The 144,179-nt window shown below is 39.9% G+C and overlaps 3 protein-coding genes across 25 annotated transcripts; 1 reads left to right on the plus strand and 2 right to left on the minus strand.

The window, feature by feature from the left end:
* Positions 1 to 1,212: 1,212 nt before the first annotated feature.
* MSANTD4 (Myb/SANT DNA binding domain containing 4 with coiled-coils) lies at positions 1,213 to 11,038 on the minus strand. Of its 10 annotated transcripts, none has more exons than XM_054185150.1 (5): positions 10,566 to 10,659; positions 9,123 to 9,236; positions 7,312 to 7,372; positions 5,250 to 5,868; positions 1,213 to 3,179 (listed from the first exon to the last, which is right to left on the minus strand). In XM_054185150.1, the coding sequence occupies exons 4-5, from the start codon at positions 5,751 to 5,753 to the stop codon at positions 2,610 to 2,612; spliced, it is 1,074 nt and encodes a 357-aa protein (XP_054041125.1). In that variant the 5' UTR covers positions 5,754 to 5,868; positions 7,312 to 7,372; positions 9,123 to 9,236; positions 10,566 to 10,659; the 3' UTR covers positions 1,213 to 2,609. The 10 variants fall into 10 exon arrangements, with proteins under 10 accessions (XP_054041125.1, XP_054041136.1, XP_054041184.1 ...); XM_054185161.1 differs by having other exon boundaries at positions 9,123 to 9,170; positions 10,566 to 10,582; XM_054185209.1 differs by lacking the exons at positions 9,123 to 9,236; positions 10,566 to 10,659 and adding an exon at positions 10,869 to 11,038 and having other exon boundaries at positions 5,250 to 5,395.
* Positions 11,039 to 13,487: 2,449 nt separating this feature from the next.
* KBTBD3 (kelch repeat and BTB domain containing 3) lies at positions 13,488 to 30,886 on the minus strand. Of its 10 annotated transcripts, XR_008468541.1 has the most exons (6): positions 30,584 to 30,886; positions 24,348 to 24,598; positions 23,534 to 23,665; positions 21,913 to 22,160; positions 15,032 to 19,112; positions 13,488 to 13,727 (listed from the first exon to the last, which is right to left on the minus strand). XR_008468541.1 is itself a non-coding variant. In XM_054214830.1 (5 exons), exons 3-5 carry the CDS (start codon positions 23,615 to 23,617, stop codon positions 17,492 to 17,494), a joined length of 1,953 nt encoding a protein of 650 aa, XP_054070805.1. In that variant the 5' UTR covers positions 23,618 to 23,665; positions 24,348 to 24,598; positions 30,584 to 30,886; the 3' UTR covers positions 13,488 to 17,491. The 10 variants fall into 10 exon arrangements, 9 of the variants coding, with proteins under 9 accessions (XP_054070805.1, XP_054071276.1, XP_054071192.1 ...); XM_054214830.1 differs by having other exon boundaries at positions 13,488 to 19,112; XM_054215301.1 differs by having other exon boundaries at positions 13,488 to 19,112; positions 23,320 to 23,665.
* Positions 30,887 to 30,890: 4 nt separating this feature from the next.
* Positions 30,891 to 65,840, plus strand: AASDHPPT (aminoadipate-semialdehyde dehydrogenase-phosphopantetheinyl transferase). Of its 5 annotated transcripts, XM_054215690.1 has the most exons (8): positions 30,891 to 31,104; positions 32,290 to 32,515; positions 36,948 to 36,992; positions 50,230 to 50,351; positions 50,844 to 51,005; positions 56,324 to 56,372; positions 56,697 to 56,776; positions 59,834 to 65,840. In XM_054215690.1, the coding sequence occupies exons 1-8, from the start codon at positions 30,961 to 30,963 to the stop codon at positions 59,990 to 59,992; spliced, it is 987 nt and encodes a 328-aa protein (XP_054071665.1). In that variant the 5' UTR covers positions 30,891 to 30,960; the 3' UTR covers positions 59,993 to 65,840. The 5 variants fall into 5 exon arrangements, with proteins under 5 accessions (XP_054071665.1, XP_054071976.1, XP_054071799.1 ...); XM_054215824.1 differs by lacking the exon at positions 56,324 to 56,372 and having other exon boundaries at positions 30,894 to 31,104; positions 56,699 to 56,776; XM_054215730.1 differs by lacking the exon at positions 36,948 to 36,992 and having other exon boundaries at positions 30,894 to 31,104.
* The last annotated feature ends 78,339 nt before the right edge of the window (positions 65,841 to 144,179 follow it).

Below are 144,179 nucleotides of genomic sequence, written 5' to 3' on the forward strand. Positions count from 1 at the left end.
GCCAATGCCAGATGGCTCCAAGAAGGACCCACTGCCGGCCATCAGAAATGGTGGCAGTGCCTCTGGGATAACATAGTTAAGAAGGGGAAAATGTTGCTGCACAGCTGGGCAACTGCAGCTGGAGAGACGAGTATATGTGAAAGAAACAGCCCTGCAGACACCAAGGTCAGTGAAGAAGAACCAGGAGGAGGTGCTCCAGGCGCTGGAGCAGACATTCCCCTGCAGCCCATGATGAAGACCATGGTGAGGCAGGCTGTCCCCCTGCAGCCCATGAAGGTCCATGGTGGAGCAGAGATCCACCTGCAGCCCGTGGAGGACCCCACGCTGGAGCAGGTGGATGTGCAGGAGCCTGTGACCCCATGGAGAGCCCACACTGGAGCAGGTTTGCTGGCGGGACTTGTGACTCCATGGAAGTGACCCACGCTGGAGTAGTCTGTTCCTTAAGGACTGCAGCCCACGGAAAGGACCCACGCTGGAGTGGTTCATGAACTGCAGCCTGTGGGAAGGACTCATGTTGGAGAAGTTTGTGGACAACTGTCCCCAATGGGAGGGGCCCCATGCTGGAGCAGGGGAAGAGTGTGAGGAGGAAGGAACGACAGAAACAACTTGTGATGAACTGGCCACAACCCCGATTCCCCATCCCCCTGTGCCGCTCGGGGGGAGGAGGTAGAGAAAATTGGAGTGAAGTTGAGCCTGGAAAGAAGGGAGGGGTGAGGGGAACATGTTTTAACATTTGGTTTTATTTCTTATCATCCTACTCTGATTCCTATTGCCAATAAATTAAATTAATTTTCCCAAGTTGACTCTGTTTTGCCCATGACAGTAACTGGTAAGCGATCTCTCCCTGTCCTTATCTCAACCCACCAGCCTTTTTGTTATATTCTCTCCTCCCTGCCCAGCTGACGAGTGAAGTGATAGAGCAGCATGGTGGGCACCTGGTGGCCAGCCAGGGTCAACCCACCACGTTCATGCAGAATCTCAGATAGGCTTTGCCCTGGGGCACTTCTATCCAGCTGGTTTATCTCCTTTCTTTTTCTGTTCTCAAGTAAGTACTGCTTGGTTTAAGTCCTACTCTGAGGCGCCTCATCTCTCTGATTTACTACACAGGGAACACAGGCACCAGCAACTTTGGGGTGCTACAGTGTTAAGTATCCAGATTTCTCTTCATATACAACTCTGCTTCTCTGTGAAGAAACACAGCCTCAAGAGCAATTTCAGATTGTAGTAGTCATATCTATTTCCACTGTAGAAGCACACTTATTTCAGTAATTAAAAAAAAATAACATTTTCCTTGCAGAATAAAAGTAATCGTGTAGTGGTAAAAATATATTTACTTGCACAAGAATTCACGTAAGTCACTCAACATACATTCAGACTTAGTATTCTCATAGTCCTAAATTTCAAATGGAGTCAACAAAAGATGGTCACTTGCAGAAAGACGAGAAATGTAAAGTCTGGCTCAGTAGAGATTTAAACATATATGAAATAATAGAAAGCTTCCTTGATGTGGTTTTTTTTTATTTTAAATGAATACATCGCTTATGAAAAATATGGACAGCCTTCAGCACTGACCATTTCTGTTTGTCTAATGAAAACATACTATATGGTGTCAGCCACAGAAGCCCCTTCTGGCTGCCTCACAGACCTGACCTCAGTGCTGGCCAGGCAGAACTAACATGAAGAGCGCTGGTGTTCGAGCTCAGTGCTCCTCAGGCTGTACTCAGCCTCTGTAGCTCCACTCCCAAGACTCCCAGCACCAGCTACTGTCTTTCAAGGAACAAACCAGGTCAACCAATTTACTTCAGGTCACCACAGACTCACAAGACAGCACACCTGATCAATCAGTGTATCCCTATGCCATACTAAGAGAGGTGCCAGATTCCAGATAGCATTATTAATGACCTGGTGCAACCAACAGTCCAGCTTATAGTAGGTATGGTTGATGTGTAACTTTATCTCCTATGAATACTTCATGCAAGAGTAATAATACTATTTTCTGCACTCCCATTCAGTTCAAGCCATGGAACAACAGTAAACACAACTGTAGTGAATTTAGCTTGTACTTTCACTTTTAGGTAATTCTTGAACTCTTTTTCCAATTGTGGGGGTGGAAAAGAAACCAAGAAGGGGAAATTAAGTTTAATGAATCAATCGCATCATGACTCTGTGCTATTGTGTTCTGTCTAACTTATTTACTGTGTGGGCTATCGTCAGCACCAGGCCCTCACAACATATGTTGATTTATTCTGATGCTTCCTTACTGTTAGTACAGTGAAAAAAGCACAAGGCTCAGCCTCGATTCTTCTCAATGTGCCTATGAGAGGAGGACAGCAAACTAATACAACATGATACTGAAGACAAGAGAACATAACACTTAGTTCTGATACACTGAAAACCAATTTCACACATAAGCTCATTTATGTAGGCACACTGACATATTGAGCACCATTCTATTTTCTTTTTTTTTTTTTTTCCTTTTTCAGTTTAACATCAGCATTCAACTCTGAACATAAGAACGTTAAGCCTCTAGGACAGTTTCAGTAATAAGAAAGAACTACCTCTATTTTACAAACATCAAAACACTAACATTGACACTTCAGTCAAAAGGTTCACTGCAAGTGACCCTCTCTCTGAATTCGAAGGCGCTCCTTCTCCACTTGCAAGCGTTCCTTCTCAATCTGCAGCTTCTCCGACTCAAACTTTAGGAACTGCAGCCTCTCTAACTGCAAACGTTCTTTCTCAAGTTTTAACTTTTCAGTTTCTAGATCCAGAGGCTGCACGATGGGTTTTTCTGTCTGGGTGAGGTCATTCTCCAGGGCAGGCTTTTCAGCATGCAGAGTCTCTAGCCTGAGTTTCTCCCATTCAATCTGAAGTCGCTCCTTCTCAATCTGAAGTCTCTCACGCTCCAAGTCAACGTGCCGCAACCGTTCTTTTTCAATTTGCAGGCGCTCCTTCTCCACTTGCAACCTTTCGGCTTCAATGTCTAGTCGCTGCTTCTCCAGCTCCACCTTCTGCTTCTCCAGATTTATAAGCAAGTGAGAATCTTCATAGGCTAGCCTAGCTTGAACGGAGCTTAGATTTCCAAACTCTTCAATGTGGGGGAAGTCCGGTAAGTCATTCTCCTTTCTTGAATCTGGCAAAACTGACGACAAAATTTCTTCTTCTTCCTCAATAGGAAACTGCAGAGGGGAACGTGATAGACAAGAATTACATTCCAGTCTTTATGCCAGAATAAATCTGTTACACACCACTTGACTGAAAAGAACATATCGGGGTTTTTCATCTTAGGAGCTACACAGAACTGTTTAACTCACATGCTGTGAAATAACCATGTTAAATCAAAAGACTGTTTTCTACCATTATACAGGTAGAGAAACACGTTTTACCTGCAAGTTAATATCTGGTAATGAAAAATGGAAAATAAGCTTGCCAGTGGACATGCAAGAACACACAGAAAATATTGTACAATAGATATTACAGAGCATTCAGAACCACTGATAGAAAACAGGATCTAAAAAAGCATATGCTGTTCTTACTTTTCATATAGCTAAGTGACATTTATGTAAGCCACTAAGAATTTGTTGTGACTAATTATTTATCAGAGCAGCTGGACCCACAGGCTATGTAGTATGTAAGGTAACCCAGCCTTCACTAACTTGAGGATTCCGTGTCTAAAAAACATTTAACAGTGACTTTTTCACATGCTCCTAACCACTCACACTATATTAAATGGGTTAATAAACAGGACTTGTTGAACTAATTTTGTATTATCACATTTGCTGTAAAGCTATTTATGACACAGATAACTGGGTGGTTAGGATCATTGCTCTTGGTGGACTGTAACAACTCATGAAGAATTATGGCCATTATGTGCTACAGATTCATAGTACATAAGGGATAACTGTCTCCCACTAAACATGCTACAAGAGAAAGGCAAACTGACAAAGACCTGGCTTCAGAAAATCTTAAGACAATGAGAGCCATTGCCAGTCCCCTAGCATTAGAGTAGACGGATACTGTTCTTCAGCAGTTCTCAGACAGTAGTCTCATACCATTTAACGGCTTATGCTGATTTTTTTTCCCCAGCGCACACCTCAACTGAGCTAAGACAGGAGTTCATAGAACTCCACAGAATGGATTGGAAGGGAACTCTACAGGTCGTTTAGTACAATCCCCCTGCAGTAAGCAGGGACATCTTTAACTAGATCAGGTTGCTCAGAGCCTCATCAAGCCTGGCCTTGAATGTCTCCAGGGATGGGGCCTCCACCACCTCTCTGGGCAACCTGTTCCAGTGTCTCACCACCTCATTGTAAAGAACTTCTTCCTAATGTCTAATCTAAACCTACCCTGCTGGAGTTTAAAACCATTCCCCCTCGTCCTATCGCTCCATGCCCTTGCAAACAGCCCCTCCCCAGCTTTCTTGTAGGCCCCTTCAGGTACTGGAAGGCTGCTATAACATCTCCCTGGAGCCTTCTCTTCTGCAGGCTGAGAGTTCCTTCCTTCCCCTCCCCACCTCCCCCCCCCCCCCCCCCCAAAAAAAAAACAAACCCAAACTAAAACTGTTTTGAGTACCCCTTCTTGAAAGGAGAACTATACATTTGTACAGGCTCAACTAAACTATCCAAACATTGGACTTCACTCCAGCTGGCTGCCTACCCCAGGGCAGCCACAAGACTACTAGGAGTAACCACCTGTCTACAGCATCCACAGCTACTTGTGAAATTTACCCAAGAATTGTGACAGAGAGCAATGGCTGACAGACTTATTCAGGTAATATTCTAATCTCCTGGGTTTGTTTTAAGAAATGCAAGAAGTATTCTATTTCTTTCTCTATGCTGTTTCTTTCTGTACCTGCAAGTAACATATACTTTCATTTGTTTGAGGTGCTTTTCTCCATTCATCCACCCAGACAGCCTAAGTATTAAAGTTTCGTTCAACAGCGTATTTTCATTCTACAGATTGAACTAATTCTTAGCTATGGCACATACAAATGGAAAAATATATGTGCAAATACATATTCAAAGTTGAGGGATGTAAATTCAACAATCAACATCCAAGACCTTACACACAATTGCAAGCTGCTAGATTTGAATACCATCTCTCTGAAACATATTTGTTTCTACAGTTTCTTTCATTCACACATTCAGAAAAAACAGAAACAGATGCCATAGAGAAACACAGCAAAAAGCCTCATGCTGAAATGAAATGAAGGCCATATTGCACATAGCTAATGTATGTCAGTCACTCACTTCAAAATTCTGTGGATCCTCCTCTTCTACTTTGATTTCTGTTAAAGATCCACCAGCTTCTCTGAAGTCAGTGATATTCTGCCATTCAAAACTAGATTCAATTGCAAATCCCATTTTCTCATCCATGTCTTCATTGAGAGAGTCATCTAAATTGGATGAAGGAAGGTGAAAGCCAGCACCTACTACTTTGATGTTTGCATTCAGACGTTTTCTCTTCATGAGTGCTCTCCAGTCAAGGTATCGCCTTTTCACTTCTGTCCCTGTTCTTTGCTCTCCTTCACCTACAGCATTTACACACTCTGCTATTTCCTCCCAAGCTTTCCTTTTCATCTCATTAATTGTGGTATTAAGTTGCTTTGAAAAGAGTACTTCTCTCCTTTTTCTGATTTCCTTAAGGAGAGTTTGAGTTTCCTGAACGCTAAAATTGCTTTTTCTTTTTCTTTTTAATTGTTTCATTTTTTCCAGCTTTAACCTAGTAATTTCACCACAGGAGACTACAGACATGATCTGAAACTGATCAGTTATTAATACAAATAAAATTTAGAAGCCAATGAAAGCCGAGTTCTTGTGAAGTGAATTTTCTCTTCACTTTGTAGTATTTTCCTATTTGTCAGGCTTCCTAAGAGAAAAAGAGCAAACAACATAAATCTCCAAGGTATACACTGTATATTTTCATATAACGAACTTGATTCCTAAGTCATCATTTAAGGAATGCATATTTTGAACCAATCGTTCATTTGAAAGAAGAAAATAATTTTGTTATACCCTGAATATAAAGCAGCTATAGATAACTTCTCTAATCTCATTGAATTATAAATCTGTTAATATATCCACGTCACGAACCGTTGTGTTGATATTTCCATTACAAAAATACATCTATTTTCCTTCAACTCATAGAGTTTTGCCAGTCGGGATTTGCTTAAGGCTAAAATGTGATGGACACGTTTAAGTTGGAATGCTAAATTATTTCCGAAACAAACTTGAATTGTTGTATCATTACAGATATTATACAACATTATACAGATACAACAGATTATACAGACGTTGTATCATTCACGGAAAGAGTGGTCAGACACTGGAATAGGCTGCCCAGGGAGGTGGTGGAGTCACCATCCCTGGATGTGTTTAAGACTCGTTTAGATGTGGTGTTAAGGGATCTGGTGTAAGGGGAGAACTTTGTAGAGTGGGGTTGACGGTTGGACTCGATGATCCCAAGGGTCTTTTCCAACCTGAATGATTCTATGATTCTAATCCATTTGCTTCCCATGGTTACTATCTACCAAATATCCAACACAGAGTCCCAAGAAAAAAATCACTTGTTTAAAGCATGAGTTTGTATCAGCATGGACCACTCTACTGTGCTCCCATGCAGTTACCCAGAACTTTTGACTCCTCAGACTCAAGTTGGAAGCTGCATGTTGCTGTTTAAGATGCATGAAAATTCCTACCCTTCTGAAAATTAAAATACTAATTGGTTTTGAGAAAAGGGAGTTATATAAAAAAAACAAACATGATGTTGCAGTTTAAAAATTCAGAGTTGTACCACAACACAGCTCTGTACCTGCTAGAATTACATAAATTTTTTCAGAGACTTTTTATCTGATATTTAAGCATCTCCCTTAACCTTCATTATTATAACTTTACCACAAAAAGATACTTGGGCTTTCAAGGAAGCAGCATCGTATTTACTTGTCTGGCAGTAAAACAATTTGTTTGGCACTTGCTGTGCTTTTCAAACACAAGTTACAGTGTTAGTGCTTTTCTATTATTACAGCAACTGAATTTCTGGACCTATGTATCAAATTGTAAGTTTATCTTGTGTAAGTTGCAGGTTTTTTTTTTTTTTTTTAAACTTTCAAAAAGTCACTGAGCAGGTAAATTCCTCAGAAGAGTTACCTGCACACAGAACAAACCAAGAGCATTTTTAGAAGTTTCACTGTTAATAAGGCAATTATTCTGGACTGACAAATACATAGATTAATATGTGATTCCTGGTTACTGGGGAATGACCAAGCACTCTTGTCTTCATGCTGGCTTTAGAAACACACACATTTGCACTTACCTGTTTTCGGGGTGGGGAGCGTGTGTGAAAGATTCAGAGGTATCCATTTTGAGGTGATCTTCTAGGTAAAAAGAATTATAGAGTTCTTACTTAAAACGTAAGCTGCACAAGAATTATAGTATTTCTGACTTCTCACTACCTGGACACTGAACCTCTGTTCATAAGGTCACACTTGTTTTTACTGAAATCAGCAGAATTTCACGTTTGACTTTAAGCACCTACCTAAGCGAACATTCAGGTACTTTGCTAACTATGGAAAATGGGTCAGACTTTCCAAAGTACTTGCCAGCTGGATAGGTCAAACTCTTGAAAGTACTAGTAGATCCTCAGTTGTCTCTTAAGGTACCTAAATATCAGACTTTTACTGAATCACAGCCATTTTCATCTCAAGATATACACTGACTAAGTCCTTTACTTAGCCCCAGCTGGGATGAACAAGGTTCTGTCATTCCCCAATAATGGCGAACCAGAGGATTTTAGAGACTCTTATCTCTATTTACCCTGGCCTTCCCTAAATTTTTCAGTCCTAATAGAGCAGGATAAAGTGGGTACAATCACAGAAAAAAAAAAAACAACAAAAAAAAAACTTGGGTTTTCAAATCAAATTTTCGTCAGCGTTATTTTCTAAATATAATTCCATGCAGCTGCAGAAGACACAGGCAGCCAAGCTTTCACCTTAGCTCCAGAGAAGCCTGAGAGTTAAAACATGCAAATGTCAGGTTACACTGTGGGCCAGTCTCACTGCTCCTCACACAGGTGCTGGGCATCACCTGTCTGATCTCCCCAAACACTCTTCGTGAGGTGCCTCATCTTGGGTTTGGCTCTTCTGCCATAAGCCAAGCACATAACCTTTAAGAGTTATAATACTAACTTGGAAACTACTGGTACCCAATTCCTTTATTAGGTAAGGCTTTCTTTTAGACTTTTTTTTTTTTTGCTAGAACATGTCTGATATAAGCCCCTGAACTCCCCAGTAAGACAGCAGCAGTAGCAAAGCCTACCTATTTTAAAACTCATAATTACTAACTTCCAATTGGCAAGGACATCTTACCTCTTCCAACTCTTTCATTTTTGAAAGTATATTGCCTCATTAAAGACAATTCCTTTCTTATTAATCTAAATTGGTGTTAATGAATTGTCTTAATAGTATATAGACTCCCAGAGTTACATCAACTCCATGTGGGACTGTTTACCTTTCTGATACATTAACTAAAAAGCACTTTTATCTAATTAAAGCTGAGGTTTGGAATATTCTGTCTTCTGGCATTGCTAGATGGTCTCCAGGATATTACTCTTTAACGCAGAAAAGTAGGCTGTTACATGCTCAAAGTATATAAGGGACCAGAATGGTAATAAGCTAGGATTTGTACACATTCTAGATAGGAAAACAAAAACACCCTATCACCATTTTGAAACATGTGAGTTACAAAAACATGTCATATGGCATGTTTAAGTTTTACTTTGATATGAAGCCTAAAACATGAAATACATGCATTTGGAAAAAAAAAAAACAACCTATGGACATTACAGTTTTTCCAAAGTCAGACTGTAACTGCTCTACATTTTCTTGTCTTTAGCAGAGGATTCCATAGCAAGTAATATTTGCTGAGTGCACCATTTGGGAAAATGGGCAGTTCACTCAGAAAAAAGGTATGTGGAGATAAGAGCAGTGGTGAAAAAAAATCTTTTGGTCAGATCAAGCCACTTACACCACTATGAAGGTAAGAGAAGACATCTGCAAGAAAAAAAAAATTTCTCCTCAACTATATGACCAAAAGTACTTTCGGTACATGACCAAAGACGTCAGTTACCTGACAGGGAACAGCTGCAGTCTGGTCAGGCAAGTGACCAAGAAATTCCTGAGAAATAACAGAGGACGCAAAGAGCCCATTAGGTCATGCATCCATCACACAGCAAGGTGCTAGCTGCAAATGCAAAATGCGTATTTTTACAGTGTGGCTAGAAATGCAAAGTGCTGGCTAGAAAAAAAGAAACAATCCCGATCACACAATAACAGAAAGATTTCAAGGGTCTTCCAGGAAAGATGGCAACATGGAGCTATGAGTTGGATGCAGCCCTGTCAGGTCAGAAGCAACCTACGGTCAAGAGGATTTCATCACTGGACTAAAGAAACACAAACTATTTTTCAGGGTTGAAACGAAACAAGTATTGCAAAACTAAACTGAACACTCCACAGACACACAGAAAACACATACATTGAATAACTTTGATGTACTTAATGACAGAGGCATCCACATTCTGCCTCTGTGTCTTTGTGTCTCCTTTGCTCACACCGTATTGTGTGAGCAGCTGCTGGACCAACAAACAAACAAAAAAATCATGTATACACAAGGACTGAAGGATTGGTACTAACATTAAATCTTAATTATTCTCTAGAAAAAAGACTTTTTTTAAGTATGATGCCTTGGTGGTTTGCCTTTTTCTCTTTTTTTTTTTAAACTTTCAGAGCTTATGACTGAAAGAAAAAAAAACAAACTTCAAATCAGGAGGACCTGCTATTTACATTTTTTTTTAAATAGAAGTAGAGAGTCTGAGGATCTTTGCATGATACTAAAGCCTAGGGCTTTCAGGAAAGCTTCGTACGCGATTCGTAATGGATGGGTACACTGGCATGGAACCCCCCATGCCTCTGCACGGAGGGGCTCTAGCACCGGAGGACGCGGGTGCTGCTGAGCACAGGCCACCACACGGGCACCGCTCCCTCCACGGAGCTCGCGGTCTGGGCGCCTGAAAAAGGCAGGCGCTAAAGGGAACCAACACCACCTAAAAAGATAACTTATGGAAGCAGAGAGGAGGCAGCGGGGATGGGAAGCGGCTGTGGGGTCAGGCTGTTCCCCTTCCCCTACCACTGCAATGGCCACGGACCGGAGAACACCTTCCCCCCCTCCACCCCTCTCAGCAGGACGCGTTCTGGAGGCGGGGAAGGCGGTCGAGGCTCCCGGGCCGGAGGCGGCCTAGCCAGCGGGGCCGGCCCCCGCCCCCGAAGCCCCACGCAGACCCGCGGGGCGGCCGAGTAAGGCAACAAAGGCGGGCAAGGGCACGGCGGGCTGCCCCGGCCGGCACGCCCCCGAGCACCGCCGGGCGCACTCCACCAGGCCAGACGCCGGCAGCGGGAGGGCCCGCGGCCCCCACCCGCGCCGCGGGCCAGAGCCTCCTCTTCGACAGGCGACCCACGGGACCCCGCGCCTCTCCCGGGAGGAGGCGGGCCGCCCCGCGGCCACACCGGGACCCACCGCTCTGCCCCCACAGAGTGGCCGCCTGCACCCCGCACCAGGGGAGCGGCTGCCCCGGCAGCACCGCCGCCGGCTGGGCCCGCTTCCCGCCCCGCTGAGGTCCCCGGGGAGCCGCGCCAACTCCTCACCTGCGCCCGACTCGCCCCTCCGGGTCGCCGGCCCTTTAATAGCCGCCACCCTCCCATTGGGTGAGCTGCCTGCCTGTCAGTCCTTCCCGCACTCCTATTGGCGGTCCCTGTCCGCCGCTTCCCTCCTCCGCCCCGCCCCTCGCCGCCCTGACGCGCCAGGCGGGCGGAATCCCACCATGTACGCCGGGAGCGCGGCAACTCCTCTCCCAGCGGGGCCGCCGCCGAGCGCAGCCCCCAGGCAGCATTGGCTGCAGTCGCTGCTTGTCTTCCCGGTGCCTGCTGGTGATTGGCTAGAGGCTGTCAAGTCCCGCCTCTGCCCTCAGTGAGCTTCCGGCGGCGGGGGTCTCGCCGGCTCACGGAGGAGCCAGACGGGGCGGTCCCGGCGCCGTCTCGCCCGCTTTGTCTGAGGGGGCGACGCGGCGGGGCCTGGGGGCGGTGGGAGGGGGTGGGCCCCGCTCTGCAAGCAAGGGGGGAAGGTCGGATTGCTAGTGCTCCTCCTCCCGTCGCTGTGTGGCCACAGGCCCGGCTCGAGGGAATGGGTTGGGCGCGCGGGCCTTTCCTCCGTTGCGTAGGGGCAACCAGAAAACAGTAGCCGCAGCTAGCGTGGCCAGCGGGCTTATGGTGGCAGAGCTAACGCATAGCGGTTTGTGCTTCTGCCTAAACTGTGTGGCTTGACTGTATTGTGATTAAAATAGTGAAGTAACGTTTGTGGAGATACTGTAACAAATACTTGCCTTCTGGGAAGTGCCGCTTGTGTAAGCCACCGTGTCATTAATGTAAGTCAATATACACGTGAAACACTTCTTAGGCGCTTCCTTGTTGCCTCCTCAGCCGCACGGAAGCGTCTGGTACTTGCTCTTTGTATTACATCTTGTTGCCTTGGTAACGTAACCTTCGTGCCGGCTTAAGGCACTCCTTGCAGGTAGATAATGCAAAATATATTTGTTTTCTAAAGTTTGCTACCTCTATTCTGCCTAACCCAATGTATGCATGTATTCTTTTGCATATTTATTAACAATTGCTTGCTCGGTCCTTTTCAAATGCAAGTTCTAGGCTGTATTCAGTATTTGGACTTAAGCATTTCACTGGATGGAGAGGTTATTTGATTAATATAGCTTCTAGTGATCGTAATTCTGATGATGAAACTGCAAATCTCCTTTAAAGTGGCATTTTTCCAGTTTCAGTCAACATTTCTGGCAGTGAACTTCCTGAAAATATTTACAGAAACTAAACATGGAAAGGCTATGAATGTTACCAGCTTGTTTACAGGTAACGATAGTTTTGCTGCCATGCTTACCATTGTGTACTGAATATCAAACATTTAAAAAGGAAAATAGTAAAGAGTAGGGTGGCAAGACCATGCCATGTTGCTGGCAGTATATTATGCAGGGATATTTCTTACTAAGGCCTATGTATGAACTAGGCTTCAGTTTAGATTATTACCGGTATTTTGACAGTGCTCAGAAATAAGATGCACGTGTGCCCTAAAGGTCTTGCAAGCTAGTTCAAACTAGATTCAGGTGCAAGTAGGTGGAAAAATGATAGAGAGGGAAAGTCATTAACAGTCTGAACCTCTGCCAGTCTGCAAAAATAATTAGTGCTAATTGTACCTCATTGAGTATCCTTCTTTTATTGTGAAGCACAAAAATGCTAAATATGATTAGTGTCCATTAGAATAATTTGAATTAGGAAGCATATGATTTCCTAGGATAGCTGTGCACATAATTCTAAATAGCTCTACTTTTTCCCCTATTGTTAGTCCAGTATTACAGAGACTATTGATCACAGGTGAAAAATCTTGGTGTGTACCAGCTTCCTCCAACAAAAATCCTTGGACCTTCTTTTGTTCGTGTGAACTGTTTTGAATTTATGTGTAATTTATGTGTCTCTTATTCATTAAATCCAGACTCTGCTTCTTTGCCTTTGATGACAATGAGAAAAGCCCCACCATACGGTCTCCTTCAGACTAAGAACTGGGCAAGTCCATGGTGAATTCACTGGATGTGTAGAACATACCTATGCAATTTTATTCTGATTGCGCACAGGGCTGCACAACTACAGCTCTCAAATTTGGTCTGAGAATCCCTTCATTGTTCAGTATAAGCTTTTAACATTGTGAACGCTGCTGGAATGTTTCATGTCTCCAAATAGCTTTTGCTGGCTGTGGGCAAAGGCCTTGGACTGTTGGAACGTTAATTTTTATCGTTGTAACTCTGTAAACTATACAGAGGTTTGAAGGTCTCAGAATGTTAAGTTCTGGAAGAACACAAGCCAATACAGGGCTCCCTCACTTTATATTAATGCCATTTCTGCACCCTTTGCACAGAAATTTTAGACTAGCTTATATGTCCTTTTATTTAAAGCCACTTCTAAGTAGTATGGAAGCCCACTTCAGTCAAAATAAATACCTAATCATTTGCAATACTTAAACTGTTAAAAAAAAAAACCAAACAACAAACTATGTATCAATCTGAGCTAGATGGATCCAATTAAAAAATACGCCAATTTAAATGAGTAGTTTACAATGGTGAACATACAACTTTTCAGCAGGCTAAATCAAATTTAGCATGGGAGCAGCAAGTTGATATACAAATACAAGGTCCAAGGATAATTAAAAAACCGCTTCATTGCAGTTTTCATTCATGCTAACTGCATTCTTGTTTATAACCTAACATTTAAAATGTTCTCCTGTTGAAAAAAAAGAAAGAAAGAAAAAAGTAGTTAACCTCATTAGAAACACTGTAGATTTGCTGTATTTTGAAACCCACTGAAAAAAAATCAGACCTGAGAAGGATTCAGTTGCTTGGTGCTTTTATTTCACGAAAGAATGAACATCTTGGCAAACATGTAGTATCATACTTTCCACATATCAGCAGAGCCCAGGCAGCAGCAAAATGTTACTGATCTCTATTGGATGTTAGCAGGGAAAAAAAGTAAATTGAGCATAATGTTCAGCTATAAATCTTGTCAAATATATCCCTGGTTTCAGTCTGTTTTAATTAAAATAGATCTTATGCTGCCTCCTGTTGGTCACCTACAAACAGAAACATCTAAAATTAGATTCCACATTATGAACTGCAGACAGCACATTCTATAGGCTATACCTTATCTACTACTTACTACTAATCAGAGGAGGTATACAGCTTTCTTCATGGAATAATACCAGAAATAAATCCGACCCAGTAACTCTATTTCATTTTGTGAATATAATGAATTTTTAACAGCAGTAAACTGACTTACTACAAATGTATTTAGAATATAGAAAATAAATTCATTAGTACATAAATAATAGAGTAATCATCAGGTCTGTGCAAACGTAATCAATATAAACACCTGAATAATCGATATTTATTATAACAACTAAACCAGAATGATAACATTACCAAAGTGCCATAATGTTTTGATAGCATTCTTTAAAAATCAAGATTATCCAATATAATCATTACTGGATATTAAAATCCTACATACAATATATATTATTTTCAGGTATATTATACTGGTCATGCTTATAATGTGTTCTGTGACATAGAATACTATTAGAAATGTTTTGGTTACATCATTTAAGTGCAAATAGTAGATTATAACACATGCAATTTGTGTTTTAAACATCTTACTATATTTCAGTGAGAACATACGTAATCATTAATCTAGTCATCGACTATTTTTAGAGGAGGTACTTTTTCATAAAGTACTGTGAGCTTTGAAAAGTCAGAAAAAATGTAGAAAAACTCGCTTTGGACTAATTTTGTGATTTTTGTTTTAAATTGCGTAACGCCTGCGTAGACTGAAAAATCTGTTCGATCCAGACCTACATCAGATACTCATGCAAGTAATCATATTCTTCCGAGTAGTGGAGTTGACTTCACTGAGGTTTCTTACATCATTAGCGATTAATTACAGGATTTGGAACATAGGCCCCTAATGCTATCATAAAGCCTTGTTTTTAACCACAAGTTTCTAACACAGCCTCTTCTGCACTCAATTCTGCTATCAGATTTAACTCTCTGTATGCAGAATTGTGGCAAATGGCCTTTTTTTCCTCTATGAGAGCCATAATACAGGCTTACCTACATAACTGAAGAAAATTCGTACTGTTTCACAGTAACTTTTCTGTAAGCAATAGTATAAAGTAACTGATGCTACTACATTATTTTCTGATCACTGAGTAAGAGAGTTCAACTCCATTTGAAATCCGTGAATGATTTGTCAAACTGGGAACTGACATTAGTTCCTGTGCAAATGTAGCATAGAATATTAAAGAAGCATGTCTCTTTTCCAAATTAAGCTTTGTTCAGTTTTCACCATATATATACTAATAATGCTTAATTTACCACATACGTCATTGCTCTGTCTGATGTCATATGCCAGAGGCTTATACATATAACAAGTGGCTGGATGGAAGACTGCAAAAAAAATCTGCTTTAAGGAAAAACTTGGAGGCAAAAGCATCACCTGAATTACTGACTGACTCGCTAGCTGTTTATGTGACCCAGCAATTTGGTCACGACAGTGGCAATTAAAAAAACCTCGCAATTCTCTAGTCTCTTCCAGTTTGCATAGCTATTTATACCCATGTACTATGGGCATAATATGTTACTTTTCTCATTGCATAAATTGCATACTCATATTACTCGGGTATAAAAACAACACAAAAACACAAGCAGAGGAGAATTGGGCCTTGTATTTCTGATGAACTGACGAGTTGCAATAATTAATGATTAACGAAGTCTCTATGCTACCACGAGTAGCCTTATTAATGCTAAAACAACTGTTCTCCTATGTATCTATTTTTCTCCTACTCTTTCAGTAAGCAGGAATAGAAGTCTCCATCTCTCCTAAATTAGTCAATACATTTGCTTTGCACTAACAAAAAGTAGTTGTGTTCCAATATAAAAATGCTTGCATTTCAGTATGGTGATCGTAAAGGTTACCTGGCTAAGTGTAGCTATAGTATGATTTGGAGACTCACTATGAAAAGAGCAAAATAAACGTGGAAGTTGCCTGAAATGCTATAACAACAAGCTACTTACTTCTACAGAACTCACACGCATCTTAATACAAATAAATTATTGAGTGGGAGGGTTCCAGTCTATCAATATGTTCTCCAAATGTGCATAATTTTCATTTACATCCTTATGAAAATATTTATGATGCATGTTATCTAAATATAAAGGTATCTGATAACAAATTCTGGAGTCAATCACAGAACTGGAGCTTTCCATTTACCGTTTAAAACAGAAGTATGTTGCTAGGCAATATTAAGCTTTAAGCATTAATAACGAGCTTGACTTGCAAAAAGCACACACAGTAGTGATGTGATAATGAACTTACCACGGTCATCGCAAGCCATATGAAAGATGTTTTAGACACCTCACTAAATTTTGTTCATTTTTAAACTGCTTGCAAAAGATGTGCTTAGATGTTTAGAACCGTTCTGTCTGGCATAAGACAACCTTACTGCTTAAACGATACTTATATGGAACATAAGGGCTCCCAATATCTTATTCAAATAGCTGGAAAGAAAGAAAATTCTCAGGCTGTGGAAGATTACAAATGAATTTATGAAATCTAGCTATTTTCAGTGTCCTTATGTCAGACACTTTGTATTCATAAGATCAAATTTACTTCACAATGTATGCCTACACTAGTATTTATACTAAAAGTCCATTACAGTTTTAACATTATAATAATGATTACTGTAAGTTTATCAAGCAATATAGTGTTTATCATGTAATATTTTAACACTTAAAATTACCGTGAAGTACAAGATGAAAGTGTTTGAATTCATTTAAATCACTACAGAAGTTAAAAAAATGAATTCTTTCACTTCAGAAATACTATTTACTTTGATTTTAAATATGGGGGTTTGTTTTTGTAACTTTGATGTATGACAAGATACGAACTTTTCCCATAGTTAACCGAAGCAACAACTAAAATTTATTTTACAGCTTGCTGCTGTAAGCAGCCTAATGGCTGCTTAGTAGATAGCGCTGGAGACTTCAGAGATGGAAGACTTCTTGTAGAAAACATCCTGAAGTGTTTTTTCTTTACTTAACAGCATGACTGAAGCAAAGGTACCACATGAATCATCCACCCTGTAGAAATCTTCCCCAACCTGCACTGTGTATCACAGTTCGTCTTGCCACGGTTAATGGGATGAAAGCAGAAAGTACAGCTACTACTAAGGCACAAGGATGGAGAAAAACTGGTAAAACTGAAGAGCTGAAGTGAGATGATAGGAATTACCAGTCTCTTCAAGTTAGATACCTGGTTTTAATGCTGTGAAGGTCACTTTGGCTCTTGCCCTTGCTAAGGTCATTCTAAGAAGACAAAGCTAACAATGAATTCCTATTACAGGTTTAGAAATATTAAAAAAACCTAAATAAAACAACACTAATGTAGATTTCTTTTAAACTTCAGTTACATAGGGAAAACAGTATCACAGTCAGTTTTCTCACTCAGCAATTTGTCTACTAGGACAACTACGAATATTACAGAAATAATGGCACATATTACACAATGAATTCCTCATGACAATGCTTTTTTGAAATATAATATCATTTTGCAAAGTATTCAGATAATTACAGAGAAGACTTGCATATAAAATTAAGTAATACTTTCTATGTAATGATGAGCCTGAATGACAATTTAATGGACTCTTCCAAAAGCAATTCTATAGCATCCAATTTAAACTAAAGATTTAAACAAAACAGTACATATTTTTCTGTCTGTAAATTAATACCTAAAAATCTGTTCTAAAACTTGTGCATTTAAATAGATTCTTTTGACTCCGGAGTTTCAAAATTCTCCAGAGCAAATTGTCAGTACGGATGACCAGGGGTCCCTGTATTTATTAAACTGAATGACCTGACAGTAAAACTCAGTTAAGGCTCTTGGCATTGGTGAAACTTCTTCCCACTCAGACCTACTACTGTGGTAGACTTGAACTTCATCTGTGATTTCTTCTGGAGCATAATCACCACCTAATATATAAATTTTGTCTTCTGTCCCAACCGCCCCTGCATTGAAGCCAGCACATTCAAAAGATCCTTCCCCTTTCCAAACACAGGTTTCTGGGCAAAAACTGTAGACCTTGTAGGTGGAGAGATCACATATGTACAATGTACAGTTCACTGGAACAGCTTTGATTAGAGTTGCATGGAAAAACTGCCCAAACTCTGCTACAAGCTCAGACCACTGATCAGTCATAGCATTATACTTAAAGAAACAGTCAAGAGATGGATTGAAGGCATCAGTAATCTCTACTTCTGAGCCAAGGACATAAATTATATTCTGACATGCGCTTGCTTCTGGATAGTAGATACCTCTTGGTAATTGGCTTACAGATTTCCAGTCTTTGGAAAGAGGATTATAGGATTCTACATCCAAAAGACTTCGTGTTTCTTGAGCTCCTCTGGTCTTTCCCCCTATTACAAACAGCTGATTTAAGGTTACAACAGATGTGTGCATTGTCCTTGGTTTTTTCATAGCTGACACTATGGAGAATTCATTGCTGACTGGACAGTAACACCAGGTTTGGTCAGTAGCATCATGAAATGGTTCAGCAATATGAAGCCTGACAGTCCTATAACAATTCCCTTTACATCCTCCAGTTATAAATATTTTTTCTCCATAGCTAGATAAACTTGACCCTGGAAGATCAATCATGTGCGTATGTGGTAGTTCTTTCCATTTATCTGTTTTGATGTTGTAGCAGAATGTATGTCTGTTTTCTCCATCTTCATCAGTTTTATGAACAAATATATATTTTTCTGTTGTTGAAGGACGTGCATCTGGAAAGAGTCCGCTAAAGTTTTGCACACTTTTAACTGCATCATTGATTATTACTGAGCAATTAGCACTCTTAAGTAAGTGTTCTTCAGAGTGTAGAAAGTCCTGCAAAGTCTTTTCAGGTAACTGGTGTAGTCTTACTTTTTTAATCAAATTAGGTAGATATTTCTGTCGTGTTTCTACGTTATGCTTGGTCCATTGAAGGACAGCTTTCAACACTGATTCTTCCTCAGGAACATTTAGTTCATCAGCCTCAAGACATTTTTGTAATATCTCAAAATTCATCTCCAAAAAATCGCTTGATCTGAGTAGCAAAGAAAAGTGGTGCTGTACAAAGTCTAGCGCATGATCAAATAAGCGGACAGAACCGTAACTTTCTGATAGAGAAAGCAACTGTAAGCAATTCACAAGATCAATACTTTTTATTAGAAAGTCACTGCATGCTTTGGAAAGGAGAGAAACTTGAAGAAATGACGACAGTTGGAAGAGCATTTCCACGTTATCATTTGTTATCTCTGTTTTTCCTGTATAAGCGTAATCAAGAAAAGCTTTCACTGCCTTGGGTGATAGATTACTAATAGTAACATTGCCATCATCACGTTCTTTCATATTAACTTCAAACATGGCTCTGTGAATAAAATATAGAAGATACACACACAAATTAAAGATCTAGCAAACAGCAGAGAACACTGATGTGAGCGGAAGGAGAAAATGTGGCATATAATAAGGTGGGCAGGCTGCATAGATCTAAAATGTGGAGGTTCTCATAAGTAAGAACACTGCCTTTGCTTGATATGGTCAAAGAAAAAAGTAGTAGTGATTAAGTACTTATTAAAAGTGATGGCTCATAAAAATGGTAGCAGCACCTGTGTTTTGTATGGATTTTCACAGACAGTGATGAAGTCTCAGTTCTCAATGTGAAAGAAAATGTGAAATTTTTAGGGGCAGCATCAGTTTCAACAGCTTGAGAAATAAAGGCACATTTAAAAATATACATAATAAAAAAGCTCCATGATTTAGGTCATGCACTGTGGACGAATACAGAAAATTAAGCAAAAAAAGGCTTCCACATTGCAGGCTGAGCAAATGGCAGGATGGATGATAGGTGCATTCCTCAGTAATAAAAGTGAGGGGTGAAAGAGGAGAAAAAACATGAGGAAACTTAATTTTTGCCTTAGAGTTGACAGATGCATGGGTACAGGCAGATGTCAGAAAAAATGAGGTTTTGACATAGAACTTCGTGACACAATGAAACTTGTGCAGAAAGTGGATTGTGACTGAATACAAAGGTGATGGTTGAAATTGTGGAACAAATATTATTGATGAGTAGATTTGTGCAAATTTTATTACAACTTTGACTGATTTATTAGTAAATATGTAATAACATTTAACTATTTCACACAATCTAACATGGCAAGATAAAATAATTAAGGTTTTTCAAGCCGGTAAGTGCTGGCAACAGAATAGTCCTGCAACATCACTTGCCCTACCCTCCCAGAGCCTAAGCATCAGGCTGTGACAGCAATGGCTTCTGAATTTGACAAAAGATAATAGCGGAAAAAAAATTAGATAAATCAGCAAATACTAAGTATATAATCTGGATTATTAATATATCCTATTAAAAAAAAGTTTAATATCACGGTTCAGTTATACAATTAGTATCTGTATAGTATGTGATTTTTAAAATCCCACGCTTTTATGAAGGCAAAAAGGGAAAAAAAATAAAATCACGGGGTACAGAATGCTCTTTGGGAAGTGAACATCAGGTAAAGCAGGAACTTGTGTGACCTCTTGAACCAGAACATAAAATTACAATAAGACAGTTAGAGACTGTTTTTTTGCTTTTTTGCATACTAAGTGATGATCCTTAGAATCCTTTCCTCATTAACCCAAAAGCTGTGATACAAATCTCTAAATTACAGAGTAAAATAGCAACTGAACAATACTAGAAGGAGAGCAATCTAGGCAAAGGCTTTTATTCTGTAAGCTAACAAGTAGGGAGCAAAATGTTGCTGAATCTTGGGTTTAGCAAAACTAAGAGAAGTCAAAAGGTCAAGGAAGACAAAAGGCATTTAATTTTAAAATTTATCTAGTGGACCTAGGTACTTTTTATTCCCTGAAGGTCTTGCATTCCAAGACAACTTACGAATTTGATGACTGCTGTTATCAACTGTAACATGCAGGGAGAGGTCTCTCCCAGCAACTTTTATCCTGAAGAGCCTGTAGGTAGTGAAAGGGCCACATGTTTTACCATGTGCTTAACTTCAGTTCTAAAAATTACCACTGGAAGCTATTTCATCCTAATATTTGTTTCTACCAGAGCAACTCTGTGCTGTCAAGCAGTAAACACTTGAAATGCAAGTAGTTCTGTGTGTCAGGGAAAAAACAATCTGCTGCTACCTTATTTTATCTGCATTTCTTCTTCTTTCAGTAGTCCTAAGAATACATCTAGCCTATGTCCGGTGTCATATATAGCAGACTCCCACAGACCACAGGATGCGCCAGGCCATTTGAAAAAAACACCTGTCACCTATGTATGGGCAACTGAATCAAACTCATTAACTCATTTCCAGAAACCTATTTTTTCATTGTTAGGGCATCTTAGCTTTGTGTTTTACTAAAGAGTGTATTTGGAAACAGACTTTCAGCGTGGGATTGCAAGTGTGAGCCTTACTACTAAAAAGGTTAGCAGAGTTCTTCATAAATTAATATCCTGTATGTGAATGATCTGCCTCTCCCTTAAGAATGCATAGCTTTAAGCACCAAAAGCGCTTAAATTATCACAGATAATTCCATGTGGAAAGGCTGAAATCTGTACTTTAGAAAAAATATTAGGTTTCTGTTTAAATACCTCTGAAGACAAACTCTACTATACTGTCCACAAAACAAAATCCAGCCCCATTCCGAAACCATGTACAATTTATCCACAATTGCTCAGTGCAAGATGTATTTATAAATGACCTGTTATGTTGCACAATATTAATGTGTCAAAGTACATAGACTGTCCCATACAAAGTCAAACAACACCCCTGCAGACCTTCAAGTACAGCCGACAGATAACAGATAAGTCTTAAAAGCTACAGAACTTGTGTCAATTCTACCTAACCGCAAAACCATGCGCTTATGGTTTGACATTCGTATTTCGGAGTATCGACTGCTGTCTGAATCTCAAATTCATAGAGTCCTCATGTCACTTTGTAAATACAAACGGAGGTATTTGGGGTATGGTTAGGCAACTAACACTGGAGGTCTTTTGGTTCTTTTTTTTTTTCCTATCCTTAATATGATGTTTGAATGCTTTGCTCCAAACTCTGCAGACATGTAAGCTGTGGTGATTTATTTTTTAATTTTTGTAATTATATTCCTTCCCTCCCTCCCAGAGAACCTTCAATTCATTTCCTGCAAACTCATGCCAAAATTAGGTTTACCTGAAAAAATCACTGCACGCTGCCAGTACACAACGATGACAAGGAATTATTTCATCTTTCACAAGGATTTTAAAGTCAAAAAATATATTTTGTTCTCTGAATTTTTGTAGTACTTTTAGAATTTGTTGTCCATGACCTTCGGCCACTAAGGAATTGATTTTATTTTCAGGAACAGAAATTCCATTGCAAATAGGTCTGCTAATGTAATCCCGTTGATTGGCCATGGTTTCTTCAACGTATTCCTGAAACTGAAATGGAAAAGTAAGTACTTGATTCTACAGTCTTACTATTTAAAGAAAAATAAAATAAATCAATATACCATAAAACAAACAAAAAATATCCCAGCATTGAATTTGGTTTGTAAGTCCTATGCTCAGTTCTGAATTTTTGTTAGAAACTACTTTTACAATGAATTTAATTTGATAATACTACTTCTACTTTGCAAAATAAATACACATAGCATACTTTGAAAAGTAAAATATCTGACATGTTTCAAAGAACAACTCTAAAAATAGTACCCACCTGTAAGAATTTTTTCAATAAAGTCCAAAAGAAGCACAGCAAAGACTGTGTTAAAGTTTTTAATGGTCATTCAAGAGAAAGACTAGTCCTAGACTTACCCTCAAAACCCCCCAAATTCTTACAATTGGATGTAAAATGAAGATGGGAAAGCAAAACTTTGTTACATGTTTTTAGACTTGAGAAGGCTCTATTGTATATTACAAACCCCCAAACTCAAAGCAGACCAATGGTCTTTCTACAGCTTACAGTGGAAGGGAGATACAGGCTACTTAACTACTTTCCAAGTGGATTCCCATGAGGCACTCCGGACTAAAGTAACAGAACAAACACCAACAGCCTGGCCAAATCACAGGCTTGCTAGGGCTTACCAAGTGGGGTCATTTAAAAGCGTTTTGGTGCAACTTTGAGTATTTTGTCAATTGATACTGATTTTATCTTGTACCTCTAGTCTTGCTATGAAGCTGTATGTTTGCTTACAGCTTATGGTGCACACTGTGAGCTTCCTTTACAGTGGCGTAAATTAACTGTCTTCAGAACTGATTTAAATTCAAGACAATGCAATCTCGCTTTCAGCGGCCAAGTTTTTCTGGTGCAAATCGCTATACTGAAATGCATTGTTTGTATGGTAAGTTGGGCTTCACTATTTTTTACATTAAAAATATTTTACTCCACTTTGACAACATAAAGAAACTTTAAACATGAGTATATTTTATTTATACCTATTTAAAGAGCTATTTATACTGCTACAGATGCATAAACTGCCCTTACTGCAAATTTGAGAGAAGCTTGCCTATTTTAAATCTTAAGGAATCATTCCAAGGTTTTTCTATTGCAGGATTCTGCTTCCACAATTCCAATTAAAATTAGCAACAGATAACATCCCACCTGAATCGACAGAGAAGGGGATAAAAAATTCCAAGCCAAACCAGGAAACCAGAAAAATACTGGTTTGGGTTTCTAATTTCATGAAAAGGCTTATCTGATAAAGTGATACATTCAGAGCAAACTAAGCCACCAGGCAGTCTTCTTCATGGGAGGTACTTTCATAGCAGACTGATCTATGCTTTATCTAGTCAGGTAGCTCCAACCACAAATAGACCTCCATGTCTCCTGGAATAGAAGAGATCCATTGATCTTGCTGCCAGCACTGGCACCCTTGGAGCAGGCATCTTCTCCTTCCCATGGCCAGACAATCTCACGTATTCACTCTTTCCATTCTAAGCCTGAGGAACTAGGAAAATACAGAAGAACAAGACCACCATTTATTCTGATAATGTATGGCCTCATAAACCCCAACTTCCATAAACCATAAAGCTTTTTTGTACGTCAGGATTCTCTAGAATACCCTTTTCTTATGAAATTAAAGGCCTGTTCCTCAAAAGACTGAATGTTCAAAAGCAGAGTTGTTCCAGCAAAATTAGTTTCCCATATTTGAATTAAACTTAAAAAAAATGTAGGTGAATTTCAAGGTTTATCTGGCATCATGAAAAGTAACACTTCTTCTAAAGGAAATGTAAACCTTTTCACAAAATTTTCGAGTTGATAATAGATAGTAGACGTGTATCTCCTTTTACACGCAGTTTCTATAGCAAGCTCCAACCTACCACTTGCTCTCTGTAGGTAAAATTATCAATTTGAGCAATATTCATCTTTGTATAATGTACACAGAACCATCTGATGTCACCAAGTCCATCTCTGCTACTTTAGGCAAAGACATCATACAATCACTTTCATAAAAGCAATCTATGTTTCAGAAAGTTTTCTTTTACTACCACTATTTCTACAGAAAGACTATCCCAGTATATTGGTACCAAGACTGCAGATCTTCTTTTAATTACACAATCAATTTACTAATGTTCTTCTGTCAAAATTGTCATTTGACTTAATTTTTCTTTGTATATTTACTCACTCACAATTATCAAGAGTGTTGATATCCTCTCTCAGCTTTTATTATAATGAACAATTGTCAAACGTTCCAAGGTCCATTTATGAGACTGAATTTTTGTTTTCCTTGTTATTTCTTGTAGTTTTCTCTTCATCCACTCCAGTTTGAACTCATACTTCTTTTACTGATATCAGGTTTGTTGTACAGCATTATGGTTAAGATCTCATCAGTGTCTCACTTCTCCAATTTGCAGGTTATCCAGTGCATCCTAATCCTAATCTGTAATAGCAGATTTTTATTTTTTATTAAAAGCAAATTTCAGCAGCGTACCTCAAATGTATTTGTCCATCATTAAGGAAGATACTTATGAATACTGTGCTGTGGCTTAGCCTAGTTCACCATCGCCTCCACTCAATTAAAAAAAAAATATTAAAAAATTCAATTCTCACCTCCCTTGTAGCCAATTCCTGTTTTATTTGATAATTTTGGTACTAATTTACTACTTTACTGAATCTGTTGATGATTTTAGAGCCCTCAAAAATATCTTACCAATTCAGCTAAAACTTGGTACGTTAAATGAGGCCAACTAGCATTTATAATTATTTCATGCATTCTTCTACAAAGCCATATGAATTGATCAATATCTTTATAAATATTTGATCAAGTTACTGACAAAAGGGTAGAAAACATAGCAGGGTGCAGACATACATTACGTAGGTGCAGAGTTCAGGAAAGCTGGGCAATGAGCCTCCCTTATATTTGCTCCATTGACTCCCACAGGATTTCAATTACAAAGTCTGTTTTTATGTGGATTAACAAGAACCAAACTCCAATCATTAGGGTTGGGATTTCCTACTTTTGTTTATTAACATATGGTTGTGTGCCATACAGCTTCTTACCATGGCAGCCAAAGGCTGTATACTCTAGCCCTCTTCCATCACCTGACCCACTGGGCACTTGTCGCACCACCAGCCTTTCAGCATCTCCTGCAACATGATGCATCAAAGGCTGAGTACTGTGTCTGGGTACTGCCTGCAGTGAGATCAAATGTGTTCTCTGATGTGACCAAATTCAAGCTTGACAAAACTTCTCTGCTGGCATACTGAATGTTTACAAATCTTATACTGACAAGTACCTGGTTAGCTATTAGCCTGTTTTTCTTAAAAACAAAAAAAACAAAACCAAAACCCCTCCCAAACCAAACTCCTTTAAAGTTAATACATTTGCCCCGTTTTTCTGCTTGAAAGTGACATCAAACAAGTGCCCATTGGCCATTACAGTGAAATTTGATACAGACTTCAAAGTTACTAAGGTAAACGCCACATAATACATCCTTGGGGAGATAAACATACCTCTCAGAGCTATCTGTATAGATATCCAGTTGAGGGGGATGGCATTCTGCACACCTGACAGTTAAGTGGCAAGAAATGGCCAGTCTGTGTATGGCCACAAAGCAGATAGCAGTTGAACAGAAGCAGGCTTGGGATGGTAAGGTAATTTTTGTCATTACAGTGGATGAACTAAGGGACCATCTGGGAGGGTAAGAGCATTCTTATGGTCTGTCACAAAGTCCACTAATAAGGATACAGACCTAATTAATTCTGCTGTTCACAAGACTCCTGTTTTAACACTGTCCTTTTCCCAAGACCATAAAGGATGGAGCAGCCTAGACCATAATGAGCTTGTTGACCCACATGCCCTGTACCCTCACTGAGAAGTCTGATAAGCCCATAGTCGAAAATTTGATATATACACATGTTCCTATTAGAAGTATCTAATCTATTGATAAAAAGCTACAAGAAAATGTTTAACTGACCTTAATACTTGTATACCAAGCAACCAGCTGCCAAAAACACCCACTGAATTTCTATAGGAATTCTTTTACTTCACCAATGCTCATGTTCCCTTTCCAAAGATAGTTAAAAGACCTAACATGGTTATAAAGATTTTCTTTTAGTTGGTGCCATCAACAATCCTTCTTAGATGTACTTATAATTCTGTATGTGGAAGAAGTTGAAATGTGTAATTTATTTGTTTATTCTTATATTTATCCTTCGGAAAGTCCAGCTGCCCTTTTGAGTATCAATTTCATACCCTGGGTATTTGTTGAATCCTACATATTACACTAAGAGACTGTAAACACAGCATATTGTTAAACTTATGTAGGAGTCCAAAAACAACCAGGACAGCCATTTTCAGAATATCTCAACAGGCATATGCTAAAATCAGAACTACTGCAATATGCCTCCTAGGAATGGTGTTCATATCCATTCCACCAGATTTGAAACAGCAGAGCAAACAGAAATGCCGAGTGAACTTTGGGCAGAGATGAATTTTTGTTTGTGCAGCGTCCACTGTAGTGCTCACCACAGCATCAATCAGAACACACTCATATAAAGAACATATCCAGAAACACCTTTGCTGAAAGTCAAAATAGCCTTAAATGCTGCAACTGACAGATAACATGGTTACAGAAGTTTAAATATGGTAATGAAGTTGAGAATGGTATAAGATGTGCAATTAATTCTGAGTGAATAACAGAGGAAAATTTATTAATCAAGGGAGGGCCTATGAATGGAGCATGAACACCCAGATGAGGACACAGGGTACAGACTGACACTGGGGAAGACTTACACCAAGCTGTTTTGATCACTTTATATTGTAAGATAAAAATATATATACAAATATATGAGACTTTGTAATAGCATAGGGGATATTGTTTTGTGAAAGTATTGAGCATACGTAAGTATCATGTACAGTTAAATTAGTACTTTGTCAAAAAAAGCATGTTTGGGCTATGTCTGCCTGACAATAAACATCATCAAACCTTTGCCATGGGACTGAAGCCTTGGACTCTTCCCAGCACAACAGACACCAATCTTACATCAGGCATGTCCGCATTCAGACAGTACAAATAACAATCTGTGTAGATGCTCTCCTCTACCAAAGCAGCTGACAAAAATAGTCTAAACTCAACCTTTATTTGATACTTTACTATTTACAATCAATTGTAAAACTATTTAGCTGCTTTATCTCAAAGCACAATTCAGCTATGCTACAGCACTCTCTGTACAGCACTCTCTCACCAATAAAAAAAAAAGAATATTAATTATTAATAGTTCTTAGCAGATATCTTATGAAAAATAATTTGTTCTTCAAGAGAACATTACCTTTGTCACTTAGCCTCCTCCCACCTTGGATACTATGTCTGACTAGATAGCAGGATTTTTAAAAAGAGACATCTTAAATGCTGGTATTTTACAGCATGCTTTTTGTACCGAGGAAGAAAGAATTAAGATAAATGCAGATAAAGAAACCATACGCATTTCTCTAGATAAGTTTTAGATTGTTTTTCATACAAATTTTAACTGAACAGTTAATGTAAGTTTTGTCAAGGTCAGCATTTTAAAATCTAATATTAAAAGTATTATATTATTAAGTCTACTATATACCCATCAAGATGATTTGCTATTTTCACTCCTTATCTACTCAAAGGGGGATAAATTAGTAATTTATTAACAATTTTTAAAGACACAACTCCCCACTACACATCTAATTTAACAGCACCTAATTTAATATTCAGCAAGATGAATATGAGTGTATCAGGTACCTAAAGGATCTTGTGATACTTCCAATTGCTGACTAAGAAGACAAGAGTAGACTGAAATGTAACTAAATTACAAATACTAAGCACAAAGTTCTATACTTTTACATTGTATTATTGTTTTTACAGTCATTGGCTGTCTAAGATTGAAAACAGACAGTAACAGAATTACAGGTTCCTGTCTGGAAATTTCAATGCAACTGAATCTCACAGCTTTTTCACAAATAACTGAACTTCAAAGAAAATTAATATTCAGTAAATCATTTTTAGACAATCAAAAAAGATGCATGTGACATTCTGAGACATTTAATCCACAAAAGTGGCATTTATCAATAATACATGCTGAGACAGTATTCTAAAAAGGAAAAGTGACACAGAGACTTTAAAGCTTTAGGTTCTTTAGAAGTGATTGAAAAAAACTGGCATGGAAAAAAACCCAGCATGGTAGCAGCAGGAAGCAGTGAAATCTCACTGATTCCTGGAGGCATTCCAAAAGTAGGAAGATTACCTCCCTGCAAGCAGTGATCTTTAATTGCATATCCTCTCACAAACACATGAATCCATTAAGATAAAGAAAATAATCATTTAGAAGAACTCAAGCTGACTGGATTTTATTATAAAGCTAGATTTCTTGAATTCATCAAGTTCCTTCAGAAATTCTTTTGTTGGCCAAAAAAGTTCAAGAACTCTAATTTTCATTTTCAGAAAAAAAAATGGAATTAAAATGCCAGGCTGTTCCTCTAATTGTGGCAAAAATAACTGCAAATTCTGGAAGAGGGAATTACTGTTTTTACTGTGTTCTGTAGTCTGTCATTTCTGTATGTGATTAAAATAATGGGTTTTTTTTCAAAACATACATGCAATATTGAGCATACTTGTAGAATAATTTAGCATAGCTTATTATTATAGCATGTTTTACTTATAATAACAATGTGGTTTTATATTGAATTTATATTGCATAGTATACACTGCATCTTGATCCTCAGTTTGCTTGTTGCTTATGCATGATGCTTATTTTTTAAAAAGATCAATAAATCCACTAGTGAAAAAAAAATGCTACGTGTTTACATCTCTTTAAGTAGAAAGCATGGACAAGTCAAACCTATTAATCAAACCTAATGGTTTTTTGGGAACTAGGTAAGATCCATATTCCATTAGTATTATCACATATCAGTAACTAAATGAAGATATGGCCGCATCTCTTCTTCAAAATGTGCAGAATACAATGCTTGAAACCTAAGCCTCAGCTACAATTTGATATTGGTGAATAGCATTTTCCTGGGTTTTTTTTTTTTTTTTGAATGTGCTACGTCTTCCTCTGCTCTCCGTTAATTTTGTCTGTCTCTTTGGATAATACATAAGGGAGCATGTACGACATCCCTTGACTAATTCATGAAGAAAAATGGGAATCATATTTAAAAATAAATGAATTACACTACTGATTACTTGCTGAAACATTTTTTTCCCCAAATGTTACTTCTGTGTTTAAAATATTTTGCAAAGACCAACCTATACTCAGTTATAACTGAGACTTATTTTAGGCAGAAAGACAGCAGTTGTTCTGGCATCTGTAAAGAAGGCACTTTTTCTACATTGATAGGGAGCTGGAAATGCTAAACAACAAAAAAAACCAATGAAAGATTCTAAGAAATACCTGAAATAATGTAATTTTCAATATTTTTGCATCATTCAATGGTGGTCAATATAGAATGGTTAAAGCATAAATATTTCTAAAGGCAACCAACAGAAATGAGGGTTGTAATTTTTCAAACGGACCCTAAAGTTTTAGCCATGGCCCAGCTTCAAATCCAAAGAGTAAACAAAGTGATTACCTTTTAATGATTTACAGATGGCCTGTAACTGAGGGCACACAGGAATCCCAGTTCTGACCACCACTACAGTTCTTAGCACAACAAAAAGCACAGGATATAAAAGGCTTTTTGTTTGGACATGTTCTTTAGAAGCCAGAATCAAACTAGGGCGATGCCGTGCTTTGCATCTGGTGCGGCAACAGTCGTCTCCTCTTTTCTGGTCAGCACCGACCGGCGAGTCCGGGGGGGGCTCAGAGGCCGCCCCGCCGCTGCAGCTCCGGGCCCCGCCAGCTCTGACGGGGCCAGGACGGCTCTCCGGATGCACGGAGGTACTGATGGCAACGAGGGGGCCAGAGACACCGGCGGGAATCACCTGCCGTTAACCGATAACGGTGCCAACGGTCCCAACAGACACTACCCCCAACGGCATAAACGCGGCCCTGCCTCGCACGAAGCCGGGGGCAGACAGAAGTTACAAGAAAACTACGTTCTTTCTCCCAGAGCCGGGGCTATCGGCCAACCCCATCAGTACACCGCCACCCCACTCCCTCCCGCTGCCACTCCCCGCGGAACCGGCCTCAGCGCCAGCCGCCACAGCCTCCTTCCCCCGCCCCGCCCGCCGCCACAGCGCCGCGACTGCGCATGCCCACATCGCCCGCGCATGCGCCCTGCGGGAGGCCTCATTCCGGCGGGATAAGCGGGATGCTGCAAAGGGGCTTTCCCTCTTCTCACGGCGCTGCCGCCGGGCCCGGCCGCCGGGTGTGGCGGTCTCCAGCGCAGCCGCCTCTCTGCAGCCGGCCAAGAACTCGTCCCCCCGCTTAGCGCTCCCTCCGAACAGCGCGCACCCACCTGCCGCCAACACCAGCAGCTCGTCGACCTGTCTGGCCCACCCGCCGCAGCAGCAGCGCCAGCAGATTGGCTGCTTCCGGTGTCATTCTCCCGCTTCTTGCACTCGCAATGGCTGCGCTAGCCGTCAATCCAGAGGAAAGCCCGCCCACTCTTCCGAGCCGGTCCCTCTCTGGGCCCGCTGACGACAGCGCGGCTGTCGCTGAAGCCGCAGGCGCCGCCTTTCCCCTGATAGGTCGGTACCTGGTGCATTCCCCTGTCATTCACAGGGCGCTCTGATATCAGATTGGCCGGTGTGCCTCGAGGGTGGGTGTCTTCTACCCCCTCACGGCGGCGCTGAGGCGGGGTGTTGCGGCTCGCCGCTTCCCGTTGTAGCGGCCATGGGCAGCGTACGCTGGGCCTTCCCCTGTGCCGCTTGGCGCCCCTGCCGCGAAGAGTGGCTGCTGGCGGCGCGGCTGGTGCAGCCCGAGGAGAAGGACCGCATCGGCCAGTTTGTCTTTGCCCGCGATGCCAAGGCCGCCTTGGTACATGATGGCGGGGGGGAGGGGAGAAGGGGGCACTGGAACAGCCTGCCCAGGGAGGTGGTTGAGTCACCATCCCTAGAGGTGTTTAAGAAGCGTCCAGATGCGGCACTTCAGGGCATGCTCTAGTGGCAGAGATTGTAGGTTGTTTGGTTGGACTCGATGATCTTAAGGGTCCTTTCCCACCATGAAGATTCTGTGACGAGAAGGGGGCGGCTTCCCCTCTCTCAGGGCTGGCGGTGTAAGCCCACAGGCCGCACTCAGAGGGCCGCGTTGCCCGGAGCTCTCCGCTGGGGGGGCGTCCCCGTGGGAAAGGGCCGGTCCCGGGGCCACCACTAGTGGCCCCGGGACCGGCCCTTTCCCGTGGGGACCCGATTGTCTCTCAAGAGATTCAGTATTGCCCAAATTTCTCACTTCTCGTGGGAAAACACGCCCTGCGAAGGCATTTCAGGGACGTTAAATGCATTACAAAGTATTAATTGCTATCCCTACTTACACCTTCACGTAGGAGGAGAGAGGAATGGTCACTGTCTGCTATTAATAATTTTTAAAGACTTGGCAAGTTTTCTGTTGCGATGTCAAGTTAGGAGACAAAATCAACATACTCGAGGAGACTATACACGAGAACAGTGTAATGTGTAAGAGAATAAAGCTGTTTTTACATGTTTCAGTTTTTAAATATCACATAACAATATGGTAGTAATGCAAACTGCTGATTAGTCTATAAGAAGTTACTCATCGTTTTTAGCTGTCCAGTATTTAATTTAGTGCCTAAGTAACTGAATGAATGTACTGAAAGGAAAGCGGTTGAGGCAGTTTTACTGATTCAGTGTGGTATAAAAAGTATTCATCTATGCAGTAAAGTACCTTAAGTAAATAAGGTGGAGAAGGAACTATTTTATGTGATTCCTCTAGGCTGGGACTGCTTTCTATTGGGTCTTGTCTTTGTGGTAATAGTGGTAACAAATGTATTATATATTTGGCTCTGGTGAACACTTGATTAAATTTAGTTGACACAGGCTCTTATAAAAGGGGGAAAACAAAACGATTTGGCTAAAATACACTCTTACTTTCTATTGACAATAATAGAACCCCATTTTTTTTTAGGCAGATGGTTTTCTAGCAATCACAGATATTTTGCATGTAGCATAATAGTTCTGTATGAATCACTACAGTTTTATTTCATAGGCTGGTCGCCTGCTGATACGGAAATTAATTGCAGAAAAGTTGCGCATACCTTGGAATGAAATAACCTTGCAAAGGACATCGAAAGGAAAACCTTTCCTGGCAAATAATATATTCGGTATCTATTCAAATTACAATTTCAATGTCTCTCATCAAGGAGATTATGCAGTTCTTGCAGCTGAGCCTGAGCTTCAAGTTGGCATTGATATTATGAAGACTAATTTACCAGGTAATGCATTATGGTGACCAAAGCAGATTCTGTAGTGTTAAGTGCTGAACATTTTAATGTTTCCCAAAGAACCAGTCTCCTGGAAATTTAGTGTCATTAGAGTGCATGAATGTATTGCATATTTGCTTTTTTTATTGTTAAATGCACTCCTCACTGTTTATTTAGGGTTTTCTGTTATGCCAGATATGGATACGTTTCCCATTTAGAAAAGCATAACCCTGGAAATATAAGGTCATAAATCCTGTTATGATATTGGCAGGACTAGTATCTACAGATATTTTAATTACTGATTTGCTGTCTGTTAGGTAGAAGCAGGGACAACTTCCCAAGTAGGGACAGTGGGATCCATCACCACGAGAACTTTATAGCCTGTGACTGTGAGTGTTACAGTCTTGTCCATAAGTGTGGGCATTGTATGTGTCAGGACCAGGCCCAACGCTGTAGCAAACTGGCATCGAAGATTTGCTATGAGTGTGCAGAAATCCTCAGTGGGAAGGGGTCATATGGGAACATTTGAGGTGCCCCTGGTGAAAGACCAAACTTCACAAACTTTAGTTGTTGGCCTGTTTATTTGTATGAAATGTTGTGCTAACCTGACTATATTAATGAACTTCAGGACCCAAATTATAAATTAGAATTGTAGCAAAGTGTATTTAAATACAGTTTTATGAAGATCATTTAGTTCACAAATGTTCATCAATGCATGTCTTGGTTAAAGGATAGACATCCTGGTATTTGCCATTTACTGGAATTTTAGTTTTTGAGAATTCTCGTCAAATGTTTAACCAGGTATGACAGTAATAGCTGTGTTCTTAGAAAATATCTCTTCATAATCTTCAATTTGCCCAGCATTTTATGCTATGAAATAATTTGTGTAGTAAACTAAAGCTTCAAATAAACCCTAACTGGATAACTTTTTCTCTGATCACTTTACAGCTTTTTAATGATTATTACAAGTGTACATTTTTGGGTTGGCATGTTTAGCTAAGATGCACAGAAACTTTATTTCAATCCAAAGTTTTTTTCCTCTGTGACTCACTTACATCTATTGTAGACCCTCACTCTAAAGATGGTAGTAAGCATGTGGTGCTTTCACTATAGTAGGAAGGCTCTCTAACGATGCCAGAGCAGATGTCCATGCTATAGCCCGTGAAGGACCCCACACCAGCGCAGTTCTGTATTTTGTGACAGGAGCTGTGGCCCATGGATAAGGCTACACTGGAACAGGTACACCCCTGAAGGGACTACAGTAATGCAAGGCCTAAATACCAGATTAACCTCAAGGCTGGTGCTTTAATCATAGCCCTTCCAGGCAAAACAAAATAAAGTGATGTCCCAACTGTGTCGCCTCCCAATGTCTTGCGCACCCCCAGCCTATTTTCTGGGGAGGCAGCGTGACGGAGAAGGCCTTGATGCTGTGCAAACACTGCACCAGTAGATAAAATATTGGTGTGGCATCAACACTGTTTTAGGCATACACACAAAACACAGTGCCGTACAGGCTGCTATGAAAAAAATTAGTACCCAGACCCAGTGTCCTTGGAAACACTTTGTCTGGGCTTGCCACAGGCCTCACCACAAGACTCCCTAATTATTTACTATAAAAAGCTTTCCTGTTTCACCAGGTAAATAGTGAAAATCAAAATGTTCAAACACTCTTTGTGTTTTAAGCTTTTCTTGGGAAATGAAAAATTGAAAGTCATTTATATATGTCATATATGGAGGTAAGGGTGTCCTCTGCTGTTATTTTATGCAGCTGGAAATGTAGCTGGCATTTTAAAGACACATTGGTGATGTCCAGCTGACAAATCTTATGAAATGTGTTAAACTCTCCTGAAAGTAGGAAATAATTGTGAAGAGTAGATGTTCAACTTTACATTTAGGTTTAGAAACCTGTATTTGTATTACGTCTCTATTTTGGAACATAATGCATTCAGATTTGTAAGGGAATATATTCTTAGTTCTTTTCCAGTTGACAGAAAAAAATACCTTTTAACTTCAATATTAGTTGGCTTTATTTAAAAAACAAACATCTCTATTACTTCCTTTCGCATGTATTTTTTACTTATTTATTCACTATTGCTTTCTTGTTTCCCTCATGTTAAATCGCTGAGATAGTGGATGACTCAGTGTTCATTGATCTATTGCTCGTTCTGCAGGCAGCGTCAGAACAAATCAAGGTTCTTTTACCTTGTGCCTGAGTGTATTCTTCATTCAATGTCCCTAGTCACTGCTGTGATAAGAGGTGTGGAATCAAAGTTAGGCCATCAGTATATATTGTCGCTTACGCTTAGTTATATCAACTTTAGCAGTTTAGGACAAAAAATATCTTGAGTTTTACCTTACTGATGATTTTTTTGTTGCTGTTCTGCTTCTGCCACGTAGCTTTGTGATTACTTGTCCTAGGTTTCCAAATAACAACGTGAAGGTGAAGTTTAAAGTAGAATTTGGTATCAAGGGAAGAGTTTAATCTCAGCAGAAATACAGCAAAAGTGGTGAAACGAAACTCAATTCTTAGTTAAGTACAAACAGGGTTTAGATACAACATTCAGTTCTGAAATTCTTCTGCAGCAAGAGAGGCTCCTGCCAACATGTCCTGGAATTGTTGGTGGCAGCAGTCATGACCTTTTACCATAAAGCAAATGTTGCCACATCCCCCCGGGCAGCTGCACTTAGGAGCTGTGTGGATTTAATTTGTGAATATGAGCTGGTGAGACTAAGTAATGCTGTGAGATCCGATACAAACAGGCTTCAGTGGTTTTACCCATAGAGAGAAAAATGGTGGTTATTCTGGAAATGCTCGTTATTCCAAAGACTAAATAATGGAATTAAATTGGTGCTTTTGTAATAAAGTGATGCTGAAAAATTACATCAGATGACCAATCTGAAATGAGCTAGTGACAGATGCAGCCTACTAGGATTCCTGAACACGGGTCATTTATCCACCTTTATCCATAGCTACTTTTCCACCTCTCCCTCTTTCATCAGAGATCTAGCTATATATTTACTGAAAAAGCGGCTAGTAGAGCCTTGCTGTATCTACAATCTAAATTCATGGTGGCAGGCTTCAGTGTATAGAGTGGAGTACAGAATGCATCATTACAAAATTTCTGGCTTTCCTTTTCAATAGTCGTGGCATAGTCTGTCCTGAAGTAATTTAGCTGTCAGCAACTTCTATACATCTTTTTCTATCTTTTGATAAGGAGAGAAAGGAACTACAATGCTTGTCATTATGCGGAAGAAATAACTCATGTGTCAGCACCTGCTTGTGCAATTGTTGTCCACGTTATGTAACTTTATGTAAATATTTGTGAATTAAATAAAAAAAAATACCAGGTTCCAAATTTTGAAGAGGTTTTGTTTACAGCCATACATTTCCTATTTTGAAATTATAATTTGTATTTTTGGAAAAGAAATATGATAGTAATGAAAACTTAGTAATTGTATGTGGGAAGTGAGCCAGCAAATAAGCAATATTAAGGATAGAATTTAAATTTATAGTTTCTGTAATATAACTAAAACTAGCAGTTTTTTCACCTAAAATTTTTCTGAGAAAGATTTTTGTTTTAACAGAACTGCCTGGAACTGTTTTTACTGTTGTGCTATGAACATAGAACTTTGACTTTGCCAGCATTGTTTTATCTGATAGTTCCACTGAGTGGTGCTCGTGCTCTGCAGTTGCTGAGTACATTATATTTCTGAGAGTGAATCCACTATAAATCTCTTTCTCTGGAATAGCTACAAGGACAAAGAGTTCCTGATGTACAAAGTACATTACAGTAGGTTTGGGTTTGTTTTTTTTTTTTTTTAAATGCTTGTTTAAGTACTTCATCTTGTGGTGTTATCCAACAGAATCTTGATTGAGGTCTCCAGTATTCTACTTATATTCCTTTATGGTTCAACTAGTGAACAAAATATGCAGTGCAAATATACAAGAGAGTATCATGCATCTGAAAGTTTTGAGAAATATGCTGTTAAATTGTGTGCTAGCATGTAACCAGGAGACCTGGTGCACATAGACATTTTATGTCTGTTAATCTGTGCTATTTTTGTTTTACTTATGAGCAATAGGAAGGCACCTCTTTCCATATTACTTTTGCTGCATTATTAAAATCTGAAAAATGAAACTATTGCAAGACATAGCCTTCTTCGAACGTGAAGGCAGGGCACAAAAGAAGCTATTCTTAGCAGTGCAAATAGAGACAGTTCTACAAAAGTTCCACAGGTATGCAGCAGTTTATCACCTTTTTTTCCTCTATTCAGATATTGAACTAAATAAAGCAGTGATGGTAGAAAAGGAAAATATCCTCTTTCGCTATTGTGTGTTGTTGCCTTTTGTTTATCTGTCAGGTTATTGTTGTAGATTTAAATCAGGCTTTGAATTGTTTTTGAAGAATTACTGAGATCAATGATTTTTTTTTCTTCTCTTTAGATCAGTTTAAGATGAACTCTTGTGTCATTTGGGAAAAAGCACACGGTACTGTAAATTTGTTAATGGAAGTAATTGTGGACATTATTTGGCAAGAGAGGTAATGCATATGGAATTATTTTAACCCTTCTACAAAATAAATGAGAAGGATTCTCACGGTAATACTAACTCCTGTGGAAAAACTCAGCTAGTGATAATGTATTTGATTTTTGACTTATGGACGAGAAATTTTGCAACAAGTGTCAACATGGTTTAAGTGGTGTGTGGGATGTTGATTTACCAGTCACTTAAGCTCTATAAAGTAGAACATTTTTGGAGACGGAGGAAATAATTATAGCTTAATAAAGATTGCTTTGAGCATTTGAAGAAAGTTTAGATCTTAGGTTCAAGAGCTTTCCTGCTGTGCAAGTGAATTTCTTTTCAGTAATGCAATTTTTTAGCTTAGATGGAATTACAATGGTAAATAAATTAGCAGGTCATTCCTGTTCTTTCATAGTCAGCCTGCAGTCTTTCTTGCCTATTGCATTACAGTTACTTTGATCCAGACATCTCCAGTCCCAATGTAATTCCAGAATTAAATATTTGACATGCAATAAAATTAGCTTTTCTCATTAATCTTTCAGTTTTCTGCTAGGTTTGCTTATTAAAAGACGCAAAAGAGTGCATTTTCTGCATGTGAATTTTACCGAAAATTAATTTGATCTAAAAATACTTCCTGAAATGCTTTTTTAAGAAAGTAGGTTATTATGTGCAAACACCTGATTGTTTGAAACTGTTTTTCTCTGAGGCAAAGAAATATGAACAGAACTTATCTAATTTTTCTCTTAATTTTCATTATTTCATCATTGAGGTGAGATAATACAAGAGATGGTAGAAATCTTCAATTCAGAGAGATGTCACACATGAACCATGGTATCTAAGTCCCACATTAAGAAGCTAAGTACCATATTTCAGTCTAGGTAGTGGAGGAAAGCTTTTTCTCTCCAGCAGTTGTGAACTTTGTGCTGTTTCTTTTGGTGGTCATAAACTAAAAGAGTTAGGCACGCCTACATCATAGTTAAGATATTTGGCATGTCTTTTATGTAGCAGCCATGTTCAAGTTTTTGAACTTGTAATAGTTTTCTAATTGCTGCTTTTCAGCTTTTGCAATAAGGATTTCTTGACCTAGAAATAAATGGCAAAACAGAGTGTTCTTTGGAGTGTTTTTGTCCTTGTGGTGCCTTAACATTACCTTAAACAAAGTTTTAATTGTTTTTTGTTTTACTGTTGTATTTCAGTAAATCTCATAGCAGCAATCAGCATCTGATCTTTTACTACAGGAGATAATTGCCAAATTATTAGCTATGGTACAGCTGTATATGTGTAGATGCACTGTTTGGGATGAAGAAATTAACAAAGGATTTCGGTTAAATGTTACTTCTAATTGATTAAGGAAGTAAAAATTTATAAATATAAAACCACATCATTTTTGGATATAAAGTAGTGTTAAAAGGGCTAACTAATACCCTTGTAACTAATGAATCACAGTGGTCATATGCCGTTACGCTGAGTAAACAGGGAGGAGCTTCTTTGTTCTTGATCTATTTGAAAATGGAAGAAACAGTCATCTTAAACACGTTTTTGAAGAATACATACTATATAGCAGTTTCATTATAGTGCTTTATTTAATCACATTTCTAACACTGTTTTAACCTGGAATTACATCACATTTGTAAAATCACTTGGATATTCTGGTAATTGATTAAACACCTATGCTTGATAAACTGTGAAAGGAGAATTTGATGTTGTGATTGAATCTCGTCTTTGAGGGGAAATTGTTTCTGTCTAAAAAGCCTATCTTAATCCTTTATTATTGATTTTTAATTGGAAAACATAAGACCATTTGGATTAAAATAGAAACTGATAGCAAAATGTAGAGCAGTAAAAATGAATTTATGGAGAATAGATATGTTTAAAATGAGGGATAAATTTACAATTAAGAATGCAAAAAACTTAAACTAGGAGCTTTTAGTAAAAATCAGGAGGAACAAAGAGAAACTATAAGAATGATTGTTTAGTTTTGTTTTGTTTTGGAGTTTTTTTCTGCTAAAATATCCTTCTGCACAATTTACTCAATTGTTTTTTTGGGAGATTAAGTTAAGCATTCAAAATGAGGGGCTAAAGAGAACTGATTTTATTTATTTTTTTTTTTTTTTTAACAAATCTAAAATTACTTTTCAGCCTGCACTAATGACAGTTAGCTTTGACTTTCCAAATTAAGGAAGTCTAGCAGAAAGATGTGACAGGAGGGCCAAGGTTAAGTTAATTATTATGTAGGTGTTCAGAATTTGCTTTTTGAGGAGTTTCTTGCTAACACTGCCTGTTTCCAATAGCTTCAGCTCTACAGTTACATGTATTTCTTGTTAGAGTTGGAAAAGAGAAAGCTGTCTTTTTTCTGTCTTGTCAAAAGCTTATTTGTATGTTGTCTGTGCAAGAATTACAGTTTGGAGCTCTTATTAGTTTCAAGGTTGGGAGGCAGTGTTTTAGATTTGCAGATTTTTAGACTGATGAAATGATAGAAACATGTCTTAAATATTTAATATCTCCCCTCAGAAATTGTAAAAAGATAGCTTCACCTGCATTCCCTTGACTTATTTCCTTTCTAAGAGATATTTTGATTTTTAACAAGGAAAATATTTTCATATTTTCTCACGGAGGGTTACAGGTTGCAGCTGTCGTGTCAGATTTTCACAACCAGGAGACTTTTGCTACTTCTGTAATATTTGTCTACTATTTTCTTGCCTTTATCAGGTTGATGCTCTAAGTTCTATGCATTCATGTCTGTGTTACGTGCTGAGTTGTATTTTAATGGAAAATCCAATCTTGTAGTGCATTAAAAAATTACTTGCCCTGTATAGTTTTTTCTGTCTGTTCGTAGGAATTGCTGGGGTTTGCATTAAATGTGCATGTGTACATGTGTAAATGTGTATATACATATCTTTTCCCTAGCAAAACACAATTTAATAGAACCATAGCAAACACTTGGAGATAGTATCTATGAGATATAACTGATACAGGTGAATGGGCAATTGAAGTTCATCAGTTTTTCAGTTGTGGGCCATGCTCTGCTTTTGCCACGTTGCAATACATTTGTCTTTCTCTTACATTTTCTTCTATAGCCTGTTGGCTGGATAAAGACAGCTCCTGCAGGGGCTGGTCTGGAGCTATTCAAAAGTTAGTTTGTGTGTTGTTAGGGGGGAAGGATGCAGGGGGACAACATGCTGAATGACTAGCTGAGTGCTGTCTCTTCTCTGTGGGAAGAACAAACAAAGCATGATGGGTTTTAGCTGTCAAGTGAGCCAGTCTTTCAGCTGCTGGCAAGCCAAACAAATGGCTTTACAAGTTGTCAGTTTTTTTAAAGCATGTTCTTACGTGGTTACTTTCACTGTTGTATAGGAGAGTTTGACAACACTTAATACTACTTCTGTCATCTTGCGGGTTTTTTGGACTTTGTTTTGATGAGGGCAAAGAGGGAAAGACGCTGTATACACAGAAGCGGGGATGTGCTTTCTAAGGTCACACAGCTTCCTAGGAGGGCAAAAAATTGCATAAGGCAAATCAAGGAGGTGTTAGGAAGTGTGAATCATGTAGTCAAATTCACATGGAAGACGAAGATGACTTGGGTACTAAGAATTGGCTTTTTCCTTCCTCTTTTGTCAATATAACATTTGTATACCAAGTACCAAGCAGATCCCAACACACCCACAGGTTCTGCAGTGGTACTAGTTTATTAGAGATGGGAATACTTTCCCTATAATCACATTTTCATTAAAGTACCTACCCTTTCCTGCTACTATTATCTTAATACTTTTATGGTTCAGTGGCAATCATTAGCGATACCATTTGGATAATATTGTTTTGCAGTCTATCTGATTCAATGCGAAGGTAGAACTGTGTGTCATCCCCCTTGTGCTGGAATTTCTGTCTGTGTATCTGTTACGTTTTGAGAAAACCCATAACAATTTATTGCCATTTAGACAATTATTCTATCACCCTATGACCCCTCCCCACCCGGAAAGGGGAATTGGGGAAAGCAAGGAAACACAAGGGTTGAAATCTAAGTAGATGTAATAAGATAAGACTAAATAGTTAACAGTAATACTAAAGAACCAGTATTAATCCTGATACTAATATAAGATATACAAGAATTAATCTCAGCCAATTCTATGAGCAGGAAGCTGTGCACTCCCAGCAGTGGACAGTAAATGTTGGACACTGCGAGCGTAATGGCTTTGGGAGGAAGGGAAGGCCTCAGGGGTCTGACACCGGGGTAAGGAGTTTCTCTGGACTGCCGCCATCAAGGGAGAGAGAAACTACTCAGCAAACTTTCTAATTTATATAGAATGTGACATTCATGGTATAAAATAATCTTGTTGGCCAGCCTGGGTCAAACGCCTAGGCCTTGCTCTTCCTCATCCTTGCATCTGGCATGGCTTGAAAACACTGAGACCTTGAATCCCACATAGCCTAGCTGGCTATAAATTAAATATTTTCAGAAATTCAGACACTAGATTCTTCCAAAAGTGGAGTTTTCCCCAGTATTAGAAGATAAATTAGTCCTGTGTCACTCAACCCAGGACAGCATCTCACACCACCACCATATATGCATGCATACATACATGCATGCATGCATATCTATGCACACGCATACCAGTATATGTGCGTGTATATGTATGTATATACATATATATATGTGTGTGTATATATATATATATGCTTTTTAATAGACATAGAATCATAGAATGTGTTGGGTTGGAAGGGACCATTAAAGCTCATCTAGTCCAACCCACCTGTAATGAGCAGGGACATCTCCAACTAGATCAGGTTGCTCAGAGCCCTGTCCAACTTGACCTTGAATGTTTCCAGAGATGGAGCATCTTCCACCTCTCTGGGCAACCTGTGCCAGTGTCTCACCACCCTCACTGTAAAAATTTTCTTCCTTGTATCTAGTCTGAATCTTCCCTCTTTTAGTTTAAAGCCATTACCCCTTGTCCTATTGCAAGAGGCCCTGCTAAAAAGTTTATCCCCATCTTTCCTGTAGACCCCCTTTAACTACTGAAAGGCTGCAATAAGGTCTCCTCGGAGCCTTCTCTTCTCCCTATATATGTGTATATATGTGTGTATATATATATACACACACATACATATATATGAATATGTGTGTGTAGATATATATGTACACGCACATGTTTTACAGTGTATAGTGTGAGAGTTAATCTGATTTCTCTTCACTGGAGGTACGAAATTATCCAGTTTTGATATTGGGCGGTCGTCCTCATACCAGTGGGTTTTTGCTTGTCAGTTTTCTGGGAATAGTAGATGGTATTAAGTGGTAGATTTTCTTTAAAATATTTATTTTCAAGCAAAGGATTAATTGTCAAAGACAATTGTCAATACAATCTTTCTGTATGTATAGAAAGGCCGTCTAGTACGTTATTTCGTAAGATGTAATAAAATGTTTGAGAGAACTGGTCGCTTGATAGTTCTACAGTAGTGTAAATACTTTTATTTTCTCTACTCAGAAGCAAGCTAAAACTATGTGCTTGCACCCAGGTATGATTATGTCAGTAAGCTCTTCAATGGCAAGTATATTTTACAGTTGAATGTTTGGCATAGAAAGATCATGTAAAAGTATGCTGGAATCTGAACAGAATTTGAGAAGATCTGGAATTTTTTTGTATTTTCAGAATAAATTACAAAAACCATATATCTGTTGCAGACCACACACTACCTGTCTGTAAATTTATCAGATGTGAGGTATCCAGTTAATAGCTTGTGACTTGTCTTCACTTTTTTTCCATCCGAACCATACCTGTGTCAAAATTGCTGTCTCTCCGGTGCAGTTTTGTAGATAGAGCTATCTAATCCATTGTGATTCTTTACTTTCTTTTGTTTAACAATGACTGTCAGGGCAGCTTGCTTAAATATTCATCACTGCTGTTAGACCCAGCCACAGTAATGTGATTGAAACCTTAGCAGTTTCCCTAATATTGGAAAGGCTTAACGATCCTAACTGCAGAGAAAATACCAAACATGATGAAATTATGTCAGTCTTTGCATGACTTTTCCATTTTTACAATCTTGGAAATGTTGAGTAATTCAAAGGAGGCAACTTCAAATTTTCTGTCATTTTAAAGTTAATGCTGCTTCTCTGAGGTATGCCAAGATAAAATATATCATCAGTAGTTACATGACAAGAATGGATGTTTAACATATCTATCACTGGGAGAATTGTGGGATACTGGCAGGAAGTGGAGAGGTCACAGAATGCAGATCCAATTTCCAATTCACACTAAAGCTGTGTGAGCCGGTAGATTTGAAAAAACATGCTTTGTTAATTTTCTATCTGGTTCTTCTAAGTTAGTCATTTATCTAGCTAATTATTTGTCTTGTGTTGTCAGTTTCTAAACATCTGTACAAGGGTTAGGTGGTATTAATAAACAATTAGGACTTGTGCATCTGTTGCAAAAGAAATGTTTTCTCTGTATCAGTTTGCTTTGGTTTCCTTTAGAGACAGTAAAACATGTTCAAATATGGTTTATGTCCTACACTGAAAGGATTGTCAGCCCAAGAATCAACTACTCAAAATGTATTGATCCTGTACAGTTTGTTAGTTTGCAGGATTTATAGCTAGCCAGTGTTTCACATTATTAAGTAGGTTGATCTGTTCATACTTCAGTTGCTCATTTTGCTAGGTAGTACGTTTCACATTGTCACCTTGCCTGTTTGCTGTCTGAAAAAAAATTGATACGTATTGATTAGATATTAGTTCTCGATAACTGACCTTTTTCTTTCATGCCGTTCAAGGCAATCAGGAGTCTGTTAGCATTTTGGGGTTTGGTTTTCTTGTTTGTTTGTCTTGGTTTTTTTTTTTTCAGGGGATTAGTTGATCAATGAACTGTCAGTAATAGCTTTTAGCTTTCAATTTCCATAGTTTTGGATATAGACCACAATCTAAGCTATTTCATTGCTATCTGACCAAAACAATTTGAAGACTGTAAAACCGATAAAAACTGAAGTGAGGAAGGTTGCTATTTTTGAGAAGGCATGCCATGGTTTTAATAGCTTCAGGTACAACAGGACAGTTACTACCTTTGTTAAGAGTACATTGTATTACCAAAGCTGATTTAGGATTGACCTGATGTTTGTAACTGTAAACAAAACACTAGTATGAAGATTTCTGTATTTGCCCTAGGGTTGGTAATCTTCGTTATTACTAGTATCATAATTTACATGGATCTCAATCATGATTGTCTTTTATATTCCTACAAAGGCAGTTTGTTTGACTTTTTTTTATCAGGTAGAAAAACGGGGAAAAATTACCCTGTATTTATCCACTAGTTCTAAAGCATTTTCTCAAATAGGACTAGAGAATATAGTATGTTTTCTTATTCTTCACTCCTGCATCTTTTTAAAATGAATCTTTTGTGTCTGGTCTGAGGTTTTGCTGTTTCACGGGGAAAATGCAAAGCAGATTTTTGGCCTAGTCTTTACAAAAAATTAATAAAATACCTAGTTGTCATTGCAGTAGAAAAGATGGCATTATATATTTCAATGTAAATAGTTTGAGCAAAAAATCCAAGATGCTACAACGTGCCCACACACCTATGTCCACACTTACCTGTATATAGCATGTTTACTTTCCAGGTTTAATATTGGACTCTTCCAGTATCGCTCACTATTTCTTCTCCTCATTCTTTCTGAAATTTCCAGGGAATCGTGTATTTTAATTTAATTAAGAAACTTAACTTTTGGGTTAGATTTTTATTTTTCCTTTTAATGATTGGAAGACAGTTTTTGAAGGATTACTCAGATTACATTTTTAAGGATGTAATGTGCTTTAAAGTTTATTTGCATGGAATAATAGCCGTATATAGGTAAGAAATTTATTGCCTTCACAGCTATGTTAATTTTACATTTAATTTTTCTGTAGATTACTCTGTTTTCAAATCTGCATTATCATGTGGTAGGGGTGTGAGGCTTAAGTGTCTGTAGATTAAAGAAAAATCAATGAAAATATATCTTGGTCCCGAGGATAAAACCTCTAGCTTCTCTTGTGAATATCAAACTATTTTAGACACCAACTGGAGGAACTGGACAGAGTTTTGCTGGATGCCTTTCCTCTATTGGCTACTGTTCCCTAAGAAGCAAGTTAATGAGTGTTAGAGGAAGGAGGCAGAGCTCTACTTATTCTAGGGAAAAAGCACTTTTAAAGTTCAGCCACTGAACAGCTAAACCATCCAGTCAATTTTGTTCTAATGCAAATGAACATACGGGTTTGCATTTGTTAGGCAATCAGATACTGGGACAAATTGTTGTCAGTGAATTGGATATTATGAAAAGAAGCTGTAGTTTGTTTTGATTAAATTTATTAGAATTTTCTAGTTTACCCTTGCTTTTCAGCAAGGTGATCCAATGTAAAAACAAAACCTGCTTCCAATCTTTAGAGGATGTCATGCTCTGTAACAAACAAAAGTATGGAGTTTACAGTAGACTAGAGAAGTGCTTTCGGAATATTAGCTATCATGAACAAATGCAGAAAGAAAGAATGCACAACAGTTTGTGCAAAGGTGAGAAAAGGAGTTAACTATAAAAACATATACAAATGAAAATGTTTTTTCAAAAGAGAGAGAAAGGGCAATATAATTCTGATCAGTATTAAAAAGAATTAAAGTTTGTTTTCCAGGTTCTCCTGAAAAGAAGCTGTGTAAATTTTGATGAGTATTTTAACTGTAAGTTAGGAAATTAAGAGGCATAGGCGAGTAAGAAGTATGTATACAAAGAATTGGAAATAGTTTCAAAGTTTACAGTACCAGGAATTACCACATTCAAAATTTGTAGCTGTTAACTTAGATTTTCATAAGGTTTATAGTGATTTCGTTGATGACTGAAGAGATATATGCATTTCTGAAAAGAAAAAGTGTCTATATTAGTAACATTTTATGATTAGTCTTCTATACTAATCTTATTTTTAAGGTATTAATAGAGGGTAATTGTGAAAAGAGATATTGTTAGATTTCTGACAGAATACTTAGAGTAATCAATACAATAAATTTCAAAGCAAGAAAACTCTCAGTCACAGTGGAGCTTATTTTCATTAATCCCCTTGACCCAGGCAAGTTTGGTTTCATGTTTAATTCAAAAATCTCATTCCTACCCCCTTGTCATGTTAATAACTTCCGTGCCGTTGGCTCAGTATTTCTGTCTGCTGAAATGCATTCTCTCAATTCCCTATAGAATCTAAATCAGCATTTTTCTCATTTATTTTTTTGAAACCTTTTATCCAGTATTTTCATAGATCTACTCCTATCACAATTTTTCTTCTTGTAAAGAAAACCAGCAAAAGGTGAGCAGCTGTTCTTTCAGATAGTTTTAATAGTTAATGGGGATACATATCTTTTCCCATTAATCATAAGCCATCTGTGGAACAAGCTTCCCGTTTTCCTCTGCTTCCAACTCCACCTATTTTTGAAATCTCCTATGAAAACATGTCTTATATCTCTTATGTATTCCTAAAATCACAAAATTTAATTTATTCCATTTCAGTGATGAACCCTCACCTAGTCAGATGCTTGACCAAACAGATAAATATTGTGCAATTTCCTTATGCTCACCAATTTAAGTAATTTCATACGTAAATATTTTTTCTGAAGCGCTCACATTTGTGTTACAGGAATCTCACTTTGCCACTGAGATGGACAAGATTACTTCAAGTATATTGGATTTATTGGAATCAGAATCTAAATTTCAGTTCTGAAGAAGCTGTAAATACGACTTACAAGAAGGAATATTTGAGATGCAGCTTTGAGCATTTCAATTAAATTTTTCCACATAGTTGTATCCCCAGCTAATTTTTTGGCTCAATGTTTAAGTGGTTTTTTGAATAACCCTGAACGCTGGGAAAGGAGTGCTGGATTACATGAACAAGGGCTTAGTAGTGTGTGAACCCAGCTGTGTGGCATCTGCTCTGAAGCTTGTTAACATATGGATGCTTAGAAGCACAGACAGGTCAGATGTGCAGTTTTCTACAACCTGCATAGGCATATCTTAAAGGAATCCTTTTTCTTTAGTGCTGAGTTAAGTAAGAAATAGTAGTACAATTACATAAGTTTTAATGAGTGTCTGGTCTTAATGTAAAGACAGAAAGTATTTCTGGAAGTATTTGTATTACGTATGCATTACAATAAAAGCATTTGTTCCTTCAGAGAATCTGTTTTTCAAGTTTTTACTGTCATTTAATTTTTATCACGCTTCTCCAGTTCATAGATCTTTTCAGAGAATTTTCTTAGAATTTGCTCTCAGAAAAATACTGAAGTTTGCATACATTAAGGATTTCAGAGTATTTATGTACCAGAATTCCACCTGCATAAATACATACATGTACACTATGTTCAGATTTCTCTTAGAAAATGTGCATCATCTTGTAGAGAAGAAGAAACCACTGTGCAGTGAAATGCAGCTATTAAATTAACATTTTTAGTTAGTCTGAAGGTAAAGACAAAACTTGACTATGTTTATGAGAATATTTATCATGTTATGTCATTTTTGTGGTGAATACTTTGCAAGTCTTGGGGAAGATCCTCTGAAACTTTTAAAAGTACTTCTAAGAATAATTTGTCTGGTTGATAACCGTTATAAATACTTCTTTGTCTTGCCTTTATTTCCTATCGGAGTTCCAACTAGCATTTCAGTTTCTTTTGTATTCTGTTACGTGGTCTTTGTATTTTCCGTGTAGAAAATATTGTGACTTCACGAAGATCATTAAAATACTGAGGCACATTTTTTCTTTATTCACTTAAATTTTACAGAGTAGACTTTGCAATTACCAAAAATGTTTAGCACTTTTCTCACACTTCTCTGAGACAAAAAGACAGGCAATAAACACAGGAAGGAAAAATACTTAAGAAGGTTTTATGAAGTTATCATCAGAATAGGAAGCTCAGTCGTTCAGTGAAGGACCATGGTACCCTGTCTTGCCCTGTGCCTCAGTTGATCATCTGTAGACTATACCGTGTGTAATCCAAAATTGTATCCAAAATAGCTGTTACCTCTAAAGTATGCATAATGGAATAGTTTGGCAAGAAAGCTCTTTGGTGTATTTTTAATGAAATTTAATTATTTTGTAAACTAGAACTTGGATTATTAATGAATTGAAATTGTCACAGAAATAAGTCCAAGTGTTGGTATAATTGTTGATAGGTGAGTTTATTTCTGAAACAAGTTGGCAAATGGGAGGTAATTTAGAAATGGAAATTTAAAACCAACTGAATAATTTGCTATATGGGACTTGTTTCCATTCTTTCAAAGGAATTTTTTGTAAATTGTGGCAAGTCCATTTGAGGCTTTTTTTTTCTCAAAATAAATGCAAAAAAGGTATAATCTAAAAGAAAACTTTCTGCTGCTTCTAGTTTTGTCCCCTTCTCATCCCCCAGGTCATGCCTCACCACTGTTGTCTTAAGTACTTGAGAGAAGAAGAGAAAGAAAATAAGTGGATCATTTGGAGCAGGTGTTAAGAGTTATTTGATCATAAAATGGGCCATATAAACTGAGAGAGATGAAAGACAATAACCTTTCTCCAAGTTTAACGTATTTTTTTGTTATTTTGCATTGTTTGGGGGAAGTTGGATTGTCTAACTGGACAGGTATTCATTTGCCTTGGTAATCCATCGAAATATACTTGACAGTGTGGCTGCCTTTCTTTTTCAGCATCATCATTTTCTCCAGAGAGAAAAAAGTTAATTCTGTCCTTAGATGGTTTTGGATCATTCCATTAGCTGACTACTGCAACTGTCAACAACATTTCTGTCTTAAGGTGTTTTCTTTGCTTTAGTCTATACATGAAATTGAGGGCATCTCTGAAATGTCACTGCCATGTCTGGTGTGATGTATGTGTCAGATTACACTTTGCAACATGAACTGGAAATTGTCAGAAAACCTCAGTGTGTGCTTTAGTGTGACATTAGTTCGTTCAGATCAATTATTACTGCTACCAATACCTGTTTTTATATAATGCTTAGATATCTGTAGAAGGCAACAACTTTATAGAGAAGGTTTAACATGGGGAACATTAGTGTAGAGAAGAAAAGTTCCTTGCCCGTAGTCACTCAAAGAATCAGTGGCAGAGCTAGGGTTGGAATCTTCATCTAACCTTTTATTGATCGGTTCTTAAAAGTACTGTGGTATTGGGAGGGGAGAGTGTGTTTTGGATTAAATACAACTAATATTTTCTTTTTAATAAGAACATTACATAACCTATGAAAATTTTTGTCTCAATATGTGGAATTATGTGGAATTGTCTCTATCCAGATTTTTATTATCCCTACTAAAGAAAATAGATTGCTTTCTGCCATTGTTGGTTTAGCCAGCTGTAAGCCCTGTTGGACAGATTGCATGGTACGCTGATTAATGATATAGGCCATGGGTGATTAGCCAAGCGTGTAATGAGGTCCATAGCTTCCAGTGTATTATAGAAGTGCCATTGATCAATAGAACCACACAGTCTGTAGTGTCTTCTGCAGAGTAAATTTAGACTAGTGGGGGAAAGTGGTGTAGCCCCCGAAGAGCTGCTGCAGTGCTACACAGCTGTGCTTATTTTTAGAGGAGGCTTAAATTTAATCTTAAGGATTTGAAGGTTTGGTGGGGTTTTTTTACCTTGATGTTTTTCTTACTGTAACTATGGGCATCTCCCCTACCCCCATTTTTCTTGCAGAATAAATCCAAAAGGCTTAATAGGCTTGTGATAAATTTGGGAGATTGTATTTCTACATGTGCTTAAAAAAAGTGTTTCTCTTGTATCCCAGCATCCAAGGGCAGAAGGCAGAATAGCGTGATGAATTCTGACAAACAGCATGCTGTTTTATCAAATGTCACTGGATCAAGCTGTCAGATGTCAAAGACTGTACATGCTGCTTTTGTAGCTGAACATAAGTTTTTTTTAATATAAAATCAGCACTGGTTAAATACTTACTTTTTTAGAGAATGCTGAAAATGCATATGTTTATGACTTTCATTTCACATTTTTAATGCAGTAATTCTGCTATAGGAATGTTTGGTTTTTTTCATACTGTTCCCTGAACAATCATCAGCATCCCTGCTTCGAGGCTATTGTAAATTCAGATTGTAGAGCAGAGTTGGTTCATAATTTTTTTCCGTATGAGTTTTTTCTAGAGCAATAACATGAGGTAATTCATTTGCTTATTATTACTACTCTATTAAATTTCTGTAAATATCTCTTTCTAATTTATAGGTAGTAGCTCAATACCAAATTTCTTTCGCATCATGAACCGACAGTTTACTGAAACAGAGTGGGGTGTAATCAGCTCTATGGGTAATGAATGGATGCAGCTGGATATGTTTCATCGGTACTGGGTAATACTTTTTTTCCTGTTTAAAGTGCTATAACCTGCACATTCTCTTTTGATATATTTTGTTGTTATTTTCATTATAGTAAAATAGTATACATTTTATAGTTGCATGTTCATGTGGAGATAATATTTTAATGGTTTTATATTTTAGTGATTTTTTTAATGTCAGAATAACTTTGAGAACCATAGTACAGCTGACATTTCTAGAAGGATTTATGACTAGTTTTAAACACGTACCCAGAACAAGGTAAAGGGTCCATATCTATATGTGCCCCTTGGTAATTCTGGTTGCATGTTCATTATAATGCAGCAAGTTAGGGTAGGTATTAACAACACTGATAACTTTTTCGCTTGATAATTGCATTAATCTACCCTCGCATTTCCAGTAGTACAAGTCTTAAATTTATTTGGTCTAGGTTGTCTGCTCAAAAGTAATGTTTATAGAACACTTTGAAAACCGACAGTATGAATAAAATACATTTACTCTATGGTTTAGGCCTTAAAGGAAAGCTTCTTAAAGGCTATTGGAGTTGGAATCGGCTTTAACTTGCAAAGAATTGAGTTTAATGTGTCCCCATTGCAACTGGAAATAGGGAAGGTGTATAAGGAGACAAAAATGCTTCTGGATGGAGATAAAGAAGAAGAGTGGACATTTGAGGTAAGAAATATTCTAATTTATTTTTTCAATAATGATAAACAGTCTCAACACCCTATGGTTGCATTACATATCTGATTATTTTTTTTTAATTGCAGCTTCACACCTTTATTCTGTATTGAACATATATCAATCAAAACTTAGGATATAAATCCGCAGCAGTTTAAAGTATTTTTGATGATCACAAAAACACCCCAGAGATACATTAATTATAATGGCTTTTTATTTTTTCTGTTCTTGAACTGTATTCCTTGCACTCTGAAATTCATCCTAGGACATGCAGGAGGCTCACTGAAGCGTATTCAGACCTAACTTCTGAACACTGTCTGACATTTTAAAGTTCTTCATCAGTTGGTCTAGAATGGGGCGAGTGAATAGCCCTATTAGTTGCTGTTTATGTTAGATGTTTGAAATTGAGAAGGTGTCTTCAGCTCCTTTGAGCATCTTTCTTCTTGTCCGTACAAGCTGGTAGAAACCTGTGCTTTTGTGGGTTTGGAGTTACAGTGTGCTGATTGGCTGCTGTCTGTGGAAATGGAGAGATGCAAAAAAACTTGCCATTGCTTAATTGGGACATTAGTTTGGGCTCAATCTTCTACCTGAGTGTTAAGTTTTACATATAGTTTTTTTTATATATATATTTATATACATATACATATTTTTATATAGCTCCCTGTATTACTTAAATACTTTATAATTATTTGATTTTTCCTTATTACTTAGTAATTACTGCTTAGTAATTATTGCTAGAAGCTGAAATTAATTTTTGTCTGAGTACTGTCTCCTCTCCAGTCTTTGCCCTCCTGCTTCCCAAGAGCACAGCCTTATGAGGCACATTGTAGTATTTCAAAGAACGGACTTATTATCAAGTTTCATTTAAATGCAAGCTCAATTGGAATATAATTTCATTTGAATATCAATATTTATTAAAATAAAATTGGGAAAAAAAAATGTTTTTCAGTTACCAATCCCCAGCCTAAAATTAAGCATCACTTTACTTTTTTGTCTTCTCCCAAGTTTCCTTTAGTTTTGTGCCTATTTTCTTACTTATACAAGTCTATGTTTCATTATTTGCCCTTGAGCCAAATTCCTGAAACAGCTTGTTAACTGAAAACACTAATTTTGAGAAATCCAGAATAGTCACCTAAGAGAAGTCATTAAGAATCGCCTTTAAGACTGCGTATTAGTGGTATGGTATTTTCCTTTTGTTCCCTGTTGTGCTAAATTTGCGTGAGTGACCTTTTCTATCAAATAAAAAACCTCACTTTTACATTTCAGATCTGCCTATATCTTTATGATGGAAGATGATCAAAGAGAGCAAGGCTGTTTAAAATCCAAGTATCGCATATTTTGGATTGTTTTATTTCAGTTTTAGAGAAAATCTAATTTACCAAAAACAGAAGAGAGAAATAGAAGGGATTTTACCCACTTAAATTACACAAAATATTCTGAAGTGTCCTTCAGAAAGTACCATGTAATGTGAAAAAATTAACTTAAAAGCATAAGGACTAGAAAAAGATTTACCCCCTTATACTTGTCATGACTGAAAGGTCAAGAGAAGTACTAGTGAATCAGAGCTAATGAAAGTTGACACTGTTCAGACACCAGTAACTGTTCACAAGAACAAAGCCTGTTCTGAAATGGAGATAGAATTTTCTGAATTTTACTTCATTGCAAATACCAAATAAACTACCTTGTTGTGTAGTTGACTGTTTGTGTGGCCCCTTTACCAAGGGTTTATTTTTGTTTGAAGGATCTTTCCCCTCTTCCACTCCTCATATATTTTTGATCTTAGAAGGCAACAGCTCAGAAATAGCATCATCTTGTTTGGTCTTGATGGATCAGTTTAGCTTTAGACACTTGTTTCCATATAGTACTCTAGAGATTGCTATTCAGATTCCTTCCAACTGTTTTGAAAGAAGTAGGAGGAAAAAATACAATAAAACTTCATTTAAAAACATAAATTAAATTTTAAGATATGTCTGCTGTGTGTGCTAAATATGCTTTATTCACACAGGCAGTCCACACTTCCCTCATTTTAAAAAGGCGAATCTGTTTAGTACTAATTAAAAGTTTACTAACCCAATGAAGAGTGATACGCTATTTGTGTCAGGGTGTTAATTTAGGACGGAGTCATTTTTCTGATGATGATGATTATTATTATTATTATGGGTAATTCTATGTGCTCCATTTACTTCCTTTGAAGAAAATAAACTTACAGAATGAAGTACTGGTTAATTTTAATAAAAGTGAAATAAGTTGATCAATAATGACTATGACAAGCTTTTTGATTTCAAGAGAGAAACAGAAGTTTATAATATGCATATCTGTAGCAGATCTGGTATGTGAAAAAAAAAGTCCTAATTACTGATTTGCAAAATGTTGAGTGTATTCATGACTCTTTATTGGTCCTAGGTTTGTACAGTTAATCAGGAAGAATGGCTGGATAGCACTTGTTGGAATCTATATTAAAGAAGACTCTTAAATGATACACAAGATGCTTCTGCTTTAGTCTCTACCTCAATTTTGGATACAACCAGTTTATAAAGGAAGCACATAATTTATCCTAAACCTCACTCAGGGATTAAGAATCACCTGGCATCACTGCTACTACACAAATAATTGTTATGAAAAAATGCAAACAAATATTTGCTTGGTTTGTCTATATGCAAATACTTTACTTCCAGAGTATGAATTTCAAACTGAGATCACCTGGGTCAGTTTGGAACATATTTAGTAATTGTAGTTGGTATACAACTATAATGGAGTCTTTCACCCTCAGTAAGATAAATTAATCCTGTTTTATTGTCCGGAATAAATAGGAATGAAAACTTTTACTTCCGAGACTAGCTAATCTAACTGGATTCACATAGCAATCAGTTCTGCTGGCTGGGGAGGTGCAGTTTCCTCATAAGCTGTCTGTTCTTGAGTGAGTCCAGAATGATTTGAATCCCAGACACATCATTCTGCCGAGCCTTTGAAGTGAGGTCATTATAAGTCTCAGTGTGCCTGTAGCTTGAACAACTCTAGTAGCGCTTTGGTTCTGTGCAGAGGAAAACAAATTTCTATCCATTATATGTTTTCTGGTTTATAGAGAGGAATCTTTACAGAACTCTCTACCTCAGAGGAATTCTGTATAATTGTCCTCTTTCTCTTTTTGTTTAATCCTCTATTTCCATTTAAGAAGTTGGATTTATTTTATAAGCTGATATAGCAATATCTCCAGATGTAAAGGGAAGCAAGCTGATGCCCTGGTTTTTATGATTTCAGTACCCTTCATTAACTCCATACCTTAAGGTTTTTGCTAGCCGATAGTAGGGGCCAGGAAAGATCTTCTTCCCTTCTGTATTTGGTTGGATTTACATTTCTCTGAAGCAGCAAAGATAAGATAAAGGGCATAGTTTGTTATGTTATATTGTAAGATGCTGAAAACGCTTTTGTCACCACAGAAGATACGTGAAGTAGAGGTGGAACCTTCTGAATTAGTTGTCCATTGGGGCAGGGTCTCTGCAGGAGAATGGTCCCCGTTTTCTAGAGTCACTGCCTGTTAAATGCACCTTTGAGATGACAAAAAATTATTAACAATATGTAAAAGACTTCATCTATAATACGTTTTAGTTGCACAAACAAGAAGTAATATCTAAGTTCACTTCACAAAAAGAAGTTTCCGTGCATTTAGCATAAAGTTAAAAGCTTTAATGCAGTGGTTTGCAGACTTCTGACTACAGATGCAGGCCACTGTTGAATGTGCTGTGATGTGCCCTCACTTCTGATCAATCTTTAACCTGCAAAAAATGAAAGGGCGAGGGGGGGGAGGGAAATGAAGTGATTAAAAACTAGATGTAGTCATTTTTCAATTTAGACAAACACAAAACGCTACCACCCTAGAACTATATAAATTGTTTAGCAGCCCTTGATCAAACATCTAATTTTCATAGTCTTTTTTTTATTTTTGAGGAAGTTATAGAAATATGCGTGATGTGTTCAAATGGATAGATTTCATCAAACCTGAGACAGCATTCTTTATGCTTGACTTATTTTCAGTCTCGTACCCTGGTAAAGGAATGGGAAGCCTAGTAAAACACTTCATAGCAAGTACACCTGTAGCTCATGCAGTCATGTAAAATACCACTTACATTGCAAATTTGTTAGCGTTTCTCATATGCATTAAATATTTCTCCTAATCTAGACAGAACTGAAATAGTCATTTTCTTACTAGTGCTTTACAGAAAGGTAAAATAATGTGAGCATGATGTTTTGTTTTTAAGTAGGTGAGGGATACAAAGTTCACTGCTAAATCTGTCAAATAGGCCCAGTTTTGGTGCTGAAGAGATCAAAGTAAAAACCCAGTTCTACTCCCACACTACCACCTATCTGCCAAGACACCCACATCTTTGCCAGTAAAGTCTCCCAGCCTTACAGTTGTACTGTTGCTACACATGACTAGAGCAGCTGCTGTCTCGGCTGAGCTGGGTTGAGTAGATTTGAGCTGAGCATCTTGGCCCAATTTTTTTTATATACAGGGCTGTTTGGGAATCACAGAAATGGTATCCTTGCAACTGAAATCTTTGAAAATCCTATATAGTAGATAAACTGTAGAGAAGCCCAATGCAGACTGGCAGTATTGTTTTAAGAGACATTTTGCTTAGATTAAAAAGGAAAAAAAAAAGTCAACCAACAGCCTGTCAGAGGAAATAGGACATCATGATACTTTCTTTATATTATAATATAGTGCAGTTAGAGTATTTCCTAAGGAAGTGGAAATTGGAGGTCTAGTAATACCTCCCAGAAGAATATCTAGACTACGAGCTGATTTTCAGATTAATGGTGGTATCTAAATTGTTCATTTTTCTAGGTAAAATTCTTGTTATTCTTGATTTCCATTTTAGAAAGTTTGTGCAGAAATTATGTGAAAATTTTTGGATAAAGAAGCAAGGAAAACATATTCCTTCCCACCTTTATATATATATTTTTAAAAAGCCAACAGAATTATGACTTGACTATAGAATAAACGTTATTCAGAAACAGAATATAAAAGTGGGTTTTTTTGAAATGAATTGTTCAGGATGAATTCTTTGCCTTTCTAGAGGAAGACAGTTTTAAGCAAAACTATTAAATAGATAAACTATATTACTAAATGTAATATATAATACTATGTGTAAATATAGCTATATATCTAAAAACTGTGTTGAGTAACCATATTTACACAGAGCAGTGCTCAGACTGCTGTGTCAGAAACCTAAAGTTGTGATTTTACATGCTGTTTGAAGACAAGAGTGAGAGAGTCATTGCTTTAAGTTTACGCTTACATTGTTGTTTTTCAGAATACCTCCCAGAAGTTCACAATTTATCTCATTGGTAAACAGATAGCTAAGATGGGTTATATGGCTTGTGACTTAGAAGTGACTGGTAAAGGAATGCTCTGGTCACAAGCTTGAATATAAATATCTACAAATGGATGAAATGAATGTAACCTATAGTAACCAGTTCAGCCCTGCCAACTTTTTAATGTATCTGCATCCTTGAGCTCTCCAACATAACTGCTATAAAGGACTATTGCTTTTTGAGTGTCATTATTTTAAAGTATTTTAAATGATGTTCTGCTATTGTTCTGAACTGTATTCTAAACATTTATATAGTCTTTACTGGAAACAGAGTGAAGAAAATGCATCTACGTTGCCATTTTTCATCTTTACTAGGAAACCCGGTTAGATGACCATCATCATGTTGCAGTGGCTCTCGGGAAACAGGAGGGATTCGGACAGAAGCATTCTGATGTAAGAAATTATGAAATGTTTTCAGATCTTGGTAACTAATTACTTGAACATAAACTTAGTCTGATGCTGTACCTAAAAGTGTTATCTCAGATGTAGGGCCAAGGGGGAGGTTTATCTTAAGCACAGTATTAACCAGATTGTTAACTGAACTGCTACCTCTAGTTCTGTTGTGCCTATTTCAGTAAAGGTCTGGGAGGGTGAAATGGTTTCAGAGGACAGCAGTGGGAGTCAAATCTGGAATGTACGCGTTACAGCATTCAGTGTGTTCATTCAAGAGAAGATTAAGTGATTTTTGTCACAGTCTGCTAGTACTTGTGTGGGAAAGATGGTTTTCACAAAGGGAAATGGAGACAGTGAACCAATCTGGACTGCTAAACTAGTCCAGCACCTCACCAAGCTGATTTTAATGGGGGACTGTCAGTGCCTGTATCCCAGAGCAGATCCATCTCTCAAACACCACTATGACAGGGTAACCCTCGAGACAAGCGACAGCCACCAACAGATGGGAAGAACAGCAGTGTTAGTCTTCATTCCATGTGGTCTCTTTATTGAGAGAAGCAACAAAGCTGTTTAAAAGCTTTTCAGGATTTTCTGTGCAATTTAACAAAGATCTTGGTCATGAAAATAGCCATAAAAGTCAAATTTGAGGCAGACTGGCAAGTTGTAGCCAAAATAGCCGGACAGTCAGCAAGTGAAAGTGTGACAAATTGCCAGGTTTGTCTGTGGTGTTTTAGTTGCTCATAAGAAAATGGGTTAGTTGTTTTCTGTTATGCAGATAGAAAGATTCTGCCAGAAACTAGAAAAACGATAAGTATATGAACGAATAAAAGGATGAAAGTGTTCATGCACACGTCTATCATGGTCATAAAGTCTGAGTCTCTGTTCATGGATAATACAGAGAGGCAGACCTCGGAGAGGCAGGCCTTTTAACTAGTATTGTTTAGATTCAAAAAAGAGGTGTAAACTGCCTTTGAGGATTTACTGTGGTAAATCAGAGCTCAAATGTATCACTGTCACACACCTTAAAATTATCTTAGAGAGAATAGGCATGGTATCAAGAGTTATGATGAAAAGCCTTTGAATCAAGAAAAGTCTCAAAGGCATACTTGTCCACTGTCTAAAGTTGTGATGACCTGAATTTCATTAGCTCAGTTCACTGAGAAAAGGTCATTTAAAATAGGACAATTGAGCATTCTGTGACTCCCCCTTTTCAGGACTCCTGACAGGAATGTGGAGGAAGTGGAAGTGGCCTTCTTTCTTTCTAACTGTAAAAAAGGATTCTGTGTGTTGCCAGATTTGTTGAGAGGAAAGGTGTTCTACATCTAAGTTTAAAAAAATGGAGCGTGTAGACATTATGCAATTGCTTCAGGGTTGTGATCAAGGGGTACAGGCTCTTTAGGAAGGACAGGCAGGGAAGATGAGAGGGGGAGTTGCCCGAGTTGCCTTTTGTGTAAGAGAGTAGCTGGAGTACATGGAGCTCTGCCCGGGGATGGATGAGAAGCCAGCTGGATAGCAGCCTTGGAGAAAAGGCACTAGAGGTCCTGGTAAACACCAGACTGAACGTCAACCAGCAATGGGCCTTTGCAGCAAAGAAGGTTAACGGTACCCTGGGCTGCATTAGATGAAGTATTGGCAGCAGCTTGAGGGAGGTGATCGTTCCCCTTTACTCAGTGCTGGTGAGGCCACACCTGGAGGACTGTCCAGTTCTGAGCTTCTCAGTACAAGAGAGATACGGACACAACTATGATTAAGGGACTGGAACATCTCTGTTATGAGCAAAAGCTGAGCGAGCTGGGACTGTTCAGCCTGGAGAAGAGAAGGCTAGGGGGGAATCTTAGTAACGTATCTAGATGCCTGAAGGGAGGGTGTAAATTAGACAGAGCCAGGCTCTTCTCATTGGTGGCCAGTGACAGGACCAGAGGCAACGGGCACAAGCTGACACACAGGAGGTTCCCTCTAAACTTCATGAAACACTTCCCCCCCCCCCCCCCCCCCGCCCCCCCGCCTCTGTGAGGATGACTGAGATTGCCCAGGGAGGTTTTGGAGTCTCCATCTGTGGCAATATTCAAAAGCTGTCTGGACATGCACCTGGGCAGCTGTCCCTAGGTGGCTCTGCTTGAGCAGAGGTGTTGGACCAGATGACTTTCAGAGCCCCCTTCCAATCTCAGCCATTCTGTGATTACCAGACATCAGTATTTGCTCCCCAAGAAGTTAACAGTACCTTAGCCTGCATCAAAAATGTGTCAGTTTGTATGACATACACAATAACCCACCTGCAGAATTTTATCTAATATAAAACATGGAAGAGTATGTTGCTTGGGCAAATGCCAAATTTAGAAGGATCTGCTTTATTCATGTTCAATTCCTGCCGCTGTACTATTTGCCCTGCTGTCTGGAAAGAATTACACTTGCAGATAGCTTACAGCAGGCTGCACAGTAACATGTGCTCAAAAAACCAAACCTTTTTTTCTTGAAATGTCATTTTTCTTGAAGTGATGGGATTAACACAGACCATGACACTTTAATATCTCATTCTGCATTTAATCTGGATTTAACACAGGGAATTGTGGGTTGCTTGTAACCGCTTTTGTACTTAAATAGCACGAGTTTGACAGAAGCATGCACAACCTCGGTGATTGCTGGTGCTAAAAAGAGTATGCATAGGCACACCTCTAGTGGAATAAATCAACATGCTATCATCTCAAATAATCATGTCTGCTGGCAAATGAAGTACAGTCGGTTTGGGTTTGTTGGTGGGTTTTTTCTTCCTCTTTTCTGGACTTAAACACTCATTCTGTGGTATTTACAGCATTCTGTGTCCCTCGTTCTTTCAGTTTTCTAACCTGAGTTTCAAAGAAAAACTTGCTTTTCCTGTGTGGCCTCTTAACATGCTTTTATTAGTTACTGTATAGCCTAAATTAGGGACAGGGACATTGGTCTCAACTGCAATATTTTCTTCTTCAATAAGCAACGTGCACTTTAAGCTGACAGAAGAATATTGCAGGAGGAAAATTGAGATTTATTGATTCATGTAATATTAATACGTATTTTCCTTAGGTATCTTCTGTGGACCCTGACCAACCACAGTTTACATTATTGACTTTTGAAGATTTAGTTGCATCTGGTATTCCAGTTGCACCTGAGGATTCTGCATATTGGGATAATTTTTGTTCCAAACAGGAGAGTCCAGTAAAACAGAATTCACATTCAAGATAAGAACGCTTGTAAGAAAAAGAAAATTGTCACAGTTGTTAATGCTGAAGTGTGGGAATAAGTGTACATGTGTAAATGAGACATGTTTTTCCTTATTTAAACTGTCTGATTTTCACCTTTTTAAAATTGTCGTTCTTTGTCAATATCTTAAGGAAGATGCATGTTTCTCCACTGAAGGAATTCTGAGTGAAAAGCGTAAGCTGACCCCATGCTGTTTTGCTTTTCCATGCCTCTGGTTCTTACACTTCGATAATTACCTGCACTAGGAACAGGGAGCAGAGTTACAATAATGTTGATTAGTCAACAAGTGTTTAATATATAAAAATGTGTTTCTGCATTTCATTTATGCTGAAGCTTAAGTTATGATTTTGCCTTTTCTCTTACAAAAAATACTAGTTTTATTCTGAGATGGATGAATAAAGCCAGAAGAATTAGTATAAATCCTTTTGCTGTTACTATATGGTGCTATTTGGTGCAAGTGTTTGTACAACACTTTGTGTAATGGCAGACTGAAGAGGTCTATAGTCTTGGAACTATGTCTGTGCAAAACTAGTTTGAAGCAGGGAATTAACTTTTAAGCATTTTGCATCCTTTTCATTTACAGTCTTCGATAATTAAAGCTCCCTGTGTGTAACTTTGGATTGGATTTTTAACAGTTCTTTTTGTATTTTTTCCCCTCAGCAATAGATAAGAGCCAAACAGCATTTCAGTTTTCCTAGATTTGCATTTACATGTGTATTGTCCTAGACACTGAGTCATGGGGAGAGGGGAGGAAACAACAAAAAACCCCTATTTACTTCTTTCCGAATAGTCTTGTAACATCTGAAGGCAGAATATTTTATTGTCTTACAGAGAATTAAAATTTCTGGAGAAGATCTGTAGATCTTGAGTGCTCCTTTAGAGTATTTTGTATTCTTTTTCAAAACAAATCCTCTTTCCTGCTTTATCTCTCACTTTTCTTTCTAGAAGTCATAGGTACATTATGGTCTATCTAAATGTAACAAAACGTACTGAACAGAATGAGTCATAACAGATGGAATGATTTTCACAACTAAAAAGAGTTAATTTCTGTCCTACAGTTAAACATAGGTCTTCAGTGAATTCAAGTTTGTGTACAACTCCGCTGCACCCTGTATTCTGACTAAAGGAGAATCTACTTGTAACGTAACCTTTGAAGCCATGCCTTATTACAAAGATAAAGAAAAGGTTTTGAGAGAGAAGGATATGAGTTTTACAATATTATACAAGCTTTTGGAGTTTTGCTGTAGATAATTCTGAATTCAAATATGCTGTTAATCTTTCCTGCTTCCACCAGTTCTGATTAATATTTTTATTTCCATTCAAATGACTCTGTCATGTTGCATGGAAATCATAGTTTTTGGTGGTTTGCTTTCCAAAACTGCAAATCAAGGAAGCATTGACTTTTCTCTTCAGGCTCCACAGGGGTTATGTTAGATGTTCAGTAACTTCAAATCTGAAGTTAACAGAAATATAGAATAATTCATATACAAATTGTGAGTCCAGTATTCCAGACGGTAATGTTTTGTTTTGTTTTTAGTTAAATACAACTTGCAATAAATAATTGGCACTTCGTGGAGGCCAGAAAAGGCTGTTCAGTGGATATGTAACAGTATCATTTACTGGGATAGGATATTTTTAACTGATTCAGTTGATTCTGTCTTATTCTGTTCTACCTGAAGTGTACTATAATCCTAGATGGCAAGCACATGAAGGTGCTTAATAGCTGAGATAACTAGAACCGTTGCCAAGCTGAAAGGATGGACTTGCTCTGCCACAGGTTTTTGAAGTCTGCAGAATAAGGAGGCCTATTCAGAGTATGATTTGATTCTTAGAGAAGCAAGGAGGGAAGTAATCAGAAACGCCACCTTGGACTTTTGGAGGGCGGAATTTGGTCTTTTCAGGAGCCTGCTTGACAGAGTCCCTTGGGAGGCAGTCCTGAAGGGTAAAGCTGTCCAGGAAGCCTGGAGGTTTTTCAAGAAGGAAGTCTTAAAGGCACAGGAGCAGGCCATCCCCATGTGCCGAAAAACAAGCTGTTGGGGAAGAAGACTGGCCTGGCTGAACAGAGAGATATGGTTACAACTCGGGGGGAAAAAAGGAGAATTTATGACCTTTGGAGGAAGGGGCAGGACACTCAGGAAGACTACAAAGATGTTGTGAGGCTAGGTAGGGAGAAAATTAGAAGGGCCAGAGCCCAACTAGAGCTTAACCTGGCTTTGGATGTTAAGGACAATAAAAAAAGTTTCTATAAATACATTAGTAATAAAAGGAGGACTAAGGAGAATCTCCATCCTTTATTAGATGGGGGCAGTAACATGGTGACAAAGTATGAGGAAAAGACTTCTATGCCTCAGTCTTTAGTAGTAGAATCAGTTGTTCCCTGAGTACCCAGACTGCTGAGCTAGCAGATAGGGGCAGGGAGCAGAATGAAGCCCCCGTAATCCAAAGGGAAATGGTGACAGAGGGATCTGCTCCATCACCTGGACATACACAAATCTATGGGGCCAGATGGGATCCACCCGAGGGTACTGAGGGAGATGGTGGAAATGCTCACCAAGCCACTTTCCATCAATTACCAGCAGTCCTGGCAAACTGGGGAGGTTCCAGTCGACTGGTCTCTAGCAAATGTGACACCCATGCACAAGAAGGGCAGGAAGGATGATCCAGGGAATTACATGCCTGTCAGCCTGACCTTGGTGCCTGGGAAGGTCATGGAACAGATCATCCTGTGTGCCATTATGCGGCACATGAAGGACAACCAGGTGATCAGGTGCAATCGGCATGGGTTCATGAAAGGCAGCTCCTGCTTGACAAACCTGATCTCCTTCTATGACAAAGTGACCCGCCTGGTGGATGAGGGAAAGGCTGTGGATGTTGTTTACCTGGACTTTAGTAAAGCCTTTGGTACGGTTTCCCACAGCATTCTCCTGGAGAAACTGGCTGCTCATGGGTTGGATGGGTGTGCGCTTTGCTAGGTAAAAAACTGGCTGGAGGGCCAGGCACAAAGAGTGGTGGTGAATGGAGTTAAATCCATGGTGGCCAGTCATGTGTGGCGTTCCACAGGGCTTGGTATTGGGGCCAGTTCTCTGTAATATCTTTACCAATGATCTGGATGAGGGGATTGAGTGCACCCTCGGCAAATTTGCAGATGACACCAAGTTGGGTGGGAGCGTCAGCCTGCTTGAGGGTAGAAAGGCTTTGCAGAGGGATCTGGACAGTCTGATCAATGGGCTGAGGCCAATGGTACGACGTTCAACAAGGCCAAGTGCCGGGTTCTGCACTTGGGTCACAACAATCCCATGCAGCGCTACAGGCTTGGGGAAGAGTGGCTGGAGAGCTGCCTGGCAGAAAAGGACCTGGGGGTGTTGGTCAATAGCCAGCTGAATATGAGCCAGCAGTGTGCCCAGGTGGCCAAGAAGGCCAACAGCATCCTGGCCTGTATCAGGAGTAGTGTGGTGAGTAGGACTAGGGAAGTGATCATCCTCCCTGTACTCAGCACTGGTGAGGCTCCACCTCGAGTACTGTGTCCAGTTTTGGGACCCTCACTACAGGAAAGACCCTGAGGTGCTGGAGCATGTTCAGAGAAGGGCAATGAAGCTGGTGAGGGGTCTGGAGAACGAGTCTTAGGAGGACCGGCTGAGGGAGCTGGGGTTGTTCAGCCTGGAGAAGAGGAGGCTGAGGGGAGACCTTATCGCTCTCTACAACTACCTGAAAGGAGGGTGTAGCAAGGTGGGGGCTGGTCTCTTCTCCCAAATGACAAGCAATAGGACAAGAGGAAATGGCCTCAAGTTGTGCCAGGGGAGGTTTAGATTGGATATTAGGAAAACATTTTACACTGAAAGGGTTATCAACCATAGCAGGCTGCCCAGGGAAGTGGTGGAATTGCCATCCCTGGAAGTATTTAAAAGACGGGTAGATGTGGTGCAGAGAGATCAGGTTAAGTGATGGTTTTTGTCAGAGTTAGGTTGATGGTTGGATTTGATGATCTGAAAGGTCCCTTCCAACGTAGAGAATTCAATGATTCAGTAAGAGGCTGGGGAGTACTGAGCTCTATGGCTGGCTGGCTGTTAAGTGGTCCAGTATAGGCCATTCCTCACCAGTCACTGAGGACCCCATCAATTGCAGATGTACCAGCCAGTTTAAATTGCCAGCCTTTTTGCTGGGACAATGAAATGAATGGCAAATACGGTGTGAGATGAATACAGAATTTTCAGGGGGTAGATTTCTGGGGGTAAAGGAGTTCATTTCATATTTGAGATGATATATTTTTGCTTGGTGGCAGTGTCTCAAAACAATCTTTTCTCTCATTGGAAAGAGTTTAAACAGTATTAATGAAATTATTTATAATATTGCACTTGCATGCAAGGAGAGGACAAACCAATTTTGTTAAATTAGAAAATTACACTTGGTTTGCTTGCCAGGAATATGTAATTTTCAGGACTATATCTAATTAGAAAGGTTAGAAAAACAAATGAGTTTGGTTTGATTAGCTTTCTATGAAATAAAAGCATCGTTTCTAACAGACCAGACAGAATTGCTGAGAAGATTGCAGTTCCTCGCATTGTAATTTTTTCCATGTCTTTGATTTACACTGAGCTATTTGAAAAATAAGATTATTCTCTCTCTTTTTTTAACCTTAGGTAGCAATAAGGTTAGGTGATGATAATGCCTTGTGAAGAGCCACTTGAGTTAGGTTGTTTAGTGTTAGTGCAAATGGACAGAATTTTTACACTTGCTCTACCACTGTGGGGAAGAGCAGCTGTATACTTATGCAATTATCAGCTAAAAGCATGCTCCTAAAAGGCCAGCAGGACACTGACTCTTAATGAATGTGAGTGAATGTTTTTCTAGGCATCTGTGTACTGTAGGGGCATATATTGAAATAAATATTGGTAGCATGTTTGGATAAGTTAATGTACTCTCACAGGTCTTAAGATTTCTTTTTTATTTCACCATCACACTTTCCCTTATATAAAAAATTGAGCCCTGTATCCACATATGGCTGTCACACAGGCTTCCTTGCATTTCCTCAGAATATAGTTGTAATGTCCGTAGAGTGTCTCTGCCATCTCTAGAAATACTGATCCAGCACAACTCCAGCTTCCCTCCCTAGTTTGGCTTGTTGGCCCAGTCCAGTGCAGATGAGCTGACCTTTGCAGGTCTCCCGTCACTCTTCTATCTGCAGGAAACTTCCCAGTTATGTGTAGAAGCCCTCTGGCATTCAGGTTCCATCCCCAGAGCTCCATTCCTTTATCTGTTTTGTTTCCTTATACTGCCCTACTTGTGACCATACCATGAACCTGGATCCTAGAGGGTAAGAAGCTGCAAAAACACAAGCTCTGCTCCACATGAGCCTTTCCCAGCAGGGGCTGTGGCTAGGTACTCATTTTCCCGATGGAACAGGAGGGACCAGCCTTCCTGTTTCTTAAAGGACAAGTTTAGATCTTAGATGAGATCAGCTGCCCTAGGCTACAGATCAGCCCAATGTTTATGAGGAGTAACTATTAACATTCTCTGACGTAAAACTAAAAAATGTTTTAAAAATTTTCCGTCTTCAGTCAACAGATTGGGAAAAGTGAATAAATGTGGTTTAGTTTGGACATTTTATCTTGTTCAAACCTTTGTGTATCTTTCATAGGAATTATTTGAGTGGATTAGGAACTTCAGGGGATAAAACTGTTCAAGACAATTTGCATCTGTGTGACAAGGGGCTGGTGCCATTTGATGTGAAAATCTGTAACTTGAAAAAGTGGATCATATGAATTCACTCTTGGCCTTTCACAGCGTCCATAAACCTATGCAAGATGTATAGTGTTACTATATTATGATGTCAAATACATTTTTTTTTTTATGGCCAGATACTATGTATGACTCCTGTTTCTGCTAAGATTGAGATTAATTTCTTTACTGAAATAAAAAGTGGGTTATTTTGTGTTTGCGTTCTGATTTTGTGTTGCCTATTTATGGTTCTACCTTTGGGAGTTACTTTTTTAATCTCAGCATTATTTAGATCCAGACATAGGTGGAATTGCTGAAACACTCATCTAAGACTCTTTTGTTATTTCTAAAGCAGTTTAGGGGAACGCAATATCATATGCTTCTAGTGACGTCCTTTAGATGAATCATGAAACAAAGCTCTGGACCAGCTGCCCACTCTGTGGCATCCTTGTAAGACTGGATGTAAGAAGAGTCTGTTCAAGTCTTTCTTCTGGGACCACTTGCTGGTTTCTTCCTGCAATTTTCATTTAATAATATGCAACCTAGTTTCTTGACATAACTATGACATAATATTGGCATATTCTACGTTAGGGTGAGTGTCTCTTCTTTTGGTCAAAATTGCAATAGTGTGAGTCTTAATGCTTGTAGGAAGATACGTATTTTCAGATACAAAGCCACAGCGTTGCATAGTGGTACTTGCACATGTAGGGAAATTTCTGCAGAATTTTTTTTGGAACTATGTTGTAGAACAGAAAGGTTCTTCATGTTGTAGTAGGAGCTTGTTCACACAGAAAAAGCACTTTGTTTGCACAAGGATTTTCTTTAAAACCATTGAAAAATCGGTTTGGATTTATAAGTGATGTAAACAGTAAGAAAATGGGTATTTCATTTGAAATGCATCTTTGGTCTGCCAACATCTAGAGGTTCTTGGACACCTTTATTTCTACTTTAGAAAGGAATAAAGAAGCACTGTCATATAACAAGGCATTAGAGAAGCTGCTCAGTAGCCTCTTATAAAGAAGTATTCTTCATACCGCAAATAGAAAAGTATCTGCAGTGAGTGTGTATAATCTGTTAGGTAATAGTTTGCATCACTACTAACAACTGAATAATTTAATACATTATAAAGCTGCCTTTTTATGTTTGTAGTGGTTGTCAGCCCAATAAGAGAAAGAATGGTTTGGGGCATGGTGGATCTAGATGTGGTCACATCCAGCTCACTCTACGTGTAAGTAATGAAGTCTAGCTCTTCAAACTAAACTAGGTGGGAGCTTCTAATGATTAAAGGTTGTATCCAGTGTCTGTTGCAAAACACGTGAGCAGTCATGGCAACAGGGTACAAAGCCCCAAATGTTTTACTCTGTCACAAAGGTCTTGTTCAAGTGCTAATTTCAGACTTTGATTTCTTGTTTCTTGGCTGCTAGGAATCTTACTGAGTAGTAACCCTGCCTGTGTCAGCCTATAACCACCTGATCAAATTTGTTTCTGAAAGGGGAATATGTTTACCTTGTGCTGAGGAGGATTCTGAAGGAGTTCCTACCTTTTAATCAAAGTTGTAGTCCTATAAATAAAGAATTTTAAGTCATTGGTTTGCAGATGTGTTGAAGGCAGGTGCACTATCTGACATGAAAAGTGTATAGGTCCTACTGAAGGCAAGGATTTTTTTTTTTGAAGTTTCAAGCTTGGAAGTCCTGTGTTTTGAGCGTACTTAGAAGTTTTGCCAGGCTGCTTGTCAGACATGTCCCAGGGATTTAGCTTCCTGCACTAAGGCTGCTCAGGATGCTCGTCAGGCAGCCCTAACACCAAGGTTCCCAGCATAAGCGAGATGCAATGCCAGACCTACATGCAATACCAGAGCTTGGAAGGACTGATGGAGCTCTGGTAAACGGTAAAGTTCTTACGAATGCCACAGCTCTAAAGGGGTTGGGTGGGGTTTTTTTCAGGTTCCTATTTTTAGGTTTTGATAGCTGTGTTGTAGATATATAAATGTCTCCCTTTGGTTTTGGTTATTACCACGTTAAGTTATTCAGGCGATATTCCACAAGGGCACTGGGGTTTTGATTGTGTTAGGATTTGAGGATTTAGCTCAGTGTGATTGCTGTTGATAAATTTGCCTTTTTTTTGTAAAGCACCTGAATAACCTGGTGCATCAATTCCATCCTGTTTTGGCGTGTGTTGGGGTGCCTTATGCTGTGCCCTTGGTACCACAGGACCTCTAACACATCTGCCTGGGGTACCTTTTGCTGCAACAGCTTTTAACGGGCTAGTCCCAGCATCCTGAAAATTCCTGCTGGCAGGTTGCTGTCTCTGAGCTGGCAAGAAAACGTTTTGGTATCATTACCAAAAAGTGGTGCAATGTTTCCCTAGTAAATTAACGGAAAAGGTGAGTAAAGGAATTATGTTAAGGCCTTAATGTTGTACTGCAAATAATAAGGGGAAATAAATGTAAAAGACAAGTTGAAAGTGTATTAATGCTAGCTTTTAACTCGCAGAGAAGTTGTTAGTTCTGCTTTGCTCTAAGGTCTGAAAGCAGCTGAAATTATTTCAATCCTTTTATTTGGGTTTCTTTTTTTTCCCCTCAAGGTTAAATAGTAGTAACCATATTACACACTTTCAAAGTTCCTGTTAATGTTTTCCAGCTAGCTATCTAGTGAGTTTCTCTTGTCACAGTAGTCCAAAGTTTCCAGCCTTGTTCGGTGCTCTAAGAAATTGCTTTCCTTTAATCTTGAAGTTCACTCAAGTAGCCAGTCACTTCTGTTTTATCTATGGGAATCTGTGTCCGGAGGCAGAAGGGAGGAGCTCAGGCTGCTCCTGAATTCACATACAGGTCGGGCACTCACCCGTTCTCCTGCTCAACCATGCCCCGTGCGCCCGGGATCCTCTGTGCCTGTGGAAACTGTTGGCTGCCCAGGCAGGGCATGTTTGCAGCCCCTTCCATTGGTACAGCAGTGCTACGGGATGGCAAAGGCTGGAGTCGGGCAGTGCATCACAGATGTTCATGTGAAAATACGTCAGCAGAAGGAAGAGCTTGACTGAGCACAGCGCTTTGTCCAACCTGCTGCTGCTGAACAGCCAGCAGTTATTTGGTTGTCCAATGTGACCCTGCTTTGGTCAGAGGAGGAGAGTACATGCTCTTGTTGTAATGGCTCTTAAACTGCGTCATTATTTCTTGAATTAACTCACTCAATTGCATGACATCGCTACTTGACGTCACTGAATGTTAAACTCTCAGTTGCATGACTGATAATTAGTTTTGATTTATTTTTCCAGAGTTGAAGCTAATGCTTCTGCCCCATGAATTTACTAATGGCTGTTCTTATCACTGTTTGCAATTTTTGCCATAATATCAATGTACTGCGGGGTTTGGCTTTAAGGCATCATCGATGGCAATCCTACTAACCAGTGCAGAAGGGACTGCGGTGTTGAGAAAGTGCAAAAAGACTAAAGAAAATATAAATGATCTTTATAAATATGATGATAGTTTTTATTTATCATTGCATGGTGCATACTGTGTGCTGTATATGTAATGTATTAAAAATGTCATATATTGTTATATATGAATTTTATCAATTGATTACTTATATATTTATACACATAAACTTATATATATGTTTGCACACACGCTGTATAGAGTATCTTATATTTCAGTTAAGGATAGACCTGTGTTTTCCTCTGCAGTTTGTATAAGGGTGAGTACCTATATGTAGTAAAAATACGCATTCGTTATTTTTCAGCATAGAGTGGTGTTTGATATATTTGAATGACTGCCTATTGAAATTACTTTGAGTTTGCATTTGAAACAGCACACAGGCAAAAATCTGAAGATAGTACCTTGGAAGTATATTCTCCTTTAAAGTGAATATCCTGTATTTTCTCAGCTATTTCAGCAGCGTAGTTTTCTGTAATTTATCACCGCTGCCATCAGGTGAGTGGATTCTCAGCCCGTGTATCAGCTGATTGTACAATGTGCTCCTCATCCTCGTTGAGAGCTTTTGTGAAAGGTACGGTGAGCTGCTTATTCAGTGAGGTCACCGGTCTCTTTGTAAGAGAAATGGAATTTTCCTGCATGTGTTAAGTTCAAACACTGTCTACTGAATAGAATAATACTCTCAGCAAGCAGTGTTTACTACCTACATAAAAGCATTTTGTTAATCTTGTGACAGTTACGTGCTCTACAATTAATTAGCTACCTGTACAACATTAGGAAAATGTATAAATGTATTGGATTAATTTTGCATAGTAAAATTGTGTGTGGGTAAAGGTTGTACTTCAGTTGTGTACTTGCTTATTACCATAATTAAAATTCTCATGAGTGAAAACAGCATATTACAAAGAGATTGATCTTTCTGATATCGTTTCTGTCTAATTGTTTGTTAGGATCTTTAGATGATTGCTAATTTAGAATGTTTTCCCTGAAGTGCAGTAGGATATTTATTTGCATTTAAACTGGGGCAGTCAGGCAGCTCCTACTTGCAGAAATCATTGTTATCTTTCAGTCACCTTTCAGGAAAAAAAGAATAGAAAACTGCTCATTGCAGTGGAAGCATGTTGGTTTCAGTTTACTTGGGTAAAGTCAGATATGCTGGCCATATGGCTATGTAACATCGCTCATGTAAATGCCTTTAAGTAATCAGAAAATAAGTTTATCTTCTGAGGCGAGTCTTCAGTTAAAAGAGGGAAGAAAGTAATGTCAGATGAAGGCAATAATTTGTCCCAGAGTAAAGGGCTGCTGAAATAGTGGAGAAACCTTGTATGTGCCAGGAATTTTAAAATCTATCATCTGATTTATTTATAAAAGTCAATTTGGGGACTTCTGAAACAATGTGATAGAATGATTAAGGTTTTTTGTTTGTTTCTTTTTGGCGAGACAGCAGTTTGAGTGCAGCATTGATTGAGTTGTTGAGTTTGTATAAACAGGCTTTTAAAAGGGAAATAAAAATGCAGTTGCATTAAAATTTAAATTTGTTAATGCAAATATGTCTGTTTCAGCTACACAATGGGTTTTAACTCATTTTTTCTCAGACTGCAGTCTGTTCATCACTGACAGGTATCAGAGAGTTGCTATGGGTGTGTAGCATGTACACACACACATATGCATATATACATCATATATATATATATATGATACACAGATAATGAGCTTTAAAACCCCTAGAAACTAACCCCATCTTTCTTAATAACCAGGAAGTACAAGAAAAGAGCTTCAAGAGCGAGTAATACAAACAGTGCAAATACATTTGTCTGATGCAAGAGACAATTTAAGGCCTGGCAGTGGGGAAATTAAAAACATTGCCTTGAAGAAATAGGAGAAGGAGCAGATTGAGACATAATTTTTTTTATCTGTTTGAAGCTTTTATTAAAAATACATGAATTAAAAAATGTGTAAAGGAGCGAATATAGTTAAATAACTTTTCTTTTTTTCAGTGTCATTAAATGATTGGTACTTTGTATGAGGGAAGTTAACAGCAGAAACCCAAGAAATAAGACTGCATTGAATTTATTTTCCTTTAGCCCATAGGTCTTAAGGGCTTTTCTAGTCAACATCCAGCGTAAGAATGGAAAATCTGTGGTAACTTTACAGTACATGCTTGAAATACGTTTGAGTTTCTAACGGGTCTTTAAAAGAAGAGTACAGATGTAACTGTTTCAGAAAACAAATGCTTCTGAAAAAGACTTTTGACATTGTGGTTTGACAGGTAGAAAACCACCTGTTACTAGAAAATGTGTTGGCATATCACAGCCAAATAACTACTGTGTCCTGCTTTGAAGAGGTGATTCCATCATCTTAGTCCTAAGACCATGACAGTGAATGTTGTCTAACTCGACTTCAGCAAGGCTTTTGACACTGTCTCCCGTAACATCCTCGTAGGTAAGCTTAGGAAGTGTGGGTTGGATGAGTGGACAGTGAGATGGGCTGAGAACTGTCTGAATGGGAGAGCTCAGAGGGTTGTGATCAGCAGAGCAGAGTCTGGTTGGAGGCCTGTAGCTAGTGGTGTTCCCAGGTCAGTGCTGGGTCCAGTCTTGTTCAACATATTCATCGATGACCTGGATGAGGGGACAGAATGTACCCTCAGCAAGTTTGCTGATGACATAAAAGTGTGAGGAGTGGCTGACACACCAGAAGGTTGTGCTGCCATTCAGTGAGACCTGTACAGGCTGGAGAGCTGGGCGAAGAGGAACCATATGAAGTTCAACAAGGGCAAGTGTAGGGTGCAGCACCTGGGGAGGAATAACCCCATGCACCAGTACAGGTTGGGCGCTGACCTGCTGGAGAGCAGCTCAGCTAAAAGAGACCTGGGAGTCCTGGTGGACAACAGGATGACCATGAGACAGCAATGTGCCCTTGTGGCCAAGAAGGCCAATGGTCGCCTGGGGTGCATTAGAAAGAGCATGGCCAGCAGGTGGAGGGAGGTCATCCTCCCCCTCTACTCTGCCCTGGTGAGGCCGCATCTGGAGTACTGGACTCTCCAGTTCCGGACTCCCCAGTTCAAGAAAGACTAGGAACTATTGGACAGAGTCCAATGGAAGGCTATGAAGATGATCAGGGGACTGGAGCACCTCTCTTGTGAGGAAAGGCTGAGAGACCTGGGTCTGTTTAGCCTGGAGAAGAGAAGACTGAGAGGGGATCTTATCAATGCTTATAAATATCTAAAGGGCAGGCGTTGAGCATGGGATAGTGGTGCCCAGTAACAGGACAAGGGGCAACAAGCACAAACTCAGTAACACAGGAAATTCCATCTGAAGGAAAAACTTGTTTCCTTTGAGGGTGGCAGAGCACTGGAACAGGCTGCCCAGAGAGGTTGTGGAGTCTCCTTCTCTGGAGATACTCAAAACCCGCTTGGATGTGTTCCTGTCCAACCTGTTCTAGGTGAACCTGCTTTGGCAGGGGAGTTCGACTAGATGATCTTTGAACGTCCCTTCCAACACCTACTATTCTGTCATTCTGTGATAAGGCACAATAGCAGAAGTGCTGCCTATGTCTTCTCCACCAGTTAGCAGTACAGGTCCTGTAGGACTTACACAAACTTACTCTTGGTGTCTGTAAAAGAACATTATTGGTAAAAGAATGATCAAGAGGATAAATTTTAACAAAAATCTGAATCCAAACTCCTGTGAGGTCTTCCATCCTGAGATGCTGAGGATGGACGACTGTCAGCTTTTATACGCCTGCTCAAGATGATTCCCCGGCTCTAAGGAATCTGATTTCAACCGCAGGACACTGAGTCAGATGTTTGCCCATTGCAGGACACAGGGCTTCCCTCCTAGGCTTCAGGAGGGTCTCTGAGAGCTCTGATTACCCAGGAAAAATTGGTAAGAGAAGTGAGGCACCCAAGGACTGCAAACCAGCCTAGCACCTGAGCTGGTATCAAACAAGACTTTGGAAGAAGCAGTTTTACTTCTTAAGGTAAGTACAGGGGCACCTAAAACCTGATTCTATGTAGAATGGTTTATAGTGTAATCTTTGTGGTGAAAACCATTGATCTAAGGTTTATAGATTCTAAAATAAGACTCCAGTCTGTCTTTTTTTCTTTAATGGAAGTTGAAACACACACTTCCTGTTAGAAATGGTACAGACAACGGTGCAGCTGGGAGGTAAGAACTAAGGAGTGTTCTGATTCTGGTGGTATAATATTTTTCTCCCTTCCTCCAGCTTCTGAAGTGTAACATTTCTGTATCTCTAATATAACATTTTCTTGTAATTTTGTATATGACTTTTAGTTTATATTTTAGGTTTAAAATGGCCTTGCTTCTATTTTAATCAAGAAAGAGCATATGGGTATGTTTTAACTGGGTACTCGCTAGTAAAAAAGTGTCATTTAGAATCAGTCTCTGCCTGTTGGCTGTATTTCTATGCAACCGTAATAAAATCACTTCTTGATGCCTCTGTTTCCCTTCTGCCTGCGTATCGTCAGACGAAACTGCAAGCCCCTTTTGAGAAAGAAGCTGTCTCCTAGTACTTTGTAAAATGGAGACCTGGTCTCAGATGGAGCCTCTTTGCATTACTCTTACACAAATAATACAGGAATAATTGAATCCCACCAATGGCAAACCTAATAATCCAACAGCAGCTCCTTCGAACTCAGACGATGCTGTTCTTGTGCATGGGGGATGATCAGGAGTCATTGTGCTGATACAAGACAGACGTGGCTGTTTGGCTGCTAATACACTAAAGAGATGGGCATAGACCTTGGGTGGCTCCTGTGAGTGGCAATGTCGCTGTTAGGCTCTTCCACCTTGGCGTGTTGCGTTTCTCTGTCTAACCTATAGGTGGTTTTCAGTTGAAATTTCTAGACGGTTTCATGCCTGCCTGCTCCTCCATTTGAATTAATAAGTCTGTAATGGAATTACAGAATATCTATGCCAGTAATGTTTATACAGCAGGCAGCATGCCAAAGGCTTGACAATATCATAACTTAATTAAATGTGAGTGTATGTATGAACTAAAAGATAATTCAGTTGTGCTTAGGGTATATGGCCTCTGCTTACCATGCTTTCCTGCTTAACTTACAACTTCTTGGCCAGAATATTTTATCTTCTGCAGGCCACGGTCTCTTTTGTGATGCTGATTACATCCCAAGCCAATTCACAAATACTGTATAGTCACAGCACACTCCTCCAGCACGCTTCTCCTCCTGTTCATGTTCTTTTACTCCTTCCAGTTTAATTTCCCTCTATGGGGGACTGGGTCCAAATCCTTCTTGCAGTGGAGATTGTCCTTCCCTTGGCTGCAAAGCCACTCAGTGCAATGGACTCCCATTTTGCACAAGTGTAATCGAATACCTGCAGTGTCAGTCTCTGGATATTTGTTTCCCCACTTTTATCATTTCCCTTTTCTCCTTCTTAGTTCCTTTTTTTCTCCTAATACACTTTCCTCTTCTCCAATCTAACACCCCTTCTGTTTTTCCTGGTACAATAAATCCACATTTTACTTCCCAGGTTGCTCCCTCCTCCTCCTCTTTTCTGCTATGTAGCCCTTAGATCCCACACAGCTGTGTGCAAGCTACGGAGGTGGGAAGGCGCATCCAGTTAGACTGGCTCAAGCTACCCTGTGACCCTGTTTTCAGGCAGGAGTACACTCATCCAGGTCCTTGCAGAGATGACGCCCGCTCTTTTTGGACAGCAGAGTCACAGTAGGATTATGTTGCTAGTTTGGTTCTTTAAAGATCTTTACAATACCCTTGTGAGGCAGGACCTGACATTATAATGAGACAAGAAAAGCATCTGGTTTTGTGCCACATGGGTCTCACCAACTTTATTTTCACCTTTACATGGGACCTTCAGCAAGTTGTCAATGCATTTCCTTTCTCACTTGTAAAACGGGGTGATACATTTCTATTATCCAGTGGTTTGCCTTGTTTAGTGCCTCAAAGCCCTTGGATTCAAGCTTTTACGGAGATGAAAAATATTGAAAAATTGTTACTCCAGTTGGGTCTATGGGTTTTGGAAAGACATCAATGGATTTTGGAGGCTTCAGCAGCTTAATGTTCAAGGAGAGATCAGCATAATCCACTGTGAAGGCTCCTGAGTGCATCCACACATACTTACTGCCAGCAGAATAGCTTGTAGCTATAGACTATGCCTGAATGGATTTAGATGCCAGCCCATCGCTTGCTTTACCTCTACCAGCCCAGTTAGAGCCAAGGACTCAACTTCACAGCCCCTGCAAGCCCTCTGTAGTGCATTACGGCTCTGCCCCTTCTTCCAGGCCTTCCATGCCTCTGTGTGTCCAGCCCTTACAATTAGCTGTGAGCGAATAAGGCAGTTTTTGGGTTTGATAAACTTTTATAACTGTAACTTCTGTCCTCGGATGACATTTAAGCAGGTCTTGCATTGAATCAATTAAAACAGAAATGTTCAGATCATCAGTTTGATGGAAATGATGGAATTACACACAAGACAGTTATGCCTCATTGAGAGGGTTGATACTAACCAAAAGACTGCAAAACCCAGGTGCTTTGCCAAAAGACTTCAAAAAAGTATCTACCCCAACAGTGAGGTAAGTCAAAAAAGAGAGCTGCTTTCCAAGGTATGTGTGAGCAGTCTGATTGCAACTGGAACGTCTGATGAGATCGTTTCACGTAAGAGCCGCATAAAGTGTAATTTTTATTCTGAAGGTATTTTGAAATTTGTCAGGATAGAATAATTTGTCAGAGGTATCAACACGTAGTAGATAGCTAGAGGCCACGCTACTAAGCTGTAGTACTTGGATAAATGTTCGTTTAATGTGACGAATAGTTTTATGTTAGCTTAATGCTTTCAAAAGGTTGTTTTATATTGTAACTGCTTGTAAATGATTTATGTTGTACACCACTGGAATGAAAACAGCGATTAGCTTAATTGTGCATAAAAAGGAAAATGCGTATGATTTTATTGTTTTCTGTAGTAAAGAATAAGTTTCCTATTATTTTCCCATGAAAGTATTTTTCTCCAAAAAATATAAACTGAACTGTTGCTTCTCTTCCATCTATTATCTAACAGAATTATTAGGTCCAAATCACTCATTATGTTATCTGTGATAGGGGATTGTATATGTAGATATTGACCTTCTGGCAATTGACTTGCATTGGATGGTGAACAAAGCTGTAATCAAAGGAGAATTTAAAAGATTATTTCTAACTTCAAAGGCCACAGTCTCTTGACATCGAACCAGTTTGCTGCTTCTCTTCCATTGGGTGTGTAGGATCTGCATGGCAGCTACACGTAATGAAAAGGGTTATGATCATGGGAACGGGCATGAAGCAATCTAGAAGAACACCTCTGAGGTATTCCATTGCAACTGTGTTCTGTGGGTCTTAAACACCTTTGGGCAGCTTCAGAAAGACCCCAGGAGCTACACCCCTCAGACTTGCCATGTCCAAAACCTGGATGCGTGAGCCTGTGAAGGGAACCCACAACGCAGAACGAGGTGCCTGAATTGCCTTTTCATTCAGTGGTGAGAGTTAGGTGCTTTAATTAATATTCTCAGTAGCAGGCATTTTTGGCCTAGATGGACAAAAATGATGAAAGAAGAAGCGTTATCTTCTCCTCATCCCTGCAGGATGGAGAACAGGGAAATGTATCAGATGGAATCCCCAAGGACGCTGCAGGTGACAAAGCCCAACGTGCAGAGACCCTAGACCTCATATGCCTGCAGTGTTTGACAAATCAGAGCAGGAGAGGCAAGACAGAACACCCCAGGGCATGCTGGGCACCCACTGAATCTCGTTAATTCTTTTAGTTATCAGGATAAAACTGGCATGTTTTTTAAATTCTGTATTATGTTAATTTTGTGTTATGGTTAATTTTTATAATTCTTAATGTTTTCTTTGACTGGAGAAGGAAGATATACTAAGGTGTGCCTTTACTTGGCTCTGGTGAAAGCTGGCTGGTGACCTGACTCCTTGCAATGGCTCAAGGCCTCTCCAGTGATGGAGGCAAAATTGAATTTTGCTGCAGAGAGGATGAAAACAAAATAATTGGAATGCACTAGCTCTGCTAGAAAATACATCATTGCCGTGTGGGGAAGGTGAGATGACGGGATTACCCTCTGCTTCCCTCCCGTTATTCTGCTATATGGCTGATATAAAAACTTCTTTACCTTCAGACCTTCTCCCTCCCTTTCAGGGGTGGGACACGGGCAGTGACTGGGTGAGGGCTGAGCTGGATACACAGCACGTGGCCACCCTCGCTCTGACTGGGGCTGGGGATTCGCTGGGTTCAGATGGAATCACACAAAAGCAGTGTCTGCCCCTGCTTGCCTGTCAGCAGTGGGAGCTAGCTCACCTGCACACAGCTAAAGGCAGCTGGGTTTTGGGTGATCACTGAGCAGCGCTACAGCCAGGCATGCAGGAGCATCTGGAAGACTTGATATACACATGGGGTCAAGGGCTTGCATTGGCAATTGATGCTGGACCATTTCTGCAAATGCCTTACTGTCCCACATCTAAAGGAACAGCATCCAGGTTAACCTGTGGCTAGTTTCTTACTCCTACTTGAATGCGGGAAAGGAGGCAATCAGACAGAGCAGGCAGAGCGATGTGGAATAAACAGGAGAGACTTGTAACTGGTGCCTAAAGGTGTCCCGTAGTCCTTTGTGCGGCAGCATCTATGGGCCAGATGGGCCAGGAAAGAGTCAGACCCAAGCGTGTGAGCTGCAGTGTTAGATGGGAGCAAATGAGACTTTCTCCTGTTTGATTCCATGCATGGGAAGGCTCCAGCAAAGAATCAGAAAATTCTTATATCAGAAACTGACTTATAAGCTTATTTTTTCACCCTCTCTGTGACTTGTCTCGACTGCAAGAAGGAGAAACAATTTTAAAACTGAACCTAAGCTTCTGCTCCAATTTTTGTTTTGAACTCAACATAGGCTTATCCTCTCCATCGTGTCAGATGTAATCATAAAAATGTTAGAGAAGTTCAAATAGCATCTGAGAATGCTTTCTGGAGAAAAGACTTTCCCAATTTCTCTCCTTTATTCCATATACTGGGCTTCTGATTACTTTTTAATTTATTTTTCTATCCATGAATTTTTTATTATAAAAATTGTGTCCTTTGAACAGCCCAAGTATCTTCTCTGACTTTCAGTACTTCAATATCATGTATTTTACTCTTGAATTTGAAACAGCCTACAGGATGTGATAAAGGAATAGGAAGAACTGTTCATATAGCTCAGGCTGGGCTTTAAAATGATCCGCAATGCCAATATAAATTTACCCTTAAATTATTTCTATAATGTAGTTATTATTTCAATTCTTGCAGGAGAACGCATTTGCAGTGCTATTGCCAGACAGCTTGCAAATTTTGATGGATGTAAATGAGGACTGATTTACCCTGGATCAGCAAAGACAGCTGTATGGGCAGATCCCCCTCTGCCGCTAAGGTCCGTCAGGCTCAGAGGCTGCCAGTGGGAGTACTGGGGTCTGCCCTGGCTTCTGGTTTCCAGAGGATCTGGAGCTAAGCCTGAGGAGAGCAGGGGCCGTATCCCCTCTCTGTAGGGAGCTCTGGATAGGTCTGTTGTGTGGTCTGTTTAACTCTGTGTTGAATTTACAGTCAGGTCAGTGCTTTTATACAAGCAGAATTGTACCAAAATCTTCAGCCCAGAGAGGAATGCTCATGAGCTAGGCTGTTACCTTGAGCTTGCCAAACCGTTGAGTTTGTGGCCATAGAATTCTGTGCTGTGGCTATAAGCTGACTAATTTCTGATGCTACTCATTTCGCTCCTTAAGAAAATATTGATATTTTTAGTTAAATAAAAACAGCTAAAAGACTGTCAAAGAGTCGATTTAAATGTTTTATATTTTCATCTCTCCTTGCCATCAAGTACAATTTAATATTCACAGTTTTGTGGTGCAATCAGACATTCTGTTTTGTGCTTTTAGGGCTGTTGCTCTGATCTGGGGCCTTGTTGTAAACCTGACTGGTTTTATTTTTCTTTTCCAAATAAATAAATGCTATGGGCCAGGCTGTTAGCAGGCCCAAATCAGTTTAATTCTACTAAAGTGGAAAGAACTTTGCAGCCTAAAACCAGCTTATAGTTTGGCCCAATATTCTAGAAATAATGATTCCATTCAAAATGCACACCGTACCTGATGTTTTCCAGGCGGGCCTTGATTTGAGTGTAGAAGTACAGGATGTCTATTGCAAATCTAATGATGCATATAAAATAACTATTTAAGCTACGTGGAGCGTTGCTTTTATTACTAGAAGCCATTTAAGAATTCTGAGAACTGCTACTACTTAAGCTGTGATTATAATGTTTATCTAAATGCAAATGAGAACATTGCTGTTTATATAAAAGCTTGTCATTTTGTTTCACATAGTTAGTCAGGGAAAAAGCTTTGATAAGCTTTCTGATAAAATACTTGCAATTTTCTAAAATAAAACTTCAGTCAGTGCAAGAAACAAATAAATTGGGCAACGGGTGTGAGGTTCCTACATTGTTCTTGGAATTTTAAGAGGCAATCTATGGCTTCTGCTTTGCCCAATGCTGCATTGGTGACAGCTCAGAGAATTACTTCACGAATGTGATTAATTCTGTTGATGTCGATGACAATTGCTTTGGGAAGTGTGTACTGACTTCAGTGGGAACACCCGCTGACATCCAGCTAAGCCTGGCTGCGGCGCTGGTGCTGGTATTGGGAGCGTGAGTTTATTTTGCAGTCTGTCCCAGCGCAGACAGCCTGCAGGAGGCAGGAACAGCTCCTGCACTGCTGCTCCGAGGTGTCTGCAACTGAGGAGTCTGCCATCTTCTGCGGAGAAATTATAGTATTTTTCTTCTTTATTCCTGCAACCTAAGAGTACTTCAGAAGCCTACCTAAAAACGGGAGGAAAGCAGAGCAGTAACTTGATTTGTCTTAGACTAGCACTTGCCAGGAGAAGGGAAATACGAAGACTAATAATTACTAACATTGCCTGGAAAACTGCTTGTCTAAATGGCTGAAACTGTTGTAAGTCACTATTAAACCCAATGCCCAAGTGTTGCTATGGAGATACTATTTCATAAAAATCTCACTTAGCTGCTTTCCGTTCACTTTTAAACCATTGTATGTAATTACTTACATTTCCCAGACCAAAGCTACAGAGAGAACTTGGAAACTCATTGCTTTTCTCGGTTCAATCCTCACAGAGCTAGACCTATTGGAATAAAACATGTCTATGAATGTACAAAGTAGATAAGGAGTAACTATTTCTTTCTGACAAAACTGGAGGAATTTTTCAGTAAACTACTCTCAGCATTTTCAGATGAAATTGCGGAGGTTAATAAGGGCTGTTAAGACAGAGCTTGTAAAAAGATTGTTTCTCGATGGTTATTTGGAAGCTATTAGCTATAACCTGCGCCATCAAAAATGTAGCAGTTACTGTATGCAGTCTGAATTTTCCATTTCTTGAACATTACTGACAACTGCTAACAATTGCTAAAAAAATAATTAACATTTGAGAGTGCCAGCAATAGAAGCCAAGAAGAAGGATCAAAGCAGTCCAGAGACTTACATTTTGCTCAAATAATTGCTCACCCTCTACTGAGTGAGCAAAGGTTTCTTCAGTATGAGATATTACATTAAGGGAATTAAAAAATATTAAAATCGGGTGTGAAATCTTATGAAAAGTAGTATCTAAGATGGAAACCAACTGAATTTGCTGAGTTATAAACAACTTCTCCAGCTTGCAGCATGACAAATGACCAGCTTTGCCACTTGAATCGTCACGGCAATTCTGCAGCCCTTCCTGCCAGTTCTGAAATTGGGCAGGCTGCTAGTTAGCTCTGTGCACCATTTCAAAATTGTAGAAAAGAAATGCAACGACATATCCCAAATAAATCCCCAGTATGAAAAGCTGTGCACTTGGGTGTGAATCTTGCCATCTGGAGAAGAACGGTTGTCAGCAGGGAGACGGTGCCTAAAAGACAAGCCAGAGGATGCAGCCTTGCTGTTGCTTGAGTTCAGTGACAATCTGAAAATGAACCAGTGACCCACGTGCAGCAGCCAGGTTACAAAGTTTTTGCAACTTTTCATGGAAAAGCTGATTATACTAGTGAATATCAAGTAGTTAAATGACACACACATATAGGAGAAAAAGACCACCTCTGTGCAGAAACATTTACAGTCCAAGCATCAAGCCAAAGACAGAAAGTGGAAAAGTTCAGAGGGATGGAAATTATGTTTTTTTCTGATGCATTAGCAGTCACTCCTAGGAACACCAGTGCAGCAAATGCATGGGCTCACTATGAAGTTTCCAAGGGGAAAAATAAATAAAGATGAACCCTTTGTGTGTGGACGGATCTACGTGCAGCGCTAGTGCCCGGGCTCCTGCTCTGGTACCGAGCAGCTCATCACTTGGCTGCTGAGAGCAGCCCCAGCCACTGCCTGGGAAAGGAGTCGCAGGAGTGAAATGGTAAGTATGAGATGTTGAATAAGCTGTGAATGGTTGCATGGGAAAACAGGGACAAGGGCTTGGATTTTCCCTGTGGAGCTCCCTACTTAGGCAGGAGAGTGTTGCAGTCAGGCATCGCTGACATGCTTCTCTTTGTTGTTTAAACCAGCACCACAAGCAGATTATTTCGATGGCAATACCATGCTCACAGACCTAGACTATGAATTTATGTTTTTTTCACTTCATTAAGCTCCCTTTCACTCTCTCTGTTAACTAATCCTGAGACAAATCTCATTGCATCCCTTCCCCTCTCCAGAGCACCCTAGTTACAGAGAGGTGTGAATCATAGAACGGTTTGGGTTGGAAGGGACCTTAAAGATCATCTATTTCCAGCCCCCTGCCCTGGGCAGGGACACCTCCCACTAGACCAGGCTGCTCAAAGCCCCATCCAGCCTGGCCTTGAACACTTCCAGGGATGGGGCATCCACAGCTTCTCTGGTCAACCTGTGCCAGTGCCTCACAGAGTTTGTAAACACCTCTGACACACACAGACGTTTGCAGTATGCAACATTTGCTCAGAGAATTAGAGCAAAATCAGCTGTTCAAACTTTGGATGTGAAATTCTCTGAGTAAACTGGGCACTGACTGAAAACCATCCTTCGGAACTAGATTGTGCACTGTTTAAAGGGGGAACAAAAAGTATAATTGCAACTGAGTTGAACTCTGCAGAAATGTGAATATTTATTCAAAGGTGCTAGGCCAGTGAGGGATTTTCTAACTTTCACTTCCGTCTGGAGTACAGCGTGCAAAGTGTTTGTGTCAGTCTCAGGTGTAAAACCTCTCAGACAGCTGGTACACGTTTCATGGTGGCGTTTCAGTTCTATGGCATGATGCAAAGCATTTTAGTTTTCTCTCACAGAGGCAGGATACTCATACAGTCCCTTCTCTAACCAACATTTTCTCTAAAACTCAAATTTTTGTTTTGCAATGGGGTGGAGGCCATTCTGGTCTGCAGGAGGCGAAAAAAAATCTTGTGTGTTTGGTCTGAATTCTCACCTTCATTGCGGGTGCCCATCTCCAGTGGCACAGCCTCTAAGGGGGCTGTATGGCAAAATTGCAAAAATTCTACGTCTTCTTATTTAAATAGCAACAGAATTCTGGTGACAATCTTGAGGTGCTTAGAGGAATCCTCCTTCTCTTCCACTCCCAGACACCTCCCTTTTAGGGCACAGCAGGCAGCCAGAAGATGCAGGCACACCGCCCTCCTCCCTTCGCCACCTGGTGCGGTTCTTACATGAAAGGAGGATGGAGGAGAAAGAAAATCCCTTTCCCCTCAAGCCCCAGTCTTTTTTCCTTTCCTGTGAAGAAAGATAGTTTTAAATCCTCGGAATATGCCTTTCCTAATGGAAATATATTCATAGGTCCTTTTCAGTGTAATAGACTAAAAATTAAAAGTGAAGTTCGGAATAGGACTGCCACCCTGAATTTGCTTTTGTCAGAGTATTGCATAGCAGCCTGGATGACAGATTTATTTTAAGACCATGTTTCAATCTAAGCTTTGTTTTTAAAATTCCTCATAAAAAGCATGTTGTTTTCCTTTCTTACTATTTTTTCCTGCTTACCCATTTCCGTAGCAGCGTATCATGACGCCCTTTCTTGGTGAAGGAACACTGCAGCATGGAGTATTTGTCTACAGTAGATTATCAGAAGTGCGGTTCAGTCAGTTTAAAACAGGAAAAAGGAGAATAAATTACAAGTCTCATGAGATACAATAACTTCACTTACTTCAGCATTTCAGTTTTATATCAGGAGGGCAGGAGGGTAAGTTAAAACTGCAGCTAGTGCTGCTCCTCCTAACTCTTGAGTACCCAACTCAAGTGCTTTAGCCTCATGAGATAGTTCCTTCAACCCAGCTTTTTTTTGTGCATAGCATATATAAGCATTTATATATAGCTTGCTTCTTCACCTACAAACTGTAGCTACTGGTTTGAAAATTTCGGGGAACAGGAGGAGAAATGACTTTTTAAAAGCCTGATATATAAGTGCTGCAGTGCAGGAGAATGGTAAATAGAAGGGAAAATCAGCAAATTAAGAATATTGACAGCCAAAGCCCGTAATGCATAACCTTTGGGCAGCAGCTTGGTGTGCGCAGCCTGTCTGGTATTAGCATTGCCTCGAGGGAGGCCTCGGTTTGTTTGACCTTGAAGTTCTCATTCTTTGAATAAGCAGAAAATGGGATAATACTGAGGTAATACTTTCCCTCCTGAGGGAGGTGCTGTTTATGAGCAGTCTTTACATGTTGTTATTTTGTTTACCATGGAAAACAGCCTCGGAAAGATCTGGTTGCTTCAGTTCCCTGAACACAATTATACATTAAGGGACTGTGGGAGCAGCAAGTGAGGAGAAGCAGACCACAAAAATAAGTGAGAGAGTGTTTCATTAAAGGCACAGCTGATACGAGGCTCAGCAGAGCCCCTGCAAACATGCGGCAGCGAGGAGTGAAGGCAGATTGTCTCCCCGAGGTACCCCAGCCGGGAGCATCCCCAGCCAGGAGCATCCTGATGGTCCTGCCCAGGCAGGGCCGGCATCGCTGCGCAGGTCACCCCAGCTCTGCCTTGAGGCCAGAGGCTGTCAGGGGTTTTCTGGTTAAACAGTTCTCATTGGAAAGTGCCACTTCAGCGAGACTGACATGTTTAGTCAATTTTGACATAGTTCAGCTTTGAAACAGATTTTGTGTTTGCTTTGGAAAAGCACTTTTTGTTTTGAAAGTTGCAAATAAACCATTTCAGCAATGACGCTCTCTTCTACCACTTTTGAAAATAATTTTTTTTTTTAATAGTGCTTTTCTTATTTGTTGTTTCAGGGTCGTGCGTATAAATAAATCAGATATGAAGCACAATCAACGATCATTAAAAAATAATATTTAACAGGGATTTTCACAAATACGCCCTTAATTTTAAGGAGGAACCATGGTAATAATCTAGAGCCCAATTTCAGCATGATAAGCTTCAGATTTTCTTCTGTTTTTCTTTCTGCTTTAACTCCAGTGCCTGAAATAGGAACCCTCTCTTAGTAAAACACCTTTACACATCAGTGCTGTCAGCGCTGAGTACTCTGGGAAACAGTGTCTTGGGTGTTCAGGATGTTTGGAAGTATATTTTTTACTGAAAATGTCAGCTGCTCATGGGAGCAATGCAAGACCATTCTGCTCGGCTAATACAAACCGCACGCTTAGAATATTAACTACAAATTCATCAGAACACTACCATCTCCAGAAAAACGGATATGAAAATTAAAGGGGCAGCCTCTATAGTATAGTAAGTAGACATAAGGTGGGCAGATACACTAAAACTACAGCAGTCCCGTCACTCAATGAATTTATGCGGAAATGAAAATTTAGATATTACAGTGCATCTGAGCAGGTTATAGCAGCAACAAGTGATGTTCTGAGTGCATCAGTACAGTAATTTCCCATAAAGAAGCAAGCAATCTGTTCTCCTTACAGGAAAAAAATCTAATATGATAACACCAATAAGGCTTGTTTAGAAAGGTTTTTTTCAAAGGAGTCTGACAGTTAACCATCCATTTTCCAATTAAAATGTGTTTTGAGTGTCTGGTTTTCTTGGGTTTGTATCAAAATCCCAGCAAAAACGCTCTTATTTTCAACTTATAACCAAGTACAAGCATGTTTGGAGCTTTTACGTTAAGTCAGTGGATTATGAAGAGTATCCAAAATGGCAATCTGAAGCAATGATCCTTGGAGAACATAGGGTTAAAGTGGCAATCCTCCTCTGACCAGAAAGAGTGTCCCAGTTCCCACCCTGCTCCAGGGTACACAGAGGCTCTCTCTCACCAGGTTCAACATTGTCTCCAATGGAAATTCTGCCGCCAGGGTGTTTTGTACCACTGTGAGTTTTACAGCGTGGAACAGTACGGAAGAGATAAGCCAGGAAAAGTGATGTTTTAAAGTGAGCCTGAAATAAAGCTTGACACGAGTATAGGAAAATTCTTGTGTGCTTCCAAACCGGAAAGCCACTGGTGAAAGAATCACTGAGCGGAAGTCATTGCCCTTGGGCAGAAGTATCCGGACTGCAGTGGCATATAATTTACAAGTTTATATGACAATATACACAATACTTCTTCCTAATACTCTTTTCATTATTGGTATATGCAAATTATCAGGTTTTAAACTATAATTTATTCATGGTTCAGTCAAGTCAGAATACATAAATTGGAGAGTTCATCTCTCAAAGGGTCCAAACCACGTTATCTTGGGCCCTTCAATCACATGGAAAATACATTTCACATAACTGAGAATTGCTCCATTCCTACTCCGGCCCTGCACTTTCCAATTCAAGGGAAAAGAAGGCAGGAGAAAGAGCTCAAAAATGTATTTTTAAAAGGGTAAATAATTTCTTCATTTAAATAGTGTGTGCAGGGCAAAGATGAAGGCAATGTTGTTCACTCATTCCAGCACTGATCCATTGATGGCAACTACTGTGCAATTCAATTTGTGATCTGGCAAGTTAGTCAGTGAAAGTCCTTTGATGTGGCGAAGTGCCAGGCAATTTCCAACACAGACTTGAGGTGGAGGAACTGTGTTCTCCAGACCTATGCTACAGTATAGAGTAAAATAAAAAATTGTGTTTTAAGATAAGATGAACTGTCAGAGAAAGCAGTGACATCAGCGGAAGAGCTTGTTGTCTCATTATGACTCGATAAAAGAATAAGTGTGAGACTCAGATATGTGCATAGTTAAGTGAAGATTCTAAGTTCTTTGTCAATTGTAGTCACTCTTTAGATTTACGTACCAGTGAGGGCTGTGGTAGAGGCGACACTCTGGTCCCCTGTTTGCTTAGACTGGGGACCTGTGAAGCATGATGCCTTTCCCATTGCTCAGCACTCAGAGGTTTCTTTTCTGCAGAAACAAGGACTTGGAGGGAAAAATAAGAGATTATGAATCACATGTCAGGGTCATCCCAATGGTGGATCCATGGTGTACACCCTGTTTCGGGAACTCAGAAGACTATCTTCTCCCCTCTATCTAGAATTTGCTGTTAAGGTATGAAGGGCTGAAGTAGCCAAATGCTACTTGAAAATATGGGTTAGAAGGTGCCAGGCTTGATGTTTTAAGCTACTTGTATCAGAAAAAAAAATTGAAAAAATTTGAACGTATCACTAGCACATTAAATTAAGAGTTTTCAACTCATTCTGACAGTTTTCAATAAAGTGCAGAAGAGAATTAACCTCCTAGAAATCTCTGGGTATTTCCTTTAATTTTATCCACTTACCTTCATCTTGAGGAAGCTAACTTATATTTGAGTAAAGCATGACTTGTTTGGCTATAGCTTATTTCCCCAAAAGACATCAAAGTCGTCATTTGAAGATAAATGAAATTTTCAGCCAAGGACATCAAACGATGGAAAAGCCACAACCTTCCCAGGTGCTGTTTTAATCACCATTGTTGTTCATACCTCATCTTGTCATTGGCCTGTATGATTTCATTGCCCGCATCAAGCTTTGCCATTCCTCATCTGCCTGTTGTCTCCAGTAGATATTTGATACCTACTTCGAGATTATGGATTAAAAACATTCAATAGTGTTGCGCTTTGTTGTGATCCCTGTGAGCCTCTAATAGGCATGCTTATATGTGCTGCAGGCAGTTTAGTTGACCTTGTTGTTTACCATATTCTGTCAGTGAAATACAATATTTTTTCTGCTTTCAAATTTCATTTTGCTCTTGGCTTGGAAAAACAATGTACATTCTTCTTGCTCTAGCAGTTCAGGTTTTTTTCAAACATTTATATGAAGGCATACATTCTGTGCTTTGACATAAATGTTTATTATTCATCTTTAGTCATTAAATATTTAAACTGTACTTCTGAAATCACATTACTCAGAAATAATAAATTTGGGGCAATAGCTATTTCCTACCTCTGATCCCCCCAAAATTGTAACTGATATTTGCATTAGAGTTACTCTCTTACTATGTGCATGTAAAATAGTAATAACAGAAAAAGATTGGGCTTGCCTATCGTTTTTAAATCAAGAGGTCTGTTAACCTGTTCTATCCAAGACTTCCCACATATGGATTAAACACATCCACAGAGAGTCAGTAGACATTTACACCAGCTCTAATTCAGAAGAGTACCACAAAAAAACTCCTGAAATGTCTAACACTACAAACAGTAAGTTTTGAAAATGCTAAATAAGTTTGACCTCCCGATGATGAATTGTGCTCTTCAACAGCTGGATTTCAGTGATTTGTTCCTGTTTGTCAAAACTGTTCAGAATTGCCATTCCTCTGAGGAACACACTCCCACACACTGGCAGCCTTGGGTGTCATGATGTCATTTGGGTGCCAGGAAAACTTTGGACAGTATGAGTTGGGTATGTCTTAAATTGGCAGGTCCCAAAATAGCAAGCTTAAATTCCAACAGAGAGGTGTTAGCTTAAAAAGGACTTCATGTGCAGCCAACAGGTAACAAAGCTAGGAAACAAGCTACCAGCCATATTGTCACAACTGCACAATACTGCAATATCGATTAACCCAAAACTTAAGCAGTTTTGGTATATAGGGCAGTCATGAGGACAATGTGCATCTGTCTATTAGACCCAATTCAGATAAAACTTGATTTGATGCAAATCTTTGCATCAAACTGATAAACAGTTTTAGAGGTCAAATATGCTACCTGCACCACATGCAGTAACACTCATTTTAGAACAGCAAATGCAAGGGCAATAGAAATGCTAATTTCTGAATGCTTTATGTACTTGAAATCAAAATCCTCTGCAGACTTTGAAATTGTTTGGACTATCTGCTTGTCAGAAAGCAGCAGAAGCGGGCTGGTCCATAGAAGAAGGTGAGTCAGGAGCTGAGGGTGACAGCCAGGGCAGCAGGGCAACCACCTCACTGTCAAGGTGCAGTGTCCCACGGTACTCAAATAAGAAGAGCAGGTCTCATGTCCATAACCAGGGTCAACCACAGCCCAGTAATTGCCAGACAAGTCTGCAGTGACAAGTCACGACCGTGGCCAAGCCAGGAAGTCACATCATCAAGCTGGAGTGAGGAGAAGTGTGGTACAACACTGGGTGGAGGCATCCCTGTAACAAAACTCTTTCAAGTGAGCCAGTTCATTAATACAGGTCCTGAGTGAAGAGGTGAGGACCCAAAGTTCTTCTGCAAGTTTGACCTGAGGTTACAGAACTGCACTGTACCAGGGCAGGCTTTGAACACAGACAGCCAAACCCACGGGAGCGGGGAAAGAGTGGCAGAGCCTCCCAGTGCAGGCATGGCCCTGACACTGCTCACCTTTAGATAACCCAGTTGCCGACCTGGATTAAGAGTGAAGTTGTGTTTGATATATTAAAGCTGTAAACTGATTGAAATAGGTGCTTAATATATTAGAACTGTAAATTAGAGTAGGAGCTTAATTTAGGAGACTGGGTGCCTCAAGGCTGTACAAAGAGCAGATGCAACAGTTGTAGTACTAAATGTCAGAACTTATCTCCTATTTTTTAAGAAAGAATGCTTTAGGACAATATAACCTTGTAGGAGAAGCTTATCTCTCAAAACAAGGGGCCCAGGATTACTGAGGAATGCAGAGACTAGTCAAAGCTGACACTTTTGATGCGCCAGCAAGGATAACGGAGTAGAGGCCTGCAGTTCACCCAGAAGTCACAATGATGAAGAGGAGTGGAGGAAGTAAACGACCACCAGATGTCTCTGAAGACCACCGAGAGACTCTAGCACGCATGCAGGAGTGGGCAGTAACCTGTAATAATGAGTTAATGAATGGGTAATCATTTCTTGGAAAACTAGTGAATATACGTACATAGTATGTATTTAAACTGTACACCTAAATCAGTCGGCGCGCACATTAGGTGGACCAATCCCCTGTGCGTCCAGCGCTGCAATAAAGAATACCTGCTTAATAGTCACCAAGGCTATTGAGTCTTAACTTCTGCATTTCACTGCATCAAGAGTGATTACAAACTTCCAGAGACCTGGAAACTTTCAAAAGGTTTTTGCCAGTCTGTGCTCACTGTGCTATCAAGCATATGCAATGAGTCAAATTATTTTCTGGTATCCCCTCTGTTGGTAGGCTTTGAATATTGGAGCAAGTCATGCTCCAGCAGATAAGACAGAGATGGAGATCATTTTGATAACCAGTCCAGCTAGGTTTCATTGAAGAAATAGCAAATATAAAAATAAAAATCTGTTGATTTCTTGTACTGTTTAGCAAAGTCTATAGATCTCAAATTCACAGATCTTGTTTGCCTCACTGAGGTTTTCTTTAAAGTGTCCAGGATTGAAAAAACAAACCAGTGCTGCCTGTTCATAACAAGCTATTTTGGCAGTATACAACAAAGAGCTGTAAAAAGAAGGTAAGTCAACAGCATCTTAGCGCTCTCTGTGCTGCCATTCACATTAACCTCCTGCACTTTGATTAGCCACTACCTTTTTACTCATAGAAGACCATCAATACAGACAACAGATGCCTTAGTCTGCCAGCATCGTCAAGCTCTGACTTGCCTCTAGTTCAAATTCTGACATGGCAAGGGTGGTTGAATACTGCAGAAAATGGTATCTTCCAATGAGTCCAACAAAATGACTGTCAATAACTTTCTACTCATGGTCAGCGCAAACATTCAAATACCATTCCAACGTGTGGGCCACATCCAGACTTCTTTGGTGTGAAGCTAGCTCAAATGTTGACCTTTTAGGAACACATGCCAAAATTAAAGCTTGTAATGCACTTTTGTATTGACTAGCTACCTTAGCCTGGGTTGCACATACTCACATACTTCTCCAATCCGCATCTCAGCTGCAAAACCCTATTCATGTCATGTCATTTGTCACAGAGAGCTGATAGGTGTGTGGGTATGCTTCACTCTGCTTACCACATGAAAATATTTCTGTCTTAACAGTCACTGGTGTTAAGCATATGTGTTCATCACAGGGATGCAGCTCATTAACTGTTAGGGAAGATCCAGGCTATCGTTTGTCTGCCATTGCACATAAATCTTTCCAATATGCTTGTAGTTTCACAGTCTTTGAAATAACCCCTGTGGTGTAACAGACTGAGCAGAAATCACAGAATCACAGAAACTTCAGAGTTGGAAGGGACCTCTAGAGATCATCTAGTCCAACTCCCCTGCTAAAGCAGGATTGCCTAGAGCACAGTACTCAGGACTGCATCCAGGCGAGTCTTGAAAATCTCCAGAGAAGGGGACTCCACACCCTCCCTGGGCAGCCTGTTCCAGTGCTGTGTCACCCTCACTGTAAAGAAGTTTTTCCGTGTATTTGAACGGAACTTCCTATGTTCCACCTTGTGCCCATTGCCCCTCGTCCTGTCACTGGGAACCATTGAAAAGAGTCTGGCATTGAAAAGAGATAGCCTGGAGTCAGGTTGATGGGAAATATATTCCTCACCAGGAACAAGAAAACTCATCAGGAACTACCATTTAGTAGCCCTACAATCCAATATAAAGACCCTTCATCAGGACCATCTGAACAGATTATAAACTGGCCAGTTTGCAATCAGCTTGCAACCAGTCCTCACAGGTGTGGCCACTGTGTCTTGCAGAAATGCAAAAGAGCTGTGAATACAGAAGACAGAAAGCAGGCTGCTGTTAGGTGTGGTGGCAGTTCCTTAGCATGAATAAGCACACGGGGAGCTGCTGATGGGCTTGACAAGGGGAATGTGCTTGCTGAGTGGCTGGGCTCCCTAGAAGTAATTCTTTATCTGTAATTGTTCATTCTCACAAAGCTTCTGAAGAAGCCACAACGACGGGCAATTCTACATCCATCATTACCTATGTGACCATCAGCCATAGGTTACTAACATGCCTTCTGCCTTGGATGGATCCTAATGAGATCAGGACGTAATTTTATGTCCAACCACAAGGACTCCTTGTTTGTAAACACTTCCAGTCATTACAGAGACCAAAAAAGTTCCAAACTTCTGAAGTTTGAACATTTTTTGAAGTTTACACACTTGACCTGACTTTGGGTTTGTCTAGTTTGGAGAAAAGGAGGCTGAGGGATGCTCTCTACAGCTTCCCAAGGAGAGGAAGTGGAGAGGGAGGTGTTGATCTCTTCTGCTTGGTATCCAGTGACAGGGCGCGTAGGAATGGTTCAAAGCTGCCCCAAGGGAGGTTCAGACTGGGCATTAGGAAACACTTCTTTACCAAGAGGGTGATCAAACACTGGAACAGGCTTCCTAGAGAGGTGATCGAATCCCCAGGCCCGTCAGTGTTTAAGAGGCATTTGGACAATGCCCTTAAAAACATGCTTTGACTTTTGGTCAGCCTCAAATTGGTCAGGCAGTTGGACTAGATGAACATTGTCGGTCCCTTCCAATTGAAATTTCTATTCCATTCCATTCCATTCCATTCCATTCCATTCCATTCCATTCCATTCGCATTTGACTCTGTACAATTGCCTGTTGATGTTTCCTGGTCTGCCTTATGCCACTGCAGCTGTGGGCCTGGATGGAGGGACCCTGTCTCCAGCTTGCTAAGGTGGCAACACAGCATGGACAGATCCTGACGCCACATGTGTGGCTCCCTTTCTGCCTCTGAGGCACACTCAGGAAAGACACCAGAAAAGGGTAGATGTGGTGAACTCTTCTGTCAGTGGCAGCTTCCTTTTAGGCGCAACTCAGTAGCAGGGACATGGCCGCACAGACGTGCTGAGTAGTGCATGAACAATAAGCTCATTGCTTCCTAGTGGTGATGGATCTACTGTTTTCTCATGTGGCTACTGATTTAGTGCATTTAAGACATTTTTCAGGAATGTGATCTGTCCTGGACAGGAAAAGCTAGCAGGGAATTTACATTTTAAGAAATAAATTGCATCGTTTTCTCTCTGCAATTTAGTAATTTTATACAGTTCATGAGTGATAATCTGATCAGAAGGTATGACATTCACTATTAAAAATGTTCACTGTATTACAGTTTGAATTTGATTTACTTCAACTTCAAGCCATTTTACATTGTTATGCTTTTAACTGCCAGATTAAAGAGTCCACTAATGTATTGTGTACTGTACTAGAAAAGCAGCAAGAGAACCAATTTGAAGATCAAAGAGGATTAGATAGATACAGCTGCTTAATTCAAATAGTTGAGTTTGTTTATCATTAAATAGATATTGCTTTGGCCTAGACACTGCAGTTTTAACTACTGTTGATTTTCATCTCTTAGAATTAAATTTGATCAGGCTTTTCCTAGCCAGAGAATGATTTCTTGTTAGAATAAACTCAAGATCAGAAGTGCTACAACTAAGTTTTGCAGGAAGAAGCAATATGTTTCCTTTTGGAGAACAAAACACCCTGTAGGCTTTAAGAATTTTTCTTACACAGGAAAGATAGTTGCTTGCAAATCACGCTCTGGGAAGAGCCTGTGAAGACTTGCAGCACCAAGAGGCAATCTTTATATTAAAAAATCACTTCTCACTCCTGCAGTAGCTTAATAGCAGCATGTCAGATCTCATGACTGGGGCTGTTACCTTTTGACTCCACCGAGCATGCCAGAAAGGTAATCCATGCTCACAAAAATCAAAGGATAGGAAAAAAACCCAGCACTATCAAGTCAGTCTCTGGGTAGTTTCAGAAGTTCGGTCAGATAGTTGAATGAATTATTATTTGTGCCTGATTCCCTCCGCCTGAGTGTGTTAAAGTGCGTTGCCTTTGCGTGCACAGGAAAGAACATTTCCCCCTTTTCTGGTGACACTAAGAAGGATAGCTGGCACGATGAGAGAAAACCTTGAAGGTCTCTGACTCACTCTGCTCCAAGCCAGAAGGTAAGAGTCTGAAGTACAATCACACACACAGTCCCTTGGCACTGACAGGCAAAGGGATCCCTGTGGCACTTACACCACTTAACAGTAGTTATGGATCAAGCCAGACAAAGCCAGATGGGATAATCATGGTCCCACATCCGTGCAATCTTAAAAACATCAAATGTTACAAAGTTTATAAAGAGGAACATAAGGAACCACAGCCCTGAACTACTTTTTTTTTGAGGTCTGAATGCTAAAACCACAGTTTTAACAAGTAGTTAAGTTCAAGCAGACATCAAAGATGGATTTTCTGCTAGCAAAGAGCTCAGTACAGAGTGCTGGGTTGTAAATGTGGCCTCCTGAGGTAAATTTGGATTATGTCTGCTCTAATCTTCTGGCACAGCTTCAGAGGCTGCTCTGACCTGCCATGGTTAGCTGCAATGCATACGCTTGTCCAACATGGCCATGGGGTCGTCACTTTGCTGTGTTTAAATAGTCTCCTTGGTTTCCCCCTGGCACCTATAAGCAGGGTGGTATAAACTATTCTGCCAGCTGCACACTGTCAGATGTACTACTTGGAACCTTGTTGCAGAGGCTTGCTGGCCCCTGCAAGGCCGCGAAGGGCTGGCTTGGGAGGATCCGACCATACTGTCCACAGTTGCTGCCATTTGGACTTCTAATTCAATGTTTGTCGTGTTCCCGGGAGCATCCTGTCTGGAAGCCACATAATAATAAATTATTCCATGCTATAGAGGCTGAGTATTTATGCCCTGAGTTTTAAGGGCATCTTCCCCAAGCAATAACACAAAGAAGTCCCCTTCCTCCATGTATTGAACACTGTAAGCATAACCGAGGGAAATTTGAGAATAACTTCCTATAGATCCTAATTTCTAAAGCAAACATGACACTGTCTCTAGCTCTGCATTGCATTGCTCTCTGCATCACGACATATGTCTGTGGCAGAAAATGAGGCTTCTCTGTGCCGTATCTTCTGGTAGCATCCTGTCTCAGACATCCAGCACTTTTTCATGGCTCTGCTGACTTTGAGCCACCCAAGGATTTTACACCTTGGTGAAGGGAGCCCCTGGTGGGTACCACGGGCTGTGTGGTTGCTGCAAACTCCCTCCTGACGTACCTGATTTACAGCCCAGCTCCCTGGCCATCTTTGCAGACAGGAGCTTCCTCTTCCTCCTCCCTGTCTCTCTGGAACTGCCTGGAGCCCTTGTGCAAACAGGCAGCTCCTTGCTTTGAGAAACATGCAAAGGCTGTCACAGTAGTTTTCTTTGCAAAAGTAGTAAAAAAAAAAGAGGAATAATCAGGAAAGCTAAGACACAGCCAGAGCTAAAATTAACAAGGGAATTGAAGGATAATAGGGGCTTATTCAAGTACATTAGTCAGAAAAGGAAGACAAAAGAAATTGTATCCCTCCTGATAGATAAGACAGAGGATCTGATAATAACTGACATGGGTAAGGCTGAGGTTCTCAACGACTTTTTTGCCTCATTTTTCACTGGCAATTGCTCTTCCCACATCTCTCGAGTCCGTGAATCTCCAAAAAGAAAAACATAGTGTGCGTATTCAACTGAATCGTAGCCCAAGCAATAGACTAGCCTTTTTGATCAGGATAATGCCTCTGAGTGGATCAGATATGATTAAAGTTGGAAAGCAGAAGAACATAATATTAAAATTATTTTAGTAGGAACTTCAGCAACTCCCTACAAAAAGTTTTTCCTCCAGGCATCTGAATAGCAACTGGCATTCTCAGAAGCATGTTGCATCTCAGCATGCATAAATCATCAAAACACACAATGAGAAGGAAAGAAAGACAGCAAAAAAGAGAGGAGGGAGCAAGCAAGGAAAAAAACCTCAAAACTAGGTCCCCCCTCACAATACCCAACCCCAATGAACAGAAAAGGCCTCAAGGCAAAAGAAGCCCAAGTGAGTCCTCGGGATTTGAAGGGCTATATTGGAAACCTTCTAGTGAAAGCAGTTCTGCTGGTTTCAGAAGGAGGCATTTCTTCCTTCAGGGCACCAAGAAGAAAACCAAAAGCTTTTTGGAAATGACAGTTCATCATCTTTCTCTTCAGTCTGCAGATGTGGAAAGAGTTGTCATTTTTCATCCTCCCCATGAGCAATACTCAAACCTACTAGGAGGGGGAAGAGAAGGAAAGTAAGCTAACTCAAATAAAGGTTTCAAAACTTAAATCGTCTTGATGTCCCTTTATTCCTGAAAATACAAAACAAAGGAAGAAAGATAAGTCTTCTAGAAACATCCTCTGTCTATAACTACAGGGATGCAAACATGCAACACAGCAGAATGGGCAAGGGAATGGTTCATCAGCAGAGTTTGAGTTGGGAGAGCCTCCCCTGTAGCATGGTACTCGATCCCAGCTGCATCCCAAGTTTGGTGCTACCTGCAAACTCACTCAGGGGTCATTCTGTCTCCTCCTTTAGGTCATTGACAGAGACATTAAATAGGGCACTTACCAGGACACATCTCTGTGTTATTCCCCTTGCTCTTGGCCTCCAGATCGAGTATAACCCATTAACCACTGCTCTCCAACTGTCAAAACAGGTTTTTACATCTTTGTTTGTCCACCCTTCCTTCCAGACCGTAATGTCCTCATGTGAATACAAGAATACTGTGTGAGGCACTGCTCTGCTTTCATCCAGAAACCCAGTCATTTTATAATAGAAGGCCGTCAAGTCAGGTGGGTCCCATGTCTCCCCGCTTGTCCTATATCCTCAAAGATGGTCCTGTGGTTTTAAAAGCCCTGTCAACAAAACAATTCCTATTGACAATGCCAGCTGTGGAACTGGCTGTAGACCTGCAGGATCTATCACCTTCACCCCAAGGAGGGGGAGACTGGCAGGACCAAGGAGAAAAACACCTGGGACCCCATGGTTTTGACCATCATCCCCAGAGCCATGTAGTTACTCCAGACACACTCCATGTCTTCCTGGACATAGTGCTGGTGTCCCTTTGGAGGAGCAGCGAGGGTTTATCCAAAGGCTGCATGAACTTCAGTAGCACTTCTCCTGGCCTGCACACCTTAGCTAGCTCCTGAAAGGAGGTTGTAGTGAGGTGGGAGTCAGTCTGTTCTCCCAAGTAACAGGCGATAGGAGAAGAGGAAACAGCCTCAAGTTGCACCAGGGGAGGTTTAGGATGGATATTAGGAAAAAATTTTACCCTGAAAGGGTTATCAAGTATTGGAACAGGCTGCCCAGGGAAGTGGTTGAGGCACCATCCCTGGAGGTATTTAAAAGACAGTTAGACATAGCACTTAGGGATATGGTTTAATGATGGTTTTTGTCAGAGTTAGGTTGATGGTTGGACTCGATGATCTGAAAGGTCCCTTCCAACCTAGGCCATTCTTTGATTCTGTGTTGCGTTTTCATGTTTTTTTGGTTTTGTTTTGTTTTTTTCTGTAACATGCATTTCCATTGCCCAAGTTACTGTTTTTTAGGTCAAAATAACAAGTCCACATGATCTGGATGACTGATCACATGACACATGTTTCAAACTTGTAGCAGTACTTCACTGCTCCTGTGAATCCACCACATTCACTAAATACAATAAATAGAAATAAACAAACCTGAAAAAAAGTTGAAGACACCATCTGCTCAGAACCAGTCAGCAAAGAGAAAAACCATCTAAATTAAACAAAAGGAATCACAACAAATAATACATACAGCTTTATGAGGGAGAGCACTGCATCATTTGCTCTTGGATCTAATTCATGTGTTGGTCTGTTGGTCTGTTTTCTACAGTGAGCTGTGCTGCCTTGTCCCCACATCTCCAGGAATTTGCCACAGCAGAATTGCAATAAGATTATTGAGAATATCCTTTTTTATCCCTAAGAAAATATCTTCCATTTTTCACCAGCTGCAAAATTTTCCTCAGTAAGTTAGGTCAGCAGCAGAAGGAGATTAGTTTTTACCTACGTAAGAAATGTACCCCTGTACCCTGAATAAGCTTCTTAACTTGTGGCGGGAAAGGCAATTCTTTTCTCTTAAATTACCTTAATATTGAAGGCTGCGTAGCTTCTCTTTTTGGTGTAGCAATGTAGCCACCCTTAAGGGTGAGAGCTGGTGGTGGTGTATGAGACCATACACCAGCTGTTCAGTTTCTTCTCTTGTTTTTCACGTTAGTTGAAAAACACTCAGAGCCTTCCATAGGGTGAACTTGCCAGCTAAGGATCCAGTTTGTCCAGGTAAGGGGACTGCGAATGGTGTTAGTCAGGGCAAATGGGCTCTGCTTCCTATATCAGGGACTGTGGGGGCAGTTTTTCTGGAGCAACTTGGGTCACTTGTAAGAGTTAACATCTCTCAGTTGTGCCCAGACTCCTTCTGAGCCACTGCAGGAGCATAGACCCACTAGGGCAGAATGATCCTCAGCAATTGCTGCCTCTGCACCTCTTCTTCTCAACACCGAATATCCCCAAAAGCAGGAAGTCATCTTTGAAGACTTTAAGAATGTGCCTGAAGCTAGAGCAGGTGACCCTGTACTGGATGGGAAAGGTAAATTTAGTCCCCAAACCTCTTTGCAGAACTTAAAAGCTTCAATAGAGGACTGACTCTTTGACCTTATCACGTATTTCTGCCTTCATTAAAGCTAATGATCTCAAGGCAGCACGAGGTCATTGGAAATTTAATATGTAAGTTGTAAATAATTGCAGTGGTTGTTAGGTATGCTGAAATATCTAAATGGAAGCCTTTCAGGCAGGATTGAGCCCTGCAGAGATCTGCAAGCTCTTACGCAGCCAGCTGGCCATGCTTGCCAGGGAGGGAGGAAGGCAGTAGCTGGGAAGTATTCCTCAGACACGGTTCTCAATACAAAATTCTCTGTGAAGAGCCATAAACCATGGTGTTTTCAGCCATCTTCTTTTTTAAAGATTTCTTGTCTTTACTGTGAAAGATTTATGCCAGGTAAAAATAGCAGCTTACCAATGCTAGTGGCTTTATACCAAGGCCTAGTCATTAGTTTTACAATCTCATTCAGCTGAGAGCTCAATTAATCCTTTCCACAGAGGAAGGATGTTGCCTCAGGACATATAAAATCCTCAAAAAGAAATTAGGTGCAGACACACATCGCTACTGGGAAAGCACTGCGCAGAGGTGGAGGGGAGACCCAAGTACACATTGGGAGTTTTTGTTGAGTTTCATGAGTTTTCCTTGAAGGGGTGGGATCACTATGACTGTCCAGTGCTCAGCTTCTGTTTCTGCAGATGAGTGTGGCAGAGTTTTTTGAGGCTTTTACCTGAGTATGTTCAATTTGGCTACATAAAAAGGAAGAAAAGCTCAGGGATCAAGGAGTTAGGTTGACATACATTGTACAGAGACAAGGTGTGATTCAGGGTCTTGCTCTGGTTTTATACGGTTTATAGTATCACTCCATTTATAATTCCACTCGGAGTGTTACAGGATGAAATCAGGAGCCGAGTGGGATTATTCCCGGTTTACACCAGAGGATGTCAGAGGAAACTCACTAAGTGCTTACTGTAATGCTCTGCCTTTCATTGTATTTTTTTTTAAATACTACCTAATGGTCTGCAATTTTTGTTTGCGGGGACTGACACAGGCACAAGGTACAGGATGTTAAGTACTTTCCTGTTCCTGCCCATGGCAGGGGGTTGGAACTAGATGATCTTTAAGGTCCCTTCCAACCCGAACCATTCTATTATTCTGTGATTCTATGATTCCACATAACGAATTTCTGAAACCCTTCCTGCTTCCCCAGGGTGCTCAGCTTGTTTGGAGGAGAGTCCTTGTTTTAGATTGTTTTTATTTTTGGTTGGTTTCTTTGGTAGTTTCATGTCTTCTGTTACAGCATTAATATTTTTTTCATCATTGTGTCTAGGTTTCATCTGCCAAGGAGAAGACATCTGTGGTATGGAGTGAGGTTCTGCCCAGCACCAATACTTCCAAGTGAAAACAAAATCTGGTGACATCTGTTCATCACCACCTGGGATTTCCTAAATTCCTTTCTGACCCTAAATGCCCAGCAATTGGCAAATGCCCATTTGTATTGTGCTCCTTCTGGGGTCACTGACAGGCCAGCTTCATGAGAGCAAAACAGCATCCTGCTGAGTACCTGTACTGCCTTCAGCTGGGCTCTCAGTGCTCCTTCAGACTGTACCCGCTTTGAAGAATAAAGATCAAGACAACTTTAGTAGTTCACTCTCAGGATATTAGCATTTCAATTACACTTGATCTGAAAATGGAGAAGTGGTTGTTTTTGTTTGGTTTGTATTTTCTTGCTACAGAAGGATTTCACTAACACTAAGTCAATACAATGAACACTCATTTTTTAGAGTTGGATGATATTCAACATAATGAGATAAAATGGACGGACTGGGTCATAAAAAGTCCTAAGGGCTTGATAACAACACTTCAAAGGGGAACACTTTTTTCCTCTGAAGGGGAAAGTTTTAAAATTTACGTCTGACCTTTAAGTATCTTTGAACAATATTATTATGCATAATCTTTCATTCTTTACTCTTTACACTTCAGACAGAGCTTTTTTGACAGAATACATCCCTTTTCCAGTACAGTATCTACATTTTCAAAGTTCAGTGGCACATTAACATTTACAGAAAGTTTTTATCATTATTGTAGAAAAAGTTTGAATGCCAGTATCACTGTGGGATTAACTAATTAATATTTTGAGAGGACTTTGAAGAAGAAAAGTGCAAAAGGAAACTACATTTTTCTATTTTTGATTAAAATTAGAGCTCCATTGTGCAGATTTCCAATTTAACTTAATGCCAAAAAGGTCCCAATACAGGAGTAAGCTTAGTCATGCTTTTGCATTCAAACCTGTTCGGTGGAGTGTTCGAACACAGCTGGTTGCTGTCCTGAATTAGGACTATCCTAGAGAAAGAGAACAGTATGTAGAAATTCTCCTCCTGGACCAGTAAAGCCAATGGCAACAGAATAAGAGATATTGAACTTTCATAATGAAACTTTCATAAATGCGTTTCCTTGTTCCTTAGCACTCTGCTCCTGATTGCGGAGTGGAAATGAGTCATCTCTGAGACTCTCTCCACTTGGTGCTCTAGGATAGGGCAGGACAACTAAGAAAACACATGTTGAGTTTATCAGAAAGCAGCACAATCTCACTGGTGGGACACCACAATGGAGAATGTCTCCAGAAGACATGAGACTGAGTTTAGCGCTGATGCTTAGAAATAAAGCTCTCTGGTTTTGGTTTTGTTTGGTTGGGGTTTTTTTGTTTGTTTGTTTTTTGTTTTTTTTCCACGAAGAAGATTCAGACATTGGTTCCTGAATTGGCTTTGCATTTGGTAAATGAAGTTTTTCAGTTGTGTTGCCAAAAGAGTCAGATGCAGACTAAGTCAGAAGCACGGAATTAAGGAGAAAGGCTAAGTGTCCCATATAATTACTGCAAGCATGTCTGAAAGTCTTCAGAAGGCAATTAAGACCAATTAACTAAGTGACTCCCTGTCTCAGTTGACCGTGTGGTAAAGTCAAGCTTTTTGCTGCTGCTACACAGCCAAGGAAGCCCTCCAAAGCAGAGTCAGTAGCAAACAGCGTCTCCGAATGAAGGTACTCACCCAAGATAAAGATGTTCCAAGATCTGAGATCTTATTTTCTAGGAAATGTTTGTGCACTACTAGCAAAGAGAAAGTCACCATCCTGGGAACAAAATCCTTCAGGTTTACTCCTTCCCCTACCTAGCTGGGTGAGCTCGCTATGGGTGCAGTCAGTCTGCCTCCTGTGTGCTGTGCTGTGCTCTCACCCTGCTGCAGGAGGAGAGGAGCCCACAACATTAAGCATTAGGTTATTATGAAAAAGGGAGGTAGTATGCCAGTGTTTTGGGTTGAAATCAGTGTAGTGCTATCAAGTTACTGTGCCTAAATTCTCTGTCCTCCCTGGAAAGTCACGTGGAATTTATGTAAGGGAGGATTTTATTCACCTTAATTCTGGATGCTTTTAGGCAAACGTGTGCATTAACTTCATGGGTAATACAGACATCAGGGTAAATCAGTGAGTTCCTCCTGTTCCTGGAGAGCTAGCTGGTGCTAGCTTGAATTGCAGAATTGCCTTTGAGGGCTGGGTTTACATGGCAATCCTTTTATACTTTTCTACAGAAGTATAAACTCACATTTTGAATCTGATGTTTTCTCAGACCATCCTGTTTAGTATTACCATCTGCATTACCATCCAGACCAGTTATTGTTTCCTCCACCTCACCCCCGCTATAAATTTTGATTCATCAATGCCTTCCTTTTGGGACAATGGCAGTTCTTACTGTCCTGTTAAGCTGCATGAAATACTCTTCTCCAAGGCGGAGCACGTCCTTTTCTGATTCATTTCATACCAAGGAGAAGGAAACAAAGAGAATGGGAAATAACACATGTGGGTAAAGCTTTGGTAATGGACATGCCAAATGGTAGAAACCCAGAGAATAATCAGTTCCGTAATATCAAGTAGATAAGTATTAAATGTAACTCAGAAGCTCCTTAATAGGCCAAATAGGGGTTACATGTGTCTCTGAGTTAAAGAAGTTTTCTGCATGAAATAAACTAACTTAGAGGTAATGCAAAGAGCTAATCAGAAAAAAACACTCAGAGGGAACCACAGTCCCATGTTTGCCTTGGCTAGTTGGAGTGGGCTGTTGAAAATTTCTTGTCAAAGCCCTGATGATGGCAGTGAGGGACCACCCTGAGTTAGGGGAGGTGAAATAGCCCTGAAACTGAGGATTAACAGAACAGAAATGTGTGGTCTTTTTGTTTAAAACTTTTGTCTTAAATAGCGGTCTTTTGCCTTAGGTGTCTGGTTAGCTAGCTCTGTGACAGCAGAGGACCAGTACCTACACCAGACCTACTGCGGGGACCACGATAACAGACAGGAGGAACCATAAATGCCTGGAATGGGGAGAAAGACAGCAGGATCCATCCCAGAGGTGTCAGAGCTGGAGGAGCAGCACGTGCTGGGTGGCTTCAGAAGGCTTTGGAAGGAAGAGGTCATTGTTTCCATTTCCCTTGGCTTGTGACAGGAGTTCTTGAATCTAGGGAATGAAGTATAAGAAGATTTGGTGAGTGGAGACTGAGAATAGATAAATTCAAGCTATAAATAAGGTGCTGTTTTCCAGATGAAGGGTAGCCATTCCCCGGGCAGCTCCCCGAGGCTATTGGTGCAGTCTCCACCACCGAGGTGACGGTCTGTCAGGAAGCTGTGCTTCACAGTAAGGAATTCAGAGCAGGTCTCTCTTCTACAGACTGTCACACTAAACAATCTGTCCTTTTAGCAGCTAGAACTCCAATTACTGTTTCCCAGTGTCTCCACAAGACATTATTAGTAATGGCCTCCCTCAGATCTCTTTACCATTTCCTTCCGCTTCTGATCACAAACCATCTGAGGAGCCACCTGGACAATAAACTCTGTGGTGCAGGTTTTCATAGAATAGAATTTTCTAGGTTGGAAGGGACCTTTCAGATCATCTAGTACAACCATCAACATAACACTGACAAAAACCATCACTAAACCATGTTGCTAAGCAATATTTCGAAGAATATATATATTCTCTTTATATAGTATATTAATACTAAGTATAGGAAGTATACTAAGAATAGTATTTCAAATCTCCCTACATCTAAATGCCAGTAATTTTTTAGAAAATTGACTGTCAGAAATCCTTAGGCACTTCCAAATTTCTCAACATTTATTTTTAAGTGCCATGAAGTTCATAACTGTTCACTAGTAGGAAGCACTTTGTGCTTTTACCACTACCTGGTAAAAAAATTGAATTACTAGAGAAACTTTCAGTTTACCTTTTGATGTTTCTTTGCTTCTCTTTAATCACGACCTTTAAAGAACTATTCCAGAAAATGCATTACTTAGTACAGTAAAAAGGGAAGTGAAACACCACTGCAATTTAATAGTGGCCGACAAGGAATGAGCCATTTCAATGTGTTCTTAACACACTAGGGTTGTTCTTAGCCTTTAGAAAAATCTAGTTATCTGCAATTATGCATAGCAAATCATGTAAGCCTGCAGGACTAGACTAATGATTTGCCTACCAAAGATCCCCAAAGGGATCTGTGTTACTGTCCTGGTTTGAGGTGAAACAGAACCAATTTTCTGTTCAGCAATTTTACTTTGCAGCTAAGCCTCTTCTAACTAACTGAACTCTCTGAAATTAACAACGTGTTGTTCAGAAAACTGTGTGCTCTCAGAGACATAAGATCTGATTGTTTCTAATTTATGGCAAGGAATGGTATGCAGAGAGGCTCTTGCTTATAATTATTGCTGTAACAATCAAGGTCTGCTCACTTTGTTATTTGCCCCATTGGAAGGTCAGAAGTGGAAAAGCACAGAGGGGTCGCACCTTCGGGGAGGAGCGGACAGGACAGGTGATCCCAAACTGACCAACAGGGTATTCCATCACATCTGCATCATGCTCAGTATAAAAGCTGAGGGATCAAAGGGGTCAGCCTCTTTCTTCAATGGCCGGCATCCAAGGAGGACTCTGTCTGTCTGCCTTTGGTCCTGATCTGTGTGTTCCTGAATCCAGATCTGGAATCCAGTTCCCATCCATCACTGAGTCTAGTCTGGGACTTTGCCGGTGCCTGCCAGTGATGTGATTGTCATCCTGGGAACTTGATATATTTTTTTATATGTTGTATATAATTCCTTATTTTATTTTTATTATTTTACTAATATTTTTATTGAAGTAGTTTAGTTTTCTTTAAAACCAAGAGTATGACAAAGCTTCCTCTATTTTAGGTCTTTGGGGTTGTTTTGCATTTTTGAGTTGTACGTACAGAAGAATATAAGAGTAATAATTTGTTATAAATAATATTTGAGATTGTTAAACTAAAACCAAAAGGTGTAATCCAGGATAAATCCATATACTGTTTTTCAGTTTTTCAGTTCTCTGGTGACTTTCTGAGCTACAGCTAAAAAGGCTGGCTTGGAGGTTGTCTTGTGGATTTTGAAAGTCAAAGCAGAAGCTCAACTCTGCAGAAAAATCTTTGGCATCAAAGGAAAAACACTGCGTTGGTTTAGATCTAAGCACAGCAGCAACATCCATCCTCACTTCTGAGAAAGCTTAGATTTACCTGTGGAACATACATTGTGAGGAAAATAAGGACAAGCAGAAAGCGAATAGACTAAATATTCAGGTACTTGGTGGTTGAGGAGAAAAGCTGAGTGACCTACACCTTTATCTCACTTGATGACTTCTGTATTGGATCAGACTCCAGTGGTCTTTTAAAAACATCTGCAAGTTACCAAATGATGGGCATTCCTCAAGTTTTGCTAAAATAAGAGAAGCTCAAGATGACAGGTAACACTACCCTTCCTCTGAGTCAGGCTGGACGTCTTTAGCTCTGCATAAGGAGACTGTGCAAAAAAGGCTACGCACACATAGAAGTATAAACCAATTATTTATTGGCTAGCAAACACAAAAGATAGCTGGGATTTAAGGAGCCTGGTGACACTCACCACTCCACAAGGCACCGCTTTGCTGGTGGGGCAGGAGGGGAAGGGTTGGCCCTTGCAGCTGCTGGGCTCAGTCCTCAGTACTGCTGCTTTGCTGTCTCCTGTTGACCCAAAACCTTACGACACTGATGACCAGGTGGTTCAGCCTGGTGATCCAGCTGGCTGAGTCCCTGGATGGAGGGAGGCTGCAGAGGGGCTTACAGAGGGAGGGGTTACCTGTGGAGCATGGAGCAGCAGTGAGACGGCTACAGACCCTCTGCCCTCAGCCCCTTTCCATCTCTTTTTCCCTGGGAAAGTCCACATGTAATATTCCTTGCAGAGGCAACACTGTGAACTTTGCTATTAAATTAGCGAAATTCATCTTTTCTGGTTATGACATAGCTGCAGCATTATTGCAGGTATTAAAATATTTATTTAAATGTAACAATCCTTGCAGTATCTGGTTTCCCAAACAATGAGACCAGAGACATACTGAATGTGGCAGAAAGAGCAGAAGAGGAGTTAGAGTTATATTTAACCTTATCAGTTCTGATCACAGGAGGCAAACCTCCTTCCCCTCACTAGCACATTTGCACTTTCATGTTCTTCAGACATTTTTATGAAGAGATGGAGCCCTCACTTGCTCACTTGCTCTCACCTGGGACAAGACTTTACAAAACACTTGCAGCCTCCTACGAAGTGCTGCATCCCATTACCAGAGTTTTTCCCACTGTAGCTTCTAAACCACCTTATTATGGCAGTAGGTACATCTAATGAGGCTGCCAAAAATTAGACTCAAAACAAGCAAGAGTTTTTCTTGCAGGTGGTGTTGCAGTTGAGAGGCAGAACTTCTCACCACGAGTTATGGATGGTAAAAGCATACATGGCTGCAAGGAGAGGCTGTAAATGTTCACAGAAGAGAAATATACCGAGAGTAGCTAATTTCATAGAAACTACTCTCAACTCAGGAAATGCCTGAGCTGCAAATAGTAATTGTCTGGGAGAATCATCAGAAAAATAGCATATATGTTTGTCCTGCTCCCATACAGTGCCCCAGGCTTTTTGATCACTACTGGAAAACAGATGGTTTGACCCACTGTAGCCATGTAAGATAAGCAAAAACACACTTACCTGATTAATGGTGAAGTACCAGTCATATCATTGCATATGCTCTAATTTTCTTTCCCATGAACTTTTTAACAATGGTGAAATAAATTAAGCTGAAAAGGAAACGTTTATACAAAGCATAAAATAGGCTTTTATCTGGCTAAATGTATAGACCATTAGGATATTAACTTTTCGATCTCTGTGCCTATTGTCAAGATTTGTGATGGTTTGCTCTACATTTTTTTTTGCTCTGCCATCACTGCGGTCTCCATTTGTGCTCTTATTAAGCTCAGCTTCTTGTTTAATTGTGGATAAAGTTGATGCTCAGTCTGATTCAGTTCAAACAGCACAGATAAAAGAAGTCAAGAGGCTCAGATGTGGGACTGTCATTCACAGGCAGCTCTGATGGCTTTTTTTTGTGCCAGCCCCCCCCTGCAACCTGCAGAGGCACAGGGCAATAGCGTGCTGCTGCTCGGCTCTGCCAGCCCGGCTCCCAGGATCTGACTTTGGCAGGGAGAGAAAAGGGAAACTAAAAATTATGCCAGGCACCAGACCTGGGATAACCTGAATCAAAAGACAAAGATGTGAGAGAATCCAATGCATACAAACCCACCAGCAGTGCTCGAATCTAAAAAAAGGTAGGGGCCAAAAGTTGACAAAAACTATTAAAATACCATCTCTGAAACAGGTGCCTCTGCTGTGTATGCAGCATATGATGAAGATGCATATAGAAATCCTGTGAACTGTCCTCAGATGTCTGTCAAGAAATGAATCTTCACAAGCTGAAAAAGAAATTGCTTAAAAATAGATGTAAGTAAAAAAAAATAATGAAATGTTGGGAAATTTATTTAATGAGGCATTTTCTGAAGTACAGCACAAAACAAAGATTATATAATGGGTGTCAAGATAATAAATCGTACTTAAATTCTTCTCACGCTTCTGAGTCATTTAGCCTGCTGTCCTTTAGAGCTGTCACTTGAACAAAAGCATCTGAAGTGAACTAATTTGGTAACTTACCTCATTTGTCTTTCTTTAGGAATAATTCCTTTTCTCCAGAAGTCTCTAACAACAGGCTAAAGGAAGAGATAAATATAAGTGGAACACCAATAAGGAAGACAATTATGTTTTTCCATGAGATGAAACTTTGAGACGCCTATTCCAGGCACTTTTGCTGCATACACCACATACCTCTGATATTTAGCTCAGAATTTAATGAAAAGTCATGGAAATTATCTCTCTTATTGGAGAGTCTTTGAGAATCCAACAACACAACTACAACACAGCACAACTTCAATGTTATGAGAGAATAAACAAACTGGCTTGGCTATCAGAAGCAGTACAGCTGTCTTAGCATGACGCCTCCATGAAGCATCCGTTTACAGCATTTGTCCTTCCTCTGATACTCAGATTTAATTCTCCGAGGGCTAACACTCATATACCCCTGCGGAGGATTGAATAGCATGAATAAAAGAAAGAAAAAAAACTTAAACTTTGGACGCATGACACAGTTTGAAAGAGGGACTGTCCTCCTGGCAGATCAGCACCTCCTAAGCAGTGACTCCAAGGCTGGGCTCCACCGCAGATACCTTTGCCAAATTGCAGAGCGAGTTGCTTCATCTTTGGGTACCTCCACTCCCTGCCTGCACCAGGATAAATCAGATTATTTGCTCTCCTCTGACCACTGAGGCTGGAAATGTGTTGAGGCCAGCAGCACTCTCTTGCTATGTGCTCATGTTTACCACAATGGCACTGAAGTCTCAGCAGGAGGCTCCTAGTGCTCTGTAGCACAAATAGATAATAATAATAACAACTAACACCTCTAATGGAGACCTCTCCAAAAGTGTAGGGCAGCTAGTAGGCTGATCCATCCCCGTGTGCATGTCTGCATGGATGTGTGCCTATTAACCTACCTGTCAGGTTATTTTTTTCTTACATTCGTAGAGAATCCACGACTGTATCCCGCTTTTCAAACAATTTTTTATTATTCTTGAGGATTTCTTTTCTTAGCGATCACCTAGATGAAGACAGTCACTTAAAGGGGATTCAGTAAGGCTTCCGTCATTACCCAGCCTGGATACATTCATGCTTCCAGCATTCTGAAAAGGCTTAACGCATTGAGGCATGTATGAAAATTACATGAAGCCTCAAACCTCAATGGGATTTTCAGAGGGGGCGTCAGTGTGTCAAACTCGTTAGCAGACTAGTAGACCTCGAGCTCGACACAATAGATTTACTTCAGAATAGAACTGAAAACAGGATTATTTGTGGGGAAAAAGTCTAGCAGCTGGACTACGGTGCTCTGAAATGCGGTATGCCATAAACCAATCAAAATGAGATTTGTGGAGATTTTAAGAACTCATAGAAATATGTAGAGGATTATTTGACAACATTATCATCCAGAAATGGAGTGAGGGAAATGTAAGAAGTAACAATATTCTCAAACAGTGTTGCCATCACTCAGCATTTTAACATTAAATAAGAGATTTAAAGCTTTAGCTTTAGTAGTCAAGCTATTCTATAGAAGCTTCACTGCCTTTATCTCTAGCTTTCCCTTTTTCTTTTTGGCATTTATGAATATTTCACATTTTCCATAAGGCTGTAGAGAAAAGTCATTGGATTGCAGTTCTCAAAGACTTAAAAAACACGAGGCAAATAGATCTTAAAAAATGTATTTATTAATCTCTTCAATTTAAATAGAAACTGATTGATTTTCTGTGCCTTGATCGTGATTTTTAAATACTTACAATAGTTTCCTATCGATCTGGCCTTTTTTTGTAATTCTGACAGAAACAGTAGCTACAGCCTGGAGTGCAGCTGAGGTGCACTAAACCACTCCAATCTGCTCACACACAAATGATTCAAATGTGTTAACAAACAAAAATGAAAGATAGCCAAAGCAGAGAACAAGGGGAGAGCCAGTATGAACATGGAAAGATTAATCTATGTGTTAATATTAGAATTACTCCTATTTTATTATTATCAACAGTAATCTAAAATTATGGGTAAATATCATCTACTTGGGTAGAAATAAATAGAACAATGATATAACAATATGAAGAACAGAGATCTAATACAAAAGGATTTAAGAGATATCTGTGGTAGTAAAAAAAATATAGTTGATTTGATAAAACACTAGCTAATATAAAAAGGAAAAATGAGCTTTTAGGGTGGAGTTAATCTTGCCTAATTTCAACCATCTAAACCATTTAAAACTTCAACCATTTAAACTTCAAGCATCTCATTTCAAGATAATTGTCTAGTTTCCTGGGCAGTCTGGACAGAAATATGTTATAGCCGAATTTAATTCATCTCACCTATCTTGAACAATGCTCTGGGGTGGGCTACTTTTGAGAAACTCTGGTCTCTCATTTCACTGTAAGGGAAGTTGGGACCACTGCTTTATACCAGACACATGTATTTTCCACAATTACAATTAGCCAAGGTTAATTTCACTCTCATTTGGGGAAAAATTATGGAAAAAATAAAGGCAGTACCGATTTAAGAATGATGAAAACAAGAAAAACAAGTTAATGACATAAAATTACATAAAAGCCTTTCTTGCAGTTTTAAATGGTATTTGAGGGCTTTCAGAGGGACTGTGTTTTAGTACTGCAGTAATGCAGGCGGGCTTTTCCTCTAGAGAATTTCTAAAATGTCTGCTTTTTTCTCTTGTGTGCAGTGGATTTGGGCATTTTTAGGAGAACTGATTCATTGGGCACTTAAAATTTGGAAGTCTGAGTCAGGTGTTTAAGTTTGAAGGATGGATTAGACCTTACAGCTTTGAAACAAATTTTGAAGGAAAAAATGACAAAAGACAGTGAGGTTAATAGAAAAACACAGCAATTTTTGTCAAATTAAGTTCTGTCAAGCAATTCAGACTTTTCTTTGGAAAATAAAATTATTAATTAAATAAGTAATAAAAATAAGTAATTAAATAAATAATAAATAAAATAAAAATTAAAAATAAGTAAAAAAGTAGGCATTTTTTATTAAGAAAATCATAGTGAAGATGAAAAACAAGAGAGGTAAATGTAACGTGAGTAATGTGTAAGCATAACTAAGGTAAGGTAGGTAGGGAACTGCTAAAAGAGGAAATAAAACCAGTGTTCTCCAGAGGGTAGGGGTCATCAGAGAAAGGTAAAAACAAGGATACTCAAAAATTGCTCATAAGATTCATTTATTGATATTTTCATTAATGGTCTTAGCTCAAAAGCAAATATGTGATGATAAAACTTTGTAATAGCATGAAGACTTTGTCAATAAACAGGTGGGTCAGGAAGAACAGCATGATGTTGAGGACTGCAGTGATAGAAATGGGATTAAATTCAATGGTGTATAAAATGAAAGGTCATGTCCTTAAGGGCTCACAAGAAGACTTTCTGGAGTAATAAGTAATTCATCAGCTGGAGCTGAATGAGGCAGAGAAAGGGTGGGATGTGAGCACAGGTATCTTCTGAGTTACCATGGAGAAGTAGCCATGAAAAATGTAACGGTGTTCCTAAGATATGCTGGGAGAGGTATTTGCAGGAGAAGCTACTAGTCTGTTTTACCTGCATGGCAGACTGAAGCTCAGTGGAGGTAAAGAAATATTAACATATTTTGTGAGAAATATTCATGGGTTTTGTGGCTTTTGTGACGCTTCCTCTGGTGTTCTGCACACCCCTGTGGTCACACCTTGTCAGCATTGAAGGAAGATGTGGCACCCCACAGGGTGTCCTCTGGGGTAGGAAAGCTTCATTGAGAGGAATTAGGAGAGACTCATCCATAAACATGCTAAGGGATAAACACATTTAATAAAGAGATATTTAAACCAAAGCACAGTATTGCAGGGAAAAAAGCCAACTAACCCACAAAAATACCCAACAAACAAACCCCCAAACCAAACCCACAAATATGTATATACTGAGCAGGAATGCATTTAAGTTCAAAATAATAAAAATAAAAAAGTTCCTTTATCATTATTATGTGTGATTAATGAGACTTTCAGTAAAAAAGCATCTAACTAGTTTCAAGATGGAGCTCAATTGTCTTCTGGAAAAGGTGATACAATGACGATACAACCCAAGCAGGGGACTGGACTCACTGATTTAGGAGGTTCCTTCCAGTTCTTTGTTGCAAACACACGCACTACTCATAGAAAATAGTGCAGAACAACCTGTTTGGGAGTAACAGGATCTTTTCTAACACATTCTATGAGAAGATTTTTAAAGATTCTATAAGGAAAGGAAGGACTGTCTTTATTTACATTTTTGGAGGAATAAACTGAGGTACATACTGAGACATATAAAATGGCTTTCCTTAGTAAAGGTTTGTAAAAGATAGAATAAGTTTCTTTAATTCCTATACAGTGGACCGTCTGCTGCACTACAGTGACTTCCCACAGCTGGAAATGAGGGTGAAAGGAGTTAAATTTTTTCTGTTAAAAATAGCTATTTATAAGCAACAGGCTTATCATTAGAAACAGATACATACCACGGCAATTTTCCTTTTTGGAGATTGCTATAAGAGTAGGACAGTTTCCTAGGGAATTATGCATTTTTGCATCTAAGGTACGCCTACACGTGTGAAATGGAGTCTGGTTTGGAGAGCAATGAATTAATACAGCCCTAAATTCAGTGCAATCTTGCAGCTCACTTGCTTTCAAACTTGAGCTAATGCTTAGTGTGGTCCTGCCCGTGAGCAAACCAAGTAACTCAGCGTCTTGCCCCAAGCTGACTCACATCTGGTACCTGGGTGTCTGCCCCAGGTACTCCCAAATATCTAGGTCCAGAGACAGTATGGATGGACCTATGTGTAAACACAGCATTAAAACAATCCAGGACAGTGGTGACATTTCCTTTGTCAACCTGACTTTGACTCTTTTTGCAGGGTGAATTTTGATTATTCAATAAATTTGTTCTAATACTAATTTTTCAAAAATTTGCCTTAGCGTGCTAGAGTGACAGTGAAAAAGGAAACATTAGTCACAAGGTGAACAGAAGTTATTTACTCTGAATTTGTTGTGTCAATGTGCAGTCTATTCAGATTTGCTGTATTGTGATTGCCTCTAATTCAGTACTTTGTCTATGTTTGCAAAATAGTGTGCATTCAAATAGACAATTTCATCAGTTTCAGTGACAGATAAAAATATTTCTGTTCACCCAAACAAACTGAACTTCATGATAAATTACTTTATTAGTGTTTTAACAAGAAGATGTCAAGTATGAAGGAGATTATCCAGTAGGGTATACATATATTACGTACTGCTGGAAGGCTCTTACCCTTGATAATTTTGCAGATTTAGAAAATAATGCATTTTACTGAATACAATTAAAATGTTTACAAACATAACAAAACATCAACCTGTAGCCTGAAGTGTTTAAAGTAGCTTTACAGCTCTGAGGCATAAAATATAAAGTATGTATATTGTTGACAAAGGAAGTGTGGATCAGATCATCAAAAATCCTGTATTTTTAAATATATTAATTCTTTGAGATGAATAAAACAAGCAAGTTAATAACAACATCCTTTTAATAATGTTGCTTTATCCTCTGACAGTCTTATCTGAACAATTTCTGTATTTTCAGTTACATTAATTATCCATTTCTTTGGCTTTAACCCCTTCTCAGTCTCTGAGGATTGGCACATAGCTTGCAAAAGAATAAAGTCAAAACTTTATAAAAATAACACCTAACGTTACTGGGGGATATCAGATATTCCAGAATCCATTAGCCGCCTGGATTGCAAACCCTAACCTCAGCCTATAGGAAAATTCCAGAATCAAGAGAATGCAGCCCTGCCATAAAAGGCCCTGGAAAACCTAGTAAGGAAATAAATCCGGTTCCCCTTTGTATCTATAAGAGAAATTTACTGTCCTGCTTGCAAGCTTTGCTTGGCTTGAGGGCTAAGCATGAAGAAAGTAGCAGTCTGGACAGGTAGTAGCTTACTGGATATTAATTGTCCCCTGTGGACAGAAAGAGGGAGGTTTTTTTGCATTATATTTTCTTCTACAACGGGGAATGGTCCTCTAGGTTTCTGGTCATATCATGTTAGGACTAGCACCATGGTTATAGCTGAACAGTCTCATGCTGCAGGAAGCTAGAGGACTGAGAACGTTAGATGAGATGTTTAGAGACAAGAAGGGATTGGTACTGTTGTTTACATGGCACTCCATGGTCTTTTACGACACTGCAGTACTCATACCAGGAATTTAGTCATTCCAGGTTAGGGTTAAGGAAGGTCAAAGCAGATAGAAGACTGTGGGACACAAACTGAATCCCTGGCAGAAGATGGCCTGAGTCATTCTTGCTCTTTCCATGTTGTACGTCTCTTTGCAATGCCAGTGGTCCTTTAGGCTTCAGAGCATTACAGCTGTCAGTCAGGCAGTTATAGCTGAGAAATCTCATCTAGGGAGATAGTACATTGCCTATCCCACCCCTGATCGAGTGCAAAGAAAAGAATTGAGGCAGTTTTTAGTAAAAGACTGTGGAATACCTTTTAAAAAGAACAATTCCTGCACTGAAAAGCCAAATGTTATCTCTAATCCACTGTTGGTTTAGCCCATTATGCTCCCCACGGTCTTAAATGTATCTCACTTTCGTAACATGCTGTCCAGAGATTTTGTATTAGATCTTTTTTCTTCTTTTCCTTTTACTACTAGGTTACATGGTTGATTGCATCTAAACTGCATCATATCTATTATTAATACACAGCAAAAAGTCAATAATTTTGTTTTCAAAATTTGATCAGAAATAGCAAATTGCATAGGGAATAATTTGTGGTAGTAATGGTCGTCCAAGATTAAAATACATTTGAATGAAGAATAGAGACACCCAATCAATTATGGGTTTATGGAAAACACAGGTATCTTGTGTTTTTGTATGCAAATCCTGTCACTACTCTGAGCCCTTCTTATGAATATACGATGGTAATTTTGACTGTGAACATCTTGCATTTCACTAATATTCCCAAATGGAAAATCTCAGCACTCAGGAAAACTGTTATAAATTTGTAACTCTGCCTGTAAAACTTCAAGTCCATGAACAAAGAAATGGACCTGTGTTAAGAATCTCATAATTTTGCCAAAAGATGTGTCTTCGAATGTAGATTTTGATGCATTTTTACCAGGTACGTTCAAGCGGAGGATGAGCCTTCTTACTTCTTTGACTTTAAAAAATTGTAGCCTTTCTCTTGGCTCCACAGCCGCAGCAAAAATAACAAATAATCTTTATGTAGGTACCTATTCTTAAAGTAATTGATGTACCTGGTTGCGATTTACATTCCACAGAAGGCAACTAGTGTAAGATAAACTAAAACATTCTGATCATGTGGATGTCCTGGGCTGCTCCAAGGGCTGCTTCGATTAGCAAATAGAAGAGGCTATCTCCCATCCTCAGGACATGGCTTGCATCTACATTGCTTATTCCTCTCCTCTCTCCTTCCAGGACGGGGTGGCCCCATCCCACAGTCAGTAGGGAGCAATCTCTGACTGGTGGTAATTCTTGCATCTGCCCCAGGACATAGACTAGGAGGGCCCTAGTGCCAAGGGGCTTCCTGAAATTTACTTATACAAATGATCGCCCACCAGCCTCAGCCAGTGCCCGTCTGAGTTTATTTTCCTAGGTAGATTACTAGTACATATTTATAGAAATAGCTATTAGTCCAAGGTCAAATCTACCCAAACCCAATGAGAAGGAGAATAGACTCTTTTCACTCTTAAGTGCTATATTTAGTGATAAATATATTGGGAAGATTTTTGACTGGCACGTTGGATTTCTTGGTCTCTCATTATTTTGGCTAGATTGAAATCCAGAATTACAGCCAAATAGACTTCCTCTTTATGTTTGAAATAGCTCTTGGACTTACTTTATGTGAGAATAAAGGGTGTTTTAGGCTCCTTAGTTGCCTGAATGATCCTGGGCTTTATCAAGCTGTCTCGGAAAAGACAACTCTTTAAAGGGTAAGAAAAGCGTGCTTTCCCCAGCACATCAGTCTGGTGTTCACTGATGACAATGAAACCCTTTCTGGTCTGCAGTAGAATCACATGGAAGAGCCTGTTTTCCCCTCCCACCTCCACCCCCCTGGAGGACTCATTAGCTGCTGAAATCTGAGTCTGCCCTCAGTTCTTCGAGAAAGTTGTGTTGAAGGTCTGGCTGCCCTTGGCACCGGTGAGTGCTCTGCATCTGCTGTTGTGTCAAGTAATTTACATGTCATCATGGGCTTGTACAGGCTGGGTTTGTTCCTTCTTTGCTGAAAAAAACACACACAAAACTGGCTCGTATCTCCATAAAACTAGTGTAATGGAGTAGCTAAGCAGGCTAGTCAAGTCCCAGAGATATTGTGTGCATAAACAACTCTTTGCTAATAATTTTTCCAGCCAAAATAACTTCATAGCACAATAAAAACAGCAAATGAAGATATCTGAAAGAAGCAACGGTACCAAGTATTGCTTGCTCCAAAACATGAAATGAGCTGCATGACCTCCAACATCAACTACTTCCAGGTGAGTGTGAGCAGTACCGATACCCAGGCAGGGTGTAAGCAGCAAAATCACCCTTTGTACCCAACTCAAAGATGGGCCGGTAAATCAAGGCCACATCTCCAAGGCATGGATTCAGGTATCTGAAATGAGACATTGAGGTTTGACAGTTTGATAATAGAATTGGCTAATATACATGAACATGATTGGAAACCTTTAAAGAAAGCAAAGTAAAGAAGTAATGAAGGAGAGTTTTTGGCTGGAGTGGTTGTGCCTGTTCTGAGGACAGAAATCACCATGCAGCACCTCGGAGCAGAGACTGGGGCAAAATGTTAAGAGGACTCCAGGACAGGACCGTAATACAGACACTAGCAAGGGGGTGCAACAGAGGGTAAGGATCAGGTCAGGTCAGTTCTGCCAGCCCCAGGGCTGAAATACTCTGTTTGTAGCCTAAAAAAGACACTATTCTCTCTCACTATTCACATTGCAAAGCGAGGTTGAAAAGAGCAATAAGAGCCGTCTATCAATTTTCCTGTTTCTGAAGATTACCTCTGTTAGAGCATTTTCTAGTGCTTTGCCTAGATGTCTAAAGATGATCTGACTGAAATTGAGGATTGAAATAGTCTTTGGTAACTGAATAAATAACAAGTGTAAATACAAAATCTCATTTGTGTGCACCACTCTAGAATTATTTTTTTTTAAGACTTAATTTATATTTCTTTTAAAATTTAATATATTTTTTTTATTTTGACATTTTCCAAGCAAGTTATGTTTCATTCAGGTGTTCACCTAAACTTAATTGATGGGTAAACTTTTCCTCAAAATAACGGGAAACTTTTAGCGTGAAAAGAGAATTTCTGCTGTTGTTTTCATCAGACTTATGATTAGATTTATTCCATTTTGATTCATATAACAACAAAAATGTCTATCATTTTTTCAACCTTAACATAAAACTGAAACTCACAGGGTTGGGTTTTTTTGGAGAGAACCATCCTGCAGTCAAGTATTGTTTTCCTGAAAGTTATTTTGCATTTTAATTCTACCCATTCTTTCTGTTACATCTAGTTACATTTCAATGTACTCTCCTAAGTCTCTTTGGACATTGTTATTGGTTCTGAGAAGGTAAGATCCAGGATAGGCAGAATACTTTTGGATCAGAATTTGTTCACAATCTGCTGTTTCAGAGCATTGGCACAACTAATTCACATATGTACACCAGAGCAAACAAACATCCCCTCAGCTGTGCTTCTCGCTTACACTTTAACTGGAACTGTTTCATACTGCATAAATTATTAAATATTAATTGGTCCAGAAGCTGACTATAATCTCAATTCTCATGGCACTACTTTTGGCAGAGCAATTACTATTAGACCCTGCATTCATAGAGAATGTCTTTCTGTGGTTTTGGGTACCACCATTGCAGAGGAGGTTGGACTAGATGACCTTTAAAGGTCCCTTCCAGCCCAAACTATTCTATAATTCTATGATAATAATGTTAATTCATCTGAAATATCTACTGTTCTGGGCAGAAAAGTCACATAAAAGCACATGTTACAGATTTATAAATTTCTACTAGCCAAGATTTAAACAAAAATGCTGTCTCCAAATGGTTCCAGTATTCCTAAGGGCAGGCCAATGACTTTGGCTTTAGTTCTGTTTTTTTTTTAGAAGAATATGCCTTTAGGTATTCTCACCACCAGGAATGCTTCTGAATGTGCTCATCAAGGAAAGGAACACAAGGCCCCAGATACTTCTTAGGACAATATTTGAGAGCGTAATGTGTCTCTATTATGCCTGCTCTCAATAACAGAAACCAGGAGCGCAGGGAAAGGCAGATGGTACATGTTTAAAACACTGTGGCCAATACTCCCGATGAAGTCATTCCAACACACACTCAGATATGGAACATTTTAACACCACTGACACATCCACATGTATTTTATCTTGGCCTTGAAGGTCCTTTTCCCCGCAACCCCGAGCAACTAGAAAGCTTTGAGAGCTCCAAAACTCAGCAAACGATGTGATTATCCAAGATTTTTTTTTGACTTCTCTGCCTTCTCATCCATGCCAGGCTGGGCATGTGCCAGCTGTGCAATGCTACCAGTGCCCACGTGTGCACGAGGCTGAGGTGAGTGGCACAGGCACTGTCTGATGCTCTCTGCTGTGTGACAGAAAAGGGGAAATATTAAGTTATGGATCTTCAAACACCACCTCACACCCCCTGGTCCTGTGAGGTGATCGCAGAGAAATGAACAATGGCTGCAATTTCTTTAAGAATAAAAGTCAAGAACACCCTTATGAACTTCTCTGAAGAGTTCACAAGCCATGAAAGACAAGCAAATTTTCCAAGGAAATTATTAACTTTTATAAAACACATGTCTGAGGAAGATCAATGTAGAGATAAATTGATCTTTTATTTTTATGTTTTGAAATGATGGGTTTGACTAAGAAGACTTTAAATTCTTTTGGACACTCAAACAGCAGCAAACTTGTTAGGGAAACCCCCCAATTTTTTAAAACCTTTCCAGTCAACAGCTCAATGATAAAATTTACATCACTTTCTAGTCTTATTTGTATCTATACTCTTTTCAGTTATTTTTAGGCTTAACTTTTGGACTTTTTTATTAGGCCCATTTTCATTACAAATGTTATTTCATCTTTACAGGCAAGGTTTTTATGGTAGCCTGACTCTTAATGTTGTATAAATAGTATGGTATATCAATCACAGTTGAATTAATTATTTTTATATCATATTGAAATAACAAATGAAAATTTGGGGCAAACAAGAAGTTACCAGTCTGTGGAAAGATCACCACCAGAAAAATGATGTTTGGTCACCGTTAAAGCCTGAAGCATTTTCCATAAAGTTGGGTTGTGTGAATGCAAGGCAATGAAAAGGGGTTTGTCATTCATCAGAGGTAAGATAGTTTTCCCCTAAAAAAGGTATTATCAGAATCATAATAAAGACAGGATCACTTCCTAAGGCATTCCTGAACGTGAAGAAAAAGTGATAAAATGTGTTAAAAATGTGAAATATGGAGCTATTTTCTCATGGAAAATTACATCAGGAACACTAAAAAGGGTTTTCTTGTACAACTTTTTCATGGGTTTAGGTAACAGCATGCAGGAGTATCCTGATAGCAAAAGACTTGCTCCTGTAACTGCTGAAATAGCCATTAATAGTGATTAGTGAGAGGTGACACTCTTGGGATCCTGTAATCTGGACTGAAAATTTCATCAGTTACACCATAAAGTCGCTTTAAAAGGAACTTTGACATTTGGTCTAATGATCACAGTTGATGAAGGGTATTGGTTTGTGAAAGTCATTGCTGAATGTAAACTTAAATGTACTGTTCAGCAATGTCATCATAACACAATCTTAAAAACTGTCTTGTTTTGAGATGTAAAACCACAATGACTTTTTTTTTTAACATGAATTCCAGTTCACTTAGGTATCTCAAAAACCTCCACTCCCAAACTACGAATTGTATTTAATCTTTTGCCTTTTATAGTTTCATCTTTATCTGAGTTTCAATCCCTGCAATGCTCCCAAACTCTTAGAAAAAAAAAAGTAAGTTAATTTTTCTTAGTCAAAAGAGTGAAATCTTCATTTTTTTTAAAATCATCACGACGTTAGTTAAAAAAAACAAACAAATGTTTCCTTGGCATTTTTTGAAGATGAGCTCATACTACATCTTGTCTCATTGGGCTATGTGCTTTCATAGATTTCCACCCAAATTTATGCGGTTCCAGTTAGTTCAGTGGTCTGGGCCAGTAGCATACACCGCAGACTCAATGCCTTGCTGAGATGATATTACCACTGATCTTGTTGTTGTATCACAGTTTTTCAAAGCAGGTAATGAACAAAATTGTTCAACAGGGGATATAAGATGAACAAAAGAAGTGCTTTCTCACAGAAGGCCTAATTAAGCTGCGGGGCTCATTTTCACATGATAATGTGAACACGAGTTTAGTTTGGGAAATGTCATAATCCAGGGTTATTAAAAATAACAAGACCTCTAGTTTAGGAAGTCCCAGAGCTTCAGGTTGGTCAGCTCTGGGTGGCAACACTATCTCTGCTTTTACATTCTGCTCTATTCCTCTGCTGTTAGTTGTTGTTGGAGCAGGAGACTTGCTTAGATGAATCTTTCATTTGACCCAATACAAAAGTCCTAATGTCTTTCGATTTTCTTCTTTTTCGTCTTCTTCTTCCTAGAATGGGCATGATAGGAGACGCAGGATGCTATCCAAAGCATAAAAATAAAGTTCTGTTTTCCAAGACTTTACCATCCAAGACAAGAGACAGATGGAAAGAGGCAGATGGAGAGTACAAGGAATCAGTGACACAACATCAATCAACATGAGTGGCAGTAAAATCATTACTGCAGCAGTTTTACCATGATAAGGATTTTTCCCTGGCATTAGGGAAATAAAGGTTTTAAGAAGAGACTTGGAGGAGGACAATGAGCCATTTTTACTGGTGTAAAACTTCCTCTGGAGTGTGAGAAAAGACGAAAATGCTCATTTGCTCTAGATTAGGAGTTAGGGATTTCACTTTAGATTCTCATGTTTTAAATTCCTGACCAAAATTCCCGACCAAAATTCCCATTACTTACCATTTCCCAGTGTTCTGTTACTCAAAATAACAAAAACTCAAATCCCTTTTCCTCTGTATCACCACTGTGTGTATCTGGAGGCCTGACGGAGGAATTTTTCAAAGCCTTGCATGCTTTGCTTTCATGCATATTCTATGGTATGTGGGCTCCAAAATAACTTGGTGTGATAGCTGCCAGCCTAGGAACTGGGGAGAAAGCTGTCTCTCTAATAAAGAATGTGGCTCGTACGCACTTTAATCTACTATTAATACATGCTTGAGAGAGTTTTAAAACTAAAAAGTAATGCGACAGAAGAGGAAACAGGTGATGTAACTGTCAAAACCACGGGATGTGAGGAGGAAGGGCCTTTGCTGGACTAAGGGATTGCTCCTGCACAGCACTTGAGGTGTGCAAAGAAGATAAGAGAGGAGGAAAAATAATCAAAAAGGAAGGTCCTAACCTAACAACATGGAGAAAGAATAAGAAGTCAAAAAGCATCACAAAGAACTGAGAGATAAGACAAGAACCTGGACATCATTGCAGCAAATATACGAGCTGATCCTGCACATGCTCATGTGTGATGTGCTCAACCCAAGGTTGATCTTCTGCACACTTACGGCTCAGGAATTGCTGTCTGGCCTCCTGCACAGGTGCCCTTTTCCCAGCTTCTTTCCCAGACTCGCTTGTAAGGTCGCTTACATGTCCCCTCCAATGAACCCTCGGGGCACATCTGAGTGTCGCATAGGGATTGCCCCCTCACTCGGCAACCTCAGCCAGGGAGCTGCAGTGGCCCACCACCAAGAAATAAAGCCCTGTTTTCACTCTTGCTAGCAATGATAGCAGGGAATGTGAGCAGCAGAAAACTACTGTGACCAATTCATTGGAGACAGTGGGCTGTGTACGTGGTACATGAGCAAGCGGGACTCCTCCGTTACCTTCCTGGCCTCAGGAAAGCTGAAAGACCTGTGGGAGAGCAATTCAGAAATACCCTCACCTTCAGTACTCGAGGATCCCACTCCCACAGCCCCAGAGGAAACTCTGCAGGGAGTTGCCGTACTTGCCATCTGCTTGCTCCGCACGTAGCTTTCAAACCTCTGCCGCTTCCTCCTCAAGTTCACAGTGGGTTCGTTAGCCTTAACTAGTGTACTTCTATTTGTGGTTCGTCTTCCAGATGCCCTCATTAGTCGGATAAGAATCATCTCATCCTAACTTGCTCTTTGCTTTGCGAAATTGAAATGCTACTGTAGTTGGCTTTTATTCATACTAAAATAAAGTTTATGTCATTTAAAAAGGAAAAATAAATCAGTTCCAGCCACCTGCTGAGCTGCCATATTTCATACCAGGATTCACCAAGCACCTGGTGATTTTTCAGAAAGAGAATGAAACCTACTTGTGTTTGCGTCAATTTTGATGGAAAAAAATCCCAACCCTAAACAGTTGAAAAGCTGAGTCCCAAGAAAGAGAAAAAAACAAACACCAAAACGATAAGATAGTTTTAAAAACCCATTTTTTAAAAGATTCTGCTTTTAGACTCTTAAGCGAATAGTTGAGACAAATTCCAAACATTGGTCCTCACTCTAAAGGCAAGAAATCCCAACCCAGTACAACTCCTTAGCAAATTCACACCTTCTTTTTTTTTGTGTTGTTAATGTTACTACTTTACAATGTTAGTGTGAACTTCCAGGAAGCAGGCTTACACTTTCTTCTTCACTTAGCGAGAGGAAAGAAACTAATAAATGCCATTTTGCTCTAACTCATTCCTCCAGGTTTACAACCAGGATGTTATGCAGCTTTGTGGTCTCCAAGCTGTAGTGAAATTCAGAGCTAAAAATGAGCAGCTATACCAAGAGAGGCTTTTGGGAGCCACTTCAGCCCTTGTGGGAGCAGCTCTGTGCCATTAAGCAGGATCCTGTAGCAGAACTTCTCTTCGTGCCCCAAAGCTGTCTAAGCCAGCAGCTCCACGTTTCGGAATCTGTCAGTCACCACGTGCAACGGGTTCAATGGGGAGCCACACAGGGCAAGTTACGTGGATATAGCCACTTGATATTCCTCCTTGGTCCCACGAACATTTCTAACTTGATTTGTAGAGTCTGTTTTCATTTGGTGTCTCATGGTGGACAGTAGCATCTAGGCTGTGATCTGTGATCCCTTAATGATGACAGAAATCTCTCAGCCCCACACCATTCCAGCAGGGAGCTTTTAAATCTGAATTTAGGCTGCCTGCCTGCTACAGGTGGTGGGCTTTGTGCATATGAAGATACTTTATGGGTAATGTTTTCATGCATATTGTTAGTTCATTTTTGCCTTGTGATTTCTCACAAGTTAAGGAGCAGAAAAACTCTACCTCATTAATTGCTAACTCATCAGAAAATTGATGCCTACTTGCGGGCGGGTAGGGTTTATCTGTCCTCTTTTTCCCCTGATCAATGGTTTTGAAGGTCAGAAAGGAGTATTGTAACTTTGGGGCCTTACTATAAAGCAGATCCTAACATTTTACCTGTTAATTTGTGTGGGTAATTCATGGGAAAGAGAGAGTTACTCCTTTTTTTAATGACTTCAAGTAGTTAATATCCACTAGAGAATCCACTGCATCTCTAGGTGGTGGTTCCAGCGGTTAGTCATCCTCCCTGTGAAAGATGAGTATCTCGTTTCCACTCTAAAAGCATTAGCTACAGCACCTAGCTATTTAATTTCATTACGCTTATATGGACTACACTGAAATTCTCACAACCCTTTGTCCCTCTTGCCCATAAAGGTATTTTGAGATAGGGCTCAGTCACTGTTCCTTTTTCCTGCTTGACAGCTAAGGTTCTTCAGTTGCTCTCTGTAATGCAGATCAATGTCAAAAAGTCAAGACAGCAGAAATGGCTCTAAACTGCAGGGAGTCATTTTCCCCTCAGGTCAGCAGTGCAGGGAGGATCACTATCGGAGTGCTGCCACCAGCGCCAGAGTCCCCTTTCCGCAAAGAATGAGACAGATCACAGAGTGAGCAAGTACTTGGGATTCTAAAAGTACAGCTGCAGTATTAAGGTTACCACATATTATGCCAGATAATGAAGAGAAGGGTAAGAAATTATTTTATTGTAGTAGAGAAGTACTGTACTGGAGCGGGTCCAGAGGAGGGCAACGAAGCTGGTGAGGGGTCTGGAGAACAAGTCTTATGAGGAGCATCTGAGGGGGCTGGGGTTGTTCAGCCTGGAGAAAAGGAGGCTGAGGGGAGACCTTATCGCTCTCTACAACTACCTGAAAGGAGGTTGTAGAGAGGTGGGGATCAGTCTCTTCTCCCAGGTAACAGGCGATAGAACAAGAGGAAATGGCCTCAAGTTGCGGCAGGGGCAGTTTAGGTTGGATATTAGGAAAAATTTTTACCCTGAAAGGGTTATTAAGCATTGGAACAGGCTGCCCAGGGAGGTGGTTGTGTCACCGTCCCTGGAGGTATTCAAAAGATGGTTAGCCGTAGTGCTTAGAGATATAGCTTACATTGGTGATGGCTTTTCTCAGAGTTAGGTTGATGGTTGGACTCGATGATCTGAAAGTTCCTTTCCAACCTAGGCAATTCTATGATTCTAAGTATCAGTATTAAGGAAAAGGTAACTGACAGTGGTGGTAACCTTTTTCTTTTCCCTTATGTGCACAGGAATAGCGAGATCCAGCATCTTAAACCTGAAGTCATACACGTTCAACCTTGAAATCAGGTGTAATTTTCTAGCAATAAAGTTACTTTCCTATTGGAGAGATTACATAGTGAAGAGATACGTTTACCATTGCATTGGAGTCTTTAAAATGAGATTAGGTATCTTGAAAAGAACACACAATTCTTTAATTTGACCTGTGAAAAATATACATACATGGATTACATATAAGAGAAACCGCATAAAGTATTTAGAACAACTACTTCTGGTCTCAGAGTTGAGGAGTACAAGTAAACCGCTCCATTCAATTTACAATGTAATAGGCCCAGTTAGACTAATTTTTTAAGAGGAGAGCAGGAGCACGGCGAAAGGCGTGGTACTGGAAGCAGCATCCAAAAGACTGCCAAGCAGTGTGGAGGAAGCACTGCTTGGACCTATTAAGCTTTTTTAAATTTAACCTTAATTCAGACTTTAGTGATGTTTGAGATAGTTGTATAAACAAAATTTGTTTCAGACTTTAGTGTTTGTGATACCAAATGACACTGCGCTACTTTTTAAGATAAATACTGTAATTCTTTACAATTTGTTTTCCTTGCTATGACTTTAGATGATATACTTAAATTCCTTTAGTTGCTCAGTTATGAATCCATACACTTTAATATGTTAAACTTTTCATTAAAAAATAATTATTGTTTTAGGAAAATTACTATATTCTTGATGCCTATCTTCTACCTGAAGTTACTGGTACATACTCTCAATTCTGTAAGGTTTTTTGTTTCTGGATTGGTTTCTTTTTCTCAATTACACCTTATTGTAGAGATATGCTAAGAGTAGGCTGTGAAAATTTCTGTGATAGTTCTAGTAGTTTTACTTTCAAATGAATTATATAGATAATAAAGTCTGCAGTAGTGCAGTCCTCTGTTCAGAACTGATCTATGAAAGCAGTGCAGTCATATTTTAATTGCTATTTATAAAAAAAAAAGTGATTTGTTGCCCTGTTTCAGAATTCTAATACTAAGGCCTTATTAGCAGTCAGTTTGTTTGCCCAAGGGCTGCTGAAATGTAATTTCTTTTCTACAACACCATTTTTTCTCTTCAAGTAGTTTCAGAGACACGGAAGTCCCCAGTGCTTCTGTCTTCTCAGTCACCCCTAAATAGCAATGTACTGTGTAAGAAAAAACAATTTTATATCTCAGTTCCCTAAGTTTCATGGCAAGGTGTCTGAAAGCTTTTTAATTTTCTCCTCTTCCACTCTTTACTCCAAAGTGTACTGTGGTAATAGGCTCTCTCTCCATCCTGCCAGTTAATGTTTCACCCCACTCAAAGTTTCTTTTGCCCCTTGAAAGTCAGGCATACTGTGTTTGGCAGAATCATCTATCTGCAAAGTGCACCATTTATAACAGCCCTCAATTTTCAAAATGCTGTGCAGCCTTTTAGCTATATCATATCCATTAAAATCAACTCCTGAATCAAAAAAATATCCTCTTATTGTCAGGAAACCTCTCTCATGGAGTGATTGTTCTGGATACACCAACCTGCTACGCTAACTCTGCTATTTGATGTGTTGGAATCACCTGTAAATGATAATGCACTCAGAGAATATGTTCTTTCCCCTTCTCCTTTCTGTCAACACGTTTCTTTTTTAGCTTCATCTATGCCTTTTAAGACTGCTGCTGATATATATTTGATAATTTTATTTATTATGCATTGTAAATATGTGTATTATATACATTAAAAATATATGTTGATAACAATCACACACACACACACACACGTATTTACATGTAAAAATGTGACCTGATTTAAAAGGCAAACGTTATCTGCACTTTCCTGTGACTGCTTAAGTGCTTTGAGTGCTCGGTGTGATAGGAGATGTTTGGGGAAATGGTGATTAGTACCTCCCGTGTTAGCGTTGGCTATCCTTTCTAAAACCTTCTGCAGAAATTTATGTTAATCAACTACTCCACACAACAAAAAAAAAATATTCAAGCATTAAAAATAGTGTGATTACTAAAGAAAATGCATCATAAAAATAAATGGCAAATGTAGGGTCCACCTTGTTTTCCTTATTGAGTCTAATAGTGGGTCTTACATTTCCCAGGCTTTTCTTGCGTCTATGAAGACAAGGAATTTGCTTCCCTGAGGTTGTCACATATCCAGGGTGTGAGCTCTGGGTCCGCCACTGTCCCCGCAGCTTGCTGACTCACTCTGACTCTCCTGCAGGCCACTTCGCCTCGCTCACTCAAGATAAACCTGCCTTAGAGGGGGACAGAGCCTTGGGATCGGTCCCTGTCCCTCTTTGGTTTGGCAATCCATCATGATGCAAAGGCAAATCACAGCCCTCTCCACCTTCCTTATTGTATTCTGCTCCTCCATAGAGGAACCCAGCTCCTAAAACAGTAGATTTCAGAAACATTTATCACTTTATACGGATCTGTAGAAAAGGAAGAGCAGCTTTACTTGGTTCGATCAGACCTGGCTGGGATCATGTGGTCTGTAACACGTCCTGTATCTCTACACCCACAGGCAGAAAATAAAAAAGGATGTATAAGCAAATTAAAAGTTATAAGGAAGGCCAAGAGCACTGAGTCTTATTTGAAGACATATCAGTGATCTATGACTGAAAACTGCCATTTAAAAAACATAGCTATTCTTGAAAGTGGGATTTTGAATTCAGGAAATTCACACATACTCTCACATGTAAATCTGCAACCACCATATACAAATACTTCGAATTTCCTTTTTACTGACAGAAGCAGAAAAAGAAATATAATGAATTTTTACGAAAAAAGTGGTTAAAATTAAAGTCAAGGACAAAACATTGCTCCTTAGCTTTGATAAAGGTATCAAATGGTAGGCTTTTTCTGGCAGGAAAGATGTCCTTTTTAAAAGAATGGGAGGGTTTTAAGACTGACTTCTGAAGCACTGTTGATGCTCAGACAGACATCTCGGCAGAAATAGGTGCTAGAGACTGACTTACTGTCACAAAGTTACAAACAAAACAACCCTCTGTCTTGAAGTCGTATTATGTATGGTCAGCCTTTTATTACTGTTCATTCAAAAACAATCAAGCATCTTGGGGCGGTCTCCCCTACCTGCCACTATTTAAAAAGAAATTCTGCTACACGAGACCTGTTGCCTTCGTGCATATTAGTTCCACCTCCTCCTCCCCTGCCCCGTGATGCGTGGTCTGCCGCAATTTCCCCAGGCCCGCCCTGTGTCTGTATTTCTCATTGTTCTTTCAAAGGCAGCATGGGGGAGCCTGTAAACTGTTTCATCTTCATCCCTCTCCTCCTCCCCATACATCTTCCTTTACGGGCACACTGGTGTATAGGTGAAGGTACACCCAGTGTTTGCAAGACGGGAACTTACAGACTGGCCGTGAGAAGGCCCCCCCTTCACCCCCATCCACCCAGAGATTCATTGGCCAAATCCTGAAACTAAGAAAGCACTGGAAGTGCAAATGCTGGAAGGAATAAATTTGCTTTGTGTGCTTTGCCAGGCAGAGGTACAAGGCAAAATGAATGTACACATCTGAAAAAATAATCACTAAAATCAACAGTAAGACTCGGACTGACTTCAGTGAGCCCTCAGTAATGCCCTTTCTGCTTAAGGCTCTGCTGTAGAAATAAGATCTCCACAAATGCATACAAATAAGATACTTGCATTGTATTGACTTAAAGCTGTCTCAGAAATACTTCTTTTGAATCTCAGTGCTGGCTATAATTATGCTATACTTTCACACTGCATTTATTTCTGGTATAGGAGCATTGCCATGGCAACCCCAAATTATGCCAATATATATGCATGTTTGAGCTAATTCTTTATTAAAGAATAAAAAAAAAAAGAAAAACAGAGTCAAGAACAGGGCTAGAGAGCACTACCTGTGCCGTACATGCAATAGGACATCTGTACAAACCTCAGAGCATTTTTATCTAAAGTTGCAATAAAAGACACAAAATTTTATTTCTTTCTTTATTCCGTCTTTCTTCTTTGATTTCACTGCAGTCCTAGAAGGAAGCTTGTCTGAACTCAGGTGTATTGCAACCGGGAACATACCTTTCCTGTACACCGAGCAATTCAATTTGCCAAGCCTGTCTCTTGCAGCCAGACAGGAGGCTGCAGTGCCCTTGACCCAGAGGAGGTACAGAGAGGAAAGGTCTGAACTCAGCAGTGGTGACTGTGCAGAGATCTGGGGGCTGGCACAAGGGGATGAGGAGTCCCCTTTCACCGTTTTGTTCATGTCTCCCTCCCCACCACCACCAAGCAGCTGCTTCTGTTCTCTGAGATATCCTCACTTCTCCACTGCAAGGCACCTACTGATAGACCTTCCCTGTCTCTTTGGGCTGACTGGATGTGATGTTACGGACCGTCGCTGCTATTAAGAGCCTTCTGGAAATGGAGTAGCATAACCAATCAACTCAGTGCAGGAACAGCTGCAAGGAGGGCTTTGTACAAAGCTGGATGAAGCAGTGGTTTTAGTCTTGGTTTAGGTTTCTGGGGGCTATGCAACAGTCTTACTGACATTTCAGACTCTTCGCAGAATAGAGGAAATCATCTAGACTTCATTATTATTATTAATAATAATTAATAATAGCAATACAGTAAAAATATTTAAAAGGTTGCTTTTGTTGCTCTGTGGAAAGTGAAAACACTGACCTTTCCTTCAGTTTGATTTTGGAAAAGCTAGATTTATTTGACTCAATAAAATGACTAAACAGCAAGTAGAGGACTGTAACTGTACTCTAAAGTGGGAGGAAAAATCAAATGTCAGACAAGAATTGCCTAAGACAAAGAATGAAAGACCATCTTTTAAGTCATGGAAAGAGTCAAAGTTAAGGTTGCCATGGAAACCTTAATTCTGCTTTTCCTGTGGGTTTGTGGTTTTTTTTCTTTTTTTTTTTGATTATGAACTTAGCCTCCTCATTGTGTCAAAATCAATGGGAATTTTGAGTCCTATCAATTAGTCTCTGGGTTTTGTCTTCTTTGTCTCTGTTCATTTGACATATGATATAATAGAATCTAAGCCTACTTTACTGAAAAATGCCATGTACAGGAAAAATTATAAGGTTAAATTAAAAAGACTTCCTAACAGTCATTTAAGGAAGGAGAAGCTCGTAAGAAATGGAAGCATGGTAGACTTTCTGTATGGCTTTGAGTAACACCCTTGCCAAAATAAAACCATATTAATTGGACTGATTCTAGATAGCTGGCTTTGGAGCACTATCTGCATGCTGTGGCCATCTATGATTCCAATTATGTGTGACTGCTATTCAGGCTGATAAATTGTATGAACGATTCTGTTTCCCATAAAGTCATTCTTCTTTCAGCACTGATAGCGTGATAATTAATTAGCAGCAGCTGTCTTTGAATGTGGATAATTTGTAGGAATTATTCCTAATAAACAAATAACCTAGAATGTATTAAAAAACAAAAAGGAGTGGCATAAAATAGAATCTCTTGCTCTGTGCGCTGCATCCACTCCCTCTTATACCCCCTAATCAGAAAAAAGCAGAGAAGGTATTTGCATGTTTCAGCTTTCCTGTTCTGTTAGCTTTGGTAGGGCTTGTTAAACATATTGAGCTTAGATGCCTGCTCCTTCTTAACAAAGAAATTACATACTCTAGGAACACATGGACTGAAGATAACCAGGACAGTGGGACACACAGATTGGTTGAGGGCATACACTAGCAGTCCATATTCAGTAATCAGTTTATCATGAACTACATCATACACTGAAAAACAGCATTCACTTTGTATGATTAAAGTATTTACTACAAAAGGCATTAGGATTATTCAAAGCCAGATACACAGAGGACCATGAGCTCCATTCAGTTTCCAAGGGCACAATAGAATAAATAACTGGGAAGTCCAGAACTGGCCAGTTCCCATCTCCCAGTCATGAAGGTTACAGGCACAAGGAGTTTAATGGTCTAAAATACGTTTGATGTGCTTTGTGTCACGATAATTTCATACAACTTTCAAGGGCCATTTAATGATCCTCCAGTATGAGGTAAATATTGGTGTTTTGTGCAAGCCTCAATAGACAGACACAGTGAGATGGTGGGAAAGAGTCCCTCTTGATCAGTGTCAACTATGAACTCTGGAAGTGGCTGTTAAATTTTTTCTGGAAGGGGCTTGTTAAAATAAAAGTGCATTTTAAGAGCATTATGTGCAAGATTGTCTTTTATGAACTTTATAGAGATAGTGGATTTACCGACTTCCTCAATCTTGTATCCTTTCTGGCTTCAAAATGCAAAGACTCACTTACTAATGAAAAGACAATATTCCTGTGAAGCTTGTACAGCCTAGGCTCCTGTAGCCTTCTTTTAGCCTAAGTAAATTTAATGGTCCTAAATTGTGTTCTGAGCTATAAGTATTCAAGTCAGTAGCACATACACATAGGCTGTTTCTGTCCTTGATCCAGTCTAGAAGGCAGTTTAGGGCAGTGAGTTATATCCATATTTGTCATACTTACATTTATTCAGTTAATTCCATTGGAGAAAATGTTGACTGCGTTTAGCCCTACTATTTAAATTTGATCTAGCTGAATAATACTGGATATTATGTGGTTATATGGTTTCATACTGTAAGGCTATTAAATATAATTTATTAGATTACTAAACAACTACAGCAAACTGATTTGAAGCTTACTATTGTAAATTTTGTACTATATTTTCTACAGTGTATTAAATGAGAACAGCTCCTTTCTTTATGTAAGTGTGAATCTTATTTTTCTGCTATTTTTGGAGATGGTGCCTATCTTCTCCCCCACCCAAGAAAGGAAAAAAAAAAAAAAGGACTAGAGAAAAAAGGGGAAAATATATTTAACAACTTTGTCTCTTTTCCTCTATGCAGGCAGTTTGGGACTTTAAACCAGAGACTGTGTCACCAGCTAGCCTTCATCTCATTAAGCAGGTTCTCAAAGGATTGCTTTGTTCTGCAGAACACATTCTGTTTCCTACCTTCATTACCAAACTGCTAAATATTTTACTTTGTCACAAGACTGGAATGTATAAACAGATGCCCCTTCCTTTCTTCCTCCCTCCGTCTCTTCAAAACATGTTCTGATAATCTTCAAGGAAAACTTAGATGGATTTCATCAATTTATTACTGACAATTTCCAGAGAAGTAAGATACAGAGGAAGAAAAATTTAAAAAGATTTTTTTAAGCAAGAGGCTATGTGAGTATAAATGCTGCAGCTAGGAAAAGAAAAAGCAAACCAAACTGATGGTTCAGCATGGCTGTAGCAGTGCCAGGGATCTGCAACCGTTTCTCTAAAGTATCATGCAGAAGGTCCCTCTTCCTACCCCATAGGCTGTTGAACGCGCTACTTTGCACTGTGCCACCTTTCCTTGCAATAAGTAACATCTGATAAGTTTCAGTATTCCAGGTAAACAGAAGAGTGACTGGACTTATTTTACATATGAAATGAGATAACGAATTAAAAACCCAGTCCATCTTCCATTTTAAAGTGAAGGGGAGAATTTCCATTTATTTCAGTGGAATATAGATCAGGCCTTTTTTTAAACTAGAAGAGTTTTCTCCTCATTGAAAGACAAAATTTCTCCTAATACCTAGAAAGACAAAATTTAACATATATAGTGTGATTAATACCAAAGTCTGTGTCTGCTGGAAGGGCTTCAATGTCTGACAAAGCACAGTACTTCATTGAAAGGTAGTTCTTCCTATTTCCGCAGAATTATTTACTTTCTAAAGAACACTGCTGCAGCTGGGTGCCCAGTTTCCATTTGTTAGACCTTTCTGAAACACAAATTACAAACTATAATTTTAATAAAGGAGAATGATATTAATGCTCTTAGCAGTTCTCCAGTCAAAATGGGCATAGCATGATTTTCTGAAGTGCTGATGCTTTAGGCATTATCCACTGTCTTTCTATTTTATTTGCTTGCACTGACAATACCTGTATGAGTGGCTCATACTACTGTGTATTGAGTGGCATCTTTCAGGTGGAAGTGTTTGTGGTTTGTCTCATAGGCACTTTGAAGTTGGAAAAGACACATTCTGAATGGGCTCCTCTTTGTATGCAGATGATTATGCTATCACAGTTCAGATTTACAGTACCTAGTTTGGGCCTTACACGTTCTCAAGGATCAGTGCCAGAATTAGTGTCATCTGCCATCAGGTCTGCATTGAGATGTAGATTCACGTATCGTGGCTTCTCGAATCTTAAACCAGCATAAATAAAAACCTTCTTTCACAGTTGTTCAAGTGGTAACGTTCTGTGAGACAGGATTCCAAACGGTTTCTTTCACGTCCTGTGACACTAACACAGAATTAATTGTCACACACATGCACACTTAGAAAATATAGGAAAGATGAAGACAGCATAATAAAGTGCAAGAAATAGAGCAAACATGTCTGCCTGCTTTAAAAGAGTATAAAAAAGGCATAAGCCCTGTCTTTATTTTCACGATTCCTTTAATTGTCTCTCAGGTCACAATATTTGGAGGGTTACTATTGAAAAATGTAAACGAGCTGTTTTTCTGGTTATTTTACTGTACAACCATTCTGTGTCTGAAATCACACCTTTGGCGTGCTGCCCTTTTCCCAATGATACCTGATGAGAATTGGTTAGTGTGTCCTGTCTGTACACAGGAGGTGGAACAGAGCATCAACCCAGGCCCACCAATGCATCACCCTAGGCTTCTCATAGCCATATGCCTTCTTTGCTTCTGTCTTTACTGCTCAGGACAGCCCTCAGGAGTCCCCGACTTTGGAGGTAAGAGGGAAAGTCTGTACGAGGAGGACTTCCCCTTGGTTGAGGAGGATCAAGTTAGAGATCAATTAAGTAAACTGTATATCCACGAGTCCATGGGTCATGATGGGATGTACCCACAAGTGCTGAGGGAGCTAGCAGAAGTCATTGCTGGGCCGCTCTCCATCATCTTTGAAAGGTCCTGGAGAACAGGCGAGGTGCCTGAGGACTGGAGGAAAGCCAACGTCACTCCAGTCTTCAAAAAAGGCAAGAAGGAGGAGCCAGGGAACTACAGACTGGTCAGCCTCACCTTCATCCTGGAAAGATGATGGAACAGCTCATTCTGGGTGTCATCCCAAAGTATGTGGAGGAAAAGAAAGCTATCGGAAGTAGTCAACATGGATTCACCAAGGGGAAATCATGTCTGACTAATCTGACAGCCTTCTACAATGGCATGACCGGAGGGATAGATGAGGGGAGGGAAGTAGATGTTGTCTACCTTGACTTCAGCAAGGCTTTTGACACCGTCTCCCACAGCATCCTCATAGGGAAGCTTAGGAAGAGTGGGTTAGATGAACGGACAATAAGGTGGATAGATAACTGGTTGAAAGACAGAGCTCAGAGGGTCGTGATTAGAGGCACAGAGTCTAGTTGGAGGTCAATGATGAGTGGTGTTTCCCAGGGGTCAGTACTGGGTCCAGTCCTCTTCAATATATTCATCAATGACCTGGATGAAGGGACAGAGTGCTCCCTCAGCAAGTGTGCTGATGACACAAAGCTGGGAGGAGTGGCTGACACACCAGAAGGCTGTGCAGCCATACAGAGAGACCTGGACAGGCTGGAGAGTTGGGCAAAGAGAAACCTTATGAAATTCAATAAGGGCAAGTGTAGGGTGCTGCACCTGGGGAGGAATAACCCCATGCACCAGCACAGGTTGGGGGCTGACCTGCTGGAGAGCAGCTCAGCTGAAAGAGACCTGGGAGTCCTGGTGGACAACAGGATGACCATGAGCCAGCAATGTGCCCTTGTGATCAAGGAGGCCAATGGCATCCTGGGGTGCATCAAGAGGATTGTGGCCAGCAGGTCATCCTCCCCCTCTACTCTGCCTTGGTGAGGCCACACCTGGAGTACTGTGTCCAGTTCTGGGCTCCCCGGTTCAAGAAGGACAGGGAACTGCTGGAGAGGGTGCAGCAGAGAGCTACAAAGATGATTAGGGGACTGGAACACCTCTCTTATGAAGAAAGGCTGAGGGATTTGGGTCTCTTCAGTCTGGAAAAAAGACGGCTGAGGGGGGATCTCATCAATGCTTATAAATACTGAAAGGGTGGGTGTCAGGAGGATGGGGCCAGGCTCTTTTCAGTGGTGCCCGGGGACATGACAAGAGGTAATGGGCACAAACTTGAACATAGGAAGTTCCATCCAAACATGAGGAGGAACTTCTTTACTGTGAGGGTGGCAGAGCACTGGAACAGGCTGGCCAGAGAGATGGTGGAGTCTCCGTCTCTGGAGACATTCAAAACCCACCTGAACATTCCAAAACACGTTCCTGTGCAACCTGCTTTAGGTGACCCTGCTCTGGCAGGGGGGTTGGACTAGATGATCTCCAGAGGTCCCTTCCAACCCCTACCATTCTTTGACTCTGTGATTCTGTGATATGCCCTTCAAGTGACACTGATGTTATATGTGTCCAACTTCACATTTCCCTGCATCTGCAGTTAGTGTCTGCCGCCTTCCATACATGACATTCATGACACTTCAGAACTGCAAGAGACAAGGCTCTTACTTTATCACTCACTTCATGCTTAACTAGAAGGTTTCTTAAGCATGTCCGGGACATCTGAGAAACCGAGGTGTTTCCTGCCCTTGCAGCTCTAGCAGCTCTAGTGTGTAAGCAGCTTGCCCTGACAAAGGGAAGGCTGCATTAGACATTATTACTCCACAGGGGCTGGAAGGCATCACTGTGGGTCCCAAGCACAAACACAGTTAACCACAGAACTTGGGGAGAATGAGCCATGTGAAGTAAATGTTTCTTTTTATTCCTTTATTAAGCAAGCTCTTGGGAAATTCTTTTTGATTGCTTGAGGCTGGCACTCGATTCAAGAAAGCCCACTGAGCCTTTTATTATCAGGTTCATTTTAACTAGCATTTTGCTTCAACAATACTCCAAATGCTTTATTATCTATTTTTATTAAGCATTACAATGAGAAGGTAGCACTGATTACGCCTCTCCCATGCACTGCAGATTGGCTTGGCCGCGTGCATCGTAATGTGCTCATTCTGCCGTCTCTCCTGCGGGGGCTGCGGCTTCGCGAAGGAGGGCAGCTGGGGTTAGTCACTTTTCCTTGTATTTGCAGATTGATCTGCATTGTTACTGAAAGCTGGAGAGACAGTTGTTATAAAAAGGAGACAGGCACTGAGAAAATTGATATCTAAGGAGAAGTAAAGTTTATTAAGTCTTAGATTACCATCCTAACAATCTTCTCAGCAGGGGATTCAAAACATCACGGCCTGAGACTTAAAAAAACTGCAGGGTGGACTCTCCACTGATTGTCATAGCACCTGTGACCTCCATGACAGAACATCCTTTTTACTTCAGAGAGAACCTGCCCTACAATCTCACCATGTCCCCTTATTCTATCAGTTTCAAAGCAAAAAAAAAAAAAGAAAAAGAAGTTTCAACGAATATGTTTGATAGTTGAAATAGTTTTCTGAAGAGTTGGTTTTGACAAGTTTTATCTTCCAATGCTGTATCATTTTTGCTTTCCATTGATGATCTGCAAATCTTCAAACCAAGAGATTTGGGGATTTCCTAGCTGCAGCCGAGTCAGACTCTGCTGGAAGCTGCAGGGAAAAGGATCACAGGTCTGTCTGCAAAGGCCATACCCATGTCTCTGTGCACTGCAGCCTGCAATGCAGTTCAGAGGAGGGGAAATTATCTAAAATCTTTGTGAACAGGAAAATATCCATTCTGTGAACAAGAAAAGAAAGCATGCAAGTATGACACAGGCTGCACTGCTTGCCATACTAGCAGTAGGTGTCAAGGTGTCAAACTTTCTTCATCTCATTTTTGTAGAAATAAAGATTCTACTTTCAGGACTACAAGACTGTCTTTTCTCAAAGCAGTCACAAGAGGGTTTTTTGCTTTTGCTTCTGCATTTTCTCTAGCTGTTAATGTAGTTCCTTTTTCTCAGGTAAACTCTCATATGTTCTTGATAAAGTTAGGACAACAACTTCAAAAAGCTTTTGATCAGAATCGAGTGAATAAGGTGATATCTTGCCACCATGTTTCTCGATGTTCTTTGGTGCATGTGACTGGATTCAATTTTTGCAGTAAATCATAGTCTCAGTTTATCAGGTCCAGGCTTCATTTGCATGTACTGTCTGAAACTTTGCCTCTTGGAAGTTTTAAAGGCAAAATTCTTTTGGAAGTCTGAGGTAGATACACAGCTTTCAGATCAGAGTTTTTTTTCTTCATATTTTATACATACAGTATACCTGATCAGCCTTCATGTTAAACTTGTGCCTTTGAATACAAAGCCTTCATATCAATAAGAGTCTGTTTGCTTCCTCTCCGTCCTTTTCCTTAGTTTAGACCATTCTTGTCATCTGCTGAGTGATGTCAGTGTTTCAGTGTTGTATACTCAGTTCAGTATTTATCATATCCAATTTGGAACGCCCTCTTTGCATATAATAAAACTGCTGCCATTTATCATGGCATGTCGTTTCATTTTGTATATTCAATTTATCACATCATTTGCTTTTAGTCACATTTTGCACTGCATTCTAATAGATTTTGGGTCTGTTTGGCTGCTCTTTGAAAGCTAATTTTGAGTATATTTTGTTTCAAGACATTGTCTGCTATATAGTGTCTCGCATGTAGTACTTTCACCTTTTTTCAAAAAATTCAACATAAAGCAATGTATTTTAAAAGCCAGGCTCTTATCTTCCCTTCAGCTGTGCCACTTTCCGCCTGGTCTCAGTGCAGGTGCCTACTGAATTTGAGTACACAATATGACGTAAAAGACTAAAAAAAAGTCTCATACTCTAACACAAGACATTTTCCTAGCGTATTTTAGGAAAGAACAGAGTAGGAGTCTGTGAGCCTGGCTCTGAAAGGCCATGCTGGGGAGGGATAGCACTATTGGGAACGTAATGAGGCCTGGTGGCCAGTAGTAAGGGAAGAGTAAAAGCTCCTGTTGGCTTCTGCTCACACTAGTACAGAAAAGAAAGAAGAATTTTTCAGGTGCAATGCAGAGTTTATCGCTGACACATTAGCACAAGCTAAACTTTTCTTCTTATCGTTTCTTCTGTAATGAGGGTTGGGGTTCAGCTACCCACAGGAGGCCTTTGGTTATTCCTGAATCGTTTTGGTCTTCCCTATCACAGACAGTGCTAATAGAGATGCAGTTGCTCAGATACATGGAGTCATCACCTGAAGTCACCCAGCACTCCCTCTGCTTCATCAGAGGCCACTGGCAGGACAGTCCTTGCTGCCATGGGAGTCATGCACTCAGCGTATGGCAGCTTACACTGTTATTCAAATAAGTCTATCACTGAAAAACTCCAGATGGGTTGGATCTAAGCCACAAAAGGTATAACCTCTCATTTATGTACTCAGATAACACTTGCTGATGTATACTAAAGTGCTTTCCCTAGAAACTTTGGCCATCTGGTATTCTTGGTGGAAGCACCTTGACCAGGACCTCTGGTGCTCAGAATTTGTTGGCCTTTGGAGACAGAGTTAAACAGATCTGTTTATTCATTTTTTTCCAAAGTTGGCTTTGTAGGGAAGAATGTTGTACTAAAGATAAATTTCCGTAATATTTTCAGGCAAAAAGCTGGAACAAAAATTTTCTTGAATTATGGTGAAGTTTAACCTGAGACGCAATAGAGCAGCAGAACTGAGAAGAGGAAAAATTAGTCTGAATAACAGGAAAATATGATCTATCAAACTATGCAGTAATCTGCCAGGAAAACATTAGTCCTGGTACCTCCATTATGGAAATCAGATTTGACAAATAATCATTAGAACTATACTGTGAAGATCAGTCCTTCCTTGGCCTTGGGGGATGTGGTAAACCTCAGATCGTGGGTACTGCTGGGGCTCTATAAGCAAGTTCTATTTTCAGTTTTGTTTTATTGCCTTCCTGCATTTCTAAATTAGTGTAATGGATGTGAGATGAGCTGAATATTGTTGGGGTTTGGTAATTTTTTTCAACCTATTTCATTTTGTGGACATTTTATATTGAGGTAGGAAACAGTAATATTGTTTTATGTTAACACAGTGCTTTCTAAACCAAAGCACGTTACAAGCTCCACACAGGAGTGCATCACAGTTCCCTCCCACTGAGATGCAGCAGCCTCCAGCACCGACGTGGGAAGCCACATACAAAGCTTCTACTCTAATATGCTGCACAGCAATAGGAGATAGAAAAAAGCTGGCTGCAGCCTGTGACAATAGAACAGTTCACAGCTATTGTCATAATCTTGTGTCTGGGTGCCACCACCTCAGAGTTTAAAGGGACACTTACGTATCATCAGCCCTTAAGATACACTCATTACTGTGGTACATGTTAATCTATTTCTTTATTCTGTAACACAATTCTCTACTTTGTTAGTTTATACATAATTATAGGGGTTTTTTTTTACAACCTAGAGTATTGAAAGACCAATAGAGTACTTGACAACAGGAACCTTGCAGGAAACTCAAATCATTGTTCTGCAACATCCGAGTTGTTAAAGGGGAAGCGAAGCATGTGGATGAAAAATGGCTTTTCCTACAGAGGTCAAACCCAATTCTGATAAACAGCATATAGGTATTGGATTTTTTAAATACTTGTTCATAAAGAAACATATAGTTGAGGTAAGATTTCAGTGAAATCAGGTCCACTAGGACCTTACCCAGCTATGGAGTAAGGTAGTCATGGGGGGAGGAAAGGCGTCTGTCTCCAAAGTCAAAGGAAACTGGAGGGACTTTCAGCATGGCAAAAATAGGGTAGGATAGATGCCCCCTCTAGTGGATTTAGCATTTTACTATAGAGGAGAGGAAATGTGTCTTCTGAGGGGACAATGGAGAGACAACAGGAATGCTTTGTACATTATGACGGGAAAAAGATGTCTGCGAGAGGAGTTCTAGGACTCAGCTGAGTAACACAGAAAGAAAGAGCATATCGTGGTTGAATTGTCTTCTCTTTGGTTACAAAAGAATGAAAAATAAACCTCCAAGCCCCCAGACTATGTCTCTTCTGTAACTCAGGTGTTGTCCTGAAATGTTTAGCAGCACATGAATGAAATAAATTGGAAACTTCTTGGAAATAACTTGGTCCGTTGTGGGGTTACAAAGACTGACAGAAGCCCTGAATGTCACTTCTTTGTTGTGTTACTGAGGGAGCTGTTAGTAACACACTTTTACAGGAGTTTCCCTTCCCCCCCAGCTGAAAGGATAACTGCATCGAATAGCCTACTGCTCCCTCTGTAGAAATCCCCTATTAGCCAGATTCTCTCTGGGTAACCTTGCATTCAACCAAAAAGCTGGGTTATAGGAACCACCCTGCATCTGCTTCCTCTTATATGTTTGCTGGGGTGCTGGGGCACGTAGGAGCACTGTCACACACAGGCAAAGGCTAAAGTGGACAAGTCAGTCTGTAGAGACATAGCAGTCATAACATTTTCCTACAGCTTTCCCAAAAGATGAGGAAGCAGCTGTCAGCAGCTGAGAACAAAATTCTTTAGTCTTTAACTCATCCTCAAGTGCTTGTCTTATCTAGCTTCATCCTTGTCAGTCTCCATTTGGACCTCACTCTCCCCTCCCCAGTGTGCCCGTTTGGGCTGAAGTTGAGCTAATTTTCTTCGTAGTAGCCAGTACGGGGCTATGTTTTGGGTTTGTGCTGGAAACAATGTTGATAATATACAGGGATGCTTTAGTTATTGCTGAGCAGAGGAAAAAGGAAGGGGGGGACGTTCAGAGTGATGGCATTTTGTCTTCCCAAGTAAGTGTTACCCATGATGGAGCCCTGCTTTCCTGGAGATGGCTGAACACCTGCCTAGCGATGGGAATTAGTGAACAAATTTCTTGTTTTTCTTTGCTTGTGTGCGGTGGCTTTTGCTTTACCTGTTAAACTGTCTTTATCTCAACCCACGAGTTTTATCACTTTTACTCTTCTGATTCTCTCTCCCATCCCACCGCGGGGCGGGGGGGGGGGAGGGGGCGGGGAGTGAGTGGCAGTCTGGTGCTTAATTGCCAGCTGGGGTTAAACCATGACTCAGCTATTTCTGGCTTTCGGTCCCATCATTCTAATTGTCGCAGATCCGCTGTCTCACCAGTTCCTCCTTCCAGTGGCATGGTTTTCCAGTGCCTTTGTCCTTCCACCTTTAATTTACTATCCTCTTGTCGGCTCTTAAGTTTCTAAACCAAAATCCAGTTACCGGCATTTCTCTTCTTGTTAGTCTATCCCACTTCTTCCTCTGTTTCCCAGGTGCCCACTTCTTTGCTTAGGCAATCTCCATTTAAGTCTCCCCAACACCGCAAAATCATGACCAGTTTTCTTCCCTAACACCACCTCCCCTATAGATATTACTAAGCTCTCTGCTGCATATACTCCATTTATACAAAATTTCTGAAGATTTTAGCAACCAGCACCAGGTAGCATCAACCAAGCAGACATATATTGCAGGTTTTGAAAGCTGCAAAGTGTGGGCAAATGTGTGTAGACATTGGCAACACAAAGCCAATCACTTAACTGAAAAAGGCACCCCTACTTCAAAGCACAGGGTTAAGAGATGATTTCAAAGCAAAGCTTAACCTGAGCTGTTTTAACAGAGGCTGACACAGTATTGCCCCCTTCGCCTCCTTCTCAAAAAGCATATTTCTGGCAATTTTAGACAAACTTCAGTGCCAGGCAGAAGCTTCTTTCAAAATTTCAGTTCCAGTAACTGAAAAGATGCAAAACTCTTTGCACTGGATAAAGTAGCAAGAAGGTGATGGAAGAGTTAGACATCAAAGTAGCATCCCTGAACTGTAACTGCTATTCCAGACTGCTGGAATTATTACAGAACAGGAAAAAGTGGACACCCCTGCTGATATTTGTAAGTTTTTACACTAAGTCATGCAATATCGCACAAACCGTCATGCAAGCCACTTCCACCCCAAGCAGTTTGACAAATCTGTTTAATGCGTTTGTTCGTAAAATCTGGGTTACGAGACTGTAAGATCAGGGGCTGGTCCATGGAACTGTAGAGTCTTTACTACGTTTTGTAAAGAAACACAAACATCCCACAAAAAAGCCTTGATGATAAAGGTTGATGTCTCTTCGTGATCTAAAAAATGTTTACTGGTCTGCTGGTTTACTGCCCTGTCACTTGCAGTTACCATTAATGTAAACACTAGATGCAATTTCATGTTGAATGTAGTTTTGATTGATCCCAGATGATCAATCATTTGTGGGCTGGTTAGTGTTCTCTCTCTTTTATTTTATTTAGGGCTGAGTTTATCACTCTAACACAGACAAGACAGGACTCAAGAGCGATTTTGAAACCTGTGCTTTTTTAAATGCCATCATTCCCCATCCTCCCTATCTCCCATGGAGGGTGGGCAGAAAGCAGATCAAGGGATCAGCACATGCCCACGGAGGAAGCCAGAGAGGGCAGTGGTGGAGATCGTTTGACACCAGGCATCTTCTTAAAGCCTTCTCCTAAACCATCTTGGCTCAGTAGGGCCCCATATTCTGGTTCCAGATCAGTGATTTTGCCAGATCTCACTCCTCCTCTTCTTCCCTAGTCATATGTGAACTTATCAGCTCCCACCGTCTACACTAATCAATGACCATTTTCCATAGGTATTACACCAAAACCCACATTCTAAGATTTTAGCATCATTAATGTTGAAAACTGTGGATCGGGTCATTCAGCCCATCTGTTAACCTTCCAAACTATGAGATAAATTTAGAGAGCTTCTTCAGCTTTGCAGGACTCCAACTACCTATCACCAAGGCTGCACACTTTTGGCCCCTGAGTACTTTGTCTCCCTTTGCAGAGGAAGGGAAGGATCATGAATCCAAGATCTGTGCTCTCAGAAGCTACCAAGCAGGAAGGCTCTGTAAGGTATTGTGCAGAAATGCCAAGGGCAGCAGATCTGCAGTGATTATCTTAACTATGGACTCTGTTATCCAATTATCCTTCAGCTCAAAAGGGAATTAATTCCTCAAATTTCTAAGTTTTCTCTCACGGGCAGAACAAAATGTGAATTATATCTGTCTGGACTCCCACACAATGAGCGACATTGCCCCACACTCATGACAAAACACCATTACATTCCCAATTAGATGAAACAAATGAAAATATTTTTATGTGGTTACTCTGACCCTCCTCGGACAGGATATCAGATGCAGCTGGCTAACTCCACGATAACCATGAGTCCCAATGAGCAAATCTAAGACAGATGTCCCACATCAGCCTGTCCCCCTCAGTAGGCATCTAACAAGACCCAAGCTGTCCCCAGCCCAGCTTCACTCATAGATTCAGACACAGGGCTCTGCCTGCACTCCCAACTGCCTCCACTAGTGCCCTGCTAACCTGGATCTCCCTTTTGGATTTTTGGCCAATGTGACTCTTAATGCAGGATCCAACAAGGCAGACCTGTGTGAATCCAACTCTTCCTAACTCTTTTCCAACCGTGCTACGAGTGAATTACAGACTCTTCTGGTATTGTCTTTCCACATCAGCTAGAAGAGATTTCAACTGGTATTCTGCATCCCCTCCTGCACTTCAGCAAATTGAGTCCCAGATAAAGGGGAAAGAGGGTCAGAAAAGGGAGATGTGTGGGGTTTTTTTCATTGAATGAAGCTTCTACAGAAGGACTAGGGTGAGCAGTTTTGAGGAAAAAAAAAGAGGAAATGTCCCTAGAGCCTGCTTCACAGACAAACCTTCCTTTTCTTAAACCAAGTTTGCTCTCTCCTGAGGGATGCTTTTTCTACATTAGATACTCAGTTGAGCTTTTGTGCTCGCAATGGCTTCCAAACGCTTTCTGAGCCACCAGAATAAACTCTTTTCATGGCTGTAGCAGAGTTGTTGTTTAATGGAGTCTCTTTAGAGACTCAAAAGAGCAGGCAGCTGCTGCATGCTAAAAGCAGCTTACAGATGCTGGGGATGAATAGAGAAGTACAAATCCCAGGGAAGAGACTCAAAGAGAAACCTGTCACAGACTCAGGGGTATTGTTGTCACTGTGTCTTACCATTTTCAGGTGGAAGATAATTCCTCCCTTGGCAATGGAAGGCCCAGAAACAGAAGTGGTCATATTGGTGATGCTCTGATACCTGTAGCTATAGATACTATTTACAGGTTTTATGTCAAATGAATCTTCAGTGTCAAGTAAGAATTTCAGATGCTGGCAGGCAAAGTCAGTAAACATCTTGTCTAGTAACTCACAGCAGAATTTCTGCCCTCCAGAGGGGCAGCCATGGCCCCATTAAGGGATATTGCCTCATGCAAGCCTTTGAAAATACCTTTTTCTTTCTGGAAAATGTTCAGATTAGGAACTCAATTCTGAGTCAAAGGAAGGTTTCTTTGATTCTCCACACAGGATCAGGAAATGTTTGCTGCCTTTCATCAGCATGGTATAAGTACTTTTATCCCTATTTATTCCCTAATATTCTCTGTTGCACGGGAGAGATAGAGAGGTGCACTGGTTTCTTCGGAGTTCTTTAAATACTTCCCAAAACTCCACGAAAACTACTGAACAGGCATGTCAGACTACTATTGTTCTGTATATTGAAACATCACACAGATATATAGATATATATACACAAAAAGGACATTTCAATTTCTGCTCCCAAATTCATAATTTTTACTCTCCCTACTTAATGATGCTCAGTTGCTATTCAGATTGCTGGAGCAGCAAGCTTGAAAAATTCAGGATCTAGTTTCATTGCGTATACAAGCTGTGTGGAAAAACAAAACAAAACAAAAACCCCCAAAAACTTAAGCTTAAGGATATTTTATAACTTGTTATCCTGTAATATTCTGATAATAAAACTGAGATGATGTCTCCTGCTGCCTTTCCAATTATCTGCCTAGCCATGGAGTTGCTCTAACATTGCTCTGCCCAGCTGAAAATATTCTCTGCAGCTGCCTGTTTTGTGCTTTTTAAAGCACACTATGTCTAAGGAAGAACCACAGTACCCAGAGTCAGGCAATGCAAGGCATAGTTATCTCCCTCTCCCTTGTGGTCAGTGTTGTTTCCCTTTTCCAGGGGAAAAAGTCCAGTCTCATGACTTGGTTAATTTGACCTTAGTCATTTTAAATAACTCAGTTTATAATGACCAAGTCATGGCTTATTGTCACTGCCAACCAGTGCACTTAGTGAGGAGAACCAAAATCAGGAGAGAAGAGTTTTTTTCCTAAGACACAAAAATGATCCCCAAGTGCGAATGGGTTTCTCATAACTCTCACAAGCTGTCACATCAACAGCCGAAGAGGAAGATCTTCACACAGTCCTGTCTCACTTTTCTCCAGGTACATTTGCTTTGTGCAGAAAAGCCACATCAGCTCTTTGCCATGGAGGACTTGGGTGAAATTGCTTCCAAATAGCCAACGTTGATGGGCACGCTTCATGGGTAAGGTGTCCAGAGCCCTCAAGTCCGTTAGGCTTTGATAGTCTGCACAACCTGCCTTTAAGATGTGTTGAATTTCAGTAATATGAGTGGGGATGGCATTGTATGGCCACAGTCCACTCTGGAGAAACAAAGCTCTGCTTTCTTGAGGGGTTTAGTAGGATTAGTTATTGTTAATAATGCCTCCTTTTGCATATGCTTGTGCTCTGGTATAAACACCACAGAGTGCAGCTATGCTTTTTGCACTTTTTATTAAA

Source organism: Rissa tridactyla, chromosome 1 (genome assembly GCF_028500815.1).
Source record: "Rissa tridactyla isolate bRisTri1 chromosome 1, bRisTri1.patW.cur.20221130, whole genome shotgun sequence".
NCBI lineage: Eukaryota > Metazoa > Chordata > Aves > Charadriiformes > Laridae > Rissa > Rissa tridactyla.

Bases quoted from the DNA above. Each gene is read 5' to 3' on its own strand.
- MSANTD4 (XM_054185180.1), bottom strand. From the start codon at position 5,753: ATGTCTGTAGTCTCCTGTGGTGAAATTACTAGGTTAAAGCTGGAAAAA. The intron at 3,180-5,249 runs GTGAGTGACTGA...TCCCCTCTGCAG, and splicing joins AGGATCCACAGAATTTTGAA to TTTCCTATTGAGGAAGAAGA.
- KBTBD3 (XM_054215129.1), bottom strand. From the start codon at position 23,617: ATGGGAAGGAGAAGATGCCTGCTCCAAGGGTGCCAGTGCTGGCAGCAA. The intron at 22,161-23,533 runs GTCTATTTGTGG...TTTCCATTTCAG, and splicing joins CTATTCCAGGAGACATGGAG to TTTCAGGAATACGTTGAAGA. The intron at 19,113-21,912 runs GTAAACCTAATT...TTTTATTCACAG, and splicing joins GCGTGCAGTGATTTTTTCAG to AGCCATGTTTGAAGTTAATA.
- AASDHPPT (XM_054215690.1), top strand. From the start codon at position 30,961: ATGGGCAGCGTACGCTGGGCCTTCCCCTGTGCCGCTTGGCGCCCCTGC. The intron at 32,516-36,947 runs GTAATGCATTAT...TCTTCTCTTTAG, and splicing joins TATGAAGACTAATTTACCAG to ATCAGTTTAAGATGAACTCT. The intron at 36,993-50,229 runs GTACTGTAAATT...TCTAATTTATAG, and splicing joins CATTTGGGAAAAAGCACACG to GTAGTAGCTCAATACCAAAT.